Source organism: Globicephala melas, chromosome 20 (genome assembly GCF_963455315.2).
Source record: "Globicephala melas chromosome 20, mGloMel1.2, whole genome shotgun sequence".
NCBI lineage: Eukaryota > Metazoa > Chordata > Mammalia > Artiodactyla > Delphinidae > Globicephala > Globicephala melas.
In genome coordinates this window covers 6,097,347-6,226,677 of record NC_083333.1, presented here as the reverse complement: position 1 = coordinate 6,226,677, position 129,331 = coordinate 6,097,347, and the positions used below count along the sequence as shown (strand labels likewise).

General features: G+C 41.6%; 2 protein-coding genes and 1 long non-coding RNA gene across 4 annotated transcripts; 2 read left to right on the top strand and 1 right to left on the bottom strand.

Annotated features, from left to right (window-relative positions):
- Nucleotides 1-33,890: 33,890 nt before the first annotated feature.
- Nucleotides 33,891-65,913, bottom strand: LOC115856022 (uncharacterized). The gene is made up of 4 exons (XR_004040676.2): nt 65,773-65,913; nt 57,717-57,851; nt 52,471-53,691; nt 33,891-34,312 (listed from the first exon to the last, which is right to left on the bottom strand). It is a non-coding gene; the product is annotated as an uncharacterized lncRNA (long non-coding RNA).
- On the top strand, nt 37,225-48,758 carry TMIGD1 (transmembrane and immunoglobulin domain containing 1). The gene is made up of 5 exons (XM_030861914.2): nt 37,225-37,306; nt 38,947-39,225; nt 42,647-42,925; nt 47,794-47,897; nt 48,714-48,758. Exons 1-5 carry the CDS (start codon nt 37,225-37,227, stop codon nt 48,756-48,758), a joined length of 789 nt encoding a protein of 262 aa, XP_030717774.2.
- Nucleotides 65,914-65,961: 48 nt separating the features above from the next.
- On the top strand, nt 65,962-109,257 carry BLMH (bleomycin hydrolase). Of its 2 annotated transcripts, none has more exons than XM_030861922.2 (12): nt 65,962-66,229; nt 66,545-66,742; nt 69,946-70,055; nt 70,894-71,035; nt 71,836-71,924; nt 73,257-73,349; nt 87,564-87,719; nt 88,603-88,761; nt 88,877-88,944; nt 90,747-90,864; nt 93,515-93,584; nt 108,289-109,257. In XM_030861922.2, the coding sequence occupies exons 1-12, from the start codon at nt 65,977-65,979 to the stop codon at nt 108,438-108,440; spliced, it is 1,608 nt and encodes a 535-aa protein (XP_030717782.1). In that variant the 5' UTR covers nt 65,962-65,976; the 3' UTR covers nt 108,441-109,257. The 2 variants fall into 2 exon arrangements, with proteins under 2 accessions (XP_030717782.1, XP_030717781.1); XM_030861921.2 differs by having other exon boundaries at nt 66,542-66,742.
- The last annotated feature ends 20,074 nt before the right edge of the window (nt 109,258-129,331 follow it).

Here is a 129,331-nt window from a genome sequence, read left to right as displayed (position 1 = left end):
TTTCACTGCCATTGGTTCCTGTGTGTGCTATTCTCAGCCCTGTAGGCAGATTTCATTTCATGATTCACTTGCCCACCTCTCACACCTCTCCTGAGCGAGATACTTGTTTAACTGTGGCCTTAGAATAACATTTTAAAAGCAGCAGGTATGACATTTCTGGAGACGCTTGGTGAGAATAATTCCGGAACACCTCAAAACTGACAAGTACCCTGTTTTATCATCTGGAGAAGAGGCCTTTAAACTGGTCTTCAAAGTAGGCTTAAATCACTTTAGTTTGAAGAAACACAAAACCTCACAATCCTTTTATCAAGTGTGAAATTCTACCCAACAAAGAACATAATTGCAATAACTGTTCTGGTTCCTTCTTTCAGAGCCAAGCGATTCAAGTCTCCTTCCTTGAACTATGATTGAACCCTAATATGAATAGTAAAGGGTTCATTCATTTATCAGATTTTTACTGAGCAACTATTGTGTGCTAGAGCTACGTGCTGGTAAGCAATTCACTCTGCTCAGTTAGAGGTTGGATACAGTTTGTGGTAAGTGGTACAATATGGATATGGGGGCCCAGGTGAGGGAAACCTCATTCAACCCAAGGAGGAGTAAGGGAGAAAGAGAGAAACTAGGGGAGGAAGGGAGGTATTCTGGACAGAAGGAAGAGCAAGCGCCGAAGGCTTGAGAGCAAATACTGCACATTCTGAGAACTGCATGCAGAGCAGGATTGTGAAGGAGCTCACAGGTATGGAGGACACAAGCCAGAGAAGCAGGACCAGAACCCAAAGAGCCTCACAAGCCAGACTCTGGGGAGCACTTGATCTGTAAGACCACGGAGAGCCACTGATGGATTTTAAGCTAGTTTAGAAAAATCTCTCTGACAGTAACATGGAGAATGGAGTGGAAGGACTAAGACTCGAGACCAAGAACCCTGTAAGGAAGATATAATCCGAGAAGACATGAGGCTCTGAACCCTCAAGGACAGTGCCAGTGGAGGTAGAAAGAAGGAAATGGATTTGAAAGACCTTTAGGAGAGAAAGTGGACAGGATCTGATGACAGAGAGAGACAGAGGGTTGTAGGCTGACTTCAGGTTATAGCCAAAGCAACTTGCAGGTGTTCACTGAGGTGTAGGACAGGAGAAAGCGCGGGCTTAGGTGAAGATGATGACTTGAGCACACAGTCACTCTGGTCCTGTGAGCTCCTCTTCTCCTCCCTGCCTGTTTGGTTTAGTGCGCCTTTTACACAGCAGCTGCAACTCATCAGAAACAGAGCCCCAACTCTGTACAGAGACCACTCCTCCCTTCCCCCCCTCCAACCCGGAGTACTTAATCATTACACTGTGTACTTTTAGAATAATCCAAATCAAAGAAGCCCCAGGGGACATGTTAACCTCTAATCAAATATTTCCTTTTCTACCGTTTTCACTCTCCTTTGAAGCCTCTTCCTGCCAACTCACTCCTGCAGCCTCACCTAGTGAGGCAATAAATAAACGTGTGAAGGCAGTGAAATAATGTGATGTAACTTGAGCCACCACCCTCCCAGGAATCCCTGGGCCTCCTGCCTTGTGATTGTAGCCTCTTTTGGGTCTGGAGTCTCCATCCTAAGCAGGTACCCTGTGCTGGTGGTTAGAAATGAAACCCAAAGCTCCCAACCCGGTCACTGCTCACTGGAGGGGAAAACTCCAACTAAATAACTCCAGCTGCCCCTGAGAAATCTTAACCTTGTGACAGGTGTCCCTTTTCTCCTTCCCACAAGGAAAGTCTTGGCCTCACAAGTGAGGGAACTTGGGGAAAGGCTTCTGGTTCACAGAAGCAGAGTGGTAATGACCTGGATTTTTGGAAACAGGGCAGAGCTTTTGAATGGCCTGCCCGACTTCAGCAACCACTTTTTCTAAAAAGACTCTTGGGTAATTGAAGCACACCATAGATCATGAACCTGTAAATGTCACACTGTCTGGCAGAAACACCCACAGACTGACACATTCAATTTGGCAAATGTTTATGGAGCACCCATCTAGTGAAAGGTCTGCTGTGCTGGGTGCACTAGGATTGGAAGATGAATGAAGGATTGTCCTCTTCTAGGAGGCCAGAGTCTAGTGAGGGAGATATAACATAGACAGGACAGAATATTCCCATGAGGCCAGTGCTATGTAACAGGCACTGTGCTAAACCCTTTACATTGGTTGATGCATTTAATCCTCACAACAATCCTGAGTTATGTACTATTATCTTCCCCGTTTCAAAGATAAATAAATATACTGAGGCACCAGATCTCTCACAGCTGGCAAGCCAAAGATCCAGGACTCAAACTCAGGGAGTCTGGCTTCAGAGTCTGTGTGTTTACTCTATGATAAAACTGCTTCTATGTAGTGAACTAAAACAAAACAAAATGAAACAAAAACAAAAAACAAAAAAACCCTTCTATTGGAACACAGAGGAAAAAGCAACTAATTGTGATGGGGAGTCAGAGAAAAGTTCATCAATACTGCTAGACCATGAACTGAGTTCAAATCCTAGATCAGCCATTTTCTAGCTGTTTACAGGCTCCGGACGCGCAGGCTCAGCGGCCATGGCTCACGGGCCCAGCTGCTCCGCGGCATGTGGGATCTTCCCAGACCGGGACATGAACCCGTGTTCCCTGCATCGGCAGGCGGACTCTCAACCACTGCGTCACCAGGGAAGCCCACCTTGAGAGCTTTTTGAAAATACAAGTGTAGGGGGGAATGGGAGTGGCTGCTTGATGGATACAGGGTTTCCTTTTGGGCAATGAAAAAATTGTGGAACTAGATAAAACTGATGGTTGTACAAGATTGTGAATGTACTAAATGCCGTTGAAATGTACAATTTAAAATGGTTAATTTTATGTTATGTGAGCTAAAATTTAAAAAAAAAACAAAAAAAAAACAAACTAACACCCTGAATTCCCTGAGAGTGGGGAGGTAATAAAGAGCATGTATGAGGGTGGGGGAGTTTCAGAGAGAAAAGGAAGACTGGAGGAAGTTCCTGAGAAGTGTGAGACTTTAGGAGAGACACACCTTTAAGATAACTTCAGTGAAGACTTACCATACTTTTCAGGAATCGGATTTGGATTTCCTTTGGATGTGACCATGCTGAGACAGGGCTGAGTAGAGCTTAGTCTTACTTGGGTTATACCTTATACCTATTGTATAAGTCTGCCCGAGGCTGGTCCTAGATTCTAGCAACAAATTCAAATGAGACCAAGCGCTCTCTTGCCCAGACATAGTCAGGTATGCCCTGATCCAAAGACATCTTCCAATAAAAACAGCAATAAACTAGGACTGTGCGCTCTTACATAAAGGCCCCAGAGCACAACTCACACCTCCCAACCAGAAAAATATTGTTACCAGGGATGCTCTGGCAGTCAGCAATTGCAGCCTCTAATTTTGATGAAAATACTTGCCGAGACTGGATTGGCACAAACAAAGCACATTCACACCCAGCCAGCTGGACTCTATCTCAAGAGCACAAGATGAAGAATTTCCAGAAGGTGAAGAGATTGATACTATTTATGGGAACAATCTGCAGTCATCTCTCTGTTACAGGTCTGGGTGAAAACGGTGTAAGGGAATGATAGCAGTTACCAGGACAAAGCAGTTACTGAAATGCTGCAAGCCCACAGAAAAGCCAAGGCTCCCCAGGAGACCCTGAGTGCCAGGGACACAGAACAAAGCAGTGGGTTTGCAAAATGACCCTTATAAGAAGGAATTACTAGCTCATATGCTCAATAGAGAAGGGAAACACTTTATGCAGAAAGGAAAGAATGACAAGGAAACCAGATAAAACAGGTGGAACTGATGCAACCAAAGACAAGACAGCATAGATGGCAATTATAGCAAATCTCTAGGGACACCAGAGCAGATGTTCCTGTCAGGTTCTCTAATGCTGCTTCCCAATGCCATCCTACCCCCCAACTCCCATCTTTGCTCCATACCCAGCACTTCATTCTACTCTACAAGTCTTCCATCCATTTATTAATTCATGCAATAGAACTTGACTAAGCACAGTCTCTGTGCCAGATCCAGTACAAGGCTCTGGACATAGAAGTAAGGAAAACACAATTAAGAGCAGATTAAGAAGAGCCTCAGCACCTTAAGAACTAAAGAATTATGGTATCCCATTCCCAAAATAAAACTCAAATTAGAATTTTATTTTTCAAAATGACACAAACCTTATATATATTCCAAAATCAAAATAGCTTCCTTCTAGATTTGAGGATGAGAGAGTTCAGATTACATTAAAGATGAATGTTTCTCTCATTTTGATGTTCCTGCTTTGCCAGTGCCTTAAGGGGTAACCTAGCTATGGGCCTTTTCCCAGCCCTTAAAAAGCTCTCAAGAGGGAGGATGATGCTTGCCTTTCTGGGTACAATGGCTGCTCTTCTCTTTCCCAATTTCTGGTAACCACCATGGTTGTTAATGAGGGGAAGGAGAATAGGATGGCAGCAAGGGGAGGAATTAATATGCTGGAAAAGGGGCCAGCTTTCTTGATGACAAAAATCCCACAGAATCATCTGGGCTCTCACATCAGGACACTGAATGAACTTTTAGTAGTTGAGCTTCAAGATGTGCCGAAGGTTTTGAGAGGAGGAACACCAAGATATCAGAGGGATGAAATGACTTCCATCCTAATGATAAACTAAATCATTTCATACTTTTAACACTATCTAAACATATAAAAATTGGGAGGTTATATGACCCAAATCATAAAGCTATGGCTTCGGCAAAAGTGGCCTTGTCCATCATATCCTTGAACACTAGAATTAGAGATCACTTCTTATAAACGACCTCAGGGACCATTGGAATCCAGTGGCTAAAGTCTGGGAATAATGTTAAAACAGGCAGAACTTGAAGAATGGCAGGTCCACAGAAAAGCAGTATAGGTATGGGTCAAGACCAGGGAGGAAAAGAGAGTTCCTGAGATGGCCTCCAACAGCTAAAATAATTAGGCTTGGAACCTGAGAACTGTAAAGAAAGAAAGTTTCCAGTTATAAGCTGGGGACTCCCCTGGTGGTGCAGTGGAATCTGCCTGCCAATGCAGGGGACACGAGTTCAATCCCTGGTCCAGGAAGATCCCACATGTCGCGGAGCAACTAAGCCCATGCACCACAATTACTGAGACGGCACTCTAGAGCCCGCAAGCCACAACTACTGAGCCCAAGTGCCACAACTACTGAAGCCCATGCACCTGGAGCCTGTGCTCCGCAACAAGAAAAGCCACCACAATGAGAAGCCCACGCACCACAATGAAGAGTAGCCCCCGCTCGCCGCAACTGGAGAAAGCCCGTGTACGGCAACAAAGACCCAATGCAGCCATAAATAAATAAATAAATAAATTTATTTTTTAAAAAAAGCTGGACAGTGGAAGAGGAGTTAAAAGCCAATGATTTACTGTGTAGAGTTGGGTTCTAAAGGCAAGATTAAATAATCAAAGGAGAATATGAAAGAGAGAATGTCAACATGTTAGTAAGGTGTGGCAGGCCTGCTAGGAAGCCTAGATGGGATTTTGGCTACTGGGCCCAACAGAATGTTGCTTACGTGGCACTTCTCTTCCAGTTCCTAAGTTCACCTGAGAGGCCATACAAGCCGAAACCTAAATGGAATTGGTTCATGGATGGTTAGTATGCCCATAGCTGAGAGATGTGCAACAAATTAAGTGAGATTAGAAGTGTCTAGACTACACTACTGGGCATATATCCAGAGAAAACTCTAATTCAAAACATATACATGAAAAAAAGAAATAGAAAAGGTACATGCACCCCACTGTTCATTGCAGCACTATTTACAATAGCCAGGACATGGAAGCAACCCAAGTGTCCATCGACAGACAAATGGATAAAGAAGATGTGGTACATATATACAATGGAATACTATTCAGCCATAAAAAAGAATGAAATAATGCCATTTGCAGCAACATGGTGGACCTAGAGATTATCATACTAAGTGAAGTAAGTTAGAAAAAGAAAGAGAAATATCATATAACATCACTTATATGTTGAATCTAAAATATGATACAAGTGAACTTATTTACAAAACAGAAACAGACTCACAGACATAGAAAACAAATTTATGGTTACCAAAGGGGAAAAGGGGTGGGGGAGGGATAAACTGGGAGTCTGGGATTACCAGATAGAAACTACTGTATATAAAATACATAAACAACAAGGTCCTACTGTATAGCACAGGGAACTATCCTCAATATCCTGTAAGAAACCATAACGGAAAAGAATATGAAAAAGAATATGTATATATGTGTGTGTGTGTGTATATATATATATATATATATATAACTGAATCACTTTGCTGTACTCCAGAAACTAATACAACATTGTAAATCACCTATACTCAATACAAAAAATTTTTTTTGAAAAGAAGTGTCTGGGGGAATTCCCTGGCGGTCCTGTGGTTGGGACTCTGTGCTCACACTGTCCAGGGCCTGGGTTGGGAAAATAAGATCAATCCCTGGTCGGAGAAATAAGATCCCACAAGTTGTGCAGCACGGCCAAGAAAAAAATGAAGAAGTGTTTGGGCTGTATCTCTGACTTGTGGTTGTCAGTGATTTAAAGAATGATTGGTTTCAGGGATGGCATGAATCCCAAGCCAGGATAATCGGAGTTTTCTAACTGCAACAGATGGAAAGGTGATTTCTTCTCTGTTCAGTTGGAAGGCCATGTGGATGAAAGCTTAGACTTGCTTGAAGACAAACTCCAATTTCATGGGGACAATGGAATTTGGAGAATGAAGCCAACATGCAAAGAGAGGTAGAGAGGAGAGGACACAGGGAGAGTGATCTGAAGGGCAGTTCCACCTCTGACCTCCATGGTTTGGTTGCAAAAGGCAATACATTTTGTTTCCACTTAGACTAGTTTAAGTTGTGTTTCTTTAACTTTTATCCAAAGAATCCTATCCTAGCAAAGCCATCTGGCAATATTACTGAAGGAAATTAATTGCCTGAGGAATTTATTAAAAGTTGCACGGGTACTACCATATATCAACTAGAATGGTTAAAATTTTTTAAATTGACAATACCAAACGGCAAAAATGTGGAAAAACTGGGACTCTCAGACATTGCTGAGGACAAGGGGTAAGATGATAAACATAAAATAAAACAACTTTTTGTCATTTTCCAATAAAGTTACACATACACCTTTCCTATGAGAGAGATTCCACTTCTAGGTCTTTACCCAAAAGAAATGAAAATATATGTCCACAAAAAGATGTACAAGAATGTTCTTAGCAGCTTTATTCATGATAGCTGCAAACTGGAAGCAACTCAAATGAGAATGGATAAACAAATTGTATATAGTTATAAAATGGTATAACACTTAGCAATTAAGGGTAATGAATTACAATAATGTGGCTGAAACTCAAAAACCTTACATTGAGCAAAAAATGCCAGACACAAGAGTACATAGTGTATGATTCCATTTGTATTAAGTTCTAGTAACAGGCAAAACTAATCAGTTATGGTGATAAAAATCAGGAGAGTGGGAGGAGGAGTTTGTTTGGGAGGAGACATTGACTGAAATAGGCACAAGGGAAATTTCTGAGGTCGTAGAAATGTTCTATAGGGTGGCAGTTACATTGATCTATATATTTGTCAAAGCTCATCAAACAGTTCATTAAAGTTTGTGCATTTTATGTAAATTATACCTCAATAAAAAAGAATATTTGTACACCCATGTTCATAGCAGCATTATTTACGATAGCCAAAAGGTGGAAGCAATACAAGTGCCCATTGACAGAAGAATGGATAAACAAAAGTGGTGTATACATACAATGGAACATTATTCAGCTATCAAAAGGAAGGAAACTCTGGGCTGCCCTGGTGGCGCAGTGGTTAAGAATCCACCTGCCAATGCAGGGGACACGGGTTCGAGCCCTGGTCTGGGAAGATGCCACATGCCACAGAGCAACTAAGCCCGTGCGCCACAACTACTGAAGCCCGTGCTCCGCAACAAGAGAAGCCACCGCAATGAGAAGCCCACGCACCGCAACGAAGAGTAGCCCCCACTTTCCGCAAGTAGAAAAAGCCTGTGCGCACGGCCAAAAATAAATAAATAAATTTATTTAAAAAAAGAAAAAAAAGGAAGGAAATTCTGACACACTCTACACCATGGACGAACGTTGAGGACATTATGCTAAGTGAGAGGAGCCAGTCACAAAAAGAAAAATACTGTATAATTTCACTTATATAAAGTACCGAATAGTCAGATTCATAGAGGCAGAAAGTAAATGATGGTAGCCAGGGGCTGGGAAGGGGAGGAGGGAATGGGCGTTATTGTTTAATGGGTACAGAGTTTCCTTTTTGCAAGATGGAAAGAGTTCTGGAGATGGATGTTGGTGACGGTTGCACAACATTGTGAATGTACTTGATACCACTGCACTGTATATTTGAAAATTTTTCAGTAAAATTATGGTAAATTTTAAGTTATGTGTATCTCAGCACAATTTTTTTAACTTCTTTATTGGAGTATAATTGCTTTACAATGGTGTGTTAGTTTCTGCTTTATAACAAAGTGAATCAGCTATACATATACATATATCCCCATATCCCCTCCCTCTTGCATCTCCCTCCCTCCCACTCTCCCTATCCCACCCCTCTAGGTGGTCACAAAGCACCGAGCTGCTCTCCCTGTCAGCACAACTTTTTTAAAAAAGAGTATTGAAAAAAGTTGCACAGGGACTATGATTGTCTCCTTTTTATTTTGCCAGGTGAGACACAAAAAAAACAACAAACAACCTGCCATCTACTATTACCTGCATTTCACAAAAGGAGGGATATTTTTGAAGGTAAAAAAAATGGAAGAAGGACATAGTCTCACAATAAAGAACAGCTCTTTACCCCAAAATGACATTTGGACATGTTCTCCCATGTTATTCTTACTCTTCTTATTTCATTACAGATTAATTAAAAAAAAAATTCCCATATCAGCAGCTGTTTGGAGACCAGAGTTTGGAACTGCTACCACTAGCTACTACAAAGTAGGGGTGGATGGCATCAAAAGCAGTGATAAAAAGCCCGAGCCCACCGAACCATTATTTGACCCAACATGACATTTCCGGTGTCCTGAAACCATGTTTTCATTCACGTGTAGAGACTATCACACAAAAATATCCCAGAGACAGCTTCTGAAAGACTGAAGATCAGAGAGACCTCTTCACCAGAGGATGACAGTGAGGACTGGGGACACAATGTTCTTCTCACCCTGACACCCTCAGAAAGCACACTTGTGACTTTCCTGCATCTATGTTCTAATTTGTGTGCCTTATATAGGGCGCCTGCTTAGCGTGCAAAAGCTCTTGCAGCTGCAGCTTCACGGAAGCCAGGAAGTGAAGCAACCCAAAGTTGACACAGCCAGGAAGGCTGAGTCTGCGTGGGAAGTGGCAAGGTGAGAAGAAAATCCAGTAAGTGTGAAACCACAAGGAAATTCAGAGCTGGTTCCAAGGTTCAACCTTTGCAGTGAGTGGTGTCCCAGAAAATTCTGGGTGCCTGAACGCTAAGTTTCATGTGCCCGTTTAGGAAAGAGGTGAACAGGCATTGCGAAGTCCAGGAATTTTCAGGGTCTATATGCATTCTACTGACTTCACATTCTTTAAGTAGCATTAAAATATTCTATTAAATTAGCACAACAAAATTCTTATTGATACATCCAGAATGATTTATGTATTATGAGAGCAAGATACAGTTGAAAGGAATCGGTGTCGTGTGATTTAATATGATAATCCCAGCATTTGTAGACATATAGTACATCAAATAAGACTTTAAATATATTTTGTATGTTGTTTCCTCCCAGGTAAGTAGCTGCGATATCAGAAAAAAAATCTGATGGGTTACGACACATTTTAAAAAATAACATACTTTCAGAAAAATCATAAATAAGAACAAAAACTTTTTTATGTCCCTCCAGTGGGGATTCCCTTTCATCCTGCTCAAGCTCTCAAACCCTATGCCAGTTTGTGCACCCATAGGACGGCTCTCCTCCACCCTCCTTGGGCTCTGATACCCTCACCAGGTCACCCCTATGCACGGACATTTTCCTCAACTGGCTCAGACTCTAAACCCTGCTCTGAGCCACCACCATCACCACTGCTCCATGAGGACACCATTCTCACCTTGCACAGGCTCCAGCTCCTTGCATTCCACCAGAGGCACCCTGCTCAGATTCGGACACCCACCCTGTGCTGAGTTGCTCCCCTGAGGGGATGCTCTCCTTGCTCCACTCAGGCTCTGACACCCCATACTGGGTTGCACCATTGCATGGATGTCCTCCTCACTTTGCTTGTCAGTTTACCTTCCTTGTTCAAACATGTAGGTCATATTTTGCAATATCTGTAATTGTTTTGCCTTATTTCTAGATTTACATAGATTCAACTTCACGACAAGTCTTGTTATATCCTATTTTCCCCATTCCCTTGTTTTCTGTTCTGAAATGTCTTAATTGGCTGGATTTTATCATCAGGTAGCTTTTTTTTTTTTTTTTAATGTCTGCATTGGGTTTTCGTTGCTGTACGCGGGCTTTCTCTAGTTGCGGTGAGCAGGGGTTACTCTTTGTTGCAGTGCACAGGCTTCTCATTATGGTGGCTTCTCTTGTTGTGGAGCACAGGCTCTAGGCCCGTGGGCTTCAGTAGTTGTGGCACGCGAGCTTAGTAGTTGTGGCGCAAGGGCTTACTTGCTCCACGGCATGTGGGATCTTCCCAGACCAGGGTTCGAACCTGTGTCCCCTGCATTGGCAGGCAGATTCTTAACCACTGCACCACCAGGGAAGTCCCCAGCTTTTTCAAAAAGTATTTGTATGTGCCTTACCTGACCCAAGCCATGGCATTTTTGAGACTATTTGTTGGTTTCCTTCATACACAGAAATTCGGCTGGGTATAAAATTCTTGGGTCACCTCATTTCTCCTTAGAACTTTGTAAACATTGCTCTATCATCTCCTAGTGAGGATCACTGCTGTGAGTAAGTTTGAACCCAGATTTACCTCTTCCTAGTACACATGGCTTGTGTTTTTTTGCCTAGATATACATAGGATTATTCACTTAATTCATGAGTTTAGTCATTTCATGTGGCCATGTCATATCTCTATGCTTCTGTGTTAATTTTTCCTACAACACAGTGTATCCTTTAAATTTGTGGATTCTGTTCTTCATTTCAGGAAAGTATACTTTTCTCTTTGAATACTTTTATTCTCCATTTGCTGTACTCTCTACCTCAGGGACACCAAATACATTTATATATAGTGGATTTCTCTTGTCACTTATCAATGTATATCATTTCTATAATTGCAAAATTCTATGTAGTTGTAAGGTGTCTTAGCTCAGGTTTCTACAACAAAATAACATAGACTGGGTAGCTCATAAAAAACAGAAAATTGTTTCTCACGTTTCTGGAGGCTGGGACGTCCAAGATCAAGGCACCAGCAGATTTAGTGTTTGGTGAGGGCTCACTTCCTGGTTCATAGATGGCTATCTTCTCACTGTATCCTCACACAGTCAAAGGGGCAAGAGAACTCTCTGGAGTCTCTTTTGTATGGGCACTAATCCCATTCATGAGGTCTCCACTCTCATGACCTAATCACCTCCCAAAGACTCCACCTCCTAATACCATCATATTGAGGGTTAGGATTTCAACATATGAATTTTGAGAGGACACAAACATTTAGTCCAGAACATAAGGATCATAATTATTGTTACAAGTGTGATCCAAATATGGGAATTTTACTGTTCTTTCTCAGTTCAGATCCTAAAAACTTTGTGAATGACCTTTAGTGTGTGTTTGAGTGTGTGTGTGTACACATTTGAGCATTATGTACTTTTCTTATGAAACAGTAAAAAAAAAAATCAAGCATATGCTACATGTGTGCCACTGTTTACAGCAATACTGAAGGGGAGAAAATAATGTTTATTTAGGAACAGACATACCACAAGGTCCAGGTTTTACAAGCATGTGAATGTGTGATAATGGTGTTGTAGGCTGAGATAAAAGATAACACAGTAGTCAGTTTGTTTTCCAAGAACTACAGTGACCAAGCAATACTTAGAACTAATTTTTAGTTAACGTTAAATAATGCTTCAAAACTGTACAAGGCAAAGACATAAGCACTTTACATGTGTTAACTCATTCAATGCTCAAACTAACTATACAAAACAAATATTATTAGACCATCATTCAATAAAGAGATCAAGCCTCAGGAAAGTTAAATAAATTTCCAGAGTTGCCTCACTGCTAAATGGTAGAGTGGGTTTGGAACCAGAGTTTCCCAAAGCAGTGTTTCCACATTAATCCTCTCTCTCTCCCATCTTCTGCTATAGTGGGAAGTCCTGAAGGACAAAAAGAGATGTGTGTGCCTCTAAAGGGTATTCATATTTTAAGAAGTCAAATCTGTTGGTTCCCACGAATGCATATTATCTTTACAGCAATATATGTCAGAATTGTAAAACATATGGACTGTAAAACTTCTCTAAAAAGTCATTTTTAGTCACTGTCACCCGGCCTTTTTTCAACTATTCCCTAGATCCTTTCAGTTAATGTTCCAAAAGGCACTCAAGTTCAACATATTTAAAGGGAAATCCATTGTTTTACCCCCAAGGACTTTTTCTTCCTCCCAGTTTATTCACTGACACCTCCCTCTCCCTTGCTTTCTACGTACCATTAGTCATCAAAATTTATTGCTCCTGTCTTTTCATTCCCTCATTTTCTTTTTCTTTTTTTTTAAATACTTATTTATTTATTTTGGCTGTGCTGGGTCTCAGCTGAGGCACGCGGGATCTTTGTTGTGGCATGAGGGATCTTTAGTTGTGGCATGCGAACTCTTTTAGTTGCGGCATGCACGTGGGATCTAATTCCCCGACCAGGGATCAAACCCAGGCCCCCTGCATTGGGAGCGCAGAGTCTTAACCCACTGGACCACCAGGGAACTCCCATCATTCCCTCATTTTCTTGAATCTGTTCCTTTCCATTCAAAATGTCACCACTCTAATTTAGCTTCTGCCCTGACATGGTATGTTGCATTGTTCGAGGGCTTGATTAATCTCCTGTCCTGTCATCCTTCTGCCCTCTCTCTACTTTTATCTCATACACAGGTTCAGACCTGTCCTTCTAAGCAGTGGTCTTCAAACCCTTTTGAAAGCACACTCTACCAATAAAAATGCTTGAGCATGAATTCCTACTATAGTTATTTATTTCTAACTAATGTATACATATGACTTTGTACACATATACATGTACTTTGTAAAATGTACAGAAAAATAGAAAGTAAAAGGAAATAGAGAGGAAATGAATACTTTAAATTTTTATTTGCTTTCTTAAAGGTACAAAATCATTTTTGTTCTCCCTATAATTGAATAAATGTCACTGTTTTTTTAAATTATTGGTTAATAATTTGTGATGCAGAGATTCACAAGTATGTTTCTAACTTCACTGTCTTTTGAAAATAGGTTTTAATTGTCATCATAGCTGAAGAAGATATTCACAAAGTTACATAGTACCAAATGCACCAAAAATGCATTACTGAATCCTATTATTCATTTTCATCCACCAACTATGCAAAGTGGTTTTTTTACAATTAATCTTTTATTTATTTATTTATGGCTGCACTGGGTCTTCGTTGCTGCGTGCGGACTTTCTCTAGTTGCAGCGAGCAGGGGTTACTCTTTGTTGGGGTGCATGGGCTTCTCGTGGTGGATTCCCTTGTTGCGGAGCATGGGCTCTAGGCGCGTGGGCTTCAGTAGTTGTGGCTCGCGGTTCTAGAGCACAGGCTCCGTAATTGTGGTGCATGGGCTTTGTTGCTCCGTAGCATGTGGAATCTCCCCAGACCAGGACTCCAACCGGTGTCCCCTGCATTGGCAGGCGGATTCTTAACCACTGCACCACCAGGGAAGTCCCATCAAAGAGTTATTCTTGCAAGCTCATTGAAAGATATTATAAGTCTACATCTGGAATATTAATAGGTTAGAAGATTGTTTCCAATTTTTTTAAGTATGTAAATATAAATTTTTCATAGGCAATGATACAGTTGTATTAATTTCAGGAATAAAATAATAATGGAAACATTTCCAGGCATTTCAAATAAAATGCTCTCTCAATAAAAAGTGTTTATTTGCAAAAGCAGTTACTTTTTCATTCATTGTTAACACCATCTTTTCCTTAAAGGTACTGGTTAAATAAATGTATTTATTATTTTAATATCTGTTAGGTAGCACAGTATTGAAAGTCACTTGTCATAACAGAAAAGGTCAGGAATTTTGGAACACCGGTCTTTTTGTAAGAGAATAAGTAATTCATCTTTAAATTGACAATTCTTTTAACTCCTTCACCCTCAAGTGACCCGTGAACCTGTTTGATACAATTGATTTTTACTGTTGCTCCCCATCTCATTACAATATTATAAAGGTTCTGCCACTTAAAAATTTGGGGGGTTTGTTTTTGTTTTTATGAAAATGCTCTTAACAATGACACCCTAGAGCACACAAATTCCTCTCAGGAGATTTCTCTTACCATTATGACACAACTTCTGTACAGACAAGTGTGGGTACCAGCATGAATTGATATATTAGATATCAGTAAAGTTTAATTTTTTTTAAAGAAAAATAAATAGAAATTGTAATATTTTTTCTGTATCCTAAGGCAGCATCTAATGTACACTCAGGAAAGAGCACAGGTACCCCCTTTGGAGGTCACTGTAGTAAAACATTGCTCTGACCCTGTCCCTCTTCTGCCAGGAGGCCAACGTCAGCAATGCACTGTTTGGCCTGAGCCAGTCCTTCTACTGGGCACAGTCTGACCTTAGCAACTTAGTTGCCAGTTATGGTTTTCTCGCCTTGTGTCCTCATTCGTCAATGCTTGGGATTGAGTCCCGGATTGAAAATAAATAGATGATAGATACATAGACAGATAGATAGGTAAATAGATAAAGTAATAACAACAACAATAATAGCAAATACTACAGCGCTTACTCCTTGCCTAGTATTGTTCTGCGTGCTTTACATACATTTATTTAATCCTCGTAACTCTCTAAAATAATATTATTATCCCCATTTTACAGAAGATAAAACTGAGACACAGAGATTATACAACTTCCCCAAAGTCACTGACTAGTAAATGGTAGAGGTGGGTGGGTTGGAGTCTAGGCAGTTTAACACCAGAGCCTGTGCTTATAGCACTTCATTGTTCTGCCCTGTCTCACGCCAACTTGTCATGGCTAATTGTAACAGGGGTGGAGAGGCATTGCTAAAGTCAGACAGCTTTCAGCCAATAACATGGCCGATCCCAAGTTCAATATGAGGCAGTGCTGCTTCTGAGTGGATCAGATACTCAAGTTCAGAAACGCTGGCACTGGTTGGGGGTTGAAATATGAAAAAAGACTGGGAGCCAGAAATGGTTCAAAAGCTAGAGTGAAAAACAGAGACTGTGGTTGAGTCCAAGGAAAAGGATCTGGTTGCCAAGGAATAGGGTGACAGAGGAATACGAACAATAGCCACCAGTTGTTAATGCTAACTATGTCCCAAACACTGTCTTATTCACCTTATGTTCATTGTCTCTTTAACTCTTACGGTGGCCCTGTAAAGAAGGTACTGTTATGACTTCAATTTCTAGACAAAGAAACTGAGGCTTAGAAAAATGAAGCCATTTTCCTAAGCCCCATGGCTAAACTAAGTGGCTCAGCCAGGATTTGAACCTAGGTATGTCTGAATTACGTATGCTAAAGGATGGTTTGGTGTGGAGGAGTGCTCCAACCACTGTCTCTCCATAATTTCTATTAGTTTGCCCAAAGCCACCTCAAATACCTCAAATAAATATACAATCTAAGGAAAAACAACTCTGTGAATGCAATTTCAACACAAGACCTCCTCCAGATTGCTGTATCTTTGATCTGGTCCAGTCTTATTCCAAAGGTGTACTCTTAACGCTGGAGCGCTATACCTCCTCACCACTGCAAGTGTCAACAGATAAGAAAGACAAGAGTAAGCCTGCACTTGCACGCCCCTCCCCTCAACTTTGAGTTTAGAGCAAGTGACACAATGAATCCAGAATTGCATATGGCGCCCAGTGGCAGCTTTGGTGGGAGAAACATCCATTTGCAGGGGCTACAGTTTCAGCAGTGGGGTAGTGTCCAGTGCCTCTGGGGACCGTGGTCCAACCTGTGGCATTCAATGTTTCAGCACTTGTCACAGAATCTCCCTGGACTGACTTATGGCAACATTTAGGCTGTGGTCCTGACTGCTGCTGGGACTGCCGCCACCCCCTGCCACCCCGACTTCTTGTTTTGACCATTTTCAGAGCCTATTTCTCCATCCTTCCTAGCAATAGCTCTTCAGCAAATTTTCTTTTGTGCTTAAATCATCTAGTTTTTAACTAGTTTTTAACAGGTATAACAGATATACCTGTTAATGTTGGAGGGTCTCTTGCAGAGGCAGGGCATGGCTCTGTCTCAAAGTGAGGACAAGGACACTGGCAGCAGAAGAACTGGGAAGTACTCCTTGGCGTGAGCACTCCCAGAGTCCGCCATTAGCCCCACCGAAGAGCCCGGGTAGGCACCAGTGTTCGGTCCCCATCAGCAGACAAGTGGATTGAAGTTTTACTGAACTCTGCTCACCAGAGCAACAGCCAGCTCTACCCACCACCCGTCCCTCCCATCAGGAAGTTTGCACAAGCCTCTTAGATGGCCTCATCCACCAGAGGGCAGACAGCAGAAGCAAGAAGAACTACAATCCTGCAGCCTGTGGAACAAAAACCACATTCACAGAAAGATAGACAAGATGAAAAGGCAGAGGGCTATGTACCAGATGAAGGAACAAGATAAAACCCCAGAAAAACAACTAAATGAAGTGGAGATAGGCAACCTTCCAGAAAAAGCATTCAGAATAATGACAGTGAAGATGATCCAGGACCTCAGAAAAAGAATGGAGGCAAAGATCGAGAGGATGCAAGAAATGTTCAATAAAGATCTAGAAGAATTAAAGAACAAACAAACAGAGATGAACAATACAATAACTGAAATGAAAAATACACTAGAAAGAATCAATAGCAGAATAACTGAGGCAGAAGAACGGATAAGTGACCTGGAAGACAGAATGGTGGAATTCACTGCTGCAGAACAGAATAAAGAAAAAAGAATGAAAAGAAATGAAGACAGCCTAAGAGACCTCTGAGACAACATTAAATGTAACAACATTCACATTATAGGGGTCCCAGAAGGAGAAGAGGGAGAGAAAGGACCTGAGAAAATATTTGGAGAGATTATAGTTGAAAACTTCCTTAACATGGGAAAGGAAATAGCCACCCAAGTCCAGGAAGCACAGAGAGTCCCATACAGGATAAACCTAAGGAGAAACACGCCGAGACACATAGTAATTGAATTGGCAAAAATTAAAGACAAAGAAAAATTATTGAAAGCATCAAGGGAAAAATGACAAATAACATACAAGGGAACTCCTATAAGGTTAACAGCTGATTTCTCAGCAGAAACTCTACAAGCCAGAGGGAGTGGCATGATATACTTAAAGTGATGAAAGGGAAGAACCTACAACCAAGATTACTCTACTGGCAAGGATCTCACTCAGATTTGATGGAGAAATCAAAAGCTTTACAGACAAGCAAAAGCTAAGAGAATTCAGCACCACCAAACCAGCTCTACAACAAACACTAAAGGAACTTCTCTAAGTGGGAAACACAGGAGAAGAAAAGGACCTACAAAACCAAACTCAAAATAATTAAGAAAATGGTAATAGGAACATACATATCGATAATTACCTTAAACATGAATGGATTAAAGGCTCCAACCAAAAGATACAGGCTCACTGAATGGATACAAAAACAAGACCCATGTATATGCTGTCTACAATAGACCCACTTCAGACCTAGGGACACATACAGAATGAAAGTGAGGGGATGGAAAAAGATATTCCATGCAAATGGAAATCAAAAGAAAGCTGGAATAGCAATACTCATATCAGATAAACTAGACTTTAAAATAAAGAATGTTACAAGAGACAAGGAAGGACACTACATAATGATCAAGGGATCAATCCAAGAAGAAGATATAACAATTATAAATATATATGCACCCAACATAGGAGCATATTTTCTAAATAAAAGTAAATGAATAAATAAGAAAGTGAAAAGACAACCCACAAAATATTTGCAAATCATATATCTGATAAGGGATTTAGGTATTTAGGGATAAGGTATTTAGGGATAAGGGATTTAGGGATAAGGGATTTAGGTATTTAGGGATAAGGTATTTAGGGATAAGGGATTTAGGGATAAGGGATTTAGGGATAAGGTATTTAGGATATATAAAGAATCTTAACAACTCAAAAATAAGAAGAAAAATAACTCAGTGAAAATTTGGCAAAAGACTTGAATAGACATTTTTTCAAAGAACAATTGCAAATGGCCAATAAGAACATGAAAACATGCTCCCCATTATTACTCATTAGGGCAATGCAAATGAGAACCACAATGAAATTGCTAAAAGGTACCGAGTTTCTTTTGGAGACAATGAAAATGTTCCAAAACTGATTGTAGTGATGGTTGCACAACTGTGAATGTACTAAAACCCATGGAATTGTACACTTTAAATGGGTGAATTGTATGCAGGTGAATTATATCTTAATAAAGCCATCACCGGAAACCCACAATGAGATGCCACTTTACACCTACTAGGATGACTAAAATAGAAAAGACCGACGATAACAAATGATGACAAGTATGTCGAAACATTGCACCCCTCATACGTGGCTGGTGGGTTCATAAAATGATGCAGTCACTTTGAAAGTTCCTCAAAATGTTAAACATAGAGTTACCATATGACCCAGCAATTCCCCTCCTCAGTATATACCCAAGAGAAATGAAAACATAGTCCACACAAAAACCTGTACATGAATATTCATAGAAGCATTACTCACAATAGCTAAAAAGTGGAAACAATCTAATTGTGCATGAATTGATGAATGAATAAGCAAAATGTGGTATATCCATACAATGGAGTAATATTTGACCATCAAAAGAAATGAAGTCCCGATACATGCTATACCACAGATGAATTTTGAAACCATCATGCTAAGTAAAAGAGGTCAGACATAAAAGACCACATATTGTGTGATTACATTTATAAGAAATGTCCAGAATAAGCAAATCCATAGAGACAGAATGTAGATTAGTGGTTTTTCAGGGACTGGAGGGAAGGAGGAAATAGGCAGTGACGACTAAGAGGCACAGGGGTTTTTCTGGAGTGATGAAAATATCCTAAAATTAGATAGTGATGGTTGCACAACACTATGAATATTCTGAAAACCACTGAATTGCACACTTTAAAAGGGCACATTTTATGTGAATTTTATATCAATAAACCTATTATTAAAGTTTTTTAAACAAATCATTAATATGGTAATGTGATACCATAAATCAGAATAGCATTATAAAGTCAAATAGTGAACAGGACTCTAGTGAAAATATAGAGTATGATTCTGTGTGTTATAGAATAAGCATCTGAAAATACGATTAAATTGCACAGGTAAGCAAAAGATAACAGTGCGAATAGTAAAAGGGATGATGAGTATCTGAAAATTGGATATTACTGGGCTAGCAAGTTATTCATCTGTATTCCTCAGTGTATTATTTATTATGAACTTGTTCATATATGAGCATAAAGCCACCCTTGATTTTTTATTGTCATTTTCAAACAAAAGTGACCTGCTTAGTAAAGAAATAATATTTTTCTAGAATAAGAACAAAACAATACTTTCCAAATGGAAGAATTTTGTTTCTAAAGGCAGGCAGAAAATATCAAAACTATAGCAACATCATTGCTATAGTAATGAAATCTACCTTTCTTCAGCAAAATCAGGCTGTAAATCATTCTATTGCCAAATAGGTATAAATCCAATTACGAAGCTAATGACACATTTTATGCTTGAAGAGAAAGGGAACAAAAGTCCTTTATAAAGTCTAGGCAATTGCAAAAATTCAATGGCATACAATGTGAAAGAGCAATTACTATCATGTGTGCATCCTGGAAGCTATTGCCCATTGCATAGGAAGGAAACGGCTGATATGCTATGTACAAATCAGCCCTTGACATATGTGTGCTACATATATGAGGGGAAAACGCTCCATGACATTTAATTCTATTTATCGCTACAGATGCATGCTACAGGAGAAGAAATTTTTCATCTACAAAAATTATTTTCTGAGAAAATATATGTTGGAGTCGGTACTGATGGAAACCTGGCCATATGTTTAGCAAAGAAAGGTTGCACTTGAATGCCAATCTTCTGTTTCATTCCTAGAGAATGATTAGCAGACAACATGCACCCTGACCTTGAATCAAGGATAAAGGCAGGAGTGAAGATCGCAGATATGTTCAGGTCACAACCACTGAGTGAATGTCTTTTTAGCGAGAAGAAACAAGATTCTGCTTTTCTAAGTGGAGACATGTTGTCTGCTGAAGAAAGTCACTCCCACACATTTTTTTAAATAAAGGAAGGGATTTTTGGTATTTCTTCGTGACACTCATAATGCCTGCAGAGACATTTCTCTATTTTCAAGTGGATTATCTCGGCTCTGTGTTCACAGTCTCGCATGGCCTGAACCTGTCACTTCAAGATGGATATAGCAACAAGTTTTAAAAGTTGAAAATAAACCAGCAGAATTTCTTAAGAAGATATAAACAAGCTGAATTAATTATTTGTTGCTACATAACAACTTATCCCCAAACTCAGCAGTATAAAACAACAAACAGGGCTTCCCTGGTGGCGCAGTGGTTGAGAGTCCGTCTGCTAATGCAGCGGACCCGGGTTCGTGCCCCGGTCCAGGAAGATCCCACATGCCGCGGAGCGGCTGGGCCCGTGAGCCATGGCCGCTGAGCCTGCGCGTCCGGAGCCTGTGCTCTGCAACGGGAGAGGCCACGACAGCGAGAGGCCCGCGTACCGCAAAAAAACAAACAAACAAACAAACATTTATGATCTCACAGTTTCTGTGGGGCAAGAATCTGGGTGCAGCTTAGCTGGGTGCCTCTGGCTCAGGGTTCCTCACAAGGCAGCGGTCAAGCTATTGGCTGGAGCTGCAGTTGTCTCAAGGCTCGACCGGAGAAGGATCCACTTCTAAGCTCACTTGGGCGGCTGTTGGCAGGACTCAGTCATCCCTGGCTGTTGGCTGGAGATGGCAGTTCATCCAGTGCCACGTGCCCCTCCATTCACCCCGAGGCCATCTCACAACATGGCAGCTGGCTTCCCTCAGAGTAAGTAAGAGAGTAAGAGAAGGCCAGCCAGACGGAAGCCACAGTCTTTTCGTAACCTAATCTCAGAAGTGACATCCATCCCTTCTGCCCTAATCTACTTGTTAGAAAAGAGTCAGTAGGTCCTGCCCATGCACAGGGAGAGGAGATTACACACAGGTATGGGGACCAGGAGGTAGGGATCATTAGGGCCCTCTCAGAGGCTGCCTGCCACAGTAACCATATACTTCGTGGGTGTGGTTTTACTTGGACCAGGTGTCACACAATTCACCAGGTCTTGATCAGTGAAGCTCTCTACTCCTCCATTTGGCATGGGCTGAATTCTCAGTGTTCTGTGATCCAGGAGGCCAAACTTGACCAGCCATGTCAGTTGCTGAAGATGGGTGTAAGGTCTAAATCAAAACCTCATTTAGAAGTCCAGTGTCTGTGCATACACCTGTATTATAGAGCTAGTGGGTATTCCTCCACCCCCTTCAGCTGGGATGGCTGTTTGGTGGGAGAGGTCTAAACCTATTGTTCTTCCTTCCCATGGCAGGAATAAAGGTTGTCTTCAGTTAGCGTGCCATTTCAGCTGGGATACATTGAGAAATGGATTCATCCTAGTTCCTCAGATAGAGTTGGTCTGACCTGACTGAAACAGCAGTAGAGTGGGTTTGACCTGAGAGGATTCTCCATCGTTATGCATTGGGAGTAGGCTTTCAAACTTTAGGCATTTTTTGTTTCGGCCAGTCAGCCCAAATAAGAGTGGCTTGAATTAGGGCAGTGAGCCTTTCATCGATCCGCTTTACCAGGGATGAGTGACTGTTGGTCATCCTCCAATCTCCATTTTCCTCTTTGTCCTTAGTAAAAAAAATCTCAATTATTAGCTGGGCACATGGCTGCCAGGAGAAAGGACAACAATGGTCAGTTTTCTTGCAGTCAGATGTGGTCATGTGACTGTGTTCTGGCCAATGAAATATAAGCATAGTTGGTATAAGCAATATAAGTAGATGGTGTGAGCAATTTTGAGGAAGTGACCCTACAGGAAAGCAGTATACCCTTCTATAGCCTTTTTCCTTTATGTTAGCTAGAATATGCATGTAATGACTGAAACTGTAGCAGTCATATTGAGTTAACCTTGGGAGTAGAAGCTATGCAGGATGAAACAACATGAAAGAAGGACACTCTGGCAGACCACATCAATCTTGGGATGACTATCTTTGGATTTCTTATATGTGAAAGAGAAATAAATTTGCATTTTTGTTTGAGCCATGTCTTGATTTTTCTGTTACTCCTGACTGAAGCTAATCCTAACTACAGATGTGGCTTTGTCCAAGTGCAGATCCTAAATGTATGCAATTCACATCTAGTCTTGCTATGACCTGAGCTGCCCCACTACTTCCTACTTCTCTTCTAATGGGCAGGTATTGTTTCCAAGTATAGGGCAGAAAGCTATAGCAAACGTTGCCAGGTTCCCACTGGTAATGGGTGAGGACCTAGGATGGGCTGACTGGCTGTATCCAGATTATGGGGCAATCTGCAGTGAGCTGGATGTACATGTTGAACCCCAGGGGTGGGGCTACATCAGGGCAGGGGCTAGTCCTTGGGGTTCTCTTCGGGTAGCAGGGCTAGCAGGAGGCTGTGGGACCCTGAGCTCTCCTGCCATCTGCCATGGGTGCTGCCTAAGTCCAAAGGCCTGACAGGTTCACAATCTGTAGGTCAAGTCCCTGTCTAACTCAGATATGCAGAGCCAGCAGGTACCTTTAAGAACAAGGGGTGGGAGTTGCCAGGGACAAGGAAGTACAGATAAAAGATAAGCAAAGCTGTCTTCTGAAAGTAGGCAGGGAATAGACACAAACAAAAAACCCATATCGAGCACCAACGTGCACAGTGTTTGCGTTGTGTATGCAATGCCAGCCAGAGGGCCCTGGGAAACAAAGGCCATGTCTGTTTTCCTTTCACAGCCTCTGCTCTACGGTATCAATGACCTTCTCTAGTGAAACCCACACCCAGGCTTATGCCAGGGCTATGCTCAGCTCTCACTCTCCTTTTCACAGCATACCAAGAAATAACTTGCCTCAGGGCACACACAGGGGATGTTTCTGGGGCATTTTGTGCCGATGAGAGCAGTGGAGAATCCAAGGTATCCACCAGTTTCTTAGGTTCAAAGTATTCCTATTGTAAAATGCAAGTCCAGCCTTGTGGAAAGAGCAGGAATTCACCTTAAGGAACAGGAGAGTTTCAGCAAATTTATTACCTACTGTCAAAATTCTAGACCATGCACATTTTTCTGAATGCTCTGAACTAAATTTAACTTTAGTTTGATAAACTTACTCCATTATCTTCAGACTGTTCTATCTTGGTATGCACTGGCCCAAGAATACCCCTTGTTCAAAATCCATTACCAGTGCCAATTATTTTAAAATACATTTCCCAAAAATCAGGCAAAGGGACCTTCACTGGTCCAGAAGGGGTCAGTGTGGGAGGCTCGGTGTGGAATACAAAGTGTTTGGGTCCTCAAGTCAGGCAGACCTGCACTGAGATCAAGACTCTCACACTGGAGTCCAAAGATACTATCTGTAGCTGTGGAACAAGAAATGAAGGGGTACATCCATTGCTTAGAGTTACAAGATGACCAGCTGAAGAACTAAAAATATTGATAAAATCTTACCGGGAAGCAGCTTGGGAGATGAAAGGGAAATGCTGTTAGTGCACTAGAGCCTGTTCTCTCACAGCAGGAGGTCAATTGATAAATCACGAAACGATATTCCTGCACTGTTGGTGGAAATGAAAACTGGTGCGGCCACTATGGAAAGCAGTAGGAAGGTTCCTTAAAAAATTAAAAATCGAGGGGCTTCCCTGGTGGCGCAGTGGTTGAGAGTCCGCCTGCCAATGCAGGGGACACGGGTTCGTGCCGCGGAGCGGCTGGGCCCGCGAGCCATGCCCGCTGGGCGTGCGCGTCCAGAGCCTGTGCTCCGCGGCGGTGAGAGGCCCGCGTACCGCAAAAAACAAAAACAAAAACAAAAAAACTAAAACTTGAGTTATCATATGATCCTGGAATCCCACTCCTGGACTTATATCCAGAGAAAACTCTAATTTAAAAAGATACATGCACCCTAGTGTTTACAGCAGCACTATTTACAATAGCCAAGCCATGGAAGCTACATAGATGTCCATTGACAGATGAATGGATAAAGAAGATGTAGTATATATATATGTGTGTGTATATATGTATATATATATGGTGTGTATATATATATATGTATGTATATATATACGTATATATATATGGTGTATATATATAGGAATATTAGCCATAAAAAAGAATGAAATAGTGCCATTTGCAGCAACATGAACGGACCTAGAGACTATCATACTAAATGAAGTAAGTCAAACAGAGAAAGACAAATATCATATGATATCACTTATATGTGGAATCTAACATATGATACAAATGAACTTATTTACAAAACAGAAACAGACTCACAGACATAGAAAACTAACTTATGGTTACCAAAGGGGAAAGGGGGGTGGGATAACTTAGGAGTCTGTGATTGGCAGATGCAAGCTACTGTGTATAAAATAGACAAACAATAAGATCCTACCATATAGCACAGGGTACTGTATTCAATATCTTATAATAAACTGCAATGGAAAAGAATTTTTAAAAAGAAATAATGATATTTTTTCAACACATGTTTATGACGTGCCAAGCACTGTTCTAGGTATCCAGGATACAAACATAAAATACTAAACTAAAAAAAGCCACTGTACTCATTATTCTACTAATAAGCCTATTGGTTAAAGGTGGAGACATTAAGATGACTACCAGAAGAAACAGTGAAAGTCTGAAAAGAGTTCCTTTGGGGAGTGGATTTAGGATATGTATATACACACCTTTCTTAGATATAAAAAATTTTAAATTATCAACAAAATATTCTACTACCTACTAGCTATATATCCTTGAATAGATTAAATCCCCTGGGCCTCTGTTCTTTTGTCTGGAAATTGGGAATAATGACTATTTATTACAGGAGTACCTGGCATAAAGTAGGCATGAAAATGTCAGTCCCTCCCCTCTGTCTCCCATGTAATATTTTGTAGCTCAAGGTCTTCAGGCGGAGAAGTGACATCCGTTCCTGGGTTTGACTGGCCTGAGCAAGTCACATGACTTTTCTTTGCCTGCTTCTGTCCATCTGACACAAAGCTGTTCATCTCAAATTTCTCTGAGTGCTACAAGAACGGGATGTACACTGGTGAAAACTGAGCATTGTGAAAGAACACTGACCCAGTATTAACATGGTTTCCATTTGGATGATACTGTGCAGTTATTCGTGTCCTGTTTACTGCTCACTTATGGATAGCTAAGGTAAATCCCCTATCCTGACCAGTATTATTGCCTCAGAACTTTCACAATTGGCTACTTTAATCCCTGAGGCACTGAGGGCCTCATGATGCAAGGGAGAGAACAATTGTGAATGAGAGAGAGAGAGAGAGATCACTGTGTGAGATCACGATGTAATTAGTAGAAAAACACCAAAGATGTCAGCACGACAGAGCAAGGACGACTGCTGACATCCAAGCTGGCCGTAAAGGGGAAAGTGTGCATATATGATCCTCTGTGTGTCTACACATATACAAATACGCAGGGGGATGTGCCTGCAGGTTCTGTGATGTGTCAGTGGGTGGGGTGGGGCAGGAGGAGGAGAGTAGGTTAGGGGTGGGGTGCAAGCAGCAATGTGCTGGTAAAGGTCTAACAGCCCATCCTGGAGAGGAGAGCCCTGATTTGTAACGGTTGCCAATTTCAATGGTGTAAATGCTCCCAATGAGGCCAATTTCAATGTACCAAGTTGAAGTCACTGAATGCAGAGTTGAGAAGAAAAGCGCAGAGGCAGCTCTTGCTAGTCGGTACTGGCAGTTCCACCACGTTGCTGGCTGCAGTTTCCAGCACCATATTCTCTTTCAAAAACAGAAGCAACTCCTTACACTCATCTGCTTCTACATTTGTGGATATTGCTTTAACTGGTATTCCAAAATCCAATCCATAAATCCCAAACAGAATTGTTCATTCAACCCTGGTTGATTATTTAATCCTTTGTAAACTTCATGGCTTATCCCAGCTCACAGGAATTCTGGAACCAGAGTTCTGTTTGGTTGGTTTTTTCCTCCGAAATCTACACAATGGTTGGCAAGACCATTTGTTTATTCAGAAAGCAGCCAACAGGATGCTACAGGCTTGTTAGTTCACCTGAAGATTTGGCAAACTTCTACTGGCCAAGGAAAGCTCTGAGCAGGCAAGAAGGAGCCCCCTCACTTCTGGTGCCCTCACAGTTACAATTCTTTGGAAATTAAGTTGCTGTCTGGTTCTTTGGCACATGTATGAATCTCTTCCTCATCCCACAGAAAACTCTGGTTAGTCTCCAGGGACTTTGAAACTCTCCCCCACCTCCTTCCTCCCTGACATCCTGTATCCTGGAGCCAGACAGGCTAGATCCAAGCCCTGTGGGGCCTAATGTTTATATACTCAGGGGTCTTCTTTAAGGAAAAGAATTACAAATATAATTACAAATATAAAGCTACTGAGGTCAGGGCCTTTAGAATGAGCCTGTGCAAATGAGGGTCTCCAGCTGAAGCATCATTGGCTTCCAGTAAATATGCCCCTGGAGCCAGACTACACTCAGAAGGAAATTGGATGTTTGCCTGGTGTTGGTGAGTGGTGGAATGTCCTGTATTTTTTTTCCTTTCGGTTGAGGAGGAAACTCCAGACCCCTGCTTCTGTTTAAAAACTCTGCCTTCGAGCCTGACACTGGAAGACATTATCCGATTTCTTCTTAGAAAGCCATTTTATTCTGCATCATTCCTGCTGTATCACATGGCTACTTCCCCACTGCTTGATACAGAATACGCCAGTTATGCCTGTAACAGGCAGAGATCTGCCCCATTGGTCCAAGGACGTATCTTCTCTAACCCCTAGCAAAGTCTAACTTCAGAATCACTGTGGATAAAAAGGGACCTCTAGTGGTCAATCTCAAAGGTCACATCACTGCGACCTTCTACCTATCCTCTGAAAGGTGTTCTGACCTGTCAACTCTGGGTTGCCAGTCTAAGAAGTGGAGGAAGTAAAATATAGGATAGTTAAGAGGAATTTTGCATTTTGATATAGGTAGGGTGTGGAGGGTAAGATGGCTTCCACTGCATGGCATGTAGAAGATGTAGTGGATGGTTTTCTGTATACTTGCACTCAAAATCTATTCATCTCCTAGTATGATTGGACCCAGTGCTGTGCCAGGGAATGAAGGGATATAGGGGAAGCAGAAATGTGATTTCAGCCCAAAGTAGTAGATGTCTGCATTTTGAAAGCTGAACGTAGTACTGTGAAAGAGTATGTTTTATTTTTTTATTTTTTTTAAATTTTTTGGCTTCGTTGGGTCTTTGTTGCTGCGCATGGGCTTCCTCTAGTTGCGCCAAGCGGGGGCTGCTCTTCGTTGCACTGCAAGGGCTTCTCATTGCGATGGCTTCTCTTGCTGCGGAGCACGGGCTCTAGGCGCGTAGACTTCAGAAGTTGCAGCACGCAGGCTCAGCAGTTGTGGCTCGCGGGCTTATTTGCTCCGCGGCATGTGGGCTTCCCCGACCAGGGATCAAACCCATATCCCCTGAAATGGCAGGTGGATTCTTAAACACTGCGCCAGCAGGGAAGTCCCTGAAATAGTATATTTTAATATTTTATTAAAATCTTGACTCTTGAGAAGCTAATTGAAAAAGCAGAGATGACCTCCCCAGAGAAATATCCACACGCACTCGCACACACGTTTTTGCCTGAAATTCAGGGATTTTACTGACACTCTAAAATTCATCCCTAGTGGTTCAAGAAGCCAAGTTAAGAAACTCTGAAGTAAGGCATTTGGAAAAGGATACAGTGTGGCAGCGAGGAATCCTGAATGGATTCTAACCCTGTGTCACTTTAGGAACAAGTCGCTTTACCCCTCTGAACTTCACTTCCTCACCTATTAAAAAACAGGAGGATTAGACAGAAGTAGAGTTGCCACATAAAAGACAGAACACCTAGTTAAATCTGAATTTCACATAAATAAAGGGTTTTTTTAGTATAAGTATATTCCAAATATTGGCTTTGTCATAAATTAACAGATAGTAGGTGCACAGGACATAGTTATACTAAAAAATTATTTGTTACTTATCTGAAATTCACATTTAATGGGTGTCGTATTTTTAATCTGGCAACCCTAGATAGGTGGCCTTTCAGGTCTTGATTTAAGGTCTAGGATTTTTGGGGATGAAGGAATCCTAATGGAGGATGGGAAGTTAGAGGATCATTAATTACTGTTTACAAGCGGGAAATTCTGAAGTTCCATGACCAATTTTAAGCAGTTTAGTTGAAACTGTGTCGGATTCTAGATGGAAAGGCACCACACTGGGTCCCTGCATTGCTCAAAGAACCACTCTGTCATTGCAAGGCTGTGACTACCAGATTTCTAAGTTTTCTTTTACATTAAAACCCTCAGTTGTATTTCCAGTGACTGGCCAGATGACCCTGATGGCCTGTGACCCTCCACCCATTTGCTGAGCTGCTGCCTCTGTCACATCAAGCTTGGTGACAGCAGATGTGAAGGCTGCAGCTCAAAGGCCTTTGGGGATGGCACGTGTCAGCAGTCAGCTGTGCTGCCCATCGGGTCTTTCCTCCTCGTTGTCTGTTTCCCTCTCTGTTCTTCATTCCCACACAGCGGAAGTACTGTGAGGTCTGTGCACCAGCAGAGTCATTTTCCCACGGGGCAGCCCTGTGTACACATTCTCTTCCAGGGCAGAGCACCCAATTTACCTCCGAGTAGGCATCCTCCCCATCTTTCCCCCCCTCCCTCCCTTCCTTTTTTCCTTTCTTCCTTCCCTCCTTCCTTCCTTTCACTACTGTTTCCTGAGTACCCAACATGCACTAGGCACTGTGCTAGGCACTTACCCTGAGCTGAGGGGCTTCTACCTTCATCACCCGCATCAATACTTAGTCCCATAGTCCATGGTTCGCAAAATGAGACCCCTGAACAACCATGTCAGTCACCTGGGAGTTTGTTAAAGGTGAGATTCCTGATGAAGGAAAGGTGCCCAGAGACTCCACAGGTGCTTCTTGGGCTCACTTAAATCAGATGGCCATGGCTGCCAGTTCTTGGACCCCTTCCTCTGCCCAGAAGTACATGGGCCTGATGTGGAGCAGACTGTTTCTACTCTCAGGAATTTCCACATTTGAGGCTGCCTGTCTTCTGTCCCTCTGGGCCTGAGCCACTTGTGGAGGACGTGGAGTATTGGACTCTGTTAATACTCCAACCAGCGAAACTACTTAGGCTTAATGGTTAACTACTGGGCTTAACTACTTATGGCAAAATGGTTTCCTCTCTCGTCGGTCCTAGGAAAGAGGAATGTTCCAGGGACAACTTATATGTTCTTGGACAAAGCACGTCACTTCTTTGACTCTCTAGAAGGGGCGCCATGATAACGTTTTTTAATCTGAAAATGCACTCTAACTGGCTCCTAATCATTGTTAACCCTCTAGAAATGTAAGACGCTTGAAGACCAGGAGCTTTGTTTTGCTCATCTTTGTATCTCCCAGGGTACCAACCTAATGTTGTGGAGTTAAGGGAGCACCATTCGTTTTATAGACATTATCCATTGTATAGTTATTAAAACAGTTCTCCACAGATGGCAGGAGAGTGACTTGAAAAGCCAAGTCTTACTAATTCATGACAAAGCTACCATCTTGGTTTGGATGGGACTGGCAACCCCATTGCTTAGAGTGTTCAGCACATAGCAGACACTCAATAAATACTAAATACTTTTCCTCAACATTTTATTTATGAAAATGTCAAACATACAGAAGAGTTGAAAGAATAGTACAATGAATATCTATAGACCACTACCTAACTCTAGATTCAGTAAATGTTAACATTTTGCTGTATTTGCTTTGTGAGTGTGTTTATTTATTTTTGCTGAATCATTTGAAAGTTAGTTGCAATCACTGTGACACATAAGTATTTCAGTAGGCATCTCTTAAGAATGAGGACATTCTCCTATATAACAATAATACCATTATTACACGTAAGAGTAATTAACCGTTATTTCCTAACCACCTAGTACCCACTTGTAAAAGTTGATGTTGGTGCCCTACTCACATTCCCTTGGCCTGCCTAGAGGTCACCCGCAAACAATTCCCGTATAGCCAATGACTTCCTGAGGGTCTGCCTGGACATTCACAGCCAGACCAAGAGAGTGCACTCTGCCTTCACAGGGTGGGCTGGAAGTGCTGGGGAGTCAACACCCCAAAAGTGCCCCTTAACCAATGATGGAGGAAAGTTGGTAGATAGATACTCAAGCTTCCTTCCCCTGCATGAGTTGATTCTGAGGTGTGTTCCACAGAGCTTGTCAAAGGGTCCACAGCAACAGTCACCCATAGTAACCTGTTCATTAACACATCCTTTATTAGTTTTCCTTCCTTCCCTATCTCACTACCTTACTGTGCTTCCTGAGATCACCTTTAAATAAACTACTTGCATGCAAAGTTTTATCTTCAGGTCTGTTTTGGAGGGACCCAGAACCAAGATATCAATCCTCTGCTAAGTTCATTTTAAAATGAGAACAAGGGCTTCCCTGGTGGCACAGTGGTTAAGAATCCACCTGCCAATGCAGGGGACACGGGTTCAAATCCTGGTCTGGGAAGATAACACATGCCTGGTCTGGGAATATACCACATGCTGTGGAGCAACTAAGCCCGTGAGCCACAACTACTGAGCCCGTGTGCCACAACTGCTGAAGTCCGTGCGCCTAGAGCCCATGCTGTGCAACCAGAGAAGCCACCGCAATGAGAAGCCCGCACACCGCAACGAAGAGTAGCCCCCGCTCGCTGCAACTAGAGAAAGCCCGCGCGCAGCAACGAAGACCCAACACAGCCAAAAATAAATAAATAAAATTAATAAATAAATGTAAAAATCTTTAAAATGATAGCAAAACACAGTGCCCTTAGATCCATACAGAAGCAAACTCAAAATCTGCTTAGATGGAGCTTGCAACCCAGTCAACAGGAAATGCTCTTAGTTATGATTCTTACTGGAAGAATGCTATAGTGAGGCTGTGTTTATTTATTATGGCCTGCCCAGCCTATATTAATAATAATAATAGCTAATGCTTAATAAGAGCTTACTGTGTGGCTGCTTCACATGCTTTATTTCATTTAATCCTCAAGTGACCTTGTAGGGAGGGCACTATTATTATTCCCATTGTATTGATGAAGAACCTGAGGACCCTAGGAGTAAAAAGGTTTATGAACTCATACAGCTAGCAAGCAGCAGATCTCTGGTGCTCTTAACCAATGTATTAAAATGTACAGATGACCATAAATATTTTTTTATTCTATTCTTGTATGAATGGGAACAACAGTACTTGCCAGATAAAATTCATGTTGCAACAACACCATAAACATGTATTTTTAAAAATTTCTTTTATCGAAGTGTAGTTGACTTACAATGTTGTGTTAATTTCTGCTGTACAGCAAAGTGATTCAGTTATACATATATATACATTCTTTTTCATATTCTTTTCCATTACGGTTTATCACAGAATATTGTACATAGCTCCCTGTGCTATACAGTAGGACCGTGTTGTTTACCCATTCTATATATAATTACATCTACTAACCCCAAACTCCCAGTCCATCTCTCTGCCTCTCTCCTCCCACTTGGCAACCACAGTCTCTTCTCTATGTCTGTGAGTTTGTTTCTGTTTCGTAGATAAGTTCATTTGTGTCATATTTTAGATTCCATGTATAAGTGATATCATAAACATATGTATTTTAAATCAATTAAAAATGTTATCTTCATTATTTAACATAGTTTTGGAAGTCCTAGCCACGGCAATCAGAGAAGAAAAAGAAATAAAAGGAATACAAATTGGAAAAGAAGAAGTAAAACTGTCACTGTTTGCAGATGACATGATACTATACATAGAGAATCCTAAAGACGCCACCAGAAAACTACTAGAGCTAGTCAATGAATTTGGTAAAGTAGCAGGATATAAAATTAATGCACAGAAATCTCTGGCATTCCTATACACTAATGATGAAAAATCTCAAAAAGAAATTAAGGAAACACTCCCATTTACCATTGTAACAAAAAGAATAAAATACCTAGGATTAACCTACCTAGGGAGACAAAAGACGTGTATGCAGAAAACTATAATACACTGATGAAAGAAATGAAAGATGATACCAACAGATGGAGAGATATACCATGTTCTTGGATTGGAATAATCAATCAATATTGTGAAAATGACTCTACTACCCAAAGCAATCTACAGATTCAATGCAATCCCTATCAAATTACCAATGACATTTTTTACAGAACTAGAACAAAAAATCTTAAAATTTGTATGAAGACATAAAAGACCCCAAATAGGGGCTTCTCTGGTGGTGCAGTGGTTGAGAGTCTGCCTGCTGATGTAGGGGACACGGGTTCGTGCCCCGGTCCAGGAGGATCCCACATGCCGTGGAGTGGCTGGGCCCGTGAGCCATGGCCGCTGAGCCTGCGTGTCCAGAGCCTGTGCTCCGCAACGGGAGAGGCCACAGCGGTGAGAGGCCCACGTACCGCAAAAAAAAAAAAAAAAAGACCCCAAATAGCCAAAGCAGTCTTGAGGGAAAAAAATGGAGCTGGAGGAATCAGACTCCTTGACTTCAGATTATACTACAAAGCTACAGTAATCAAGACAATATGGTACTGACACAAAAACAGAAACATAGATCAATGGAACAAGATAGAAACAAGCCCAGAGGTAAACCCACGCACCTATGGTCAACTAATCTATGACAAAGGAGGCAAGGATATACAATGGAGAAAAGACAGTCTCTTCAATAAGTGGTGCTGGGAAAACTGGACAGCTACGTGTAAAAGAATGAAATTAGGACACTCCCTAACACCATAAACTCAAAGTGGATTAGAGACCTAAATGCAAGACCGGACACTATAAAACTCTTAGAGGAAAACATAGCAAGAACACTCTCTGACATAAATCACAGCAAGATCTTTTCTGATCCACCTCCTAGAGTAATGGAAATAAAAACAAAAATAAACAAATGGGACCTAATGAAACTTAAAAGCTTTTGCACAGCAAAGGAAACCATAAACAAGATGAAAATACAACCCTCAGAATGGGAGAAAATATTTGCAAACGAATCAACCGACAAAGGATTAATCTCCAAAATATATAAACAGCTCATGCAGCTCAATATTAAAAAAACAAACAACCCAATCCAAAAATGGGCAGAAGACCTAAATACACATTTCTCTAAAGAAGACATACAGATGGCCAAGAAGCACGTGAAAAGCTGCTCAACATCACTAATTATTAGAGAAATGCAAATCAAAACTACAATGAGGGGCTTCCCTGGTGGTTCAGTGGTTGAGGGTCTGCCTGCCGATGCAGGGGACACGGGTTCATGCCCCGGTCTGGGAGGATCCCACATGCCGCGGAGCGGCTGGGTCCATGAGCCATGGCCGCTGAGCCTGCGCGTCCGGAGCCTGTGCTCTGCAATGGGAGAGGCTGCAACAGTGAGAGGCCTGCGTACCGCAAAAAAATAAAAAAATAAAAAAACTACAATGAGGTATCGCCTCACACCAGTTAGAACGGGCATCATCAGAAAATCTACAAACAACAAATGCTGGAGAGGGTGTGGAGAAAAAGGAACCCTCTTGAACTGTTGGTGGGAATGTAAACTGATACAGCCATTATGGAGAACAGTATGGAGGTTCCTTAAAAAACTAAAAATAGAATTACCATATGACCCAGCAATCCCACTACTGGGCATATACTCAGAGAAAACCACAATTCAAAAAGACACATGCACCCCAATATTCATTACAGCACTACTTACAATAGCCAGGTCATGGAAGCAACCTAAATGCCCATCGACAGATGAATGGGTAAAGAAGATGTTGTACATATATACAATGGAATATTACTCAGCCATAAAAAGGAGCGAAATTGGGTCATTTGTTGAGACGTGGATGGATCTAGAAACTGTCATACAGAGTGAAGTAAGTCTGAAAGAGAAAAACAAATATTGTATATTAACACATATATGTAGAACCTAGAAAAATGATACAGACGAACCGGTTTGCAGGGCAGAAATTGAGACACAGATGTAGAGAACAAACATATGGACACCAAGGGGGGAAAGCCGTGGGAGGGTGGGGATGGTGGTGTGCTGAATTGGGAGAGTAGGATTGGCATGTATACACTGATGTGTATAAAATTGATGACTAATAAGAACCTGCTGTATAATAAATAAATAAATAAATAAATAAAAATGTTATCTTCAAATTACTAATTCTTGAAAGTGTAAAGCAAGGATTCTCAGTCAGTTGAGAGCCTCAAAGGGATAAAACTTTCCCCTGCCATGCCTGTCTTAGCACAGCTTATATACTACACTTGGGTTGCCAGTGGTAAGTAATATTTTTCCAGCATTATTTAAGTTGTGTGGAATCTTCCAGTGTTTCAGCTGCTATGAAAATCAGACTCCCCTCAGACTTGCCCTATCACAATTCTCAGGCTGTCAGATTATCAAGCACAGCCTTCTAACTTGAGCATGACAACTCTCAGTGAGGTTTGCTACAATTTTTGCACAAGGTCAGGCTTTCTTGGAACAATTACATCCTTGTTAGTAATACCTGGCCCCACCCAGTAACTTAAGTACACAGAAAAACTTGGATCTTAAGAAGATGCCTTTCCCAATTACTCTCTTCTCTAAGAATCCACAAAGAGAAACAGACTTTGAACCCAATGTACCTTATTTACTTGGCCCTACTGTCATAAAGTGTTCAAATTCAAGTATTATAAAGATGGTAACAGGAAAAGGATTCAGGGTTCCCAGACGGAGGAACGATTGGCCAAGGAAGTCAGCTTTCAGAGCTCAGTGGGTAAGCGGTAAGACTTTGTCTTGTATAGAAAGTAAAGGGTCATGAAAATTAAAAACAAATCAAGTGAGAGAAATTCATTTTGAAAAGTTGTTGTCTTAATGGGGTGGAAGAGAAAGGGAGACAGCAATCATCCTCCTTAATAGGGTAGGGTGAGGTCTGCTAAGAAGCTCACACTCTCACCGTTTACTCAGCATCTACAGTGGATAGTGCTTGAGAAAACTCTATTAATGACCAAATTCTGAAATCATCACTGTTAACAGTGCAGTATTGGAAATCTTACTGACAAAATTTTTAAATTATAAAAGAATCAATATTATTTCTAATAGCATCTTACTGAAAGATTGATGAAGACATGCCAGCCAGAAAGAGTGAGCCTGGCAGGAATGAAACTTGCTCCTGGCAGGACAGGCCTGGCATGGGGAGGAGCAGAGCCAGCCCCCAAAAGTCATAGGTATGTTCCAGCTCTTGAAGTTTTATATTTGTGTTAAGAGGACAAAACTCCAAGTTGCTGAGGTCTTTGGAGTGGACAGGGACAGGAAGGGATTAACAGCAGTTTCTTTAAGGGAGATAATGTTTACCTAGGCAGCAGCATGGTGAAGAACATTGCTTTAGGAGTCCTGGGTTAGAATCGTCACCCTGACATTTACAGATCATGTAATTTGACATTTGGTCAAATTATATAATCTCTCAAAACCTTTAGAAATGACCTCAAGAAGCTTGTTAGGGGCTTAACTGGGATTGAAATAATGTATGTAAAGTGTTTAGCACACTGCCTGTTGCTTAGAAAACATTCCATATGTGTTTCTATTGTATTTATAGTGATACTCCTAAAAGGAAGTAAGAAGTACATGTTTCTCCCAGATGGAAGCAGGGAATATCTTTGGGAGAGAGATGGCAGCAGGAAAAGCGCAGAAGAAGGGAGAAAAGAGGCCTTTGTTATTTATTCTTTTTAGCCTATACTGGGTCAAGGGGGAAGAGTGTTATGAGGGGTGGAGGGAAGGGGGAAAGCAGAGATTAATGTGGTTTAAAGCTTGAGGCTGGGACTTCACTGGTGGTCCAGTGGTAAAGAATCTGCCTTACAATGCAGGGAACGCGGGTTCAGTCCTTGGTCAGGGGACTAAAATCCCACATGCCATGGGGCAACTAAGCTTGCGCGCCACAACTAGAGAGAAGCCCACGCACCACAACAAAGATCCCGTGTGCTGCAACTAAGACCCGACACAGCCAAAAATAAATTAAATAAATAAATAGTAAATAAATCTTTAAAAAAAGACTAGAGGCCATGTTCGAATTGAGTCTTTTCTAAGGTACAAACCATTTGAATCTATGTGATTTGGAACAGTTTCAAAAACCCTCTATTAGCAGAGAGCAACTTTATGAAAAATGACCCAAGGGAGGCTTTCAAGACAAGAATTACTTTGTTCAGCAGAGGCTATCTGAGCAGAAAGGAAATTTCACTTTTCTTACTGCTAAAATGACATTCTATCAATGTCTCTAGGGAAGGCTGGTTTCACCTTCCCCGGGGCTGCTCTGTAGCTACCCTCTGTTTTATGGCCTATTTCCTTGTGGTTTCGTTTTTTTGCTGTCTTTTAAAAAACCCCTAATACGGGCTTCCCTGGTGGCGCAGTGGTTGAGAGTCCGCCTGCCGATGCAGGGGACACGAGTTCGTGCCCCGGTCCGGAAAGATCCCACATGCCGCGAAGTGGCTGGGCCCGTGAGCCATGGCCGCTGAGCCTGCGCGTCCGGAGCCTGTGCTCTGCAACGGGAGAGGCCGCAACAGTGCGAGGCCCGCGTATCGCAAAAAAAAACAAAACAAAACAGAAACCTAATACTAGAAGTACTTTGAACTTAGTAGTCAGAACAAGATTGTTTAATTAAAAACTAGAAATAGTACCATTATAACTGGGATGACTCATCTGGGACTTTATTTTAAATATATAATAGACAAGAGGAGGTTCATAAGCTCAGTGTAGACCAAAGTGCAGAAACAAATGCACTCTTTTTCCCCCAGCAGATCAGACTTAAATTCATTAAACATGGCATGGAAGACCAGCAGCCTAATGCAAATGTACAGATTTCTTCTCTTAGTGATTTTATTTCTGCCACATGAGATGACAAGTAAGTTAATACTTTTGGGCTTCTTTTTAAATAAAGAAAATTTCAGATTATAAAATGATTGGGGGCTTTGGGAAATACAGAATCCAAACTGGAATGATTACACAGTTGGTATGGCTCAGAGTACAGAAGTCAGATAAAACAGTGAAAAATTAAGTGGAAAAATATTTTTATGGTTCTGATATTATAAGACAGGGTTGAAGTATTTTATTCTCTCCAGAGCCACAGCCAGAATTTTCCTACATTTTAATGCATTTCATTACTAATCATACCTAAAATAAACCTCTGCTCTTTATCTGAGCGTACAACATACACGAAAATCTTTTCTATGTTTGCTCCCCACCCCAACCTGGAAATACCTTTTTCCTTCTTGATTCAAAAAGTGATAAGCAGTCACTGTAATATAAGTTAGGAAATATATAAAAGAATAAAGAAAAGTAAAAATCCCCCCAAATCCCATCATCAAGAGATAACCACTCAATGTTTTGATGTATATTCTTCCAGGTTTTAAAAAAATGCTAGGCAGCAATCACCAGTAGTTCATGCTTTTTACAGGAAAAGTTAACGCATTTACAGAATATATTAACAAATGATACACAGGGGCAAGTTTGTGGCAGCTAAAGTCATTTTTTAGCTTTGTTACTTGCTTCTAAATGAGGAAAGTACAAACTGAAATTTAGGTATGTTACAATGGATTTCTAAAAATCAGAGGTAAAAATTAACTGCTATATATCCTGATCATCCACCCCACAACAACAGCTTTACCACACAAACCACAGATGTTTAAACATCTTATTGTACTACACTGTCAGTATAACAGCGAAACATCAGATATACAAAACCAAATTTGTCTATAATCCCATCATCTAATCAAAAATGTTTTCAAAGTAGCTTTTGCCCATATGCATATTCAATTTTGATATATTTATAGGAATTGTTAGAGACGTACTTTACATTCTGCCTATTCACCTAATATTATGTCTTAAATATTTTTCCATTTTGCTCTTTCTTTCTCCTTTGTATTTCCCCACTCCCATCCCCTTACTATGCTATTTCCAAGCACTTGAAATAAACAATTTAGATCTGGTAACTATTTCTCCACCGTTTTCTCTATTTTTATCCATCCTAGTCAATATATAGATAGGATTTTCCCAAGACTTGTCCATATATATATATGTATACATATATATATATGTATATGTGTGTGCATGTGTGTGTGTGTGTGTTTGTGTGTATAGATGGGGTAATTCCATACATATTGTTTTCTAACCCAGTGGTTCTCAAACTTCTCTGCATACTAGAATCACCTGGGAGCTTTTTAAAAACCCCAGTGCCCAGGTTACACTAATATTAATTAGTCAGAACGTCTGGGGGTGGGAGCCAGGCATGAGTACATTTTTGAAGATCCCCAGATGATTCCAATGTGCAGCAAAATTTGGTAACCCTCATTTTTTAACCTTTTCCTTTTTTAAATTAATAATCCTTTTTCGATCTTTTCCTTGTAAAATCGCATAGCTCAATATGACTATTTTTAATCATTGCAGAGCATTTCATTGTACCGATGTAACATATTTAACCAATTCTCTAATTATGGTCATTTAGATTGTTCACTCTATCTTAATAGTTTCTTCCTGCACTCCCAGGTTCTGTTTTAACTGTGAATGGTAAAACTGAAAACTACATTCTGGACACTGAGCCTGGCCTCGAAGAATCTCTGAACTGTGCTGTTCAAAACCATACCAGAGAAGAAGAACTTCTCTGGTACCGCGAAGATGGGAGAGTGGATTTGAAATCTGGAAACAAAATCAACTCAAGCTCTGTCTGTGTCACTTCCATCAGTGAAAATGACAACGGCATCACCTTTACCTGCAAGCTGAGGAGGAATCAGTCGACATCCATCTCAGTGGTGCTGAATGTCATTTGTGAGTGAGGGGAAAGAAACTGCTAGTTAGTCTGTGTTGTGTGTACTACACTAAGTGGTAGATGAAATCTGGGTCTAAAGAGTATGTGTATTTTAACATTTGCTTGATACTGCCCAATTGCCCTATTTATGATCCCACAACATTGCATGAGGGTGCCTGTTTCCCACACCCTCATGAGCCTGAGTATCCTCAAGCGCTAAGAATCTGCCAGCCTGACTTGAAATTTTATTTTCATTTTCTAAATCAGGAATGAGGGTGTTCACCTTTTCGTAAATGCATTAGCTTTTCACGGTTCTTGTCTGCAAAATGCTTGCTCATGTCCTTTACCCATTTTTCTATTAGGTTATTTGCCTTTTTCTTATTGATTTGTATAAGCGCTTTGTACATTAAGGAAATTAGCCTTTTGTCATTTTGAATGATAAGTATTTCGTCTATTTATTTTATTTTTATTTTTAATTTTTTAATTTTTTTTTATTTTTTTGCGGTACGCGGGCCTTTCACTGTTGTGGCCTCTCCCGTCGCAGAGCACAGGCTCCGGACGCACAGCCTCAGTGGCCATGGCTCACGGGCCCATCCGCTCCGCAGCATGTGGGATCTTCCCGGACCGGGGCACGAACCCGTGTCCCCTGCATCGGCAGGTGGACTCTCAACCACTGCGCCACCAGGGAAGCCCCTCGTCTATTTATTTTTGACATTTTAAAATAGTTCTTTTTTTTTTTTGCCATATTGAAATTTTAAATGTTTGTGTATTTAAAATTACCAATCTTTTCTTTCTTAAACGTTTTTCTAGCTTTTGTGTTCTACTTAGAAAGATATTCATTGGCAATCTTTTAACATCACCTTAAACCCTCAAAGGTGAAGCTCTTTGATATTTGGGTTCCAGGTACTGGTAAGCCATTGGTGGAACTATCTGAGGTTAGTCATCCTTCGAATGAGTCTACGGAGGTGATCACGTAGGTGGTTTGGGTGGAAAACTGGTTCTACGTGAGGGGGGTGTGGATAGTGTGGTGAGGGGTGATGTGAGTAAGGGTGATAATATGGTGTGGTCTGGTAGAAAGAGCTCTGGACTTGGAACCTAGTAATAAAATGTCAAAGCCATTTGATCCCATGAGCTCAGCAAACTTTTCTGTGAAAAATTGATGCCATTGTTCCTGAGATAAAAGGGTGGGGAAAATGCCAAGGAATCCAGTACTGGAATCTGCTGGCATCCTGCAGCTTGGGCTTCCAGAGTGAATCACTTACATGTTTCTGGGCAAAGGAGCTTTGCTTTTTATTTCCTATGAATTGATAAAATGTGATTTTTAACAAGCTATCTCTTGGCAACTTTGTTAGAATCCAAGACTATCAGCATACCTTGGAGCTTTTGTAATCGTTATAAAATGACAGACAAGAAAACTGAGGCCCAGAATGAAGGCTCTAATTATCACATCTGGAGCTGAGAACAGAAAACAAATCCCCAGGCTCCTAATCTAGTGCTCTTCCCACTGTAACCTTCTTAAGAGAGACGCAGTAGAAATGCCGATAATATGATTCAGTGGCTTAAAAAAATGATTTTCAGTTTCCCAGCCTGATTCCACATTTAATATTATCATCGTTGCACATATATAGAAAAAAAACCAATTGGTCAGTGATTCATAGTGACAATAACTGACACAAACTCATCAATCAATAAATTAAGATAAGGTCATAAAGTGACAAGAATATCATGTACAATCTTGAGTATTATGGATTATTGTTATAAATGGCAGACCAAGAACTCAATGGAAACTTGATAATACACTATTTGAGGAGGGTGTGCAGAAACTTCTTTTATAATGTTGTTGCTGAAAGTATAAATTGAGACCACCTCTTTCGCAATATCTATCAAAATTTAAAGTGCACCTACCCTATGACCCAGCGTTTCTGCTTTGAGATGTTAACCTTAGAGAAATACGTGCACATATGCATAAAGACACATAAACAAGGATTTTTTTGGACTTTTCCTTTTAGATTTTATTTAAATATTTGCTAAACATCTGGTCACATTTTTCTCCTTGTTTTTGCTTTTAGTCTTTAGATTATAGTCACTACACAGGGTTCTGTCCTGAGCCCATACTTTTTTTTACAAGGATGTTTATTGAAGCACTGTTTAGCATTTTAAAATGAAAATAACCTGATGCCCATCAAAATAAAATAATTAAAGAGTCAGATATTACACTATAGCACTCTAAAAGCAATGAGCTGGAATTCTGTGGTTCAACATGAATATATCTCAAAGCGTGCAATTGTTGAGAGAGTGAAGTCTTTTATGTAAACACTTCTCACCCTCCTAGAACAATACAATATATTTCTTATGGGAATATCATATGTATTTTTAAAATACTATTTAAAAAAAAAAGATCTGCAAGTATTTACATCAAACTCATAGCACTGGGTGTCTCTGGGGAGTCAGGAAGTGACCAGGATGGAGTCAAGGAGGACCTTAACTTTATCTGCAATGTACTAACACTTTTAAAAGGGAATGCTCATGTAGAGCCGATATGCTTAAAAATTAATTTTAAATAGTTAAATAAAAAGGAACAACTATCTGAATACCATATAACATTCTTGTTGGACATGAATACAGAATTCAAACACATTCCAAAGAGCAATAAAATGTCATTCTTCTGAGAGAGCTATTAATAGCACAGCCTACTCAGGGTCTAATTATTCAGCGTGCAGATTATACAAGCTCCTTTTTTCCCTCCTTCTCTGCGTCTATCTCTTTCCCACTGCCCACTTTTCATGCATTTTATTGCTCTTCTGTACCTTGGCCAAAAAAATGCAAGGAGCATGGAGAAGAGGGGAGAGTCAGTTCAGCCATTTCTCCCCCTAGATGTTGGAAAGCCCTGGTGGTAGTAAGGGTTGGAATCATTTGGTGAAGATAAATGTGTTTGACAATCTATGGGTCTACAGATGTCCTTATCATGACGGGAATAAGAAGTTGCTCACACAGAAGGTTGAGAGGGACTCAAGGTTATGTCACCTTCCATGGATGCCAGAGTTGCCACGACTGGAGTGCCTTCTGATAGAAGGACATTATTTCTAGAAGATCATTGAGGAAATGCAAATATGCGTTGGTAAATCTCTGGCCAGGACAAGTATGGTTATTGTTCCGTGTGTTACAAATTGTCTACTTAATACAGATTCATTATTATATACATTTGTTTCATGGTTTGTCTTCCCCACCACATTAAAAGTGCTATTACGTTTGAAACTGGATGTATGTTATTTACCATTGTACCCCTGGTTCCTAGCCCAGTGCTTGCCATACAGTAGGTACTCAATAAATTTTTGTCAAATAAATGAATGACTACATGAGATAGACTGAAGGGACATCTTGAACACTGGCAATAAACTACTGCTTATCTGCTAATTAAACTTAAATGCTTGCGTCTTGCAGTTCCTCCTCTCCTAAGTGGAAACGACTTCCAAACAGCTGAGGAAGGCAGTGATGTGAAGTTGGTTTGCAATGTGAAATCCAACCCCCAGCCTCAAATGATGTGGTACAAAAACAGTGGCTTCTTGAATTTAGAGAAAAACCATCACCAAATCCAACAGACAAGTGAGTATCTTCAACTGTCAATCACCAAAGTCAAGAAATCTGACAATGGAACCTACAGCTGTATTGCAAATTCACTTATAGAAACGAAGACCAAGGACTTTCACCTTATTGTCAAAGGTAACTCTATTGTTTATTTACTGAAATATAGTTGATTTACCATATTATGTTAGTTTCAGATGTACAGCATAGTGACTTAATATTTTTATAGATTATACTCCCTTTCACATTATTACAAAACAATGGCTATATTTCCCAGTGTTGTACAATATATCCTTGTTGCTTACACACAGAGTTTGTATCTCATAGTCCTATAGCCCTATCTTGCCCCTCTCTCCTTCCCTCTCCTCACTGGTATCCACTAGTTTGTTTTCTATATCTGTGAGTCTGTTTCTGTTTTGTTTTATACATTCATTTATTTTTTTCCCACATATAAGTGATAACATACAGTATTTGTCTTTCTCTGTCAAATCGACAGAGAGCGTAATACTTTTGCGGTCCATCCACAAAGGTAACTCTTTTTTTTTTTTTTTTTTACTTTTTTTTTTTTTTTTGCGGTACGCGGGCCTCTCACTGCTGTGGCCTCTCCCGTTGCGTAGCACAGGCTCCGGACGCGCAGGCTCAGCGGCCATGGCTCACGGGCCCAGCCGCTCCGCGCCATGTGGGATCTTCCCACACCGGGGCACGAACCCGCGTCCCCTGCATCGGCAGGCGGACTCTCAACCACTGCGCCACCAGGGAAGCCCGGTAACTCTTTTTTTAAGTAATATCTAGCATAGTACAAAACTCAGAGAGATGCTCAGTAAATATTTTTTGTGACAACTAATGATGATGACAATTATGATTAGTAGCTAGGATTTTCTTTGGAGAATTATCTCGATCCAAGGAATTCTAGTTGTTTCTTTTAGGGGAATTATTCCCATTCCATATAGGATACTGCTTTTTGAGCAAAGGTCCTTTTCTAGAATCAAGTAGTAGAAGACAGTTCTGTTTGGCTTTTATGGAGGAGTATTTCCATGAATTTTCCTAGGCAACAAGGTTTGTAGGAACTGGACTTTTTTTTTTTTATTTGCCTGTGTTGCGTCTTCATTGCTGCGCACGGGCTTTCTCTAGTTGCGGCGAGCGGGGGCTACTCTTCGTTGCGGTGCGTGGGCTTCTCATTGCGGTGGCTTCTCTTGTTGTGGAGCACAGGCCCTAGGCGTGCAGGCTTCAGTAGTTGTGGCACACGGACTCAGTAGTTGTGGCTTGCAGGCTCTAGAGCGCAGGCTCGGTAGTCGTGGCACACGGGCTTGGTTGCTCCTCGGCATGTGGGATCTTCCCGGACTAGGGTTGGAACCCATGTTCCCTGCATGGGCAGGCGGATTCTTAACCACTGCGCCACCAGGGAAATCCAGAACTGGACTTTTGAGTTAACAGCTTAGTGACAAACGGAAGAGAAGTCATAAACACATAGAGGAAAAATATACTGACTAGATAAGAAAATAGATCTATAAAATCACTCCTAACTCTGAAATTGTAACCTATAGGCTAATCAGAAAAGTGAGTGAGGGAGAATGGGGGAAACAGCTTCTTTCTCTTGGCTTCATACTTCTTCTACCCAGGTTTATGATCTCTGCAATAACAAGGAACAAAAGAAGCTCCACGTGTCTTTCCCTCCTCTTATTTCTCACTCATACAGAAAGAGGAAGGCGAGATACCTGGAGAGGCAGATGCAGATAATGCTCACGCACACATTTCCTGGTCTGGGGCCAGGATGCTAGAAGCAGCCGAACAAGCTGAGGCTCCCACATCTTGTTAGAACATCACTCACTTTGTCATTTGCCTCTCTGTGCCACTCATTGCCTTTCTTGCCAGTCCTCAGGAAGCCAATTGAACCCCAGCCAGAAGCGTTGGACATGTGACCATAGGGCTTCTTATTACTGTACCAATAGAGTGGCTGGTGGGTAGGAAGGGCTGCCAGTTGAATGCCCATCACTGTGATTACTGGTGCTTTCAGTAATTTCTCCTGCAGAACAGTGACAGTATGCCCAGGGGCTACTTGCTTTAAAAACCAAACCCACGGGCTTCCCTGGTGGCGCAGTGGTTGAGAGTCCGCCTGCTGATGCAGGGGACACGGGTTCGTGCCCCGGTCCGGGAGGATCCCACATGCTGCGGAGTGGCTGGGCCCGTGTGCCGTGGCCGCTGAGCCTGCGCGTCCAGAGCCTGTGCTCCGCAACGCGAGAGGCCACAAGAGTGAGAGCCCCGTGTACCGCAAAAAAAAAAAAAAAAAAGAAAAGAAAAACAAACAAAAAACCCCACCAAACCCACAAACTCTTGGTTAAGAAGGAATCATAATTGCTCTATGTCACATTAAACATACAGCTTGTGTGGCAAGCAGGATGCCAGCTTGGCAAATTAGCTTTCATGGGCAGAATCATGTTTGGGGTTGAGCTCTTCCAAACCAACTGGTTTTTCTCATTTCTTCCTGCGTTATTACTTGCCTGGCTATTGGCTGCCTTAGGAGCATAAGCACTCCGATGCTGGTGCTCAGGCTAAATGCCAGGTTTGCCATGAGCTCTCCCAGCTTCACCGCTCAGTGGGGTAGTTTATAAATGAGGCTGTGCAAAGTGAGAAATGACATCACGGATCTTTTCTTGAGCACAAGATTTTAGCCACGTGTTGAGATTATTTTACCGTAATGAATATGGGCTGGGTTGGGTTGGGGGGAAATACCAGATCTGGTTATAAATAAGAGAGTAAAGGGAAGAGATGCAGTTACACTTTCCAAACTCACTTTCAACAGAAACTTGGAATCCAAAGTGAGCCAGTGGGTCAGGCAGTTTATTTCAGTTTGTTTATGGACTGAAAGCTGTCACGTGTGGCTTCATTTTATTCAGCTTGGTAAAAATATTCTGATCTGTGACTGAGTTCTGATTTTTTCCCCCAACTGTACCACCTTTGCCTCTCCTTCATTTTGACATCTTTCCTTGGCACTATAAGTTCATGGGGTTCCCAGTAAGATGCCCTTTGGTGTGTCCCAGGGCTGGCTATTACAGAGTCAGGGTTTACAAGAAGTCCCAGGGACTTTCCTGGTGGTCCAGTGGCTAAGACTCTGTGCTGCCAATGCAGGGGGCCCGGGTTCAATCCCTGGTCGGGGAACTAGATCCCACATGCTGCAACTAAAGATCCCACATGCCGCAACTAAGACCCAGTGCAGCCAAATAAATAAATATTTTTAAAAAAAAAAAAAAAAGAAAGAAATCCCATTGAGAAGAGCTTCTCCAGAGGGTTGGTGTCACCCACACCGTCATGAGAATAATTTTTAGCAACAGCCAAAAGAGAGCAAAAGTAAAGGATGCTTAATCTACTCCCTAAAATTATCCTGAGCCGGACACATAATGGAGAAGACAACAGTTGAAAGGTAAATAGTGTGTCATACAATTATGGAGGGATAAACCCCATGTCATAATCTTGAGGCATATAGGGCTTGGGCTTTGAAATTAGATTAATCAAAAGTCTTCTCTTCCCCTTCTCTCTTCCTTTCACCCTTCATATACTATCTCGTAACACTTTGTCCTTTACAACACTATCTCAATCTGCAGCAGTTTTTTTTTTTTAATGTCAGTCTCTCCCACTAGAATATGAGCTCCTCAGACACAGGAGCCTTCCATGCCTGTCCTATTTTTTCAGGGCTAAGAACAGCACCTAACACACAGTAGTCATTTAGCAAAAATCTATTGATTTCATTCACTCTACAAACTCAATTATACAATAAATAGCACACTCTTTATTTCCTATAAATTCCAAAAATTTTATCTTAGCCATGATTGGAGACCCTTTCCCTCCTAGGGTGGCATCAGAATCCAGGAGCTTAGACAGAGTCATTTAAATACCTTTGTTGACCTTAGCACTCTTACTTTTGTACGTTTCACCCCATATCAAATATATTAACATGAAGTATTAAGTATACTTTTTGGCTGTAAAAATTTGAAAGGGTATTTAAAACTTGCATACATTTTAAATTTTTCTATAAATAAGTTATTAATTTGGTTCTTAAGTTTTAAATGTTATTATTATTATTTAACAGTTCGGTGATAGTCGACACAAAGTTACATTTTATAGATGCTTAAACATTTATGCATTTTGATTAACTTTGCCACTTTATTTTCATATTTTGGAGCCAATACTTTTTTTTCCAGTCTCAAATATTTTCATAGGCTCTTGGAAAGCTTACAAGCACAGGGACTGCACCTATAGTACAAAATGGCTCTGAGCTTACCTGGTGTTCACAAAACAAGGGAATGGGCTTTCACTTCTAGGTGGCTGGTGTCTTCCTAGCCCAAATTAGAAGTAGACTCTCTGTTCTTCCATATCATTTAGGGAAAGATAAAAATCTTTGCCAAGATTGGGAAGGCTGATGCTTAGAGTTCTACTTTCCTAGGGGCAGGCACTAGGCAATCACCCTGTATAATGTCTTGTCACCTACCTGGGGCACAATCACAGCACAGCTACAAGGGTCCCACTGTTCCTCCCTCCTTAGTCCAGCAGCTTCCTCACCTTTTCTGTTCTTCCTCTTAAAACCTTCCTGCCTCTCTCTCTCCTTCGAGGATACCTCCCAACATCTTTCGGGCTTTTCAAATGTTAGGAAAAAGCATTGATTTCAGCTTACTTCTGCTTTCCGCATGGCAAAAATTATGGATCAAGCACAAAATGATCTGACTTTGGGGAGTTATTCATATTACAATAAATTATCCTTCCAAAGAGGAATGGATTCAAAGCCTGTCTCTGCCAGTTACTAGTTCTGTGACTTTGGACAAGTAAACTCAAAGCCCCTGGTTCCTCGCCTATAAAAAAGAATGACAATAAAATTCTTCAGGATTGTTTGGAGAATTTAATTAAGAGGAAAAATGTTAGGTGCAAGGCACCGTGGCTGGGACATACTAGAAGTACATAAATTAGAAGCATATAGATGTTAACTTTCTCGTTTCCTGTGTTTGCACTTCCAACAGATAAAGCTTCATCTGTACCAATAGAACCCATTATTGCTGCATGTATTGTGGTCTTTCTGACCTTGTTATTTGGACTGATTGCCAGAAGAAAAAGAATGATGAAGGTATCTAAGTATTCTAAGCTAAAAAGTCATCTAAACAAAAGCAGAGAACTGGCTATATAAGTGACTATAGAATTAGGAACCATGCTTGAACGATCTGGTCTCTCTCCCATGAGATCTAAAATGGAAGTTGCTTAAGGGAATAAAATTGTACATCTATTATGAGTACAGCTTTACGAAGAATAGAGTAGAAGAAGGATAGAAGTGCATATGGACAAGACCTGAATGAAAATAGCTGTGGTGTTAGAAGTAGGTGCTGATTTTTCTTCCTTTTAAATTTCTCTTTATTGTTGCTATGGTTCCTTTGGTACAATAAATAAATAAATATAGAGGCGCATCTGCTCTGGATTCAGAGATCTGTGTGAAAAAGACGGCACTTACTGCTCACCTCTTGAGTACAGCCACATGCCCTGGCTGTGGTGGGCTGGAGTTTGAATTGTTGAATGGTTAACCTTGCTGGTTAGCATGATGCAGAGGACCTGCATGCATAGGTTAATGCTATGCATTTGCCTCCACCAGTTAATCCAGTGCCAAAGGCAGGCAAATGTGGCAGAAAGCCTCTAAGGAAAGGCCAGTGTGGAATTACCTTTTCTTAGGTTAAATAAAAATGATTAATGTGGTCAAAGAAACAAGACCTCGACCAGTGCAGAGGTGGCTGTATTGCCAGCCACCTCTGTATTGGTATGTATTTTTCTACATAGACGATTAACAGACATTTGGGTTTCCGGTCCCTTGAGCCACCTTGATGCATTCAAAATGTTTATGCGTGGGCCTTAGCAAAACAGGCAAATTCATTGTCCTTGTCCTGTTTGCTTTTAGCTCTGCGTAAAGGATACAGATCTTCAAAGCAGAACAGCTCTGTAAGTACTCTGGGCTGGGGTCAACGATTTTCCATAAGCAGATGGGTAGCAGTCAGTGGTGTGCATCATAAAGCCCATCCTGGGCAAACTCCTCCTGAGATGGAAGGTGCTAGAAGGTGAAGTGGTTCAGAGGAGAATGGAGGGTGGAGGAGAATCTGCCTCCCCTTTAGAGGAAGACAGGTGAGGCTAGGTTGGAAGGTTGCTTGGAACTGACCACACCTTTGGTCTTGAGCCTACTCTTTAAGCAATTTCAGGCTAATTCTTGTGCAAACTGCCTTTTATCGCCACACAATGTAAATGTCTGAGAGAGCTTACCCTGGGGGAAGCCACTGCTGCATTCTCCTTCTCAACCAGGTCAGAAGCCACATTCCTCATCCTAAATACCGCCTCCTCTTTGGAGCTTCCTTTAGACTGTTGGCTCCAGCATACCTGAAGCGGGCAGTGGCTAAAAAGAACAGAGGCATACTTTCCAAGAGTATGAATTTTGTTGTGATTTTTTTTCTTAGTGTTATGATCACCTTTATAATTAATTTCTTGATTCATTTCAGATGAAAAAGCCAAGATGACATCTAATACGGCAAGAGTTTTGCATCAGGACCTCCTTGATTTATGTAGTCCCGTCTGTATTTATTGCTATTACTAAGTTCATTCCTGTCAAATTGTCAGAGGTTATGAAGAAGTGTTTCATTAAGCACTTAGAAGTAGTTATTATGACTAATTTAATATACTTGCAAGAACACTTTCAGGAAGAAAGCTGTAAAGATTGAAAGATAAGATTTTTAAAGTCTTCTCCTTGAAGGATATGTCAATTAATTGAAATTTGTCCTGAAAAGATTGGTAACCATTTACATTTAGTGTGTATTCTTCTAGGTAGGAGATTAACAGACATTTGGGTTTCACAAATCAGTACACTACCAAAAAAAACTGGGGGATGGGGGCAACATAGAGGGATCAATTTCTAAAGTTGCCAAGGAAACACATAAGTAATATCAATTATATCTACCTTCACTGTCATTTCAAAAAAGAAATGTTCTAGGACTAAAAAAGGAAGGATATAATCTCAGAATATAAAGTATTCCTTTAAATGGAAAAAATTCAGTATTATAAAAAACAACATATGTCCTTATTTTTCTCATCTTACCGTGGTTGACAGTCACAAACTTTGTGAGTTTTGTGTGGTGAGGAAGATGAAAACGGCAGGGGACAGGGGATAGCATGTTTGTTTCCTAGTATCCTTTGTTCTTTTTGCATAGTCATTTGCATAGATCCAGCGATATTATGAATCAGCCTGTACTCTTCTCATATACGTTAATTTAAAATTGCAGCTCTCTTATTATTTATCGCTGACTTTCCCCACTTCCATTCTTTCTTCATTTTTTTCCCTGTAAGAGTCTCTGCTTCAGTTTCCCACACAGCTGGGGTGGGTTATAGGGAGAGGCAGCCTTGGCCAGAAGCACCCTTGATTGTCTCTGCTGTGCTCTCACTCTATCTTAGAAAAAAAATTTTTTGTCTAATGTTGCAGGAGCTAAATGTGCCACAGTGAAAGAGAAAGAGAGAGAGCTGCTTGCTGTCAGACAGGTGGTTAAAATCCCTTTATTGCCTTAGAAGCAAAGAGAAGAAATGAGCAGAATGTATTAAATCTTAACAGTGTTTTGTTTCTAAGAAGAACAGACACATCCTCCTGTTAGGCTCCTCTTTGCTTCCTTGGAAACGTCAGCATGAAATGGAGAGAGAGACCATTAAAAACTGTGGTTCACAGATTTCTCTGTCTTCTTGGAGGCCCTAGTAGGTTTTGTGGGGAAGCCTTCAGATCATGTCCCTCATTCAGGATTTCTCAAATTAGAATTTGGAAGCCCTGTGAAAATGCTGTAAGGATAAGGTAGGAGGACTGTGAAAATCTGAAAGGTTAGACAATTAAGTAGAACCCTGGAAACGAGAAATTAAAAAACGGTGGGTTGGGATAGTTTAAAGTGGAAGAGGAAACAGAAAAACTTAACTTTTTTAATTGGACTTGGAATCAGGAGATCTGAGTTCCAGTCTTGGCTGTGTTACCTTGGGCAAGTGCTTTTCCCTCTCTTGGGCCTTTGGAAAATAAGGAGGTTGGATTAAGAGGAGGATTAAGATGCATTTTCATTTTAGCTTGAAAATTCTGTGATCCTAAAAAGATTCCCACATAGTTTAATGTCTAAAGGAGTTGGCAAGAAAGACTGAAAATGTAATACCTTTGCCCCGCCTAGCAGAGTTATGAATCAGCTTTGTTCTAGGACATATAAATATCCTTGAGAATTACAGGTCATCAGGAAAGAGTTTCTTCACCCTTGTTAAATACAATGACCTTGTACATTAGCACAGAGAAGGAACCTTAACTAGTTTTAACAGAGCACAGCAATATTATAAATAGTCATTGCCTCTCATTTTGCCTTACAGTTTTGAAACAGAGTCTGTACTAAAACTATGTCTATTATTTAAAATTAGAAGTTAGCCTAGAGCCTGTCTTAGAAAGATGTGAAATTCCAGGATTCAAAAGAAACCCCATATGTAAATCAACTATACTTCAATTAAAAAATAATAAAATTAAAAAAATAAAGACACCCCATAAACTTTCCCCAGTGTTTTCTCTACCTACTGTGAGGTACGGGGAATTCCAACATTCCCTCATCTGGTTTTGACCCTTTGGACTACAAATACCAGTGGAGAAGTGACAGAAAAATCCAGTTGCTCCCCTCTCAACCTTTTTATCAATAAGGACAATTTTCATAATTATTATTTTTCTCCTTCTTGGGCCCCATATTTTGAAAGAACTGGTCTATCAAACAAATTTTACTTATTAAATAAGAGTCATCTGTTTTCCCAATTTAAAAAACATTTATCAATAATACCTACTTGTCAGTCTAAGCTTCTTTTATGACAATACAATTACCCACTTGATGTAATTCCATTTAAAAGAAAATAAATCTCGTACTATAGTTAACCTGCGCAGTTTTTTAGAGGTTAACGATATAATCATTGCAATCAGGCTTTTTGCATCATTGAAAATAGCTTACAACTATTACCAAATAGTTCACCAACTTTACGCCTCTCATCACCATGATCATGACTACTTTCCTGAACCTATTAGCCAGGGGTCATAAAGTCAAATTCTTACAGGGGTCAAGCAGATCAATGAGTGAAGCAGGCTAGATGTACAACAATAGGGAGTGGTGGAGAATGTGGCAAATAGCACATCTATGTCTAAAAGGGGGCTGATAGTTACCACTGGGGACAGGTCTTCTGATTCTGTAAGAGAAGTCAGAAATCTGGATTTTTATGTGTAGTCCTCCTAATTTAAAAAAACTTAAAAAAAATCTTGTATATCTAGGAGTAGAAGAATCTTCTCACCCCAATATGTGTCATTCTCTGTTAGGTAAGTTAAAACCTGGTGTTGACTTGGGCTTTCATTGTTTCATGGAGATTTTTGTGAAACAGCTCTTGTAATTTTCACTCATAGTCTACTATTCCCCGAAGCTCAAGCATGATCACGATGAACCAAATCAGAGGACAGTTAGTTCTGCAGAAATACCTCAGAGATATTGCAGATACACTGCAATAAAGCAAACATCTCAAAAAAGTGGGTAACAAATTTTTTTGGTTTCCCGGTGCATATAAAAGTTAGGTTTACACTTCACTGTAGTCTATTAAATGTGCAATAGCATTATGTCTAAAAACGATGTACATACCTTAATTTAAATATACTTTATTGCCGGGACTTCCCTGGCAGTCCAGTGGTTACGACTCCGGGCTGCCAATGCAGGGGGTGCGCGTTCGATCCCTGGTCGGGGGACATAAAATTCCCACATGCTGCGGGGTGCAGCAGAGAAAAAAACCCAAAACTTTATTGCTGAAAAATGCTAACCATCATCTGAGGCCTCAGTGAGTTGTATGTAATCTTTTCTGCTGGTGAAGGGTCCTGCCTCAATGTTCTTGGCTGCTGACTGATCAGGGTGGTTGCTGCTGAAAGGTTGGGGCGGCTGTAGCCATCGCTTAAAATAAGGCAGTAATGAACAATGAAGTGTGCCACATCAATTGATTCTTTCTTTCACGAGTGACTTCTCCGTAGCAGGCAATGCTGTTTGATAGCATTTTACCTGCAGTAGAACTTCTTTCAAAATTGTAGTCAATCCTCTCAAACTCTGCCACTGCTTTATCAACTAAGTTTATGTAATGTTCTAAATCCTTTCTTGTCATTTCAACAATCTTCATAGCATCTTCACCAGGAGTAGATTCCATCTCAAGAAACCATTTTCTTTGCTCATCCATAAGGAGCAACTCCTCACCCATGAAAGTTTTATTATGAGATTGCAGCAATTCATCACATCTTCAGGCTCCACTTCTAATTCTAGTTCTCTTCCTATTTCCACCACATCTGCAGTTACTTTGTCCACTGAAGTCTTGATCCCCTCAGTCATCCATGAGGGTTGGAATCAACTTCTTCCAAATTCCCGTTAATGTTGATATTTTGACCTCTTCCCATGAATCATGAATGTTCTTAGTGGCATCTAGAATGGTGACTACTTTCCAGAAGGTTTTCAATTGACTTTGCCCAGATGCATCAGAGGAATTACTATCGATGGCAGCTATAGCCTTATGAAATGTATTCCTTAAATAATAAGGTTTGAAAGTTGAAATTACTCCTTGATCCATGGGCTGCAGAGTGGATGTTGTGTTAGCAGGCATGAAAACAGCATTAATCTCATTGTATATCTCCATTAGAGCTCTTGGTGACCAGGTGCATTGTCAATGAACATTGTCAATATTTTGAAAGGAATCTTTTCTTCTGAGCCATAGATCTCAACAGTGGGCTTCGAATATTCAGTAAACTATGTTGTAAACAGATGTGCTGACATCCAGGCTTTGTTGTTCCATTTATAGAGCACAGGTTTTCAACAGGTACCAAAAAACTGGAAAGCATTTCAGATAAGATGTTAATAGCGCAAAGATAGATACATGCCTCAGTGAGACAGATTGAGCCTTATACTAGCTAAATAATGAGAGCAATACGCTGTAGGACTGTTATTTTCTGAAGTAAAGTTTATCTGTTTCTCAATTTTATGTGTATAATACTCTCCTGGTGCTAGCTTTGACTGGCGAATTTTGAAATGTTGGCCCCAGTAATGATTGTGCTAGTTCATAATCTTTATTAGATTATGAGTATAATCCCCAAAAGTGTTAGAAATATTTCCAAGCAGTTTCTGATCTTTTGTTTTTTTGTTTTGTTTTCTTTTTTGTTTTTTGTGGTACGCGGGCCTCTCACTGTTGTGGCCTCTCCCTTCGCAGAGCACAGGCTCCGGACGCGCAGGCTCAGCGGCCATAGCTCACAGGCCCAGCCGCTCCGTGGCATGTGGGATCTTCCTGGACCGGGGCATGAACCCGTGTCCCCTGCATTGGCAGGCGGACTCTAAACCACTGCGCCACCAGGGAAGCCCCTATCTTGGTTTTTGACATGCCTTCCTCGTTAAGCTTAAAGTAAGAGATACGCGCATCTCCCTTCATTTGAATACTTCGAGGGCACTGTAGGGTTATTAATTGGCCTAATTTCAATACTGTTGTGTCTCGGGGAATAGGGAGGCCTGAGGAGAGAGAGAAACAGGGGAACAGCTTGGTCGATGGAGCAGTCAGAACACACTCAACACTTATCAACTGTTTGCTGTCTCATATGGGCACAGTTTGTGGCACCCCAAAACAATTACAAAAGTAACATCAAAGATCACTGATAACAGATCACCATAACAAATATAATAATAATGAAAAAGTTTGAAATATTGTGAGAATTACCAAAATGTGACACAGAGACACAAAGTGTGCAAATGCTGTTGGAAAAATGGCACCAATAGACTTGCTCGATGCAGGGTTGCCACAAGCCTTCAATTTGTAAAAATCGCAATATCTGTGACGCTCAATAAAGCGAAGGGCAATAAAACAAAGTATGCCTGCGCTGTGCTGAGGACTTTACCTGCATTACTTGATCCTGTGAACAACCCTACAAAGTAGTCATGATTGTCTCAACTTTGATGATGAGGACACTTGGGCTCAGAATGCTTAACTAAGTAATAGAGAGGGACTAAGCTGGAATTCATACCAAGCTGATCCAAAGCCTGGGACCTGGAGTAGGAGAGAAGCTATCACAGAAGGGGCAAAAGTTGAATAATAAAGACAAACCACCTCTCTCATAATTTCCTGTTGTTGCAACAACCCTAACAGGTAGGTGTTGGAATCCCCGTTCTACAGATGAGGAAACTGAGGATTAGAGAAACAAAACAACATGCTCAAACTCACACAACTAGCAGGAGGTGTAGTTGGGATTTGAACTCAAGGCAGTTTGACCCCACAGTCCATGCTCCTTCCTCTACATTGCAGTATCTTGGAGACTAAGGATTAGGATAAAGCTACCAGAAAGCGATTGAGAACATCTTACTGCTTTAGGAGTTTGGGGGTTGTAGCAGAGATATTCATCATTCACTGAATATCATTGTGCTCTTCACATTTCCCTGCTCGCTTGCCATTAACTAGCCCATGTGAATAGTTCTAGTCAAGGGGCTATGGATAGAATTAACGGTGTCACTTTCAGACAAAGCAAAGCAGAAGGGATGCATATTCTTTCACTTCTTCCTTCCTCTGACATGGCAACTGGGGAGAACATCTGTTAGTCTGGGATTTGAATAATGATGTAGAACAGAGCTACCTGCTCACATGTAAGTGAGAAGTAGATCCTTGTGTTAAACCACTATTCTTTAGGGTTAATTTGTTACTGTAGCATAACTTAGCCTATCCTGACTAACACAGGTATTTTCATTGGCATAATTCAAATACTCAGAAAACTTTCATTATAATAAGAATTCAGGGGAAAGTTTAATCTAGTTTAATGAAATACTGCTTAATTTCAAGGGCAAGTTCATAATAATCCCCATCCCTCCCACCAGGGACCCTGAGTCATATAAAATGCTGAATAACCTGCAGTAAAATCATAATTTTCCCTCGGAATAGACTTACATCTATTGACAACACATCTTTAAGGAAATAGGGCAGCAGTAGTGCAGCTAGAAAAAAATTAATTCATTTGTTTCATTTTATTAAAAAAGACAAATTATACTTAATCTCATGCCAGCAACTACAGAAAATAAAATCTATATGTTAATGACAAATTCCTTAACACTCATATAATCTTGTTTCAAGAGCCTATCTCTGAAACATCAAGGTTGTTGTATAGCAAACATCATGGGTAGTTTTTTTGTATGTAATACTAGAAAACATGAAGGACACTACTGTGAATTCTCAAAAACCTGTGCTCTCAGAGGATTGTGTACATATTAAGAAAAAATTGGAGATCTGGTGTTCCTGCCAACAGATTCCTAAAGTGTTGCTGTGGAAACTCATGAATTATTTGTCTTTATTTCTCTGGGCAATCTTGGTAGTAACAATAGTGTCAGCCTCTGTTTAAATTATAGGTATTAACAGCAATCTCTTACATTTTCATGTTACCTTATAGTTTATAAAACATTTTACACATGTCTTGTTTGATCCTCACAGTCACTCTGTGAGACAGGTAGTGATATCATTATTTATAATGATTTTGGCTCTAGGTGAGTACTACAATTGCTCTCGGTTTTGTACAGGACAATCATTCAGCCCTTTTGCCTTATGGGTAATCACTGTATGCCAGTAAGAATTGAGATAGGAGATGAGAAATTAAACTAACACATGTAATTTTTAGAACTTCTCAAAACTGAGTTCTCTGAGTTACCTGAAGTATAGTGACATCACATAGCAATAGTTATACTCCAATAAACACTTCCCTTATATTGTACTATGCTAAGCATCTTATGTATAACTTACTTAATCTTTATAACAATCACATAAGAAGGGTCCTATTTTTATCACACCCATTTTACAGGGGAGGAAAACTGAGGCACAGAGAATTTAAGTCACACGTCCTGGGTCACACAGTTTGTTAGTGGCTGAATAAGAATTGAGACCAAGGTTGTATGGTTCCTGGGTCTTTAACCATTAGACAAAATTGCCTCTTACATTAATGACTAACTTATATAGTACTTCCTACATGGCAGGAACAAACATATATAAACTCATTTAATCTCTATAAGCAACACATTTAACATTTGAATTCAAATCGAAATTAGATTTAGGAGATAGGGAGGAAAAAGAGGATGGGTAAAAAAGGAGGGGTGCGGAGAGAGAGAGACAGACAGACAGGAAGAACAACTTAAAAGTGCCTGCAATGAGACCTGCCATTCAACTGAAAGAACATGTGCCCTGAAGTGAGCATGAGATGAGGAGGAGAATCAGCTCCCCTGGCCAGTCCCAGTTAATTCCCTCATGGCTCTCAAAGTGTGAGCATCTCATGTGCTGAGGAAGAATCTAGTGCTCACAGATTTGTCAACTACTTCATTTGGTTCTCAACCGAAGAAACAGCAATCTCTTCCCATACTGGAATAGAAACCTGCCCTGCAGTGCTTATTAAGAGGAGGTGTTTGGGTCTCTGAAGTGATACTTTCCCAAAGAATTTCCAAGGATAGTGTTGACTATAGTCTATTTTTGCCTGACTTTGGAACTTTATCTCTGAGTAAGCTGCAACCCACTTGTATCACTGAACATGAGCCGGGTCAAAGGGAGTAGCTGGATTCCTATAGCTGTAACGCAACTCTGCTGCATATATTCAACATTGCTCATGGAAAAGTTTCAGCTACCAGATGTACATGAAGCTACCACATGTACGAACAGAAAAACAGGCCTCTCCTCCTGGCTCAGCCACTAAAGAGCTGCTCAGCTCAAGGGTGTCACATAATCTTTCAGAGACTCTGAACTAAGGGACTATACCAAAAGATAATCTCTAAGATCCTGCGAGTCCTCATATTATATGACTGACATTTAAAAAAATAATTTAATGGTAACAAAACTTAGGAAGCCTTACCTCCTTGTGCGTCATTCTGCAAACTGTATGTTCCTCTTGCAACAGATTCTCATCCCAAAACAGGTCATTTTTCACTCCAGCTGTCATTTGTAGGCAGTTTATAGGCAGCTCAAGGGCATCATTTAAAACACTGTACTAAAGAGGATATAGACTTTGGTGTCGATAAAGAATCATAGCCTTGAATTCCTGAATTTTATAGTTATGGTACTCATAAAAGTGTTTAATAACAAACTTGGCTCACTTGGAAATCACCAGTCTAAAGGACTTTGCCCCAATCTGACATGTGGATCATATTTGTTTTTAAGAAAATATTTAACGATTTATTAACAATTTCATATTTCTGCTTAAGATTTCTGCACAACCTCTTTCAATCACTCTAGATGTAGGCATAATGTGTTTTATGATTCCACAATGCTATTAAGTTAAGCATCTTGGGACTTCCCTGGTGGCGCAGTGGTTGAGAATCTGCCTGCCAGTTCAGGGAACACGGGTTCGATCCCTGGTCCAGGAAGATCCCACATGCTGCGGAGCAACTAAGCCCGTGCGCCACAACTACTGAGCCTGTGCTCCTAGAGCCCGTGAGCCACAACTACTGAGCCCACGCGTCTAGAGCCCATGCTCTGCAGCAAGAGAAGCCACCACAATGAGAAGCCCGCGCACTGCAATGAAGAGTAGCCCCCGCTTGCCGCAATTAGAGAAAGCCCGTGTGCAGCAACGAAGACCCAACACAGCCAAAATAAATAAATAAAATAAATTAATTTTAAAAAAAGTTAAGCATCTATTAAGCTATTAAGGCTTCTATCATTGACTTTGTTTTGTCATGATGAGTGGTTATCCTGATTTTCTACCTATATTAGACCAATTAAAATGGGCCAATGCGAAAACTTAACAGCTGCATATGTATGGGCCCAAGAAAAACTTCCTGATTATGTTCTATTTGTCAAAGCCTAGAGTAAAAGCACCCATAAAACTAAACCATCCACAAATGGAATATCCACAATGGTTACTTCATTGCAAATTGAAAAATAACGTTCAGCAATTTATAAATCTGCAAGTTTATTATTTAAACTGACATGTCTCAAGTACTTGTTTCAAAATTCTCTCACTTACATTATATCTTTTGATCCTTAGGCTTAGAGAGCCTGAACTCTTAGTCTCTGGAATCAGACTACCTAGGTATATATCCAAATTCTACCACTTTACTAGCTGTGTGGTGATAGGCAAGTTACCTAACCTCTCTGTTCCTGCATTCCCTCATCTATAAAATGGGGATAGAAATAGAATCTACCTCCTGACTTATGGTTACTATGAGGATTAAATGAGCTGAGATGTGTACACTGTAAGTCACACTAAGCACTCACTGAATTTTAGCTATTATAGCTACTATCCCACTTTACAGAAGAAACTGAGCCTCAGATTAAATGATTTTTTACACCTATAAACAGGAGTTGGGACTTAAAAACAAGGTCGAATGAACTTCAAACCTTTGCCTCTTAACTCCACATTGCTTTTCTTATTTAAGAGAAGAAACCAGGCTTTCTAACAGAGAGCTTTTAAGGAACATATTCTTTTCTTTTTTTAGTCCTTAAAAGAGAGGACAAGTTTTTCATCTACTTTCAGGGTGAGATGCATGTTATCTTCTTTTAGTTTTTTATTTGCCCTGTGAATGTGTCCAGTTTTACTTTTATCTGATGAATTATTCTTGGAACAAGGAAGAAAGAAAATTAAATGAAAGAAAAATAAAATGAGATGCACAAATGGGAATCTGATGAGAAAATATTATAAAGAATGTGCATTAGAAAAGGTGGATTTGAGTCACCACCTCCTTCGTATTAACTATATTTCTCAGATTTTTATACTTTGTCTCAAGAAACACCTCTGAAAAGAGTACAAGAATGTCATAATTATTACACTTAAATATTTGCTTAAGATAGCAAAGAATGTAGTTCATGAACAAAAGAAGAAATAAAGAAAGCTCTGGTTTTGTTCATTGCACCATTAAGGAAAACCAGTCTAACAGCATTCCTAAAAGGAAACCGGGATCTATGGTCTCCAATGATGCTTATTATTTTCTCTCAAGTCCAATTTCTCCTTTTTCATCTCTATCATTTTCTCTTCCATGTGCCTTTCTTTTCCTTTCATACTCATCTCAATCTTTCTGTGATTCTACAATTTAGGTTCTGGTGATCACGGGTGATCATTTTCTAAAAACGATTAGTTCAAAGAGAAGCATTCTCAGAGTAGCCCAGCTAGGGCCTCCTTGTGGCTAGATCTTCACAGCGTTATATCGGTTCCTTATTTTGTTGTTGTTCACAAGAATCTGGCAAAAGGAAAGAAAAACAAGGGCAATTTCCCTGCATCTTGCAGAATAAGGTCTTAACCCCCAATGGACACAATGGGCTCTCCGCGTTTGGCCCCTGCCTTCTCGCTCTTTAGTTCCAACCATGCTCAGTGTCTTCAGTTCCCAGACAGAGACTTGCTGCCTTAAATTCTTCTTAAAAGAAGAATTACCTCCAGGTAGAATGCCTTTCCTCAATCATTATCATTTAACAAACCCCTAAGTGCCCCAAATTCAAATCATTTCTCCTCTCTTCCAAGGAGCTCTCCCTAAACCTCCCGGTCTGACTTACATATTCCTCTTTCATGCTCCACATTACACCATGCAAACCTCTACCAGAGCATAATGGTTAGGGTTAGGATTGGGGTTAGGGTGATTCACCTCCAAAACATATCCCATTTTCATCTACTTCCTTTCATCTCCACTGCTGCCCTCTTGATCAAGGTCACCAGTCACCTTTTGCCTGGACAATTATAGTCTCCTAACAGGTCTCTGGCTTACATTCCCATCTCCCTTCAGTCTCTCATTTACACTGCAGCTAGAGTGACCTTTTTAAGAAGAAATATTTCATATATACAAAAATATGGATAACGTATGAAATCAGGTGTAACAGATAAGATGAAAACCCACGTACCCACCACCAGTTTAAGAAACGCAATATTGCCAATACCTTTGAAGCTGGCTGTGTCTCTTTCCCAAAGGCAAACACTACCTTAAATTCGATGTTTAATATTCCCTTGTTTTCTTTTTTTAACATCTTCATTGGATTATAATTGCTTTACATTGTTGTGTTAGTTGCTGCTGTATAACAAAGTGAATCAGCTATACGTATACATATATCCCCATATCTCCTCCCTCTTGCGTCTCCCTTCCACCCTCCCTACTCCACCCCTCTAGGTAGTCACAAAGTACCGAGCTGATCTCCCTGTGCTATGCCCTGTGCTATGCGGCTGCTTCCCACTAGCTATCTATTTTACATTTGGTAGTGTATATATGTCCATGCCACTCTCTCACTTCATCCCAGCTTACCCTCCCCCCTCCTCGAGTCCTCAAGTCCATTCTCTACATCTGCATCTTTATTCCTGTCCTGCCCTTAGGTTCTTCAGAACTTTTTTTTAGATTCCATACATATGTGTTAGCATATGGTATTTGTTTTTCTCTTTCTGACTTACTTCACTTTGTATGACAGACTCTAGGTCCATCCACCTCACTACAAATAACTCAATTTCGTTTCTTTTTATGGCTGAGTAATATTCCATTGTATATATGTGCCACACCTTCTTTATCCATTCATCTGTCGATGGACACTTAGGTTGCTTCCATGTCCTGGCTATTGTAAATAGTGCTGCAGTGAACATTGTGGTACATGACTCTTTTTGAATTACGGTTTTCTCAGGGTATATGCCCACTAGTGGGATTGGGTTGTTCGTTTTTTTGATATTGAGCTGCATGAGCTGCTTGTATATTCCCTTGTTTTAAAAACAAATTCTTTTACCACGTATGTCTGTATGTCTAAACAATACATTATGTAAATTTGTTTGTTGTTGAACTTTTAAAAAGTGGTTGTGTGTCATTTGCTTTGCAATTTGCTCTTTGCACTCAACACTATGTTTCTGAAATTCACCCACGTTGATTTTCATCTTCTCTGTAGTAGTCCATTGTATGAATATGTCACAATTCACACACACTCCTGTTGATGAACTATTTGGTTTTTTCCAGGTTCTATGCAATCACCAGCAATGCTCACATAAACAGTCATGACTGTGACGCCTAGGGCACGTATGCAAGAATTTCTCTAGGGCAGGGCTGTCCAATGGAACTTACTCTGATGATGAAAGAGTTCTATATCTATGCTCTCCAATATAGTAGCCGCACGTCATTACTGAGCACTTGGAATGTGACTACTACTATTGAGAAAGTAGATTTTTAACTTTAATCTTAATGAATAAATTTAAATAGCCACAAGTGGCTAGTGGCTAGTGGCTACCATACTGGACAGTGTAGTTTTCAAATACAAACCCACGAATAAAGTTTCTGGGCTATAGAGTACTTGCATCTTCAACTTGACAAATATTGACAAATGTTTTCCAACTTGGTAATATTATTCATATCTCCTCAAGCAGTATGTAACGATTGCCAATATTACTTTTTAATACCTGCCTTTAAAACTTTTGCCTATCAAGAGATAACATGGCATCTTATTAAAATTTTATTGTGCATTTCCAACATTACTGTTGCCATTCATTCTTCCTTTTGTGTGAAATGCCTGTTTAGGTCTTTTTTCCATTTTTTATTGGGTTTTTTGTCTTTTTCCTACTGATGCTGAGGAGCTCTCTACATATTTTTAGTATTATTTTTTAACTTGCCTTGACACTGGATATGTTTAACTAGGGAAGCCCCATAGAAGCAATAGGCAGAAGGCATATCTGCAAAGGCAGGTGATGCCACTCACTGAATTTATATGCATTTTCTTTTCTAAAAGTGTGAATTCATGCTAGAATCCTGCTTCTTGTAGCTTTGCTCCATGAGATGTCACAGGGCTCAACAGTATCTTTTCTGGATGGAGTTACAGGGGTAGGTCTGAACAATCCTACTCTTAGGGAAACGTCTTCCTGGCTTGGTCATCTGGGGCAGACCCATTGCAAAACCAGCTTTCCTCTGCTCTTCTCCGTGCCCACACACGGGCCGAGTGTATGGGTGTGAGTTGCTCGGTGGGAAACTGGTACTAAGGGTGACACCCTGGCAATGAGGGCAGAGCAGGAGAGCTGGCAAAGTGATGATGATAGGAATTTCTGGGCACGGGGTGGGGAAATGTAGTCATTGGCATGAAAAGGGTAGCAGTAAAACTGGCCCCTCCACCTTCTCCAGTGATTCCATCCCTCCTCTTTTCCAGTGCTTATATTCTAGCCATGGTACCTTCTCTGCCACATATTTAATCTCTCATCTGTACTGGTTCCTGCCTTTCACTCTCCAGGTAGACATTAGTTTTCCTTTTCTCCCAAAAGACCTTCCCTGGTATTTCCTTCCCTCTCAACTTACTGCAGTGTGGCGGCTTCTGCCCACCCCACCATTCACTGAAGCTGTCCTCTCTAAGGTTGCCTCTGACGTAGTTACCAAACTTTTCTGGAGCTTTCAGTCCCATTCACCATCTTCTCCTTGCCTTCCTGGGATTCCAGGGCATAATTCTACGGGTCTTCTCCTCCCTCTCTCAGTGCTCTTTCTGTGATTTACTGCTAGCTTCTCTGTCTTCACCCATTCTTTAATGCCACTATTTCCAGAGTTAATGGTACCCCTTTATGGCATCCTTGTAACAAGCAGTAAAAGGTTCACCATACTCTGATTGGGCGCAGCCCTGGGCCAGGGCATGTGGCTTCAGGTCCCATTCACCCCACTCAGCCTGGTACCCTTGTGCCATTAACACCCTGCACAACAGCATGCAGCTGCCCAGGGTATAATCTTGGTGCTCATCTTTTTCTTCTTTATTCTCTTTCCCTGTGCAACCTCGTTGACTTTCATGGTTCGAAGCCCTGTGTAATTCTAGACATCTTTTAATCTGCCTCCTGGACTTCTTTTCCTGGGTGTCCTGTGGGCATCCCAAACTTGCCAAGGCCCAAACTAATTTCATTACCCACTCACTTGCATATTCCCAAACATATCCATTTTTCTGCATTCCTTCTCTAAGTTAAGGACACCACCATGCATCCACTCCTCAAGTGAAAACTTCCAGATTATCTGTGCTTCCTCCTTTTCCACAGTTTAAAGCTTCTATCATCCCCCAAGTGCACTGCTGGGTTAGCCTTCTAACTAGTTTCCCTAGGTCCAGAATCTCTCCCCTCCAAATCACTCTCCCCACTGCTCTTGCATTTCTTTCTTTACATAGAAATGAGGATATGGTTCCCTTGTTCAAAAACCTACATTGGCTTCTAGTTAACCATAAGATAAAGTCCAGATACTCAGGCATGGCATACAAAAGCCTTCATATTCTGGCCCAAATCTACCTTTCCAGTCCTACACTTTGTCCCTGATCTCAACACCTTCCCTGATCTTAACCACATCAGACTATGATGCACAGTTCCTTGAACATAATTTTGCCACATGCTTTAATGCCCCAGTGCCTTTGCTGGTGCCTTGCATGCCCGTCCTCTGTGTTTTGCCTTGTGAAAGCCCATCATCCACTCTTTAAGACTATGTTCACTGTGACCCCTTTTTTCAGGCACCTCTGGTCCAACTAACAGCTCCTTCCTCACTGCTTTTACATCTCTACTGTTATGTTAATACAGATTCTCCAAAAGTTATTTTGCATCTTTTTCATTACATTGTGTGTTTCTTAAGGGCAAGGTTAAGCTTAAGGTCTCCATATCATCAGCAGTTTGCCCAGTGACTGTACATGGTAGATATTGAATAAAATTTTGAGTTGAATTGGGCAGGATGCGTGAACATCATTTTGTGAAAGGACCAATGATTTCTTTCAGCATAATTTTCAACCTGTTCCTTTTCTTCAGACATCAGAAGATTCTCAGAATGGGACAGCTGATGGGCCCTGTTGGAGACAGTTGCTATGTCATATCCCCAAACTTTGGCTAGGTCTCTCTAGGGACACAGAGACTGTGATTTCTCAAATGACTGATTGGTGTCTGAGTATGGTTTTTCCCCAGATATTAGAGTTCCTTAGAATCAGAGATTATTTTCAATCTAGGACCTACATGCTAGGTTCCACAGAAGACTCTCACTGCTCTAAGTAGCAGAGTCAGGCTTTTCAGTGGTAGATCTATCTGGATTTGTTTCATCACCTTTGGGTCCCATCCCAACATCTCACTAAAGTTTGAGATTTTAGAGCACGAAAAACAACATAAAAAGGCTTCACTATCTCAAAACCTTGTTAAACTTCTCAGTTATCCTGAAAGCCTGGGGACGAGGGCCCGCTCATTTGAAGGTTTTGTAGAGGGCTGGACAAACAGTATCGATGCATCAGACTGACTTCTGTCACTTCCCTTAGCTAGGTAGGAGACACTCACTGACTCCATGAAGCCCAGAATGGGTAGTTTCCTCGAAATGAGCAATTGTATGTTTTTTATGTTGTTGGTTTTTTTTTTTTTTTTGGCTGCTTTGGGTTTTTTGGCCGCGCGCAGGCTTTCCCTAGTTGCCGCGAGCGGGGGCTACTTTTCCACGCAGTGCGTGGGCTTCTCATTGTGGTGGCTTCTCTTGCTATGGACCATGGGCTCTAGGCACGCAGCCTTCAGTAGTTGCAGCATGCGGGCTCAGTACTTGTGGCTTGCATGGGCTTAGTTGCTCCACAGCATGTGGGATTTTCCCGGACCAGGGATCGAACCCGTGTCTCCTGCATGGGCAGGCGGATTCTTAACCACTGCGCCACCAGGGAGGTTCCAGCAATTGTATGTTTGTTGAACCCTGGCAGCAACTGAGTGGGTAAGAAAGAGCTTGATTCCATTTCCCCTCAAACACAAAAAACATTGCCATTGAAAGTGCTGTGGCTGGTCGGCCAAGGATACCTATTGGAAGAGCTTTCGGGTTCATTTCTGAAACGAGTCAACCCATCCTAAGCCCAGTGCTTAATTATGCGGCCCCTGAGCCCGCCCTACCGCCTTGGAGCCCCCTTTTGGCCTCTGAAAAGGCTTCATGGGGCCAATTTCACAATGCTAGGGTATTCGGTCTCCGGGCCCAGCATGTAACCCCTCGAGTTCCACGCTCGGGGCTGACCTTATCCCAGGCGGGCGCCCCGGTGGTCAGGAAGCGTAATCACGGCTGTCTGTGGACGCCGGCTCCGCCGGGGCCGACGGCTGGCAGCGCTGAGGGAGAGCTTGGGCCTGAGCCGAGGGGAACCCGCCCGTGGCGGGGGCGCAGGCGGCTGCAGCGCGTCAGCGACCCGCCCCCTCGGCCCTCCCACGGGCGGGGCCAGCCCCGATGGCGCTGACTCAGCAACGCGTGGGGGGAGTTTTGTCCCTCCGCGGACCCCGTTTCTCTCAGCCGTCCGCCACCGCTGAGCCGGTTTCCTCTTTCCGGCGGTCGGGGTGCGAGAGCCAGGTCGGGCCGCTTAGGCAGCGAGCTGCTGTGCAGCCCCGGCTCTTGCCTGAGGACCCCGAAACTACCGTTCCCCCGCCGGGCAGCGTGGGCGCCATGAACGACGCGGGTGAGGCGCCACTCCTCCCCGCCGAGGGTAAGCCGGGGGGCGCGGGTGGCCTCTGGGGACTCAGCTGCGCCCCGGAGGCCCGGCGGCGGGGAAGGGCCGGGGCGGCGGGGAAGGGCCGGGGCCGGGTCCCGGGGCGATGGTGAGGGTAGAGCTTTCTGGGTGGGCTGGAGCGGCCCGGAGGGAGGCAGCATCGTGGGCGAGGACGCCGGTGAAGGGCTTCTCCGCTGCTATGGTCACCACGGGATGCTCTTACCAAGTTAGAACCCGAGTGTGGGAGTCCCGGATCAGCCCTTCTCAGCCTCTTTTTGATGTTATAATCAATCCCGTTTGGTCTTTTAGCAGGACTGAATTCGGAGAAGGTAGCTGCTCTGCTTCAGAAACTGAATTCCGATCCTCAGTTCGTACTGGCCCAGAATGTCGGCACCACCCACGACCTCCTGGACATCTGTCTGAAGAGGGCCACGGTCCAGGGTGTTCAGCACGTGTTCCAGCACGCCGTGCATCCTGAAGGCAAGCCCGTCACCAACCAGAAGAGCTCAGGTGAGGTCTTCAAACTTCTTGCACACTTCCCTTGACTTTATTGACAGCGTCCCATTGTGGTGTCTTACCTAAGAATGGCCTTGGGGAGAAGAGGTTTGGATAGAAAGAAGTTGTAGTGAATTTTTAGAGAACAGGCGCCAAGTACAGGCAGGTCCAAGAAGGTTACTTTGTAACTTGTTTTCGTGCTCTGTGGTTCGTTAATATATTTGATTTGAGCACTAAAGTGACTGACTAGCCCATGGTCATCTGTTTGAATGTAATTCACGATATTCTGTCTTGAAGTTATGTGACTGCAGCCCCATGTCTTGGAGATATATGTTCTTGGTACGAAACAGATCATGCAAAAAGGTTCATGCTCTAGAGGACACCTCCACGTTTCCCTGAAGGCCATGTACAAATGTATGGGATGGAAAAGACACAATGTAATTGCATCAAAATGTCATCAAATGTTATTTTTAAGTGTACCTTTTGGTTGCAGTTTGAACACATGTGCTAATGGGCTAAGTTACCACCAGTAGACTAGTTTGTAATACAGAAAAATACTCATTTCTCATGCCTTGCTGGTCAAGAGCTCTTGCTTTGCTATCTGCTATCTAGCACCACTAGAAAACAGAAAAACAGCTACAGTGAAAGATGGGTTATCCAGGAATGTAAATAAGGACATTCTCATGGCAGAATTGTACTAAAAGGACTTTTTAAAGTCTATCCATTTTAAAACTACTCCCAGTCTATTTATTTTGGCAGAAAGTAGATCACTGCTTGCTTAAAGCCAGTCAGAACTCAAAGTGTACATTTATAACATGGATGTATTTTATTGTATGTAAATTATACCTCAGTAAAGGTTATTTTTAAATTTTAAGAAAAAAATTATGATCTTGCAGTAATTAATGTTTTGCCACAGTAGAAAGTGCTTGTGGTGGTGTGGCCTGTCAGGCTACAAATTATCCAGTTAGATCCAGTTAGTAATGTTATTAGTGGTCCTACATGGTTTAGATTGCAGTGCCCTTTTAGGGAAAAGCCTGGAAATGTTCATCTAGAACAGATCATGTCTTATGTATCCTGTAATGTCACTTTTATTTGCAAGAGGTACAAATAGCACATGAGCTATGTAGGTTATTTTCCTGCAGTTTTCACATTAACAGTTCATCCAGATTTCCTCACTAGAAAATAATAGTGTGCTTATGAGAGAGGTGGCATACAGATAAAACCAAGGTAGAGATGAGCTATACTAAGTCATTAGTGACTTTTTAAAAAAAATTTTATTTATTTTATTTATTTTTGGCTGTGTTGGGTCTTCATTGCTGCGCGCGGGCTGTTCTCTAGTTGCGGTGAATGGGGGCTACTCTTCATTGTGGTGCGCAGGCTTCTCATTGCAGTGGCTTCTCTTGTTGCGGAGCACGGGCCCTATGCGTGCGGGCTTCAGTAGTTGTGGCTCGCGGGCTGTAGAACGCAGGCTGAGTAGTTGTGGTGCACGGGCTTAGTTGGTCCGCAGCATGTGGGATCTTCCTGGACCAGGGCTTGAATTCGTGTCCCCTGCATTGGCAGGTGGATTCTTAACCACTGTGCCACCAGGGAAGCCCCATTAGTGACTTTTGAAAAACACTGTGTGTAGTTACTTATTTTTAATTATTTTTTCTTCGTGTAAGATTACTGTTGTTCAATTGTAGAATATTTGCAAAATACCGATGAGTAAGTATTCTGTCAGGTCTTTATTCTGTGTGTGTGTGTTTAACATAAGTGATACCTTACATATTGTTAGGTAACCTCCCTACCTTTTTCACTTACCAATATATTATGAATGTATTTTCATATTAGTAAAAAAGTTATGCCCAGATAAAAGTCAAGGTTTTTCCCCTCTGAATCTTCCTTAGAAAAGAGTTACCCTATGTGTGAGGCTTTACAAAGACTTTGATAATGAGCATTCTCAGTTAATCTGATTTGAAGTAAAGTACATTTTGGCAAAGACATTAATTACTCTGAAATGACCTTGATCCATGCTAGTTTGGGATACTTATGGAGATCATTTGATTGAATCCGTTTTTTTAAAAAGCAGAAAATTTGAATGCAGTATTTTTCTAGGACATGACCTCACGTGGAAATGTTGGATATCCTTGTAAATAGACCTCTAAAGATCACTTGGTGAGAGATGAAGTACAGAAGTACAGAAGATGGTGACATTGTGGAGTGTGTGATTATCCACTTACAGGACAAATGACGAATATGATTATATGGTGGTGGCATAACATTTTTTAGGGACAGCATTATGCATGGATTCAAAGCATTGCTGTGACTCAAACATAGTAGATGGAAGAAGGATGATGTGTTCTGTTTGAAAGAGTGGATCTAATAATGGTAAAGGCACTGATGCCAAGATGCACATGAAAAGTGTGTATCAGTGTGAAAATGACATGTGAAAGTGGAAAAAACAATGCTTCTGCATCAATTTATTATATTAATATGATTTGAAATATCTAAATATTAAAGCTACTAAATTAAATATTATAGGCAGACAGTTACTATTTCATCTATATTTTTAAGTGTTTATATAATCCAGTTAACTAAATAACTTAAAAAAAGATTCTCGTTGGGGGCATGGGGATTGACTTATGTTAGAGTCATCTTACACTGAAGCATATACTATATATTCCACATTAAAGGGTGGAGACTTTTTAAAGGTTTTGCCACATATTGCCAGATTGCCTTCAGATATTTTTTACCTGTTTAGATTCCTATCCAGGGTATATAATAATGCTGTTTCCCCAGGTCCTTGCCAATATTGGGCATTATTAATTGAAAAATAACGTTTCTCCATTTAGCAGGTGTCTTATGATGAACTTTAAAAAAATGTTTCTTGGCTATTTGTATCTTTTTTGACTATTAAATTAGCTGTTCATGATCTTTGCTCATGTTTCTCTACCAGTATTTCTTTTTCTAATGTAATTTTCTTAGGTGATTTGTAATTGATTCTTTATGTGATACGTAAAGCGATTTTTTTATATGTTAAGGATATAAACCTTTGCATATACATTGCAGATAGTAAGTACTACCTTTCTTGTTTTTGTTTTTGTATCTTTCTGCTCTTTCTGATTTGGTCTTAAATTGTCCAAGATCTTGTCATAGATTCAGTGTTGGGAAATACAGTTGGAACAATGGAATCTATGTGAACATTCATCATAATTTCTTGATTTGCTTTCTTTTTTCAGGGCGATGCTGGATCTTTTCTTGTCTGAATGTTATGAGACTTCCATTCATGAGAAAATTAAATATTGAAGAATTTGAATTTAGTCAGTCTTACCTCTTTTTCTGGGACAAGGTATGGGACTGATCTTGAAATATTCTTTTTGTTTCAATATCAACCTTGGTAGGGACTATCTCTTCGTTTCTTGCTTTTCTAGTTGTAGTCTGCCTTCCATTATAGATGGGACAGCATTTATTCTGATTTCCAAAGTATCAAAAGTTGACTCTTTCCAAAGGCAGAACTACTTTTGGTTGGTAGGTGGCTACTTTTTGCAATGAAATAATAAGTCTGATGACTCACCTTACTACTTCCTTGTTTCTTTCTTATTTAAAATTTTTTATTTTGTTTTCAGTGATTTCCCCTTTTAGCATCTTTAAGTAGATTATTTGTATTTCTAGGACCTAATTCCCTTTCTCCGGGTAATACTTGTCTGAAAAACAGTAAATAATTTTATTCCAGTTTTTTATCTTTAAAGTGTATGTTATATGTGTCCATTAGATCTTTATTGATTGAGGACTCTAAATATCAGATTTTTCTGTTTCAGAATAAAGCAGTGCCTTGATTTGGATAAACTATTACAATGTGTACACACAGATAAAGGAAAACACTTCAGACATTCTCATGAAGCCAGATACTGCTTTTTTTTTTTCCCCCCCCCACACACACCACGTGACATGCGGGATCTTAGTTCCCCGACCAGGGATCGAACCCATGCTCCCTGCAGTGGAAGTGCGGAGTCTTAACCACTGGACCCCCAGGGAAGCCCTAGAGATACTGCTATGTAATTACCAACTTTAGTGTAAAAATACCTACACTGTTGGGTCTACAGTAGTTCCAGGACTCATATTCTATAATGCCAATAAAGATATTAGCTCTCTTCTCCTTTAATTTTATTTAACTTCTCTTACTCTAGGTTGAACGCTGTTATTTCTTCTTAAATGCTTTTGTGGACACAGCCCAGAAAAAGGAGCCTGAGGATGGTAGACTGGTGCAGTATTTGCTTACGAATCCTGCAAATGATGGAGGACAATGGGATATGCTTGTCAATATTGTTGGTAAGAGCCTTTCTCTAATGAAACTGAAACCCAGCATGATCAAGCACGGCTCTGTAGTTAGGCATAGGCCATTTCTTTGGTGGTTAAGTACAGAGTAGAATTGGTCCCCAGAGGGGTATACAGTTAGCTCTAAGAACCTTTATCTCACACTCTTACCTATTAAGTACCTTTCTTAAATTAGAGGTAAGGAGATAGGTACTGTGAAGGTTGAGTTAGAGAAGAAAAGGTTGTATTAAGTAGAACTAACTTTCTATGAAAAAGTTTATCTCTTATCCATTGCTGTAATCAAGAAACGCGTTGAAACTGCAACTGTTTGAAAATGTCCTCATTCAAAAAATTGTCTTTTGGAGAAACTTCATCATGCTGAATACTTTACAAAGTGTGTTAGATTAAAAAGAATTAATTCAAGATAAATGGATAAATAGGCAGATTAAATGACCTGTTTAATAATATTGTAAGCTCATTAAGTTTTCTGAGTTAGACTAGCAAAATATGGCCCTTTTTTTTTTTTTTTTTTTTTTTTGTGGTATGCAGGCCTCTCACTGTTGTGGCCTCTCCCGTTGCGGAGCACAGGCTCAGCGGCCATGGCTTACGGGCCCAGCTGCTCTGCAGCATGTGGGATCTTCCCGGACCGGGGCACGAACCCGTGTCCCCTGCATTGGCAGGCGGACTCTCAACCACTGCACCACCAGCGAAGCCCAATATGGCCTATTTGAAAAAGCAATAGTTATTTTTGCCAGGGTTCCTGTCACTGGAGTATACGTTTACTTTATTGAACATTAAAATTTGTTTTCTTTTAGAAAAATATGGTGTTATCCCTAAGAAGTGCTTCCCTGAATCTTATACAACAGAGGCAACCAGAAGGATGAATGATATTCTGAATCACAAGGTACAGCATATGGAGCAGGGTGGGATTGCATGTAGTATGCTTACCTTAAAACTCCTAACTGATTTTCCAGGGACGTTCCTGGGCATTTCAGTATACACAGTCTATGTATAAGATAGCTACTCAGTGTCTATCCAAGGCAATGTAGTCTCATATTAACTTTAAAAATAATTGAGATTAGGGTGGTTTTTTTCCTTCTCTTTAAAAATCTCCCACTTTTGTTTCTATTGATTTTAATATTTTCTTATGGGTACTGAGGAAAGAAAGTCCCATTCTCAGCCACAAGCATGCTAACTTGGTTCTAGTGGAGGTGGACTGGGGCAGCTTTATGTTCTAGTAAAACCAAAAAGAACTCTTTGGAAGACTTCCTCAAAGAGTGTGCAGAGTTCTGCGGCTTCCCCAATCTATATCAGTGTAGTTTATCCATTCACTTAACATTTGATGTAGTCACTGAACTGCTTTTTATTGCCTCAGTTGTCTTAATGAATCATTCTCTCTTCTCTACATAACCCATTTTCCCAAGGAGGATTGTGAATCCTACAGGGATGCTGCTCTGCCAGCCAGACATCTTTTTTAAGAACTGGGAGTTGCCAGAATCTGCTGTCTTGATCTATGAGGCTAAAATTGGATTTGTCATCCCTGGGAGAAAGACTACATTTTAAAATAAACTGTAAATGTGTTTCCTCAATATTAGAAGTAGGTTATTTTCCGCCCAGGAAACTGGGGATTATTATCCACAGGCTAAAAGGTCATTAATAGTATAGCATTGAAAAAAAAAAAAATAGTATAGCATTGGATTCCATTTCAGGTGGGAGCAAGATTCTCTTTAGCACGGTGGTTAGGTTTATGACTCACCTTTATCTTTGGCATCTCTCAAAATTGAAAACAACAAAAATGAAAAGTATATTGGGGGTTGGCATAGCCATGGTCACAATGATTTTACAGGGAAGAAATGGACAACCAGTAAAATTGTAAATTAAAGTCTATTAGAGTGACTTAGTGGCATAATCAGCTTGTCTCTTGCTTTTTCAGAGGGCGATGGCATTATGGAGTTACATGTTTTCCCCATCCCCAGACATGTATCACAGAGGGTGCCATCAGTTGCAGAGCAGGAGCAGTTCCATCTAGTATTTTTGGGGAGTGATCGATGTCTTTTCTCCTTATGGAGAGTGTTTTTAGCTCTGTGTTTAAGTGGACTGGTTGGGGAAAAATGCATTTGCTTTTATGAACTTTGCCCGGGGTCTTGGCTGAGTTATACTTCAAAATAGAGCTAGCACTGGTCTATTAGGCTCATTTATAGTTGAATATGGGTAACTGAATAAGTTTCTGTCATAGATGAGAGAATTCTGTATACGACTAAGGAACCTGGTACACAGCGGCGCAACCAAAGGAGAAATCTCAGCCACACAGGATGCCATGATGGAGGAGGTAATAACAATTATTTGGATTTTTTGTGTCCCTTCTAAAGAACTCTCAGAATATTCCTATGTGTTACATTGATTGGGAAGCGTGGTCATTGTAGTTAATGTTGAATTGAATTGAAAATTACTTAGTTTAGGGACTTCCCTGGTGATCCAGTGGGTAAGACCCTGAGCTCCCAATGTGGGGGACCTGGGTTCAAGCCCTGGTCACGGAACTAGATCCCAGATGCATGCCGCCACTAAGTAGTCCGCATGCCACAACTAGATATCCTGCATGCCACAACTAAGACCTGGTGCAGCCAAAATAAATAAGTAAATATTAAAAAAAAAAACAAAACGGCTTCCCTGGTGGCGCACTGGTTAAGAATCTGCCTGCCAATGCAGGGGACACGGGTTTGAGCCCTAGTCCAGGAAGATCCCACATGCCACAGAGCAACTAAGCCTGTGTGCCACAACTACTGAGCCTGTGCTCTAGAGCCTGCGAGCCACAACTACTGAGCCCGTGTGCCACAGCTACTGAAACCTGCACGCCTAGAGCCCATGCTCTGCAACAAGAGAAGCCACTGCAATGAGAAGCCCACGCACCGCAACAGAGAGTATCCCCCACTCGCCCCAACTACAGAAAGCTCGCGTGCAGCAACGAAGACCCAATGCAGCCAAAAATAAATAAATATAGAATCTTTAAAAAATAAAAGAAAGAAAATTACTTATTTTACAGCTGAAAAGGCTGAGGTATAAACTTTGCAGTTTAGTATGAGGCTTATATCTTCTATTTCCCAATTTATTATTCTATAATTCACTCTTATTCATTTCATAAATATTGACTACGTGCTATGAGTTTGCCACTGGGAATACAAAGATGAGAAAGACATGGTCTCTACTTTCAAGGAGCTCAATCTCTTGGTGAAAGAAACACATGAATAATTATAATAAATCCTATGCTAGAGATGTGTTATAAAGGATTTGGTGGTCATAGAGGAGGGAGTGACTAATTCAGTGAACTGAAGGTTTCATGGGGAAGATATTGGAACCAGCTCTTGAAAGAGCAGTAAAGATGTACCAGATGGGTAACTGGGAAAACCATTCCAGACAACAGGAATTGCATGTACAGTGGCATGAACAAAGGTGGAATCTTCAGAGAACAGGGTAGCTGAAACATAACATTTTGTGAGTGTGTTTGGTAGTAAATTAAGCTAGAAAGGCAGAGCTGTGAGGGATCTTAAGTAGATGCCAGGTCTTTTGGGTTTATTCTACAGGAATAAAGATGAGAAGCTATCAATGGTTATAACAGTTAAAATAATGTGTGTGAAAACATTTTGGAAAACTTAAAAAGCATTAAATATAAGGCAGTAATATTTATTATCAAGGCAGTTAAAAATCTTTATTATTAAATACTATTCATAATCCAGATGAATATGAATAAAACTGTGAAATCACTTTGAGAAAAGTACAAACCTTTCCCTTTTTCGTCTAGTGGGCCCATTACTAGGAATCACTCAACTAACAGTCCTTTCAAGACTGTTTGTATGGAATTAAGATGGCCTAAATTTTTTCACTGCAGTGCACAACATTAATGCTTCACTCGTGTTTTCCTTTGAATTTTAGAGAGGCAGCATAGTGTAGTCGAGAGCATGGTCTCTGGAGTCAGGCTATCTAATCTCCTCATTTAACAGCCATGTGACCTGAGACAGGTTCCTGAAGCTCTGAAGTCTCAATTTGTTCAAGTGTAACACGTCCAGCTTGATACAATATTCATTTCTTAAATATTGTTCAGTGGATGAATACAGAGGTTTCATTTTGCTAGATACATTTAAATTATCTCATATTTACCTCTTTATTTACTCCTTAAGTGTTCTTTGTTAAGAGAGGTATCTGATTGTAGTAGAAGAAAATAGGTTTTGGAGTAGGACATGGGTTTCAGTTCCGGCTCTATCACTTAACAGCTTAACAGATTTTGGATAAAATACTTAACCTGTCTGAGATTCCGTTTGGGGTTTAAAATATATTTCTCATTGGATTTTTGTGGGGATCAAATAAGGAATTAAGTATAAGAGTATAAGGCATAGTGCCTGGTACATAGCAGTGGTCCAATAAATGTTAGTTTTTTCCCTTACTCCTTGGAATGATCTCTCCTGTTGAGGCCATACCTCCTGCATAATTTGCCTTTATTTATGATTATAGTAAGATGGTGGGGTGTAGTAAGGATGAAGTTTCTATAAAGAGTCATGGAAACAGGCTCAGATAATGCTTATTGCAAAAAACAAGCATTCTGTTGGCTTAAGATGTTTGCTTTAATGATCTTTTAAATGATATGTCTAAAATCCATGTTCTGACTCTGGGATTAGCTGATAAGAATTAGGGCAGGTTCACTTCCCTGGTGGTCCAGTGGTTAAGACTCTGCGCTTCCAGTGCAGGGGGCGCAGGTTCGATCCCTTGTTGGGGAACTAGGATCCCACATGTGTGGTGCGGCCAAAAGAAAAAAAAAAAAAAAAGAATTAGGGCAGGTATATTTCACATATCTTTTTTCTCCTGTTCTTAACCTTGGAAAAATAGTACACCACTACCTTACCAAGTCCTGAGTATGGATGTTTTATAAATAGGGTTGTTTACTTAATGATTCTAGGTAAACTGTTGACTACAGAATTCTGTGTGGTATAGGTCTTTAGATTTTTACATCCCATAGATAACTCTTTATTTAACCTGACTCTTATGTAATGAAGAGTCTAGCTGTGGTTTTAAAGCCACAAATTAGTATGTATGTTTTGCCTAGCCTTGTAGGCACATCAAAATGATGACTTAACAGCCATGAAGCTCAGATAGCTTTGAATGAAATATATTTATGCTAAAGGCATTCTTTCTAAGAGAAGAGAAAGGCAGGTTGTTTGTTGTGATGACAGGCAAGGCAGATCTGGAACCGTGTAGTCACTTCTTTTTTTTTTTTTTTTTGTGGTACGCAGGCCTCTCACTGTGTGGCCTCTCCCATTGCAGAGCACAGGCTCCTGACGCGCAGGCTCAGCAGCCATGGCTCACGGGCCCAGCCACTCCGCGGCATGTGGGATCTTCCCGGACCGGGGCACGAACCCGTGTCCCCTGCATCAGCAGGCGGACTCTGAACCACTGCGCCACCAGGGAAGCCCCCGGTGTAGTCACTTCTGTTGTAGTGTTTTCTTAGCGTGTCTACTCTCTTTTAGCCTCCAGATTCCCTTAGGATTATTAAGTGTATTCTCTACCAAAACTCTGTCTGTTAAAAAGCAAAACATAAAACAAAGACCAGAAACAATATTTATCAGTGCCATAGGAAGAGACAGGGAGTCATTATGATTTACTCAGGAAATTCTATAGCAGTGGCTCTCAGCTCTTAAAAACAATATATGGGGGCTTCCCTGGTGGCACAGTGGTTGAGAGTCCGCCTGCTGATGCAGGGGACACGGGTTCGTGCCCCGGTCTGGGAAGATCCCACATGCCGCGGAGCGGCTGGGCCCGTGAGCCATGGCCGCTGAGCCTGTGCGTCCGGAGCCTGTGCTCTGCAACGGGAGAGGCCACAACAGTGAGAGGCCCGCGTACCTCAAAAAAACCAAAAAAACAATATATGGGCTTAGGCTTGCTTCAGACCTAAGGTCAAGGTCATTTTCCTTGAAATTAAGGCCTAGTTATCTTTCTTTTGGAGGTATACCCATTTATTTTTTCAACTGAACAATTAACTTCTTAGTTTGAAACATACAACATATTTGAATTACATTTGCTAATCATTCTACCCTGTTGCACATTAGAGGCTTTTGAGTGTTACACCAGGAGCATGAATAATGCTTGTGCTTTTAAACTTCATAAATATAAGAAATTACATACTAACACAGGGAAGGATGACATAGAAAGTCCTTGTGAGCCAAAGGTTATCACTGCTAACACTCTGGTGCATTTTCTTCCATATTTTTTTCATTTAAGATCATATAAAAATAGCTTTAAAAATGGATCCTATACACTGTTTTATAACTTGGTTTTTTCATTTTCTTTGTCTTTCTCTAAAGCCTATAGTTTCTTCTAATACAATTTTTAAAGGTTACTTTCCATTTACAGTTATTATAAGATATTGGCTATATCCCCCATGTTGTACAGTGCATCCTTGAGCTTGTCTTACACCCATTAGTTTGTGCCTCCCACTCTCCCGTCCCTATATTGCCCCTCCCCCCCACATACACTGGTAACCACTTGTTTGTTCTCTGTATCTGTGAGTCTGTTTTTTTTTTGTTATATTCACTAGTTTGTTGTATCTTTTAGATTCCACATGTAAGTGATATCATACAGTATTTTTCTATCTGACATTTCACTTAGCATAAATATCAAAAATAGAAGAAGATATACAGTGAGAAGTCTTCTCACCCTATTCTCCATCCTTCCAATTACCATGTACCCCCAAATTAGTTTTATTAGTTTTTGTTATTAGTTTTAGCTGTTAGTCATCCTTCCAGAGATTTCTTTTTTAAAAAACATAATAGAAATAGAATTTTTGAGTCAGGGAGAATATACATTTGTAATTTTGATATATAATGCCAAATTAACCTCTTTGGAGGGTCTATCAGTTTACGCTCTCATCAGCAATATCTGACAGAACCTGTTTCCCTTTAGATTTATCAAGGCAGTGCATTTATCAAACAATCGGATCCTTACCGATCTGATAAGGTACACAGTTGACAGGTAAACAGTCTGATAGATAAACTATCTCATTGTAATTTTAATTTATATTTTCTTACTTTGAGTGGGGCTAAGCATCTGTTCTGTGAACTGTGTATTCTTATCCTTGTTTTTTTTCTTGGTCTTTTATCAATTTCTAGGTATTCCTTAAATGTTATAGAAATTAGCCCATTGTGATATGAGATGCAAAATTTTTTTCTTAGTTTGTTGCTTATCTGTGATATGCTTTTTTTTTGCTATGCAGAATTTTTTTTTTTAAGAAGATGTTGAGGGTAGGAGTTTATTAATTAATTTTATTATTTATTTTTGCTGGGTTGGGTCTTCGTTTCTGTGCTAGGGCTTTCTCTAGTTGTGGCAAGCGGGGCCCACTCTTGATCGCGGCGTGCGGGCCTCTCACTATCGCGGCCTCTCTTGTTGCGAAGCACGGGCTCCAGACACGCAGGCTCAGTAGTTGTGGCTCACGGGCCTAGTTGCTCCATGGCATGTGGGATCCTCCTAGACCAGGGCTCGAATCCATGTCCCCTGCATTAGTAGGCAGATTCTCAACCACTGTGCCACCAGGAAAGCCCTATGCAGAATTTTTTACTTATATATAGTCAAATTTGAAATTTTTTATGTTTTTTAATTAGAAAAGCTTTTCTCAAATTAAAAAAGAATTTTTCTTCTAGTACTTATAGTTTTGATTTTTGTGTTTGAATCTCTGATCCATTTAGAATTTATCCTGGCATAGGGTATGAGGTATGGATCTAACTTTTTTCCTCTCAAGGCTACCCAGTTGACGCACATCTTTTCAAATAGTCCATCCTCTCCCTACCCCTTAATTTGAGATGCCATCCATCATTTCTAAAGTCTCCAGGCATGCAATTCTGTTCGTTTAGTGTGTTTATTCATCTGCCAGTAACTCTATTTTAGTTACTGAAGCTATTTACAGTGTTTTAGTGTTTGTAGAGTTAGCCCCATCTCATTGTTCTCTTATTGTTTTCCTGGTGAATTTTGTTTTGGCATTTGTCGAATTGTGGCATCTGTACCATTAAAAGCTTCTCAGGTGATTCTGGTTTAAGAGCCACTGCTGCTAAGAAGTCACATTTTCTAATATGGTCTTGTCTTTTGGATTCTGGAAGAGGAAAGGAATTATTATTTTGATAGTCGTAGAGGACATTTCTGACACTGAATAGGGGACTAACCTTTCCCTTGAGGTTCTTAAAGGAAATAGATTATATTCACAAATTGCATTTCCCTTTTGAAGTAAAGCTGCACTTCAGGAGATTGTTAGTTAAATAGGTGAAACTGGAAGGAAGAGAGGTAGGAAGACCAGTTAGAAGCTGCAGCAGTCCAGGTGGTACTGATTTGGCCTGAACGAGGGTAGTGAAGATAGAAATGGAAGTGAGAGAAATGTGAGACATCTCAGAGGAAAAATCCGTAGCACTTGGCAACTTATCTGCCAGGCGTTCATCATTACAAATAACTTTAAGGTTTTAAGCCTGGCAACTGGGGGAATGCTGCTGTGGGTCGCACACGTCAGTAAGAGAAGCTCTTTTCAGAGGCCACCGTGAAGAGGAGAAATACTGACTTCAGAGTGCCTAGTCCCAAGGCACTGTCCAGTTGGAAATGGGTTTCAAGCATATGGAAATAATTCCAAAGTTCAGGAAAGAAAATGATCTAGAAAAGTGATAGTGATGCTAGTACAGGTGGCTGAAGCCTTGCGAATTTTTGAAATTCCTGAGGGAGAATGGAAGAATAGAATAGGTCTGAGTAAAGAATTCTGGAAAATAATCCGTTTCCATAAAACTTCTATTTCTATAAAAGTGAGTGCCAGAACTGTGTGATGTAGGTGCTGGTCATCAGTGTCAGATGCTGCAGACAGGCCAGAGACTCTGAGGACTGCGGAAAGGCTGCTGATTCCTGAGTAGGGGTGTGTGGAATGGAGAAGGGAAGGAGCTAGGTGGAGAGGAGTCAGACCACGGCACGGAGAGGCAGGGAGTTTCAAGAAGCTCGGCAGTGCGGAGGAGAGAAGTTGATACGCATTCATTCCATAAGTATTCATTGAGTACCTACTAAATATTAAGCATGTTCTAAGCACTGTGGGGGCAGTGATGACCGAAACAGACCTGGTCCCTGCTCACATGGATTTTACATACTAGTGGAGGGAGACAGACAATACACAAGTAAATAAACAATCTGATGTGATATGTACTCTGAAGAACATAGAATGTGCTGATTGATAGGGTGGTTAAGAAAGGCTCCCTGGCAGTCCAGTGTTAGGGCTTGGCTTATACAGCTGTGGCCCCGGGGTTCAATCTCTGGTCAGGGAACTAAGATCCTGCAAGCCGTGGCGCAGCCAAAAAACTAAAAAGGCCTTTCTGAGGTCAAATACGTGCTGAGATATGAATAGCAGGAAGAATCTATCCATTCAGAGATCTGGACATAGAGCATAGCAGGCTGAGGAGACAGGGGGTGCAAAAGCCCTAAGACAGGAGGAAGCTTGGTATTTTTGAGGAACAGAAAGAAGGCAGTGTGATTCGAGCTTGGAAAGAGAGTGGGAATGGCTGGAATAGATTTCAGAGGAAATGAGAACCGGCTAATATAGCACCTGTGAGCCATGGTAAGGATATTGCATTTTATTCTAAGTGAGCCAGGCACCGGGGAATTTAAGCTGAGGAGTGACATGGTTTAATTTTTGTTTTAAAAATACGACACTCTGGCTGTTTTGAGAATGGATGGTAAAACAGTGGGAGAGGAGGTAGGGAGACCAGTTAGGAGGCTCTTGTGTAGATGAAATATCCTAGTGGTTCCGACCAGATTGATGAGAGTGAGGATTAAGAGAAATGAATACATTTGGGGGTGTATCTTGGAAGTGAAGCTGCCAGGACTTGCTGATGTGGAGGACAAGGAAGAGGGAAGAATTGGAGTGATGTATGGTGTCTGAAGTGGGAGGGGTTACAGGTAGGAGAGAGGGCTTTTTGGCAGTGATGAGGAAACCTGTGTGTGGTAAGGGATAGCAGATGCGAATGAGAGAAGCAGTAATTGAAGAAGCAGGGTTTTGGAGGAGGGAAAGAATAAATGTGCTCTAAAGTAGTGCTTTCGAACTTTAATGTACAGTTGAATCCCCTGAGCATCTTGTTAAAGTGCAGATTGATTCAGTAGGTCTGGGTGGGACTAGAGAGTCTGAATTTCTAACTATTTCTTTGATTCAGCTACCACTCTAGAAGGAGTCTCAAGATGATCATTTGACTCTTAGTTATCATCTGTATGACCTCATTTTCCTTAACATCACAGAAGGGCACATACCCCTTAAGTGTACCTTTTTATGTCTTTCCCTGCCTGAAAATATATTTGGTGCCCCCAGAAAGTATCTCCTTCTCTGCCTGCTTTTGCAGGCACAGGTAAGATTTTTGTTTTTAAAGCAGATCCTTGCCTTTCTTTCATTCCCCACCAGAAAGCAGTAGAGAGCTGTCTTCTCTCTCCTTTCTCTGCATTATCAGCAGTCACTAAGGTCTCTACTCCTTCCCTCTTGTAACTGGTTCATTTACCATTAGCACTGAACTTTCTTCAAAGTTCAGCTATATTCTTTGACCACTTTTGTATCCTTGCAGTCATTCTACTCTGTGATCAATAGGTCATTTTACCTATGAGCCTAATTTCTCCATCAGTGAAACTAAAAAGTCAGAGTAGGTGATTTCTTAATGGCACTGTAGCTTTGTGTTTTTATAACAATAGAAGTAAGTAATATTTCTACAGTGCTTTAGACTTTACTAGGCAATACAGTATTGTAAATACAAATGAAGATTCTAATATTCTGTCACTTCTGCAGTAATCATTCCAAGCACTGAAATCTTTTAGCTTTACCAATTTTGCTCCATTTCAGGTAGCTTGGTTGTTACCATTGCACTACCTTCCCATTCTAACATTTCTAATTATTACAGTTTCCTCCATTCTGCGTCTGCCTGTAGCTGGCTTTCAACTCTCACCCTTCTAAGTATTCATGACTGACTCTCAACTATTGCATCCTGCCTTCCTCCTCTCACTTGATGCCTGTCTCCAGTTTAGCCATGGGTATAGGAATTGACTCCATCCCACATCATTTGTCTTTAAATTGGGGTTACACATTCTTTCCCTATGTCCTGTATTTCATGCTTTCTGTGTCCTTTTTCTTTTTTCCATTCCCTTTCCTGGTTTTATTATTTACCAGTATTCAGTTCTGCATAATGACTTGTGTTCAGTGTCCAGTATCTTTTTTTGTCCTGAATACCAAGTGCATCTTGTGAGAAACAGGTGACACTCCCAAGTTGCCCACCAGAGAGCAGACTCAGATATCCAAAGCTCACTGCCAGCTTTGTACTTTGGGAACCGGGAATATTATTTCAGAACAGCAGAGTCTCTTATCAAGAAATGTAGTATCAGCAGGGGCCCTGGAGACTATACTTTGGAGAGTTTTTAAAAATTAGAGTTTGTTTAACTATTGTTAGTTGACTTGGAGCCAAATATTCCTTCCAAAGTGTTATAAACTGACTTGAATCTGAATGGCTTTGGATAATTATAGTCATGGTAAACAAAGCAACATGTCTCAAATTACAGTTTTACTAAAATCCAAGAGAAAGAGATGTCACCCTTATCCTCATTCATGCCTTATGTGTACCTTTGATAAAACTCCAGATTTATAAATCATATGCAGTAGGGCATAAGTATTTGTATTCCAAAAAGATTAATCATAGAATTCATTTAGATAACTAAAATGCAGGTTTCCTTTAATGCATTTTTGGGGAGAAGGAAGGAATGATTTAACACTTTTTACTTTAGATAGGGAGTCAAATGCATAATGAGGTATATGTAAATTATAGTGTAAAACACTCATTTATATTTAGAATGTGTTTAAAAGTAAACAGAAATTCACTTAGTTGTCTTAAATCTTCATTAGGCCTAGCCCTAGCCTCCTTTTTTTGGCCAGAGCCTAACTGAACTGGATAAACCACCCTTGGGTGACTGAGAATTAATCAAGATGACCCCATATAAAATGTTCATACACATGTGACAATGATTACTAGTTAAAAATACACATCATTTAAGTCTATAAAACCTTCCTTATTTAAACATGTTCTGATTATATACTTTCACTGTCATTGTGTTTAGTTACCGGTGGCAGTGTCCTCATGATGAAAGGTGCCATTTGTGGCCTTGGTGCTGAGCAAATACAAAACGACTCTCTGGTCCTTATGAATCCCAGACAGAGCTCATTAGTCCATGGCTAGATTAGCTCAATTACAGTTGCTAATGTGATGCCCTGCTGCTGCTTTTCTGTACTAGAAACCAACCTGAGAATGATACAACATTAGAAGAGAGGTGGGGCTTCCCTGGTGGCGCAGTGGTTGAGAGTCCGCCTGCCGATGCAGGGGACACGGGTTCGTGCCCTGGTCCGGGAAGATCCCACATGCCGCGGAGCGGCTGGGCCAGTGAGCCATGGCCGCTGAGCCTGTGCGTCCGGAGCCTGTGCTCCACAACGGGAGAGGCCACAGCGGTGAGAGGCCCGCGTACCGCAAAAAAAAAAAAAAAAAAAAGAGAGAGAGGTGGTTTAAGGAGCAGCTGTTCAGGCTTATAAAACACAAAGTAAATCCTAGTAAAGGAAGATTCTCTCTTGGGAAACAAAACATAAAATGAAAGGCAAACATAACTTCATCTGTAGGCTAATCTGTTTCTGTTAAGATGGTAGAGTCAGGCTCTGTCTTCCAAAATAACACATGAATTAAGAGTCTTTTTATCCTTAATTATAGGCCTGATGTCATAGGCAGGCCTACATCTAGTTTTCTAGCTTTGGTTCAGAGAATAAGTTTGAGTCTTGGTATCAGGTTCCAGTCTGTCCCAAGGCTTTTTGAGGCCTAGAATGAATGCACTGGAGATGATGAAGAGAAATAAATACAATTTCAGTGGCTGATGATAACATATGGATGCCGATTTAGAATTGGGGGATCTTGGACGTGTGTTCCCTAAAGCCCGATAGGGTCTGGGGTATCTAATGAATTTACCTAAAGGTCAGTCGGGAGAAGTCCTGGCTACTCAAAACAACTACTAATGTACAGCTAAGGAGTGTCAAAAACTAAGCTCCTTAAGTGGTCTTTCTGGCTGAAAGTGGTGGGGTTGGGCGTATTAAGAAATCAGGCCGTCATAGATCATTCTCTGGTGATTCTTTCTAGAGCAGAGGCAGGAGCCAACATTTCTGAAGGGAGTGGAGGGTAAAGTGAGGGAAGAGGGTGGGGTCTATCAGGTTAAGGACAGCAGAGTTCTCCAGAGTTGGGGTCCAAGGAGAGGAGGGGAAGGAAAGGTTTATTTCTTACAGGCTATAGCTTTGTTTTATTCTCTAAGCCTTCCCTTTTGTTCTGCTTTTAGGGTCTGCCCAGTTTGAACTCCTAAATTTAAGTTTTACACCAGTCACTGGAGAAGAACTTTCAATTTAAGAAAACTGTTTTTAATGTGGTTCTTCTAGTGTTTGTTGGGATACGTCTAAGGTCTAGTTTCTGTCCCTGATAGATTAAGTCTAGCAGGGGAGACAGTAGAGAAACACAAATGACACTATGGAATCAAATGTTAATTTTTCTAGCTCACACTAATTTCTCCCTTCTCTGAATACTTCTGACATAAAAATTTAATTAGTGAAAACTTTCTGGAAAAGGGTCGTCCTGCACTGAGCTTTTTTTTTTTTTTTTAATTTTTGTTTTTTGGCTGTGCCACATGGCTTGCGGGGTCTTAGTCCTCTGACCAGGGATTGAACTCGGGCCCTCGGCAGTGAAAGTGTGGAGTCTTAGCCACTGAACCGCCAGGGAATTCCCTGCACTGAGTTTTATAGCATGCAAGTAGGATTGGGTTTTGAGGAACAGAAGAGACAGTAAAGTTATGAAGGTGACAACGAGCTGAGTGCATTGAGTGGACAGTAAGGAGAGACATAGACAGGCCTGACGGGTGAGCAGGCTCCATGATGGGAAATAAGGTTGGGTGAAGTTACAGAGAGCCTTTAAAATCCAGCCGTGTTCATCAGAGAAATGCAGGCTAAAGCCACATTGGGGATACCACTACTTACCCACCAAAATGGCTAAAATTAAAAATACAGTGCCAGGCTCGGCAAGAATGTATTGTTAGAACCACTGGAACTCCCTTCCTTTGCTGGAGAGTATGTAAATTCCTTCAAGCCCCTGGAAAACCGTTTGGATAAAAATACTCTTAGCTGCTTTATAGATAACCCTACACTGAAAACAACTCACATGTCCACCAACACAAGTGAATAAATTATAATATATTTACACAGCAGTAAAGACAAATTAGTGATACCCACAGCACCATGAGTGAATCTTACAGGCATTATGTCAACAAAGGTTACCATACACAGCAAAGAATATGCTGTGTGATTCCATTTATATGAAATTAAAGAATAGGCAAAAATAATCAGTGGTTATATAAGCCAAAATGATGCTTAAACAAAAAAAATGATGCTTACCTTGGGGAAGGTGTGGTTATTGATTAGAAGGGAGCTAGGGAACCTTTGGGACCCTGGAAATATTCTGTATATTGATTTGAATGGTGGTTACATGGGTGTATACCTATGTAAAAAATTGAACTGAGCTGTATATGTAAGATTAGTGCACTTTGCATACCTGTTGAATGTATGTTATGCCGAAGTAAAAAAAAGAAGACAAGTAGATCAGGTCATGGAGTTTAGATTTGTTATGGGAGGTAATAGGAAAGCATTATTGAATCTTCAACAAAGAAGTGACTTGAAGAAAGGGTGGTACTTCTGAAATTATTCATCCTGTGGTGGAGAGTGGAACAGTGTTCACATCATTTATCATATCTAGGTCTGATATAGTGCTAGATGCTATAGGAGATACAAAATATCCATGACCTGGTCCTTATCCTTGAGAAGTTTATGACCTTTTGTAAGAGACAGGTTATAGGAAACTCAGAAAGTTACAGTAAACGATAAATGCTTAATTCATGGTGTTATAGAAATAGTGCTGAGGTCAGACCTGGGTTCAAATCCTAATTTTGCGATTTATTGGCTTTAGGACTTCAGTCAAGCTATTTATTTCCCTGAGCCTTGGTTTCCTTATCTGTAAAATGTGAACAATACCTACCATTTTTTTTAGAGGATTGAGAGATATGATATTTAAAAATTGTAGTACAGCACAGAAAACAGTCAATAAATGTTCCCTTTTTTGTTTTAAACCCTGTACCAATGGAGCAATACTTTTTTTTTTTGGACAGTGTGTGATGTCAGTTTAGACCATGGTTCTGCCAGTTACTAGCTATGTGATCTTAAGTAGGTTACTTAGTTTCTTTGAGTCTCAATCTCTTTTGGGGGAAGAAAAGAAAAAGGAGGGGAAATTATGCCTTGAGAGAGTTCTGTGAGAATTAAGTTAACCTAGCAGATATATAGTATCTAGCACAAAATAGTCACACTTAATAAATACAGGATCCGTTTCTTTTGACTGTATTGGAGTATATCAATACAAATGTATGGAGCAAATAATACAGGTAATAAGATTGGATTAGGGTGGTGCCTGGGGTGGAGAAAGAAGCAGCAGATCGTAGTGTGTATTTTTTAAAAGATAAAGCAAATTTGATACAGAAGAGGAAGGTATGTCTCTATACTTCTATTTTTGGCTTTCTATAAGATGAAAATAATATAAAATATTGAAATATCCTTGGATTGTAATAATGCTAATTGAAGGTTTTATGACATCATTGGATAGTATGTTTAGGTCTCACAACCCAAAAACTGGTACCTTACTACTAAATTTAGTCTTGTTCTAATAATAATTTTAATAGACATTGTCATCTAAGCTCCACCAAAAAGTTAATGACTTTTCTGTGAGTAGAGACCCCTGTCACAATCAAAGCAAAACCTAGAAGCATAAAGGGAAGGAAATCCATAAAATGTATATAATTATTTGTTACTTGAAATATAATCAGCAGGGCTTCCCTGGTGGCGCAGTGGTTGAGAGTCCGCCTGCCGATGCAGGGGACGCAGGTTTGTGCCCCGGTCCGGGAAGATCCCACATGCCGCGGAGCGGCTGGGCCCGTGAGCCATGGCCACTGAACCTGCACGTCGGAGCCTGTGCTCCGTAACAGGAGAGGCCACAACAGTGAGAGGCCCGCGTACCGGAAAAAAAAAATTAAAAAAAATAAGAAATATAATCAGCAGAGCAGCAACCCAGGTCTTGTTGTGTATCGGTAGTGAGTGATTTCTTGGCTAAGGAAGTTTAACTTGCAGGGCAAATACTAAGCACTAAATATTAACATTTCAGAATTGTATTGTTCACAGTGTTTATTTAAGAACTCAGAAGTTAGCTGATATCAAATCCTTTTTTGGAGCAATTTTTGGAGCAATATTAGATTTCCAATTTTTGGAGCAATATTAGATTTCCTGTGAAATTTCTGGCTTGAACTTAGCCACTGATTTCTTGTGTTTCCGAAGCTAGAAGAAAATGAAGAGGTAAAAAATACTGCTTCTCCCTAGCCATCGCTCATCTGTCCTCCTTTTTTCCAGATATTCAGAGTGGTGTGCATCTGTTTGGGTAATCCACCAGAGACGTTTACCTGGGAGTATCGAGACAAAGATAAAAACTATCAGAAGATTGGCCCCATAACACCCTTGAAGTTTTACAAGGAACATGTCAAGCCACTCTTCAATATGGAAGATAAGGTTGGAGACTGGCACTGGCAGCCACTGGCTGTTTACTTTCAAATGCCTGTTGACTACAAGAAAGAATACACGATTCCTGGGTTACCATGCATGGTCATCAAACTAGACACTAAACACAATTTTTCCTCCTTCCTCTGAGGTATTTTATGTACCAATTCAGTTGGTCATATTAGGATCCCCAGTGCTCCTCTTCAGAGATTTTTCCAACTATGGGCCAGCAGTCAGTTTAATTCCCATATGCTCCCCTGATTTGGGCCCTGAGTCATTCTCAGGTGCGAAGACAATAAAAGTATACTGGGTGTTTCTTACCGTGGGTTCAGAGCATCACTCTACTGTGGGCCCCTCTCGGGACTCTCTTGCAGAAGGGAGCAGTGTCCCATCCTCGTTTTTCCCGCTCACTTCAGGGCTTCTCCACCTGCCTAGCAAGATGACTAGAGCCCCTTCTTCATTGGCATCTTGACCGTCTTAAAAGCACATGGCGTTGTTTTATGATTGGAGTCCCAACTCAATTGTGGTACTGCCAGATGTTGAGCCTTTCTGGTAACTTGAGAGCAGAGGTCTTGTAGTGATGGACTCGTGAATTGCCATCTTGCCTTACTCAGTGCACACAATTCTGCAGAATTAGTTTTGGGGTGATTCCTGCCAGTAGGAGAAACAGGTTGTTGCAACTCCCAAATATGTCCCTTATACTATTAGAATATACAGGGACCTCTCTCACATGACCTTGCCACCTTTTGTTTCTCATTTAACAATGTGTAATGCTTGTTCTTGTAGGCAGAGGTGCTAAGCTTGATAACAAATATAGGAACTTAAAGGAGAGGTCTGCATCTTGCTTGACACTCCGGGTTTTATGTTCTAATCAACATGTTCTTGATCTCAATAGATTTGTTTAGTGAATGACCCTCGGCCCCACCACAAGTACAGCAAACTTTACACGGTGGACTACTTAAGCAACATGGTTGGAGGGAGGAAAACTCTATATAACAACCAGCCCATTGACTTATTGAAAAAGATGGTTGCTGCCTCCATCAAAGATGGAGAGGTTGGTATTGTTTCTTTGTCTTCTGCATAGGGGTTAAAACCTTTTCTTCCAACTTTTTTGGTGTAATAGGAAGAACTTATGTTGACTTCTTTCTTCTTCTTTCCTCTATTTCTAGGCTGTATGGTTTGGCTGTGATGTTGGAAAACACTTCAGTGGCAAGTTGGGCCTCAGTGACATGAATGTGTGAGTGCAAGAAATTTAAAACAGAAAATCATTTGTGGGTTGTGACTGTTGGAGTGCATTCTTGGTACGAAGTGACTCAGCTCAGGTTCACTCAAAGATTAAGGTTGGCCTGAGGGTGGGTCTGTTTCTTTCTATTTTGTAGAGTTTGAGGATTCACAGCAGAAACTCCACATATTTATATGCTCTAACCTGGGAAGTCAAGATCGTACTTCATATCTGAGTTGAAATTGTTGGATGTTCCTAAAAAGTCATCCTACATGAGAAAGACACTTAAAAAAAAATTTATTTTGATATAAAAAAAAAATAATGTAACACTCAAAGTAATGTTGTAAAAGATACAATCAATGTGATGCCAAGTATTTGATACCAAGTATTTATCAGAGATACCACATACTTTTTGTCTTTATTTTTGTACAATAATTACTTTTTAAAAGACAACTTAAGGGACTTCCATGGGTGGTCCAGTGGCTAAGACTCCACGCTCCCAATGCAGGGGGCCCGGGTTCAATCCCTGGTCAGGGAACTATATCCCACATGCTGCAGCTAAGAGTTCACATGATGCAACTAAAAGATCCCACATGCTGCAACTAAAGATCCTGCATGAGGCAATGAAGATCCTGTGTACCGCAACTAAGACCTGGTGCAGCCAAATAAATAAATATTTTTTTTAAAAAAGGCAACTTAAAAGTTGGATTACTGGGACTTCCCTAGTGGCACAGTGGTTAAGAATCCACCTGCCAATGCCAGGGACACAGGTTCGATCCCTGGTCCGGGAAGATCCCACATGCCACAGAGCAACTAAGCCCGTGTGCCACAACTGCTGAATCCCGCGTGCCTAGAGCCCGTGCTCCGCAACAAGAGAGGCCACTGCAACGAAAAGCCCGCGCACCACAATGAAGAGTAGCCCCAGCTCGCCACAACTAGAGAAAGCCTGCACGCAGCAATGAAAACCCAACACAGCCAAAAAAAAGAAAAAAAAAGTTGGATTACGAAAGGTTATAAAAATAATAGTAACTGATTACTGTGTAAATCTGCTTAGTGCGTTTGGGGTTATAATTAAAGGTTTTCCAGATCTCTTGTTTGCTATTTGAGCCTTCTTAACTACTTCTATTGCTTTGATACCTTATGTATTTTGTCTTTATGACAACTAGGACTAATATGCATACATACTTTAAAGCATTCCTCCTGTTTGTTTATGACAATGAAGATTGATTTGTGAACTGAATCATTCAACTTCCTTGACTGTTAAAATATATCACTTTAGTGTTACTTGTAAGTAATTATTACTCGTAGGAAATTGAGTAAATATCTTGACAGTTAACAACAGGAGAAAGGAAATCTGCTAAAAGAGAGAATTCATGAGGTTTTTTAAACTTTGAAAATATTCTCCAATATTTTGACACTATTTATTTAAATTTCACAGTTAGCAGTGGTCTAAATGAATTCAGAAACTGAGTGCTTCTGCCGTCTCAAAAGAGAGCATTTTTGAAAGAAATTACTTCAGAAACTTTTAAGTTTTCTTGCCAAAATGACAATGCAGGCTTATCTTGTCAGCTTTTTGATTTGGGGAATTTATGTTTAATAACTTTGTATTTTTCTGAGTACTCTTGTGACACAGAGAGAATGGAATCCCATTAAGAGACTAAATTTTGCATGTACCACGTTCTGCAAAGAGCTACAGCCCAGATATATCTGGAGCTGCAAAGCCCCTTCAGGTTCTTCTATGATCCTTTTACAACCAGAAGCCAATTATCCCCCATGATTGTACTCTGTATATTCTGTGCTATTGTTCTCTTTTACAGCTATGACCATGAGTTAGTGTTTGGTGTCTCCATGAAGAACATGAATAAAGCTGAGAGGCTGACTTTTGGTGAGTCACTTATGACCCACGCCATGACCTTCACTGCTGTCTCAGAAAAGGTATGACCCTCAGCGTGCCCACTCCAGTGTTTGCATAGATGGATCTACATGCTCCTGCAGACCGTTTATTCCAGCAGAGCTTCTTCATAGTGTATATGATTTCTGTTAAAAGTTAGCAAGACATTGTACCTGCCTCACTTGGGGTTTGGCTGGATGCTCAGAAGTAATAAAAATAGAAACTTTCCATGAGGAGCAGAATTTGTGTCAGCAGGGAGTAAGGAAGTAACTGCTTTTCTGTAACTTTGGAAATTCCTGGTGTGAAAAGAGGTCAGCAAGGGAACTTGGGAGAGGATAACTTCAGTTTAATAAGGAATTAAAATGTACCCTGAAAGTGTTCATATCTTGATGACTTATGTTCAGACTCACCTTCCTTTCATTTGTCATTCAGATTCTTCTGCAGTAAAATGTCAATAACAGTAATTTGTAGACTCCATGCCCATTACTGGATTTATGCAGAGCTTCAGGAAATTGGATGTAAAAAGTATGTTGAATTTCCTATGAAATACTCTGACTAGTAATATCACTGTTTCTAAGACACAGTGTTGGAAACAACAACTGCAGTTTTATTTCACAAATAAGCCTTCCCATTTCTAGGCTGTAGAATAGATATTTACTCCTGTGCTCAGGGATCATAAAGAAGAGAAGACTTCAAAATACTTTAGTTCTTTACCACTGCAAGCAGAAGTGTTCTTTTCCTAGCCTAATTGGAAAGAAAGTCACAGAATAACTACCTTGACCTTAGAAGCAAAATATTAGAAGGAACTTCTCATAAAATACTGTAAATAATGAAATAAAATTCTATAGTAAATAAACTAGAATAAAATACTACTAAAATACTTACAATAAAATATTATTAAGTGGTTCATATTTATGTTTGGACCTCCTATATTGTAAAATTCAGTGGATTTATAACTAAAGCTCCTTAAAGTTAAACTTTTAAACTATTCAGAGGATTATTAAAACGGAAAACAAACTAAAAACCTTGTAATTTCCAAGAGAGTTTTGGGTTTTATCATTTTCCATCTCTATTATAGAGTATTCCTGTTTTTCAGAAATAAAAATCATACATACTCCATGTCATTTTCTCTGGAACTTCCATTCTTTCATTGGCATGGTTTATTAATGTGCTTTTTTTTTCCCCTCTGGGAAACGGAGCTACATTACCTGTAAATATTATAAAGCAGAATCGATACTATCATAACTGGAATTTTATATTGAGATTTTTCTCTTCCTTCTACTTTGAGTTTTTGACCACTGCATAACTAGTTTGCACTGCATTTGAATGATAATGCAGAGATAAATGCTAGTAAGTATTCTGGGATATTCTTTCTTGTTTCGGGTTTCTTGGAATCCCTCTGAGGGAGGTCCAGATATTATTCTATATTTGTAGATGACATGGCTTGATCTAGGTCATGCAGGAATTCATTGGCAAAGGAAAGAAGAAACATTTTGAAACTTACTATAATAAATGACTTTAGGTGATATAGATTCTAACAGTTATATTTAAAAGGAAAGTAAAGATGGACTATAATGCAGGGAGTAGAAAACCAAAACATTTAATAAGCTAGCCCCAGAATGTATAGTTTATTGATGTGGTTTTAAAGGTACCTGGGGCTAAGATTAAGGGGTAGGTAGTATAGATAAGGGTGTTTGAAACTTGTGGGTTTGATTGTTGGCTATTTCTGAGACTGAAAATTGCTGAGATTCAAGAAAACTCTCAGGAATAAAATCAAATCCCATGTAGATGAGACTCGTGCAGTTTTATGCAGGTGGGAGTTGACAGATGAAATCATTAGGAGATAATTCAGGAGCCAGCTCTCTTCTCATGCTACCAAGATTTAAGTTGTTTTGACATCAGCCAATGCCCTGGGTAAACATGAGAGAGAACAGTCTTTTCCCAAGTGCAGCCTTCTTATCCCTCTCTGTGTCACTGTAATAAAGAGTATAAATGAAGGTTATCATGATGAGTATCGTTGTCCCTTTAAGAAGATGAAAATTGAGCTTATTTTATTAATGAAGATAGAAGGAGAACGGAACTGCCTGGGTTTTGTTTTATGAAAATAGTGTTTGGTTTGCCATTCAACCTCTGTTGTATTAAATTCAATATTTGTGTAACTGAATCAATAAAAGAACACATAGGAGAGTGTCATTACTCGGTTCCCCTAAGAAAGAAAAGTAGGCTGTATTGATAGAATGTGTTTGTTTTCTTTTTTAAACTCTTGACTAGGTCTTAGAATCATTTCTAAAATAAATACAGTGGGATACCTCTGCAAAGAATGCTGATTAATTAAAAGCAAGAGTCTCTGGCTTCAGATGGTGTTCACTGCTTTCAGTAATTTAATATTTTGTTTTTCTTAGCCAAGAGGCATTTTAATGTGCTTATTTTCTGTATACAATAGAATGTAAAGAAGAAAATAGTATTTATCGCTTTGCTGGGTTTATTGCATTTTCACCCCAAGATATTCAAACTCCACTTCTATTAGAGTATCCCTTTGGTTATAGTGGAAGATATACGGCCCTGGTCATGTATATCATTGCTGTATAGAGAAGGCTCTTTCTTCTGAGTGGCTGAATAAGAGCTAAAATTACATGACATCTCATCAGGACGGATCTAGTTTCAGACTACACACTGTCATCCACTCTTTTGCAGGATGATCAGGAGGGTGCTTTCGTGAAATGGAGAGTGGAAAATTCGTGGGGTGAAGACCATGGCCACAAAGGTAAGCTTAATCTGGTAATACTAACTCAGAGTGACTAGGTGTGCTCTACTCTCTGCCTCCTAATGTGAAGAAAAAGCTGCCCTAGTGTGGATCATTTTTATTTTTCAGTAATTGGTCCCATTAGCTAGATTATTAGCTAGACTATTCTGGAGAAAAATCTGAGGATCTCGTTTGCCCCCAGGATCCCTATGCCCAGCATGGTAGGCCTGAGCTCCCTGGTTGGCTCTGAGATCAGTATGTGCTGGCATTTGTTCCAAACCGTGCTGACCCTAGTAGACCTTCGTACCAGAATCACTTGGCCAGTAAGAAGTTTGAGTGCCCTTTGCCAGGACACTTGCTCTATGGAGTTTGGTGCATTTTCATTTACTGCACTAACTCTAGAATAATCAGAAGCTTTCTAGTGGGAGAATGGGATTGGCAAGAAACTTTAGGCATGTATTGGAGACTCATGAGAAGTTGTGAAGTCTAAAGTTGTGAAGTCTAAATGCTGTGGTTACCATTTAGATGGTTTTATTCTGACAATCAAAACGCAGGCAGAAGTCGTAAGTAAATTATAGTAATTAGGCTTAAAGAAAAACCACAGGTAGTATATGAATTGTAGAAAAATAAAAACTACAGATAAGCCAAAAGAGGGGAAAAAAATCTCTAATAATCCTGCTACCCAGCGATCACCATTGATTAACTGTTAAGGGTATATTCTTGCAAATCTTAGAGACCATATTTCTTAAGACTGTTTTTCATAATAGATTTAGTAGATAAAAGCCTTTTAAGGTATTGTTATGCTTTAATTTTTAGAGTTTCAAACCAAAAAGTGGCAACTACCGGAGAATATTATGCATGTCAGCATGTATTTGCTTGTGTGTTATGCGCTGGTCACGTCTTGTAGCAGCTGTTTCCCAGAGTCCATATTTCTTACTTTTAGCCAGTGGATTCTGGCTAGGAAGGACACATAAACCACAGCTCTCTAGACTAGTTAGAAGACTGGAAGGAAATAGGTAGGGAATCCAGTGAGATGACCCAGACACTTGGAATCAGACTTCAGCTATCTCACCCAAGCAGCAATCAGCCAGAAATTTTCTTTAAAAAAAGTAAAACAAAATGAAAGAAAAACAAGAAAAACAAAATAGCGATCTCAGCAACTCTTTACCTGTTGCTTCCCTCTTTGTTTAAGTGATTTTCCAGCTAAGTTCTTTAGAGCTCTAAGATTTCCACGGGTGAAAGGTGGAGGTTTGGAAGGGAGCAGATGGGGCTTCAGTCGTTTATATTTGAAAACTACTGTCTTAGAAGAGCCTTGACAAGACTTGAGTGTGCTGCAGTTGAGTGGCACAGGCTAGTAGGTGATAGCCAACACCTAGAGGCCATTTAATCTGTCATTTCAAGTCTTTTCATCTCCCCATGAAATGCTCATTGGTGGATTTTGGCAAACTATCCCTGGGATCTGCTGTGAAACTCAGCTCAGTGATTATATGTAAACGAATATTAGCGCTGTTGGTGTGGATCTGTTCATCATCAGGTAGTTGCATGTCCCCCATCTGTGATTTCTGTTATTCTGTGATTATGGGGCACTTGCTAAATTAACTATTATGAATTAAAGTGCAACATATTTTTTAATTGGTGATTTCTTATAAGATAAATTCATTTTAAGACACAAAAACATTGGGATCAGGTAGAGGTGGGTATAAGGAAACTAGCAAAAAGATTAAAAACAAACAACTCAGAATTCAGTTATATCCGTTAAGTTGATGATGGTTAAGAAGTGGATGCAAAGGAAAAGCTTGTCTTGAATTGGAAGGATTTGGTATTTGTAACATTTTAAAACATAAGCTATTGTTTCAGATGAAACTCTGTAGCTTCTGTTTCATTTTTGGTCTTATTTGGTCCCTGTAAATGGTTTGTTATTATAAAGATTAGTGTCTAGGAAAAGGACTAAAGTTATGGTTTGTTTAGACCAGCCTGGACCCGTTGGCTTGTTTCTGAGATGTTTTTCTATCTATAACAGTCACTGAGTTTGTAGTTAGTAGTGATACCCATTTAAGAGAGGATAAACACTTGTAAAGTCAGGCAAAAGCTCTGTGTTCTGTGTAGTGTGAGTTATTGTCTTTATTACTTTGAACCTAAATACCTACTCTTAAAGAGGATTCTAGGCCACTTTGCTAATTTATTTTTTTCCATTCAACTGTACCTCTTTACTCCTAACTCAATAAAAGTTTTGCTTCTGCTGACTTACTCATTCTATTACTACGTTGAGAGAGCTGGGGTCTTTTTTTTTTTTTAAGTTCAAAGGTTATAGCTTATTGCACTATAAAACATTAACCAGTTTTGCTTCCAACCCAGAAGTCTAATATTTAATTATTTACATAATTATACGAATTTTATCATTTATATTATAAAGCACACATAATTATATCAGACACACACATTTTCAAATGTCCTTTGGCTCTTTGAACTGATTGTGTTATCTTACTGGTTCACTCTTGTAGTGAGTTGAATAAAAATCTTTAACACGTGTTCATTTTACATTTGCATTATATCACCATTTTACTTCATAAAATTTACTTTAATGACAATGATACTCCCTTCTTAGTTCTTTTTTTTAACATCTTTATTGGAGTATAATTGCTTTACAGTGGTGTGTTAGTTTCTGCTGTATAACAAAGTGAATCAGCTATACATATACATATATCCCTATATCTCCTCCCTCTTGTGTCTCCTTCCCACCCTCCCTATCCCACCCCTCTAGGTGGTCACAAAGCCCTGAGCTGATCTCCCTGTGCTGTGCGGCTGCTTCCCACTAGCTATCTGTTTTACATTTGGTAGTGTATATATGTCCATGCCACTCTCTCACTTCGTCCCAAGAGCTGGGGTCTTGATCCTTGTGGTCTGCCTGTAATCCTTCCTAGTGAAACCTGTCTAGTTAAGACTAAACTAACTTTTTTGTTGTTCTTGAATAACTGAAATGCCTGAGATTATACAGAGTAAAGCATTTCAGTAGAGAGCCAAAAGATAAATTGAACTGAGTGGGGGTAGCGAATAGTTCATTCAAAGCCAAATAAATTATTCTCATGTGTTTCTTGGTAATGTTCTTTCTGACTTAACAGGAAGGAAGGAAAGAAAACATGATCTAATTTAATTGGCACACTTGGCCTGACCTTAGGAGAATACGTAGTATGTTATTATGCGGGCAATGTGTGTTTACCCCAGCAGGGCCCTCCCGTCTGTCATCCTGGTGGGCATTGGCTGCCATGTCTGAGACAGAACCTCTTTGATGCTCTTTCAGCAGACAGGACAACCATAAACAGCATCGCTAGGATTTTGTTTCTGTAGATAACATTGTTAACAGTTTGTTACTGTTCTCTATGGGGTTTCTGCTTGTTAAGATTGATGGTTTCTCAAAAAGCAATGTTGATAATACTACAAGCTGGAGGTGAACAGAGCACAGATACCTGGGCAGGCTGCCTTTTCCCTCTGCCCAGTTCTGGCTTTGGTCTTTCCCATTGGTCATGAGACTAATAATTGAATCAGATAACCTGACTGTTTCCTAAAGGGGACAAATATTACCTCTGACCACTAGACACATAAAGGGAGAAATAAATTCTTATCTTATTGAAGCCATTGGGTTACTTCATATTGGGGAAGTATTCTAGTATTCTAGAATTCTAGTATTCTTAGTCAGATGGACTGAAAATCGGATACATATCTAAGATGGTGTACAACCAACGTGGCTTTCTTTTCTCCCCTACTTCTTGAAGTACTTGACTGTATGTTTATGGATCACATTAGAAATGGATTTCATAGTTGAATGAGGGAACAGACCTTGGGACTTGGTACATTGTCTTTCATTTTGAAAAGTTGATAGGCTTGTTAGAATCAAGTAGTTTGTAAAATGTTTAAAAATTTAAAATAGGGGTGATAACCTTTGGTGCTTCTTACTCTTAGTCAGAAATTCATCTGAGAAGAGCATAATCTTTAAGCCAAAATAACCTACAGGTCATCTCACTAAAAAGTGGTAGAGCCAGAATTATAATTCAGTCTGACATTAGAGCCTGTTTCTTAATCACTAAACTGTGCTTCCTCCAAGCTTCTCTGTTCTAGTAACATCTAGTCTACTCATGGACATACCAGATCAATTTATGAACTTGGTGACCAGAAACTAGTGGCTACGGGGACATAAAACTTGTATAAAGTATCTGGAGACGAGTAAATGTCTGCTGTCAGGAGAAAGGGCTCTTAGAGCACTGTTTATGTCTGGGAATCTGAACAAGGAGGGGAGGATGGAGCATCTCGTGAGTGGTTTGTGTCCAGAGTTAGCACATCGTGAGTTGGGCAAGTGAAACACTGTATGTAACCACCAAAAATTTCCCAGGATTATTTTGTCGATGCTGCTTTATAAAATGGTTCTTTGTTTTTGTTTCTGTTTTTTTTTTAAACTTTTTATCATGGACAATTTCAGGCATATACAAACAGAATAGTATTAAGAAGTCCCCATGTGCCCATAACCCAGCTTCAATAGTTATCAACATTCTGCCATGCATATAACAAAAGTGTTGATACTCAGTAAATTAAATTCTTGGATGGTCTCCCTAATGAACCAGTCTTATTACGGAACTTCTTTTTATGATTGATTCACTTAGTCATGAGATGATATTCCAGTTCTAAAGTCTGATACATTAGAGCTCTGAAGGTAGAATTATCATAATATAGTTCTTAATGCTTATAGTCTAGTTTCTTAATATGCTGAATAATACAACTTTTTAGTAAAGTTAGGAGGAATATTATTTTCTAACTCTGCAATGGTCATTGAAGGAAAACCTTTATCTTTTAAAAGTTTGTTTCTCTACATTTTCATTTTGAACCAAGATTAGTTTTCATTTTTCAAATTGTTTTTGTGCCTTTTTCAGCTTCAACTTTGAAGTTGTTTTTAACTCACATTCTTCATCTTTCCTTACAAATAAGCCTTTCTGTTCCTGATTTTATTTTAGTAAAATTTCCAGACTTCCTCATAAAAGGGAGTCTCTTGATGATTTCAGTTAAAGAGGCTTTGGCATGTTAGAGATTAATGTGGAAAGAAACTTATGTGGCTGATTCACATTACATCTGGACTTCTGCTGCTTTCTAAAAACCCAAAGAATGGCCTTTAAATTGCCTCACCATGTGATTTGGGGAACAGTATGTCCAAAGCCAGGCACAAAATTCATCATATCCTTCATATAACGTTATATGGTGGAACCAAGAGAGACAGTTACTACTTTCTTGATTATAGATCCTGCGCAGTCATTTGTCTCCTTATGGTTTCACATTTCTCTGTCAGTAACACGGATAATGACTAATTTCCTTATGAGGCCCTATAGTTTATATATAGCCATCAAACTGTATACTGTTATATAACTCTAAAAAGTTCAATGAATATTCCATATTTCTGTCAGAGGTACTCAGGACATAGAGTTCATAACATCTTGCTTCATAAGAATTCAACATTTGCTAATGTATTTGTCTCTTTTTCCCTCACAGCATCATGTAGAGTAACTCAGGATATGAACACCCATGTTTGATGTGAAAAAATGAAAACACGCTGAGAGGTTTTAACTTGTTCAGGTTGCACAGTGTCAGAGAGAGGATTGCAATTCAGATTTCTTAATGTGACACAGGCAGCTTCCCTAAAAATGTATATTACCTATGAAAGATAACCGGTTATTTGCAGATCAGTTTGAGATTTAGTGGATTTCTAGCACAGATAATATAATTATAGACAATATTGAGCTGGACTTGCAGAAATAAGAGAAAATTATATGAGGTAAAAGTGGATGCTTCTGATTTCCTGTAAAAGAGCAAGATACAAATTTGTTTTGTCACCTCAGGGTTTTCATGTCTCTCCAGGCTTGGAAAAAGCGCTGCTACTGTCAGATTCGGGTATCTGAGTTCTTTCAGAGGGACTCCTCATCCTCCATCTCCATTCACCAACGAACCTGCATGACTCAAGCTAAAAAATAGTTCATGTGAGTGGAACAGAGGAAGATTGACCGTTGCTTCCTTATCAAAGTGTGTGACTAGCAGAGGGCTACATTTGTGAGAGGGGGACAAACTATGGAACAGAAGCTCCTCCTAACTTGCAAGCAGGCATTGGTTTCAGGGAGAAATCTCTTCACATTTAATACAGATTTGTGTGTGTGTATTTGCTTTCTCCTGTAGAGAGGATCTGTCATTTTCACCAGATTGTCTCCCAGGTGTGTTCGTATAAGCACAGAACCTGGCACCAGATGCCTGGGAACACATCCTGGCAGTCCATCCTATTGGCTGTGTAGCCTTGGTCATGGTATTTAACCTTTATGAGCCTTAGTTCTCTGATCTGTAAAATGGGGTTAATAATTGTACCTACCTCATAGGGTTGTTGTGAGAACTGTGCCAGGCATATAAGAGGTGCATGAAAATATTAGCTATTGTTGTTACTGTTGTTAATGTTATCTGTAGACAGGTGAGAGCAGGAGAGTGAGAACATAAGGCTCTTTAATCCTTCCCTCTGGGAGAGGGCTGTCTTAACTTGCCCATGGTTCTAGCGTCAGGTCTCTAAGAATTCAAGACCCTCGTGTGACCACTGGACTGCATACCAGTTTACTGGATGGATGACTCGTCATGTGGGCTTAGTTGCATGAAAGAGAGCAGTGGAGGCGAGTAAACCTAGTGCCCAGGAAAACCCATTAGCAATAGCATCACCTCACATTTATTGATGGGATGCAGGGAACCGTGCACAGACCATGGTGGAACGTATGTCTCTGACCCTCAGAGGAATTTATACTTATTCACCTGGGGCATGGAAGGGGATTTGAAGAGGGCTGTGATAGGACAAAAGTGGCATTCATGGTGTGCTCCTCAGACTGTAAGATATAGGATAAGTAGACCAAGGAAAGCAAGAGAAGGGATGATTTCTCCAAGAAGGCAGATGACAACAAAAGAGGGGGAACCGGGTAGAGCCCCCTCAGTGGGGAGACAATAGAAAGACATTGAAGCTGAGGTTGTTGAAATGGGTGAGGGGTTAGGGAGAAGTCATGGAACTAGGTGATGTCAGCGAGAACTTGGTGGTAAATAGTGCTGCAGGGCTTCCCTGGTGGCGCAGTGGTTGAGAGTCCGCCTGCCGATGCAGGGGACACGGGTTCGTGCCCCGGTCTGGGGCACGCGGAGTGGCTGGGCCCGTGAGCCATGGCCGCTGAGCCTGCGTGTCCGGAGCCTGTGCTCCGCAACGGGAGAGGCCACAACAGTGAGAGGCCCGCGTACCGCAAAAAAAAAAAAAAAAAAGTGCTGCAGCAGGGCAGCCAGAAAATGAGTCAGTGGGAGAGGCTTTGGGATTGGACTTTAAGGCAGATTTTGGAACCTTTAGGAGGGGTGAGGGTAGAAGCCCAACTGTGCTATTAATGCCACATCAGGAACATTTTGTACTTGATTCTTTCAAATGCTAGGTACAGGGAGTGGGGAGGCCAGGAATTGAGCTGGGGCCATTGAGGCTGTAAATCTTGTTCCGTATGGTGTTTGCAATTTATTATAAAAACAAGTTGCTTTTATAATTACAAGTGCAAAATAATAAAGGGGGTAAACTACGAGAGAGATGGTGAGTGATTGGAACAGGGAAGGCTCCTTAGTGATTCTTCAAAGGTGAGCAGAGTTTTAGGAAAGGTGTTAGGGTTGTGGCTCTTTTGGGAAGCGAAGTGGAAGGCCAAGGAAAGGGGAGCTGAGAAGCGTTGCTCTTGACCTGTGGCGCATGCTTCAGGCCAGTCCGAGGCCTGGGGCCAAGAAATAATGTGGCCTGCCATCAATGGAGCTTTTGAGGAATGATCAGAAAGCAGGCTTTGTCTGAACCAAATAGGAGTAATGATGTTTGGGGTTAGAGAGAAGTCGTTGAGTTTTGGTGAGGAAACAGACCCTTGGATGACACCTCAAGTTGTGTTTTCTCCTCCTGTCCAACATCAGAGACCCTGGCGGGATTTTGTGTGATCTCGGACTTGCCTGGCTCATGCCCACAGTCCAGGGAAACAAAAAATCAGACTGGTTGGTGTGCTGCCTTCTCTCCTCAGCCCAGAGGTGGACAGGCTTCTTCTGGACTCCTTAGCAGAGGGCACGTCCTCAGGAAGTGTGTACTTCTGCAGACTGAACTTTGTTGTGGTTTGATGGTTTAAAAAAATGGAACCCACAAACCAAAACAACCCTCTTTCCCAACCACATTTTCCATTCTGCCTTCTTACCAGGGAAACAGAATCTTCTGTAGCCTTTGTTTCTGAAAGAGGCTACAAGTAATATCCAGCTGTAAGAGTATCCCTTCTCTTATCAGCAAAAAGTTCAGGAACTTGAACTACAGACCAGACATTTGTGTTATACTCTGGAGGAAAAAGAAGCTTCTCCTCAGATCAGTGTCCAGATATCTGTCTCATAAGTAGTGGGTTTGTTTCTTTTTGAAAAACGTCCAGCCCATCCTGTTCTCCAGCCTTCTAAATAAATGCACTTAGAACACATGACATCTCTTTGATTTAAAGATACAAAATACCTCATAAATGGACCCCGCAAAACCTGGGCTCATGGCTCTTGATGTGGGGTGTGTGAGCAGATGGGACCTGGTTCCAGACAGTGCCTAGATGAGGAGCTAGATTAAGCAGTTATCTGTTGGCCAAAGTCATAACTACCTGCCACTCTCTTTGCCCCCCTGAGTGCAGAAGCTGAGCCCCATGGAAAAGACCGAATTTGAAGTTAAGACCTGGATTTCAGTTTGGGCTTTACTTACTTACTGGCTATGTGACTTTAAACAGCTCATACCAACCCCGCCTGCCTTGTAGTGTTGCTGTGAGGATTAAAATCAAAACAAGGATAGTGGATGTAAAATTGCCTTTTTTTTTTTTTTTTTTCGGTACGTGAGCCTCTCACTGTTGTGGCCTCTCCCATTGCGGAGCACAGGCTCCGGACGCGCAGGCCCAGCGGCCATGGCTCATGAGCCCAGCCGCTCCGCGGCACGGGGCACGAACCCGTGTCCCCTGCATCAGCAGGCGGACTCTCAACCACTGCGCCACCAGGGAAGCCCTAAAATTGCATTTTGAAGTCTAAGCTCCCTACAGATCCCTGTGTGTGTTTTGTTTTATTTTGCTTTCTAAGGTATAATTCTTTTAATAAATAATAAAATTACATTGTTCCAAAATCAAAATACAAAAAAGTATAAAAGGGGAATCTTGTTTCCATCTCTGTCACTCTCTACTCCTTTCACCTCCCCTTCTTTCAGTTTCCCATTTCTGTTCATTTCTATTGTATCCTTCCAGTGTGTTTTAGTGCAGCAAAGGTAGCATACCTTATGCCCCACTCTGCATCTTGCTCTCACTTCACTTAACAGCATGCCTTTGGGGCCTGTCTGTATGTTTTCACATCAGTACAGCTTCATTATCTTCCATTGTCTGGATGTACCGTACTTTATTTAGCCAGTTCCCTTACTAATGGAACTTGGGTCATTTCCAGGCTTTTGCTATTACAAACTATATTGCAGTGAGTTAATATCATACAATGATTAGAACAGTGCCTGACAATAGTAAGAGCTGAATAAATATTAACTATTATTGTGCCTAAATAAACATGTATTGTCTGCATGTAAGTACTGTTTTGTCTGTAGGATGAAGTTCCAGAAATGGCATTGCTTAGTGAAGAGGGTAAATGCATTTGAATTTTTTCTAGGTTGCCAAATTCCATTCCATAGGGATTGTGTCTTTTTGTACATTTGCAGCATACTCTGTACAAATGTAAGGCATGCTTTACACAGTGGGTAACCAACAGAAGTGGTTGACAGATGGTCTCTACTTAATTACCTGTTGAAATTGTGTATGTTCATAGCTGGGGACTAGACTGTGCCGAGGCCTTACTGAGTGGTGGATTTTTCACTGAGTTTGTGTTTCTTATGTTTTCTTACCACTAACCCTACTTTTCTCTCTTATTTATTTTTTTAATATAGTAGCAGGAAAATGTTTGTAAGCATAACAAAAAAGTTAGAAGTCATAAAGGAAAAGATTGATAAATTTGACTTCATAAAATATAAAAAATTTTAGTATACTAGAAAAATACATCATCAACTAAATTAGAAGGCAAATTGCATAATAGTATAAAAAGTTTGCAATCATTATAATATATTAATATAGAGAGCACTATTACTGATCACTGTGAAAATGACAAACACACCAGTTAAAATTAGGCAGAGGTCCGAAACAGACTCTTTATAAAAGAAAACTGTAAATAGCAAGCACACACAGAGAGAAGTTCAAATTGAACCAAAAAGAAAGTTGTAGTTATATATACCAAGTATTGATGAGGATATAAAGAAATTAAATAGATAATTAAGGATGTACACAAAGGTTTAATTACAAAAATGTTTATAGCAGTGTTGTTTCTAAGCCTTAAAAAACAATCCAGATTCCAACAGTAAGGGATTGATTAAATACATTTTGGTTTTATTCATACAAATTCAGCTTAAAAATTAAGATGTAGATAGATGTATTTTTTTATCAATGTGAAAAGAGCAGTATTGGAAAACAGCATGTGTGGTACTCTAATAATAGAGCACGTGTGATGTCTCATTTTTATTAAAAGTACAGAGTGTATGTAGAGACTTTCATCAGAGGATGATAAATCTGAATAGGGCTTATCCCAAGGTGGTGGGATTGTAGGAGTTTTAAAATGTATATTCATCTTCTTACCATCCACCTCTTCCTTTTTCTCATCTTCCTCCTCCTCCTGTGTTTCCATACTTTTTTATAATGGGCATTATTTATTTGGGTAATCTTTAAGGAATCAAAAAGCAATATAACATTTCAGAATTTTGAGGGGAAAATCACCTACCCAGTGATATAAAATTACCATTTTGCCTTTTTTTTTTTTTTATGTTTTCTCCCCCTGTGTATCTGGATTTTTAACATAATTATATAGGATATGCCATTTTTATATACTTGTTTTTATATCCATGTTTTGTATCCATGTTGCTATGTAGTCTTTGCAACTTCATCTTAAATGACTGATTAATGTTGGATGAAGTGGTTTCTCAGTATTTATTAGGAAGTTTGAAATACGAAACAAGTGTCAGTAAAGGCTTTGCTTTCCTTTCTGGGAGCCTTTCTTCAGCCTTGAGTTATCTGCATCAGGTGAAAGATTGGCAGTGACTTAATGAGGCTTCAGTCGTCTGGCTTCCTTAGGTCTGTGCTGCCAGACAGATCCATCACAGCAGAGCTGATGACTTGATTTTGTCATACCTTTTTTTAAAATAGCAAAAAAAAAAAAAAATATATATATATATATAAACCAAAATAGTTTGTTATTGAGGTGAAATACTTCATAGAACAAAGCAAAAAATATATCTAATTCGTAAATGATAATATATTTATCACTTTAATTTAGTCTGAGAGGTTTAAAATTTAGGCCTTTAGCAGGATTTCAGAAAACTGTTTTCTTAGGGTAAAGTTTTTCTTTCCCTTAAACGAACCCATTCGAAACTCTTCTGTTTCTGAGTGAATTTGGCCTAACCGGCCTAGAGCTGTATCCATAGACACTTTTTCCCCTTACAGACCGATACTGCCCTTTCTCTTTAACAAATACAGAAACATTGCCAGTGTCTTTGAGGGCCTGTTCACTTATTTTATTTCTTCCTCATAGCATGTAAACAAGACAAAGTTTAAACAAAATTTAATTTAGTTCCTAAAGCTTTCTTTATCCATTTATCTGTTTCCCTGAATGCCTTGTTCCCTGAACCTCGGGATCCTTGGAGCAGATTTTTTGTTCTCCTTTTTTTTTTTCTTTTTTCCTTTTTCCTTTGGGGAACACCAGTTTCTAATGGCCAGAGTACATAAGGGCTAGAAGCTGCAACTTTCCTCAAATCGAAATGGCCTCTTTCATCCTGCCTGAGTGGGTACCTTACTGCTCCTCTGCACAGCCCTCACTTGGGTTTTAGACACACTGATCCTAATCTTCTCAGTCAAACTCCAAGACACGCAGTATCAACAGTTACAGCGGCCACAAGTTCATTACCTACCCAGGGCGCAGTTACTTGGCAGCCACCTAGACTGTGAGGTTTCTGTGGGCCCCCAAAGAACTCATATCCTGAAAAGAGAGACTAATCAAGGCAGGCCCTCTTGGCAGGGACACTGAAAGGGTGGATTACAATTGATAGGAGTTTTAATTTGTAAGGACTTACTCTTATCTCCTGCTTTTGGAACAAGATGGTGTAGATGTACTTATTGTCCATTTTCTCTGGGCATTCTTTGAAGACTCATTTGATTGTGTGATGATAGTATTGTCATAAGGATACAGAATTTTATTACACGAATCTGCCTCTATCCTTCACCTGCCTCACTGCCCCGAGCTCCTCTAAGGATTTATTCAGCGTGCATTAGGGTGAGGGGAAGGATGCCTAATGTCTCAAATGGTGTAGCGTTTAGTAGCCTGGTCTCCTGCCCACGAGAACTCTTAGACAAGGCAGATGCTGACTTTCTCAGGAAGTACTTACTTACATTTCTTGTAGCAAGAAATGGTACTGGTTGGCCCTTCAGCTGACCAAGCTTTGGCTGCTAGAACTTAGTGGCAGTAATGTAGGTGATGGTAGGGGCCAGGGACTTTGGAATGGCACGGGCTACAGCGTTTATCTGTGTTCTTCTTCCCTGAATCTCCTGTTGAGAAAGGAACACTGGATCGTGAGGGGATGAGAGCCCTTGCGCGCTTTCCCGGGCGTTTTCTGGTGAGGGTAAACGTGCGGTGCCACATCAGGATGAGCTGTCTTTGACTGCTGTCGCAGGAGCAGAATTGGGCATAGACGAGCTCCCCGAAGCAGTTGTGTTTTCAAGTTAAATAATGTCCTCTGTCACACCATTTAGCTTATAAAATTAGACTTAACCGTCATGATGCCTTTTAATTATTTAAATCAGTCTTGCTTTTAGAGCAGCAGTTCTCAGAGTGTGGTCTGAGGACCCCTGCCGGGTCCCTGGGCCCCTTTTAGGGCATCTACAAGGTCTTCCTTCTCCAACAACGTATCTGTGTGAGGCCGGATTTGCTTCATCTACTTCATCCAAAACAACAGATTGCACACAGAAGCAGGTACAAGAATTTAGCTATCTTCTGAATCGTAAGGTAATGCCACTTTCCTAACTAAAATTTATTTTGTTTTGAAAGATATAATTATTTTTCCTAAAAATATATTATTAATATTCACGTTTTTTAATTCTTATTTTTAAATGCACCAATATTTTTAACTTTCTGTTTTAATTTTTACTACGGTAAATATCAGTAAGTATAACCCACATAAACACCTTTTTAGGGTCCTCCGTAGTTTTAAGTGTACAGTCTTGATCCTGGGGCCAGGAAGTTTGAGAACCAACATACTAGAAGATCACCTTAGGAGAAATACTACCTCCTCTCCCTTCCTCTTGGTCCTGTGTAGTGGGAAATGCTATAGCATAGACCTAGATTTGCACGGACACTTTCAGAGAAAAATTGCTCAAGTGTCTAGTATACAGCAGGTGCCAGATATGATAAGATGATGATGATGAGGATGAAGAGGAAGATTGCTAGTTCCTGTGAGTCCTTGGGTGTGTAGGTGCACGCAGTACCCCTGTGCAGGTACACAGTTTTGTCCTCTGTGCTCTTTCCCTGGCCCATCCTTGTTTTAAATACACGCTCTTTCATCTCTTGCTTTAATTTTGCTCTTTGTATTAGCAGTGGCTCAGGTGAAGCATTTCCCCCCCTGTTTCAGTTTGTTGGATGTGTGATCCTGAAGAGGAATTTGTGTTGTCTTAGCGGAGCCTGAGATGCAGTCTCCCTGAGGGGAAGAGGCAGGTGTCTAGGATAGGTACCTGATGACACCACACTTTTTCTCAGCTAAGCTCTCAGCCTGGGGTGTTCGTACAGCTGAGCCCCTCTCCAGTCCTGCCACTGGAGAGATCCACAAATCCCAGGGCCTTTGTGAGGAATGTAGGTCAAGCAACTGTCGCGTCGTCCGTTCTGCCTGATCCTCACCACAGATTTCCTCCTAAGAAAGCAGCGACTCCCCCAGTACCATCTGGAAATAAGTGGCTACCTGGGGATGATGATCAGGCCCCATCAGGACCCCTAATGGCTTAGCTGGCTGTTGTAGGAATTTATGGTAGAGAGGAAGGAGAGACAGCAGCCTCGGATGCTGAGAAGGTGGGTAGGGTAAGAATCGAACTGGTATGCTTGCCCTTCTCACCCTAGAGATTAACCCCCTATGTATGTGTGGCTGTATGAACAAGAAACATTTCCACCTACCTTTAGGGTCATTGACCCACCTTCAGCAAGGCAGCCTGGCCAGTGGAATAGCAAGATCTGGTAGCAGCTTTAGGTCCAAGGCCCAGCCCTGAACTTCTGAACCCATGTGACCTGGGTACATCACTTAGTTATTCTGAGCCCCAGTTTTCTAATTGGTAAAAATATAGCCATCCTGTCCTGTCTGCTTCACAGGGTTGCTAATAAGACTTAATCAGATTAAGTGAGATTATAGATGGGAAAGCTGAGAAACATGTACAAATGTTAGTTTTGTAAAAGACTTTCTTGTAGCGCCAGTAAGGCTTCTGCTCTTTGCCCCCCGCCCTCTGCACTCATGAGGCTTGTAAAAGACTTTCTTGTAGCGCCAGTAAGGCTTCTGCTCTTTGCCCCCCGCCCTCTGGACTCATGAGGCTTCTGTTCTTTTCTCCAGGTTACCTGTGCATGACAGATGAGTGGTTCTCTGAATATGTCTACGAAGTGGTGGTGGACAGGAAGCATGTCCCTGAAGAGGTGCTAGCTGTACTAGAGCAGGAACCCATTGTCCTGCCAGCCTGGGACCCCATGGGGGCTTTGGCCGAGTGATACTGCCTCCAGCTTTTCCTCCTCCCATGGGACCTGAAGTAGCTGCAAAGGACAGATCCAGGGACTGAAGCCAGAGTTACACAGGTGACTGTGTGTTCCCACGGGACACAGTCAGACTCTTGGATTTCTCCTCCAGGAACCTCTTTGGGAAAGTGTGCTTTATAGTGAAACAAAATATTCTCTAAAGAAAAAAAGGGAAAGATCAGGTCGTACTATATCTACTCTCCTCATCTCCAACAGCTCAGGATCTCTTAGCATTTTAATCAGATGTAATTGTTTGTCTTAACTCTGTCACACCAGTTCGGTTCAGTGTCTGTTTTACAAGGCAGGAGAGGATGAGCAATTGAGGTGTGTGGAGAGAAAACGGACTTACTGCTCCTTGTTCCTAGAGTAGAGTGGGGGGAGGGTGCCCTAATATTTGAGCTCTCAAAACTGCATGCTGCCTGACAGTAACACTGTCCCTCCTAGGTGGCAGTCACTGAATTCGGATTTTTCAAGGTAATTTCATGTGCCTCTAATAGCCCAGGATTGGGAGGTTGATCAACACTGACATGATTCCTTCCTGTTGTTCTGAACTGTGGGGGAGCACAGCTCTACTTGAGTCATGGTTAAGTAGAGGGTTGGAGAAAGTAGGTGAGAGAACAACCACAAGCTTATCATGATCTGAATTATAACCATTAGAGGGAGCTCTCGCCAAGTGGTTTAACTTCTGCCTCTGGGTTTGGGAGTTGGGTGGGCATGAAAAGGGGATATCCATTCTTTCTGACAACTAGATGGTGCTGAGAAGCTTTTGAATAAAACACTTTGCTAAATGAGAGTACGTTGGCTTATTTGCTCTAAGAAGTGTGTGTTTGTTTAGCTACAAAGGAAAGCAGCCAGGTGACTTGTGTTCTTGACAGTGAAAAAACAGCAAGATGGTTCGGGGCTGCCCTGCTTTAGCTTCTCTGTGGGATGTGTGATCCTTCCCAGCCTGTGCTGATCTTCACTGGCTTCTGCAGAGGGCTTCCAGGCACCATATTTAGGAGGGCTTGTGCCCCTGCCACTTAACCGTTCTTTCACCAAGATCCAGGGTCTCTACAAGGGTGGGAAGTAAGGCTCTGTTAGGTCCAGCCTTAGAATGGGCTGAAGAGTATGTATTTTACTAAGACTGGGCCTTTCTTTCATTGAAAGCAAATAAATACAGCACCCTAATCAACATTTCCATCAGTGCCTGAGTCCCTACCTTTCGGGCTCTCCAAGAACTTTCTCAGTTCTAGCATGGAATATTGTTTGTCATAGCACTTTCCAAGATAACATTAGTTAAAGGCTCAAGCGTTAATCAGTGTTTACAATATTCTAATAATCCTGTTCCAAGCAGGATAAATCCATTTCTAGACATATCATGATGAAACCCCAGAACAGGTCTTTTTAAAAGCATCCAGGAAGAAAATACAGATTGCCTGCAAAGAAAAGACAGATTGACAGCTAACTTCTCATCAGCAACTATATATGACAGCAGGCAGTGAAATGTACCTTCAAAGTACAATTAGAAATTAACCATGAACCTAGAATTTTATACTGAGTGAAACTGTCTTTCAAGAACAAGGGTGGGGAGGGGGGAAACAAGGGTGAAATAAGACATTTTCAGTCAAAAACTGTTGCCCAAGCAGAACAATAGTGATCTAATATAGAAGGTCTGAAATTCAACAAAAGAATGTAGAATCAAAGTGATAAACACGTGCACCATCTAAACAAGAAGTGACTGTGGGTAGTCTTACAGGGTTCAAAAAAAGATAAAACCAAAATACATGAAAATAGATAATGAGGGAGATGATTGGAATAAAATAAACATACTCTGAAGTCCTCACGTCACTGAGGAAGACGATAAGTATATTGATTAACTTTAAAATAAAACAAGATGGGGGGAAGAAAAGAAAACACAGGACAAATACCATGTCCAAATAAGATAGAAATCTAAATGTGTCAATAATTACAATGTCTATAAATGGGTTAAATGTTTCAGAAAAAAGACAAGTTGTCAAATGGGATTTTTAAAAGAAATTCAGCCATAAGTTGATTACAAGAGACGTCAGTACCTAGGATAAAAGAGGATAGAAGAGATATATCAGGCAGGTACTAACCGAAATAAATTTGGTATAGCTATCTTAATGACCAGTAAAATTATGGCCACTCAGACTAATTCTGGGGTATGTTTTGCACAGCCTCCCTGGAATTGTACAGCACAGTGGCTCTGGAAATAGTCTTTAAAACAAAAAGCATTACTAAGGATAGAATCAGTACATAATTATATGCCCACTTGATTCTCCAGGAAAATTGAAGGATTCTAAATTAGTATTCACCTAATAACCTCAAAATATATAAAACAAAAACTGATGGCTACATGGAAAAACAAATAACCCAATATCATAATGGAAGATTTTAACACTTCTCAATTATTGATCAAGCAACCAAAAAAATCAGGTGAAGATTTAAGCATTTAATAAGTTTGATATAATAGACGTCTAGTATCCTACCACATCTAACAACTGCTAATTCTTTTTTTTTTTTTTTTTTTTTTTGCGGTACGCGGGCCTCTCTCTCACTGTTGTGGCCTCTCCCGTTGCGGAGCACAGGCTCCAGACGTGCAGGCTCAGCGGCCATGGCTCACGGGCCCAGCCGCTCCGCGGCACGTGGGATCTTCCCAGACCGGGGCACGAACCCCTGTCCCCTGCATCGGCAGGCGGACTCTCAACCACTGTGCCACCAGGGAAGCCCTTCTTTTTTTTTTTTTTTGGCTAATTCTTTTTTTTTTAAATTTTTTTGGCCATGCCACATGGCATGTGGGATCTCTCATTCACCCCCGACCAGGGATTGAACCCATGCCCCCCTGCAGTGGAAGCACAGAGTCTTAACCACTGGACCACGAGAGAAGTCCTTACTAATTCTGTTTTGAGCACATATGGAACTTCTGCAAAAATTGAGCAGATGCTGGGCAATAGAGTCAATCTCAACAAATTTCAATGGATTGTTACCATGCAGACCACACTCAAACCACAATGCAATCAAGTTAGAAACCAAAAATTAAAAGATAACTAATAAAGCTATAAAAACTAAAGAAAAATGATAACTAATAACTAATTAAAAGGAAATTTAACCTGAACAATAATAAAAATACATATCAAAATGAGATACAGATAAAATAGTACTTAGATTTTATACAGTTAAAAGTTTATTAGAATGTAAGAAAGGCTAAAAATTGAGTTTAGCATCTATTTCAAGAAATTAGAAGTACAAAAAATCCTGAAGAAAGTAGAAAGAAATAGGAAAGATATGTGCAGAAATTAAACATAGGATCAACATTGCCATAAGTGGTTCTTTTTATTTTTTGGCTTTCTTTTTTTCATTTTATTTTTTTATTGAAGTATAGTTGATTTACAATGTTGTGCTGATTTCTGTCGTACAGCAGAATGACTCAGTTATATGTATATATACATTCTTTTTTATATTCTTTTCCATTATGGTTTATCGCAGGGGATTGGATGTAGTTCCCTATGCTATACAGTAAGACCTTGCTGTTTGTCCATTCTACATGTAATAGTTTGCATCTACTAACCCCAAACTCCCAGTCCATCCTTCCCCCTCTCCCCTCCCACTTGGCAACCACAAGTCTGTTCTCTATGTGAATCTGTTTTTGTTTTGTAGATAGGTTCATTTGTGCCATATTTTAGATTCCACATATAAGTGATATCATATGGTATTTGTCTTTCTGACTTATTTCACTTAGTATGATAATCTCTAGGTGCATCCATGTTGCTACAAATGGCATTATTTCATTATTTTTTATGGCTGAGTACTATTCCATTGTATATATCTACCACATCTTTTTTATTCATTCATCTGTTGTACATTTAGGTTGTTTCCATGTCTTGGCTATTGTGAATAGTGCTGCTATGAACACAGGGGTGCATGTATCTTTTTGAATATAGTTTTGTCCAGGTATATGCCCAGGAGTGGGATTGCTGGATCATATGGTAGTTCTAGTTGCAGTTTTCTGAGGAACCTCCATACTGTTTTCCGTAGTGGCTGCACCAACTTACATTCCCACCAACAGTGTAGGAGGGTTCCCTTTTCTCCACACCCTCTCCAGTATTCGTTATTTGTAGACTTTTTAATGATGGCCATTCCGACCGGTGTGAAGTGGTACCTCATTGTAGTTTTGATTTGCATTTCTCTAATAATTAGTGATATTGAGCACCTTTTCATATGCTTCTTGGCCATCTGTATGTCTTCTTCAGAGAAACGTCTATTTAGGTCTTCTGCCCATTTTTCAACTGGGTGGTTTTGTTGTTGTTGTTGAGTTGTATGAGCTATTTATATATTTCGGAGATTAAGCCCTTGTCGGTTGCATCATTTGCAAATGTTTTTTCCCATTCTGTGGGTTGTCTTTTCATTTTGTTTATGGTTTCTTTGCTGTGCAAAAGCGTGTAAGCTTGATTAGGTCCCATTTGTTTATTTTTGTTTTTATTTCTGTTGCCTTGGGAGACTGACTTAAAACATTGGTACGATTTATGTCACAGAATGTTTTGCCTATGCTCTCTTCTAGGAGTTTTATGGTGTCATGTCTCATGGTTAAGTCCTTAAGCCATTTTGAGTTCATTTTTGTGCATCATGTGAGGGTATGTTCTAACTTTATTGATTTACATGCAGCTATCCAACTTTCCCAGCACCACTTGCTGAAGAGACTGTCTTTTTCCCATTTTATATTAGAAGTGGTTCTCTTAAAAAAAAAAGGAAGCAAATTAACATATTTGGCAAGACTGATCCCAAAAAAGTACATACACAGACATTAAAGAAATTGAAAGGAGGATACTATTATACTGCAGATATTTGAAAAAGAAAAGATACCCTTAATGTTGTCAAAAGTGACAGTAAAGGGATTTTTTTGGAAGACATAAATCCCCAAACCCCGGGAAGAAGGGAAAGAAGAAATAAACAGAAAAGCAGATTGAGACATTGAAAGGTTTAGCAGAACTGAAAAAGTTGAATCCTGAGCCAGTGGTGGAGATAGCTAGTGATAAGCAAACCAGTTTATAATTGCATAATCGCCCCAAATCTCAGATATGGTAGCACCAGAGAGCATTACTCTGGGAATTGGGAGTAAAAAGAGGGTTACTGAATGTCTGTTAGATTCCCTCCCTGCTTTGGGTAGCTAGGTGACTGCCCCTCCCCATCTCCGCAGCAGCCAATTGAAGATTTATTCTCCATAGAGAAAAGTAGTTTATGGCCTAGAGGTCAGAAACTGAGTTGAGGATGAAAGTACCTTAAGGGGTTCTGTGCCCTCAGTCATACTAGGCTCCCAGAACCCTAGTGCGCAGGAGATTGGAAATGTTCTCTGGGGAATCTTGATTAGATTAAGAGGAAAGATGTAAAGAACTATTTTATGGCATAAAGAATTATTTTATGAGGCTGCCATAGCCTGACAAAGATAGTAAAAGAAAAAAATACATGCAAATCTCCCCCATAAACAGATGCAAAATTCCTAATCAAATATTACTAACCAAATCCAACAATATATAAAAAAGATAATCTTCATAACCAAATATTTAATAAAATCTATTTTCCAAATAAAATTAGGATCCTGTGTAGAGAAACAAAGGATGGCGGGTATGTCTTCTCTGCTGAAGATTAAAGGAAATGGGCCAGAGTTTTAGCCAGACATCTGAATTGGAAGAACTTGCTAACCTTTGGGTAAGCTCGGAAAGGAGAAGGTAGGAATTGTCTTCCCCTGTAACTCTTTGAATGACACTCTCACCTCTGGAAGTTCCTTGCCAGCCCCAGGATTCCTCTTGAGACATGTAGAGTCATGCTGACCCTACACATCCAAGAAGCCGGGACCTGATGATGAGACATTCCTCTAGGATGTGGTTGTGGATCCATCTATGTGCTCTGGCTTGTCGTCAAAGAGTAGCTGAATTCTTATTTGCTGTTGGCAGGGCCAGGGCACTTGCGCTTTAATTCCCATTTCTCCGGCCGTGTGGCATGGGTGAGCCTTGTTGCTGACTATGCCATAGTCATTGGTTAAGTTGGATTTTTCCTTTTAAGTGATATCAGATTAGCATTCCCATAGTTAGGACAACTTGTTCAGAACCAGTCTTGCTTCTTAGGAAGATGACTATTCTTCCTTGGGGTCTGTGACACAATTTGATTGAGAACTAGGAATCAGTTGGCCAGAGTTGTTTTGTTTTGCTTTGTTTTCCTTTTCAAAATCCAAGCCCTTTACACATTACCACAAAGGGAAAGGAAGAGAGGGAGGGAATGTCTGATTCATAGAAGCTGCAGTTACTTGGGAACAGGATTGTGTGAAGATGGGAAGCCCTTCTGCACTCGTCTTTCTTGGTACGGTTTGAATGCTCCCTGCTCTCTCTCTCTTGCTTACTCCTGTAGAAAAACTCTAGTAGCTCCTCTTGAAGTGGATGGAATGGGCTCTGGAATCATCTCTCAGGCTATCCTAAGACAGTTTTTTGTCTTATTTTTTAAAATTATCTGCTTTGCAGAAGAATGGAGCATCTGAGGCAGGGTGGGTACATGGTGGAAAGTACCAGAGTGTGCGCTCACCTGGGAGGGCCCTTACAGGTTATCTCGTCCACACTGCCCCAAGATGGATAAGGAACCCTTTAAGTTCTCCTTGGACACATTCGGTGACAGGAGCGCACAGCCTCCTCCCTTGTGGCCCTGACCCGCCTCTCGGGACTCAGCTGCCTCCCTTCTCTTCTGTTCCAACCAACCGCCCTCCGCCTTGTTGAAATTCTTGTTTATTTGTATGTTTACTTCTGTTTTCCCCAAAGTCAATACTCCCTGTCAGCTCCCCAAGGGCGGGGGCTTTGTCTTGCTTGCCACTGCATTCACAAGCCTGGTTCACCGTAAATACTGTTGGCTGCCTGATTGAAAATGCCCTAAATTCTGACAGCTATACTCAATTAAAAGTTTCTACATAGGGACTTCCCTGGTGGTGCAGTGGTTAAAAATCCGCCTGCCAATGCAGGGGACACAGGTTTGAGCCCTGGTCCGCGAAGATCCCACATGCCGCGGAGCAATTAAGCCCGTGTGCCACAACTACTGAGCCTGTGCTCTAGAGCCCGCGAGCCACAACTACTGAGACCGTGTGCCACAACTACTGAAGCCCACGTGCCTAGAGCTCATGCTCCGCGACAAGAGAAGCCACTGCAATGAGAAGCCTGCACACCGCAACGAAGAGTAGCCCCCGCTCGCCACAACTAGAGAAAAGCCCTCACGCAGCAATGAAGACCCAACGCAGCCAAAGGGAAAAAAAAAAGTTTATACATAGATCCGAAGTGGGCTTCCCGATAACTTGCCGAGTAGGGACAATTAGAATGAGAACAAAGCCCCCGTGGGTCTTCATATTTCAGTGCTTAACAGAAAGGTCTAGCTTTCCTGGTGACGGGCATAAGGGGAGTAGAAGAGAGGGGGAAACCCTCAAAAGTTTACTCCACTTTTTTCACTGCTTGCACCTTTCTTTCTTCAAATCAGCCCAGCAGAGTGAGTATCCCAGCGACTTTGGACTCAGGCAGACGGCTCGGCTGATCTGCCTGGAGCCATGTAAGCAGGGACAAGTCACCAAACCTCTCCGAGCCTCGGTCTCCACACCGTCTTTATTGAAAAGCATTTTGAAATGTATTAGATAGGAAAAGCCACAGCTTGAAAAGAACTATATCTTAAATAACACTTACAGCAAAATATAGCCAAAGGGTTGAAAAGACTGCATATTACCCATATGTGGTAGGAAAAGAACAAAAGAGGCTGCAGATAATGTGCCTGGGAGATAGAGGCTCAGTAAGTGGGAGCCGTTGGTAATAACCAGTTCTCACAGAGCTTCTCCAGTGTGTCCATTGTGTGAGGCCCTCTGAGGCTTAAAGCAATTCCCTGCTCTCCAGAAACGTGCCGTGTAGTTGGGAAAATAAGATGTATATACACGAGCCGGTTGCAAAAGCAGATGACTTGTCTGCAGTTTTCCAGTAAATACCATAATTGTTAGGAAAGAGCTTGAAGTTGGAGAAGGAAAAGAAAAGCTGACCGGTTTTAAACTAACTTCTGACCACAGTGACCACAGACATCAAGGATGAGGGTAATCAGTTTTCCAAGAAGAGACTAAGGGAAAATCTCCCTATATGCAGAGGCCCAAGTTATCTTGAAGTTCCTGGAGGAGGAGAAGAGCTAAAGAGAGGGTGAGTGTAATCTTGAGCAGGCCAAGAAAGCTGGGAGTGGGACGGAGGGGAGAGGAATGACTTCGGGGGCTGGAAGCAGAGGACTTGGTTCTAAAAATAGTCCTGTCCCTCTTGATCGGATCCTGAGCAAAGCCCTGGATGTCACCTCTTGGCTCACAGCATCCTGGTTAGAAAATTAGAGAAAATATTTGCCTCCTTCCTGAGGGAACAAAAGAAAATGACAGTGGTCCTGAGTAATTTGGCCCCGTTTGGGAAGGAAACATGTCTGCGCTGCGTGAAGTGGAGCTGAGAATCTTCCAGGCTTTTCCCCTGCTTTGCCACAAGCTCGGGGCCCTTAGAACATCTTCCTGTGTTCTTTCTTTCCCCTCTCTTTTTTTTCTTTCTTCCTTCCTTTTTTTTTAAAAAAAAACTTTTATAAATGTTTTAAAATGTTGCCTTTCTGAAAAGGTTTTATAAAAATATTACCTACACATGGCAAATATTTAAGTAATACAGAAGGGAATACAGTGAAAAAGCAGGGTTCCCTTCTACTTTTAATGTCCCTTCCCTCCAAGGCACTTACGATTCCCAGTTTCTTCTACATATGTAAAAGCGATTTCAATACGCAGAGAAAACTGCCTCACTCCTTTCACTGCTGGCTGTTTCTCCATTGTCAGATATGCCACGGTTTACTCACCAGTGCCAAGGGCACTGGTTCTTAGGACACTTTAAGTCTGCTAAGAGTGAAAGGCATTTTCCTAGTCATTCATTGCCAGTTCTCGTTTATGGGGCCTGCTGTATGCAGACACAGTGCTGGGTGTTGAGACGTGGAGAGAGGCAGAGCCCCTTCCCTTGGGAACTCAGAGCCTAGCGGAGGAGGTGGGCATTTAGGAGACATCTGAGGGCTCTCACAGGTCTGTGCGTGCACAAGGCTGGCGTCCTGCCCTGGTACTCTGTGCTGCTCCCGGCTGCGACTTCTCCGCCAAGGTGGAAAGTAAAAACAGCTGCCTTCCAGAATGTGGCCCTAGCTAAGGTGTTCAGAGTCAGGGGAGGGAATCCTGTAGCAAGGAAGTAAAAACCAAAAACCTTGGTTCAAAAATATCATAGAAAGAGCACGGGGAAGTCACAATACCTGTAAAATCTGGGGGAACAGGGTTTGTTTAGCAAAGGCAGTAGGCTCATAAGAAATGGGAGAGAGGGGGCCAGGAAAAGGTGACCAAAGACACAAGTCATCTACTTCCAGATGTTCTCTGCCTTCCTCGGGGCATTCCTCTCCCACCCCCCCTGCATGTCAAGTTCCTGGCACTCCTGAAAGGGCTTTTCGTCTCCTCCCCTTGGCCTTGCTTCATGGATCAGACACAGCCTCCCATGGGGGGCTCCTACGTAGATCTCTGTGGGCATGAGCCCAGGGTTCACAGTGGCAGCGAATCCTGCCCTGGAGGTGCTGTACCCCTCGCATGGTTGACCGTGGACCCCATCACCAAAACTATGCCACGCCCCAGGAGAAACAAGGGGGTCCTGTGAGACACTCTAAAGACTGGAGTACTGAGAAAGAGCCCACAAGAAGGGGTGGGTGGGCCTTGTCTTCCATTATTGTGATTTACACCGTGTGTCCCAGCCTGGCTCCACAGGGGAACAGTTGCTGGGCCTTGAGACGCGCAGGAAGTGGGTCTCCTTGGTGGCGGTGTCTGTGTGTGGTGAGGGAGAAAGAGCTGGGGAGAGGTTGGAAATACTTAAACGTGCTCTTTACCTCTCAAAGCGAGACTGCTTATTCTGCAGCCTCATAGCAGGCTGGAGGCCCTGCTATTTCTGATCTAGAGCTAGTGGAGCAAAGAGAAAGTCCTGCTGAACCATGATCGCCCAGGTTCACGGCATCATTGACAGATGCACTGTTTTCCCAGACACCAGCCGCCGAGCCCCACAGGTTCTCCTTCGGTGTCTGACTCCCGTCTCTTCCCTGTGTGTGCTGGTGCCTGCCTGCCTCACACCTGCTTCACAACTGCACTCACGGTCTAAGGAACCCGTCTGCTTCCTCTAGCCCATGTCAGTCCTCCCTGGGAACACTGCTTTCGTCAATGCCTCTCCCGCTCAGGGCTCCCAAATGCCTTCCATGCTCAGCACAGCCCTTCTCCCTGACCCCCAAGGGCAGAGGGTGTGTCCTCGGGACTGGCGTGGAGCTGGTGCTCCAGTCGGGAAGGAGCTTTGATGGAGGCAGACAGCTGGGAAGGGTACAGGGCTGCCCTCTCTTGGGCAGTGGATAATGTCTGTCCACTCACCCCGATCGGGAGGCGAGGAAGGGCGGTCGAGTGGAGGCCCCCCCGCCCTCCGGCAGTGGGACCAGGTGCCGGAACTAAGGAGCTCCACCAGGGAGGGAGTCCAGATGCTGGAGAAAGACAGGGCAGACGTGGCAACGAGCATGGGAAGCAAGACAGGGAAGACTTCGCTTTAGGGAGGAGAGAGGCTGGATTTGTTGAGGGGAAGGGGGGCAGCTGAGGCCAACTGGTCTCTGTGGGATGACACCCACAGGGACAAGAAGAAGCGACAGCACATGTGTAGAGAGAGAATGGACCGTCTGCAATAGTTCTGTGTGGACTGTGCCAGGGAGGCGGTGAGGAATAAGGGAAAGGTCCAGTCTGGGTAATCCCAATGTCTTTCTGATACCACCCCTCAGCCAGGGAGCGAGTGGGGAGAAGACTGGCCTGGGGTGGTCCAAGGCCAAGGAGGGAGGGAGGGTGGGGTCTCCCTGGGCGGAGAGGGCCCTGGTGTTACTGCACACACCAGCCCCTTCCCTCCCTGCGGCTAGGAGGTGCCCACCATCCTTGTGATCCCTATTTTACACACGAAGGAGCTGAAGGCCGCAGTGGCTGAGATGAAGGGATTCACCTTGTGTGGGAACAAACCCCCACGGACAGCACAGGGGCAGAGCTGGAATTTAACCCAGGTCTTCGGGAGTCCCACTCTCTAGGCCAGCACCGCCGCCGCCCCCTCCCCCGCAAAAACAGCAGTTCTGAGAGGGGCCGGGGTGGCTGGGCAGGAATGGGTATTAGGTCCCCGAAAGGAGACCAGGAGGTTCAACAAGTTCATGAGACTCTGGAATGGTGTTAAAAAGTCATGTTGAGGGGGCTTCCCTGGCGGTCCAGTGGTTAAGACTTCGCCTTCCACTGCAGGGGGTGTGGGTTCGATCCCTGGCCAGGGAGCTAAGATCCCACATGCTGCGTCGCCAAAAAACCAAAACATAAAACAGAAGCAATATTGTAACAAATTCAATAAAGACTTTAAAAATGGTCCACATCAAAAAAAAAAAAATCTTAGAAAAAGAAGTCACGTTGACCCAACGTGGAGGACAGACTGGGTGGAGAGACAAGAGCCTTAGCCAAGGGCTGGAGTCACCCACTGCCCCCAGTCCCCTCCTCAGAACCACACCTTACACTTGCGTAGTCCCTGTTCACACAGTGCTCACACATTGTGTTCATCTGAAGGGAGGCGCTGCCTAATGTGGACCCTGTCATCCCGGGATTTGGCCACGGGGTGAAATGCCCAAGATTGCATGGGGAATCGCCAGCCAGCTCACCAGAGCAGCCCGGTGCTCTATGAAGCCCGTCCCGCTTTCCTTGCAATCGCCACCCTGACGTCTAGGTGGCGCCAAAACCTCACACTGATTTCTCCCAGGTTGGGGCACCGCCCACGCCCGGGAACGGAGTTGTTCCAACTCAGTCCCTGCAGACTCCAGCTCAACTCAGCTGGCTGCCAGCTCAGCTTTCTGGGTTCCGTTCCGTCCAAGTACAGGGGCTGCAAACTTGCAATTGTTGTTTCTGTTCTGCCTTCTACTTGGCTGGGACCCTGGCCTCCTCTAGGGAAAAGTAGGTGGGTCAGCCCTCACCCTCCCATCTCAGCTTCAGGGACATCACAGAGCAAGTACTGCAGCTGTTCTTTTCAAATGTAAAAAATAATTTTACTGAAAATATAATGACATTAAGTTCACTTTTAAACTTAATTTTTTAAAAAATTATCGAAGCAATGTATTCATATGGTTCAACACAATAGGCTCCATTGACCCTCTTCAGATAATTAAAATATTGTTAACAATTCAGCCACTCGCCCAACACCACCGGCATATACTACGTTTTCCAGATCACCACCTACTGTTCTGATATTGCTTTTAACTGTAGCTGGTTAACAAAATGGGAAAGAATTCTTCATTCATTCATTCCTTCTGCAAGTATTTACTGTGAGTCATTAGGCTAGGCTTTATTGGAGGCACCGGGGAGGGCGAGGAATTAAACAAGGTCCCCTCTGGCTGCGCTCACCTCCCAGCGGTGGAGCCGGACGGAGAGCCAGGGGCTAAGTCCCAGGAAGGAAAATAGGGCAGGATGCGGGGTAAGGGTGATGGGGGGGGTGTCAGTGGTCAAGAGCGATCCTTCTGAGAAAGTGACATTGAGCCGAAAACTAAATAAACATTTGGGAGCAATTTGCTGGGGGAGGAACTACACCTGTGGGTTGTGGAGCAGCTCCTCCCCCGCAAGCTTAACGAACACGAGGGTCAGGATTCTTAGCTCCTCTCGGCCTGCTGCCCGCCCCTCACCGCCCCCGGCTCCCTCTCTTCCCAGGGCGCTGCCCCTTCCGGGGAGCGTGTGTGCGAGTGTGCGTGTGTGTGTGTGTGTGTGTGTCAGTGTGTGTGTTGCGGGGAAGGGGTCCTTCACCTCCCCGGGCCCCGGCTCCCTCTCCACTCCCACCCCCAGCGGCCCCTCCCCGGTGAGCGCGCCCACCCCCCCATCCCCTATCCTTCCCCCTCCCCAGGAGGAACGCAGAGCCGCAGCCGCGGGGAAACGTAAAGTTTCTGCAGCTCAAAAGTGACGCACAAATTCTTTAAGAGCTCTTTGGCGGCGGATATCTAGAGATCAGACCATGTGAGGGGCCGAGAGTACAAATACGGCCGCGCGGGCGTCGGCGTCGGCACAAGCAGCGACGCCCCGGTGCCTCGAGGGCGCGAGGGTCGCCCGCCTCGGAAGCTCCGGACCGGCCTCCGCGGACTCCCGGCAGGTGGGTCCGCTTTCCTCCCGGCTTTTAATGCCCACTTCTCTCCCGAACTTCATCCCGCCCGGCCTCTCCGGGCACCGGCGCGGGGGCTCTGGGCAGGGTGGGCGCGCGCGGAATCGGCAGCGGGGACAAGGGGACGCGGGCGGGCGACCGGCTCGGAGCGCTCCTTCGTCCCCGGCTGCCCGGCTTCGGGTGGCCCAGTAGCCCAGGAAAGCCCTTCAGGACGGTCCTGCGGTCGGGAGGAAAAGTTGCTTTACTTTCAACCCATGGCTTCTGTTTGCTCTTCACTGACGGCCATCGCGTGCAGGGGGCTGTGTGCAGGCATCTCTTGGGGGAGAGTCCTGGTGGATGCAAATGCCCAAATATCTAGAGAAATCTCTGAATGACACATAAGTGGGACGAGTCTCCGTGCCCTTGGGTAGTTTTCCCTGGCAGAGCCGATGCATGCTCAGTCATTCAGAATTTATGTGAAAGCCAAAACTCCAGCGAGCTGTTTTACATGGTTGAAGTGTGTAACCATCAGTTGCTTGAAAAATGTGTATATTCAAATTTGCTTTTGAAAAGGATCTCTGGAGCTAAAGAACACTAAGAAACATTTCTTTTTGCCCTGGGTCTTCTGCATAATGAATTTCTTTTTCAGTTGGGGTTCTAAAGAATTTCAGAGGGGTGGAATTTCTAAGAGTCAGACATTACAAAGGCTTGTGTGTATGTATTTTTATGATCAATTTTGTCCAGAAAAATGAACCAGGTCAATGGATTATTTATGAGCCTGCTAGCTCTCATCAGAGTAAGAAGAGATCAAATATTTAATGTGTTTTGCCTTCAGTTACATAGGAAAAATGTCTAAGTAAACAACGTTGGGATTTGTGTTCAATGAAGTGGAGGGCGCCATGGCACATGGCCGTTTGGGTTTGGGGAGTGGAGGGAAACACACAGCTTTGACTCTGTCCCATTGCTCGCTTTTGTGTGAAGCCGCTGGTGCTCAAAGGTTCAGATTTTCCTACCACAGACTCGGGTTGGGGTGGCCGCTTCCAGCGTGGATGAGATGCAGGTTCTTATGGGGTTTGTGCAAGCTGTTTTGGGCACGGGTTTTCCTTGTTTTTTCACTGAACCTGAGTAAGAGCAGGTTACTTGCAACTGCTTCACAATTAATCAAAAGTCCCCTCAACGCTCGGGTGATCCATCTAGGACATTTCAGAGATGTGACACCAGCACAGACATTCAAACCCATCTCTTTTGTCTCCTTGCTTAAAAATATTTATACTAGGGGTGGGCGGTGGGGACGGAATAACATTGCAGTTTTAATGGAATCAGCAAAACCTCAGAAATTCCTCTTTGGGGAATTCTTAGAGTTGTCTGAGCATTTTGATGAAACTCGGAGAGGCATGTCAAAGAGTCACAAATGGGTGAGGTGACCGTGGAATGGGGTGCTGGCTGGAGGGTGTTGTCTCTTATGGCAGGCTTGCAAAAACATCCTGGATGTGTCCCCCTCCAAAGAGAAATGCAGGTAATTCCAGACATTAAGCCAGCAAATGGCAGTTCTTCTCCTTCATACTCCTCGAATGGTATAATTCGGGGGAACAAAGGCAGGGTTGCCTGAAGAAGTTTAATTTTAATTTGGCTTTAATGAATCAACAGGATATGGTCATGACTTGACTTTTTAAAGATGCTTGGATGGCCAAAGGGAAAATTATGCAGTCATGTTTCTGTCAGTTTAAGAAGGTACCTCAGACCTTAATTATTCCCCGTCACAGATCAGCTCCTCTGGGTCTTGAGGTCCTCAGCTCTAAGCGAGGGGTGGGGGGCCCTGCCTAACAGGATGTCCGCGTCCCCTCCACTCACTCTGTGACTGTGAGCCTAGCCTCTCTGCTTTAAGCAAACACGAGTTGAAGTGATGGTGCAAAATGCCTGGGGGCCAGGACTCTCTACCCAGATGTTTCCATCAGATTAGGGTCCTCTGAGGACCCCCGGCTTTCCCTCTAAGGCAGGGGCTTTGCGCACTGACATGCACAAGTTAAGTCCTGCACCTCAACCCTGTCCAGCTGACAGGGGCCTGAGTTCCTAGACTCCTTGAATCCCCTTTGCAATCTGCCCAGGGTGTGGGGCAGGAGAAACGGCCCCCAGATGGTAGAGATTTGGGCTGGGCTGGTTTGCTTTGCAGTCACTGAGCTGTTGCCAGTGGGCTGCACTCCACTGAGGTTGGTGGTGTTCCACAGGACAGGCTTGGGAGTGGAGTCAAAGGTCTGATAAAGCGTCCCGTTTCTCTGTTCCTCAGGCAAGTGATACCGACTCACCTGCTCCTGTGGGGAATCCCATTTCTGGGTTTAACCGGGACAAATAGCGCCCTAAGGAAAGGGAACTGCCATCTTTCTAGGAGGGAAAGATGGAAAAATAGACCCAGGTGGAAAATAGATGAAACTTAGCATTTTAAAGAACCCTGGCATAAATGACTTCCCCTGGTCAGAGGGTGACCTGCTTTTCTAGGGTGGGCATGAGACCCAACGTCGGCCAGCACAGCCCCCCATTTCTAGGCAGAGCTCAGCGAACTGACGTGGGTCCACATGCAGGAATGATCTCTGAGTAAAGGCTCTGTGCACGGGGCACTTCCTCCTGCCTGACCTTTGTCAGCTGTCAGCACCTGGGAAGATGAAGGCTCACTTACTGAACGTCAACATTTTTGTAAACCAAGTGTTTTGCCAGCCGGGTGTCTAATGGGGTGACGAAACGAGTGGAGATAAGGCCTGTGCAAGCAGAGGCAGTCCGGCTGCCTTATTTTCCTCTTTCCTTTGGCTCCCCTGGAACCTGGCAGCAGCTCCCTTGCTGCCACCCCAGCCCGGGACCAAGGGCACTTGACAGTGGGTACTGTAAACCCTAGGCTTTCTAAAAGCCAGGACAGGATAGCTCTCCATTAACCCCCAAAACTCCTGGACTGCAAAGTGAGGGATGAACCCCAGCGACGTGGAGACACGGAGGTGGTGTCCCAGGGCCAGCTCGACTGCCAGGGTCCCCATGCCACTTGCCAGTACCTGGGGTCTGGCACTGGAAGGTCTCCTGGAATCCTGAGGTCCAGTTCTTCGTGTCATTATTTGAGGTAGAAAGGGAAGAGGTAGGATCTGTGACGAGGCCGGTGGCAGATGCAGGAGAGCCACTTGTGTGCCCTGGGCAGATCCAGAGCTGGAGCCTGGTAGGTGGGCTCAGCGAGAGGGAGCCAGTCAGTGGGCCTTTCCCTTCTCATGTTGTCGTGTGGTCTTTCGGGGCATATTCAAGGAAAAAGATGGTATTTCCTTTGCTATGGAGCTGCTGCACGAAAAGAAGATGAACTGATTTTTTTTTCCCTCTAACCAAGGGATTCCCTAGAACTAGGAAGGCCAGAGCTGGAAGGGGCCTCTCCGGAGAGCCAGTCAGAGTCCTCCGTGGCTCGTTGAAGTTCGCCCACAGCCCCGAGTTCCAGGCCAGGCCTCGAACTTGAGTCTCCTGCGCATCCGTTTTTTTCTCTCCGCTGGGTGTGTTGTTTTAAACGCTAAATTAGCTGGCTCTCTCCCTTGTTTCAGAGGAGAGGAGCTGGGGCAGGAAGGAAAGGGGAGGGAAGAGACGGAGAGAGAGGAGATATGCTATTCCAGGCAGCAGGGAGGTTTGACTGACTGGAAGTTTCCCAGCTCGTCTGAGGGCTAGAATTATTTTTCTCCCCCCAATTTTTTTTGTTTTATGATTTAAAGAAAATTTTCATTGGAGTATAGTTGACTTACAATGTTGTGTTAGTTTCAGGTGTACAGCAAAGTGAATCAGTTATACATACACATATATCCAGGCTTTTTTTTTTAGATTCTTTTCCCATGTAGCCCATTACAGAGTATTGAGTAGAGTTCCCTGTGCTCTACCGTAGGTCCTTATTAGTTATGTCTTTTATATATAGTAGTGTGTATATGTCAATCCCAATCTCCCAATTTATCCCTCCCTCCTTTACCCCCTGGTAATCTTAATTTTTTTTTTTAACATCTTTATTGGAGTATAATTGCTTCACAATGTTGTATTAGTTTCTGCTGTGTAACAATGTGAATCGCTATATATATACATATAACCCCATATCTCCTCCCTCTTGTGTCTCCCTCCCACCCTCCCTATCCCACCCCTCGACCATACCACCCGGAATGCGCCCGATCCCATCTCCTCCCAGTTTTTAATTTTGAAATATTTCAACTGAAAAGTTGGCGAAGTGGCCCAGTGAACCTTCACCAGTTGTTAACATTTTGCCACATTTGGGCCTGAGCTTTCTCTCTAATTAGACACATATCTAATTTTTACACATGTTAACATATATATAACTTGATACATTATGTATAATATAACTAATGTAATAATTATACTATATATATGTACATGTATATAATTTTGTTGTTGAACCTGTGAGAATTTGCAGATTTCCAAATACTTCACCCCTGGATACTTTAGCTCGTGTCTCCTAAGAACAAGGACATCCTCCTACATAACCAGAGCCCCATAATTATCACATTTGGAAAACTTAACATTGATAAAATATTTTATAAAATATACAGCCCATATTCAGATTTCCCTCACTATCTCAGTGATGTCCGTTTTAGCTCAGAGGGTTACTTTTTTTTTGTTTTAATGAATTTATTTATTTTTGGCCGTGTTGGGTCTTCGTTTCTGTGCAAGGACTTTCTCTAGTTGCAGAGAGCGGGGGCCACTCTTTATCGCAGTGCACGGGCCTCTCACTATCGCGGCCTCTCTTGTTGCGGAGCACAGGCTCCAGACGCGCAGGCTCAGCAGCTGTGGCCCACGGGCCTTGTTGCTCCGTGGCATGTGGGATCTTCCCAGACCAGGGCTCGAACCCATGTCGCCTGCATTGGCAGGCAGACTCTCAACCACTGCGCCACCAGGGAAGCCCTCAGAGGGTTACTTTTTGAGACTATCAGATCCTAGGGATGGGAAATTACCTCTTGCCCTCATGTCAATGCATCTGAGAACTAGATCAATTCTGTGTAATAATGAACTGATTTTTCATGAATGTTCCCGAACCATGTGTGTGTGACACATTGTAAAGCACATTTCAGAACTTGACCTAAGAGCATAGGCACCTTTGAGCAATGTTACCCAAGTCACAAACAGCTTGTGGCTGCAGAGGCGGCCCCCATCCCCCGCCCTGCTCTGCTGCTGGACCCCATCTCTCTCCTCATTTAGTTCTCCCCCTCCCTGCCCCACCCAGAGAAATGGGCCCGGTTCCCCCTTCCTTTCCTCTTCACTCACATTGTATCTAATTCCACTTCGAATCCCTTTCTCCTCCCCTTCTCTCTTCTACCAGCTGCCACAGGTAAATCTGCCCTCATTTCATAACACCCTCTCCCTGGGGCTGGTTTTCTCTCTCTCCTGTCTCTGCCTCTCTCGGCTTTCTTTGTGGGTCTAATCATGTCTTTCACACAAAAGTAGTCTTAGTAATATACCTGTGTTAAGGAAAAGAAAAATCTGTGTTTGGAAGTGCTCCCATGTTTTTTTAAATCTTGATTTCTATTTATTGCATAAATTGCATTATAACAATAAAAGAGTATTTAGAAGGTGTAAGTGATACTCCTTGTTCTTTTTTTTCTTCTTTTTTTTTTTTTTAAAGGAAACTAACTTTTTTTTAATGATTATTTTTTAAATTTATATTTTGGCTGCGTTGGGTCTTCGTTGCTGTGCGGGCTTTCTCTAGTTGTGGCGAGCAGGGGCTACTCTTCGTTGTGGTGCGTGGGCTTCTCATTGCGGTGGCTTCTCCTGTTGCAGAGCTTTTCCTGTTACAGGTTCTAGGTGTGCAGGCTTCAGTAGTTGTGGCTCGCGGGCTCTAGAGCGCAGGCTCAGTAGTTGTGGCGCATGGACGTAGCTGCTCCGCGGCATGTGGGATCTTCCCAGACCAGGTTTCAAACCCTTGTCCCCTGCATTGGCAGGCAGATTCTTAACGACTGTGCCACAAAGGAAGCCCGGTACTCCTCATTCTGCCTAATCTAACACATCACCTGTTCGAGTTTCCCAAGCCTCTTTCCTGGCCTTGTCCATGTTGAAACAGAGTGAAGGCAGTTTTGTTTTCTGCAAAAAGTTGTAAATTGTGTAGTTAAATGTAATAAGGGATCTGTGTCCTCGACTTCTAAAGGCACCTCCACAGATTCTATACACAAGCTTCTCTACCTCCTTATCCTTCTCTCCTTAAATTTAGTTTTCCTCAGGAACCAGGAAGAATGTTCACATAAACAACTTCTAATCAGTTTGTCACCTCCCACCCCCTTTTGTAGTACTTAACAATGCTGTGTTCTACAGCTTGCATTTTAGGTGTTTTTGCATTTTATGGTTAAACTAGGATTTTGTAAACTAGATTAGGAAATTAACCACCATTTACGACATTTCTTTCTGTAGGTAGAAAATATATTGCAAGTTCCAAACAAACAACTCACAAATGAATGTTTGGAACACAGACCTTTGACGGGCATGCCTGCTGGTACTTGTTTCAAAGTCTAAAAGCACAACCTGGGCTCTTCTTTAATCCTAGACATGTCAGTCTTTTCCAATCCAGAGTTCATTAAAATTATTGTTCTGACAGTCCTCCCTCAGCCCCCGAGATGCAGATCTTCCTAATGGGTGAGGAGGGAGGCGGGGCAGCCCCCTGAGATTGGGAAGAAAGAGTAGAGCCTCACCTGAGGCTTACACCTGCCAGCATGGCAGCTGTGGTCCCCTGGGTCCCATGCCTGGGAAACCTGAAATAGACCCTCTGTGCTGGGAGCTGTGCAGTGCACACACGGGTCAGCAAGTATTTGAGTACAGAGTGTATGAGCCATGGCCCCTGCTTCCAGGGGGATGCAAAGCAACTAGACATAAAAGGATAACTAATGATACTTGAAAATCAGTGAGGAATGACAAATGAGTGGAGAGAGATCATCTTGGGCTGGGGTGGTGAGAGAAAGCTACATGGCGGGGGTGGATAGAAACTTAAGCCACGCCTGGAGGATACAGGATGATTAGAGGGAGCGAAGGGGCAGGGTGGCGATGCACTGGGCATGCTCAGTGGCCCACCTGCCCCTAGTAACCTGGGGTACTTTTTAACAATGCAGCACCCACTGCATTGGATCTCTTTATTAGAATCTCCGAGAGAGCAGCCCAGGAATCTGCTGTTTACAAGTTTCCCAGTGACTCCAAGCCACTGATTGAGAGGAACAAGCAAGAACCAGTGAGGGCCTATGGAAGGGGATGGTGGCTGTAGCTTCTGGCTCAAGTGGCTCACTTGTGCTGTGGGCTACAAATCACTTAGCCTTGTGGGCCCCAGTTTCTCGGACTGGGGTGAGGAGTAGAAAAGCAGAATAGGTTGCATATATGTGGTGGCTTAGTGGCCATCAATTCACTGTCATTTATTGATGCTTTCCATGTGCTAGACACTGAGTTAAGTGTTTGTCATACGTTTATTTCATTTCCACAACAACCTTTAGGAAGCAGGAATTTTAAGGGTCTGCTTTTACACATGGGGAAAGTGAAGCTCAGAGAGGTTAAGCAACCTGCCCAAAGTCACACAGCCAGTAAGTGATGGGTCTGGGATTCCAGTGCAGATCTGTGCAACAGGAGAGCCATGGATTGTGGACACACAAGGACTGTTAAAAATGAAGGTAATTAGGCTTT

Excerpts from the sequence above, each read along its gene's own strand:
- TMIGD1 (XM_030861914.2), top strand. The coding sequence starts at position 37,225 with ATGGCATGGAAGACCAGCAGCCTAATGCAAATGTACAGATTTCTTCTC. Across the intron at positions 42,926-47,793 it reads CTTTCACCTTATTGTCAAAG|ATAAAGCTTCATCTGTACCA; the intron begins GTAACTCTATTG and ends CACTTCCAACAG. Across the intron at positions 47,898-48,713 it reads GAAGAAAAAGAATGATGAAG|CTCTGCGTAAAGGATACAGA; the intron begins GTATCTAAGTAT and ends GTTTGCTTTTAG.
- BLMH (XM_030861921.2), top strand. The coding sequence starts at position 65,977 with ATGGCGCTGACTCAGCAACGCGTGGGGGGAGTTTTGTCCCTCCGCGGA. Across the intron at positions 71,036-71,835 it reads TATGCTTGTCAATATTGTTG|AAAAATATGGTGTTATCCCT; the intron begins GTAAGAGCCTTT and ends GTTTTCTTTTAG. Across the intron at positions 71,925-73,256 it reads ATGATATTCTGAATCACAAG|ATGAGAGAATTCTGTATACG; the intron begins GTACAGCATATG and ends TTTCTGTCATAG.